The sequence below is a fragment of the Cajanus cajan genome, chromosome 10, assembly GCF_000230855.2.
Source record: "Cajanus cajan strain Asha chromosome 10, NIPB_CcT2T_4, whole genome shotgun sequence".
Taxonomy (NCBI): Eukaryota; Viridiplantae; Streptophyta; class Magnoliopsida; order Fabales; family Fabaceae; genus Cajanus; species Cajanus cajan.
Window position 1 is genome coordinate 1347564 of NC_138526.1, and position 130254 is coordinate 1477817.

The window sequence follows — 130254 nt, forward strand, 5'->3', positions numbered from 1 at the left end:
AAGGCCGGTCGTCGTCGTCAAAATGTTTTTCTCCTTTCAATAGGGATGTATAGACTCAGTGACTATTAGAGATCACTCCTCGGGGACAGCCCGACCCCCGAGCCTCGATAGGGCACATGTTTCCGCTGCGATTATAATAAAATCATTCTTCATTAATTCTTTATTGCTTCTTTTCTCGCTTGCAATAAAATTCTAGACCACATTATTTTAACCCTGTTTGAATAAACATGAATGAGGTTAAAATCATCTTAATAATAATAAACCCACATCATTTTTATGTGGAAGTGTGTGTGTCAACTTGGAGCACCTTTTCTTGGCCTCAATAAGTGCCATCATGGATAAAGAAATCCTAAAGAGCAAAAGACCCGCTAGGAATCCCACAAAAGGGTGACCTAGGCAAAAGTTAGGGTTACAAAATAAGAGCAAAAGACCCGCTAGGAATCCCACAAAAGGGTGACCTAGGCAAAAGTTAGGGTTACAAAATAAGAGCAAAAGACCCGCTAGGAATCCCACAAAAGGGTGACCTAGGCAAAAATTAGGGTTACAAAATAAAAAGCCCGCTAAGACACCACAAATGGGTGTTTTAGGCAAAAGTAAGAGCCATCAAAAAAAAAAGGAAAAAAACAGAATAAATCCATGATGGTACCATCAATTGAATTCAACAAAGGGGCTCAAGAAAAGCTATCCAAGTTGTCAAAGCACAATAACAAAGATGTGCTTAACCTCATAAGTGTTTAAACAAACAAACCTAAACACAATAAGCCTACCTTGGCCATCCATGCTTACAAAAACAATTTTTCAAAAATAAAATAATCCCCTCTAAAACACAAACCTTTGAAAATATATCCTTTCCTTCTTTTCTCTCTTGTCCCAAACGATTTTTGAATAATCTTGTGGAAACATGGAGATATAGTGGTCAATAGGAGGGTTGACACATCTTCTAAAGAAAGGGAAGAATCATTTGGTTGATGACACCAAATCTCAAATATAACACGCATCATTCCTCGGTTACAGAAGTCGGCAGCGCACAGTCCGTCTGGAGGAATGGCAAAATCCAAACACAAAAACACATCGGTTAATTCTTTTGAAAAAAGAATCAAATAGAATTAGGTGCATCATACTGCATACATGCATACAGATGATAGGTGTACTGGAAGATCACTTATTCTCTGTTTATTGAAAAAACAAAAAAAATAAAATATAAATTTCAGAAAAAACAATGCGCCCGTACCATGTTCAGTACACCAGTACTAAAATCAGGGTTATGAACAAAATTTCAACTCAATACGGGCGTACTGAAATGGATGCGGCCGTATTGGCCATAAAGAAATTTTCAAAGACCTCGTCATGAGGCAACTACATAAAAAATAGAAAAATAGAAAATTGCTTGTGTATGACAGCAGCAAACGAAATGCAAAGATTCAGAAAATCAACAGCGTCATACAGAATAACTGAGCCTGGAGAGGCTTGCCGAAAGAATACTCTCAGAATAACTGAGCCTGGAGAGGCTTGCCGAAAGAATACTCTCAGAATAACTAAAGCCTGGAGAGGGCCGAAAGAATACTCTCAGAATAACTGAGCCTGGAGAGGCTTGCCGAAAGAATACTCTCTCAAAATAACTGAGCCTGGAGAGGCTCGCCGAAATAATACTCTCTCAAAATAACTGAGCCTGGAGAGGCTCGCCGAAATAATACTCTCTCAGAATAATTGAGCCTGGAGAGGCTCGCCGAAATAATACTCTCTCAGAATAACTGAGACATTTCTATACAGAAAAAGTCAAAACCAACAAAAAAGGCAAAAATACAGAAATCAACAAAAATACAGAAAAAGCCGAACTCAACAAAAAAGGCAAAAACACAGAAAAAGCCAAAATCAACAAAAAAGGCAAAAAACACAGAAAAAGCCAAAATCGAAAAAAGGGCAAAATACAGAAAATCCAACAAATCATACAGAATAATTGAGCCTGGAGAGGCTCGCCGAAATAATACTCTCTCAGAATAACTGAGCCTGGAGAGGCTTGCCTAAATAATACTCCCGCAGAATAATTGAGCCTGGAGAGGCTTGCCGAAATAATACTCCTTCAGAATAATTGAGCCTGGAGAGGCTCGCCGAAATAATACTCTTTCATCATAACTAAAGCCTGGAGAGGCTTGCCTAAATAATACTCCCGCAGAATAATTGAGCCTGGAGAGGCTCGCCGAAATAATACTCTCTCAAAATAATTGAGCCTGGAGAGGCTCGCCGAAATAATACTCTCTCAAAATAACTGAGCCTGGAGAGGCTTGCCTAAATAATACTCTCTCAAAATAATTGAGCCTGGAGAGGCTTGCCGAAATAATACTCCCGCAAAATAATTGAGCCTGGAGAGGCTTGCCTAAATAATACTCCCGCAGAATAATTGAGCCTGGAGAGGCTTGCCGAAATAATACTCCTTCAGAATAATTGAGCCTGGAGAGGCTCGCCGAAATAATACTCTTTCATCATAACTAAAGCCTGGAGAGGCTTGCAGAAATAATACTCTCTCAGAATAAATGAGCCTGGAGAGGCTCGCAGAAATAATACTCCCCAGAGAAACCTCAACTCAAGCTCACGGAACGAATCCCCAGCGAGAGCTATCAAAGCAAAATCGACGCAATCCCCAATGGAAGTGCGATCATCCAAACAGTATATACAAGTCAAAGGACTTAACACTTCCTCAGTGAAGATAGCTCTCCAGCTCAAGTGTTGAGTGAGGCTAAGCCTGCAGAGGCTTCCTAAATAATACTCTGGGATACATAAGATCCCTCATTCCCCAATCGCCTACTCAAGAGGCACTCCTTCAAAAAGAGGAAAAATAAAAAAGATCAATAACCATTCCCCAAGAGGAATCCGGCACTCAGCCGAACACTGAACTTCAAATCCCCAGTCGCCTACACAAGAGGCACTCCTTCAAAAAGGAAAACCCAAAAAAAAAAAAAAAAATAACAATTCCCCAAGCGGAATTTGGCATTCAGCCAATCATCAAACATCAAGATAATTCGCCTATTCAGAGGCACTCTTTCAAAAAAGAGAAAAAATCGAAAAGATCAATAATCATTCCCCAAGCGGAATCCGGCTCTCAGCTTATCATTGAACATCAAGATGATCTGCCTAACAGAAGAGGCCAATCACAACCAATGACAAAATCCCCTGGCGGATAACAGCCTACACAGAGGCAACAAAATCCAAAAATTAAAAAGAGTTACCCGAATAAGGATAAACCGGGATACTCCACCAACGTCAAAGGACGTCAGCCAAACATAAGGCATCGCTCAACTCAGAGAGAAAGAGCATCTGTGTCTATACCCCAAGGAGTCAGAAATTCCCCATGGGTACCAACAATGCAACGCAAGTTGGGGCACAGGAACCTGTGAATGACTGCACATCCCGTAGACGGATCCCTGCATTATCCAGCCCTCAGTGGCACCAAAATCAAAATCAACGACAAAATCCCCCAGTGGATAACAGCCTACACAGAGGCAACAAAATCCAAAAATTAAAAAGAGTTACCCGAATAAGGATAAACCGGGATACTCCACCAACGTCAAAGGACGTCAGCCAAACATAAGGCATCGCTCAACTCAGAGAGAAAGAGCATCTGTGTCTATACCCCAAGGAGTCAGAAATTCCCCAAGGGTACCAACAATACAATGCAAGTTGGGGCACAGGAACCTGTGAATGACTGCACATCCCCTAGACGGATCCCTGCGTTATCCAGCCCTCAGTGGCACAAAAATCAAAAACAATCGTCGAAGCAGCATCGTGGACTGTGGAGACAAAATCAACATCCAGAATCCCCAGCGGATAACAGCCTACACAGAGGCAGCAAAAATCAGAAAATCCAAAAGAGATACCCGAATAAGGATAACCGGGATACTCCACCTACGTCAAAAGGACGTCAGCCAAACATAAGGCATTGCTCAACTCAGAGAGAAAGAGCATCTGTGTCTATACCCCAAGGAGTCAGAAATTCCCCAAGGGTACCAACAATGCAATGCAAGTTGGGGCACAGGAACCTGTGAATGACTGCACATCCCCTAGACGGATCCCTGCGTTATCCAGCCCTCAGTGGCACAAAATCAAAAAAACAACCGTCGAAGCAGCATCGTGGACTGTGGAGACAAAATCATCACAAATCCCTGAAAAGGAGATATTCACACTACCCCGTCGTCACAAACACGGAGGTACACAGCTTCCGGCTCGAGCAATGAGCGAAGCTATCTCTGGAAAGAAGGCACTCACTACTTACCGTCGTCACAAAGGTACTTAGCTTCCGGCTCGAACAAAGAGTGAAGCTAAGCCTGGAGAGGCGGTACTCACAGCTTCCAGCTTGGGCAGCAAGCAAAGCAAAGCCTGGAGAGGCGAAACTCACACTGCTCACCGTCGTCACAAAGGTGCTTAGTTTCCGGCTCGAACAAAGAGCGAGACTAAGCCTGGAGAGGCGAAACTCACACTGCTCACCGTCGTCACAAAGGTGCTTAGTTTCCGGCTCGAACAAAGAGCGAGACTAAGCCTGGAGAGGCGAAACTCACACTGCTACCGTTGTCACAAGGGTACTTAGCTTCCGGCTCGAACAAAGAGTGAAGCTAAGCCTGGAGAGGCGGTATTCACAGCTTCCAGCTTGGGCAGCAAGCAAAGCAAAACCTGGAGAGGCTACTCGACAATTTTCCACCGGAAGACACTACAAGTCAGAAGGTTGGCTTATTACCCGGACAATTGGGTCAACTCCTTTACTTGTCAATCGATGCACTAAAAAGACCGTTTGACTAAGTAAAGGGGGGGCAGCTGTAGACCCCTAAAATTGTCCGGGTCGGAAATAAAGCTTGAAGACTCTCGAAGACTGAAGGAAGATCAGCCAGAAGGACTCCTGGAAGGCCCTAGGAGGGTTCTCTGTAGGTCTAGAGGTCTTAGAATAGCTTAAAATAAGGAAGTGGAGGGAATGAAGCCCAATACGGCCGTACTGAACTTAATACGGCCGTATTGAAGCTTCAATACGGCCGCAGTGAACTCAATACGGCGTATTGAAGTTTTTGAAACTTCAATACGGCCGTACTGAAATCAATACGGCCGTATTGAAGCTTCAATACAGCCGTATTGAACTTAATACGGCCGTATTGAAATTTCTGAATTTCAATACGGCCGTATTGAACTCAATACGGCCGTATTGAAGTTCAAAAATTTCAATACGGCCGTATTGCTTCTGTAGGCCGTATTGCGCCTATTCCCTATAAATATGACGTCAATTGGACGTCATTCCACACTTTCACACTCAGTTTTGACTCCCTCCTTGAGTATTCTGGGGTTTTTGAGCAGTGTTCTGCCCTAGAAATCTCTCTGGGAGTCGATCCGACGAAGTTCTGGAATTCCGAGCACTTAGCTTGGAGATTCGAACCTAGTCAAAGGGAAATCCTCCGGATTTCCATAGTCAAAATTTTATAGGAGAGAGCGAGCGAGCTTGTAGAGCGAGGGAACGCCAAAAAGCTTCCCAGTTTTACTCAATATATAAAAGCACGCTTCAAGAGGTTTCTTCTTAAATCCTTCCTTTTACTGCTTTCTGTGTGCATATTTAAACTGTCATCATGTAGATAGTTAATTTATAATCGCTTATAATAAATAGGGGTAATTTAGTAATTTTATACTGTTATTTTAGAATATAATCTGTCATAGGGAACCCGAAAGGGGCGCTGTGGGGTGCTAACACCTTCCCCACGCGTAACCGACTCCCTTACCCGACTCTGGTTGTAATGGCCAAAGTTGATTTATAAAATCAATTGCCTTATCCCTTTTTCCAATGTTTTGAGTAAAACATTGGTGGCGACTCCACGAACCCTCCTTTTGCGAAAACCACTAATCCATGGAGGGTCCCGCTTGGGATTAATATGGATTGGTGAGACTTTTAATAAATAAATTGGATAAGATCGACAAGGTCTCAGTTTGAGAACAAGTCGTTCTAATAATCCAATACATTTTCAAAACTAAAATAAAAGCGAGCTCGACCGTCTTCGCGACCGCCGAGGCCCGTTCGGGCCGGGTGGCGACAGTCAGCCCTCGCATTGAACTCCCGGGGGGTATATTCGACGTGGACCTCTTGAAAATTATCTTTTAATTTCTGGAAAGCGTGGAATTACCGAAGTAGTGTTGGCTCCTTAGTTTGAAAAGTGTCGTTGACTTGGCCAGTCACTACTTGCGAGTCGCTCCAACACTTAACTCTAGTGATACTCAAGTCTTTCGCCAATCTCAAGCCTGCGAGAAGGGCCTCATACTCGGCTTGGTTATTGGAGGCTTTGAAGCCGAACCGTAATGATAGTTCCACTAGTACTCTGCCAGGACCTTCAAGTATGATGCCAACTCCACTACCTTGTTGATTTACGACCCGTCCACATGGAGAGTCCAAACGAGCGGTTCGGGGATTGCTTGCGGAGTAAATTCGTTAATGAAGTCGGCCATGCTTTGTGCCTTGATGGGCCCCCTTGGTTCAAAACGAATGTCAAATTGCGATAGCTCAATGGACCATGCGACCATCCGCCCAGCTAGCTCGGGTTTCCGTAGTACCTTTACAATTGGGCAGTCAGTTCTGATGATGATTCGGTGGCTTTGGAAGTAGTGCCGAAGACGTCTGGCCGTGTGTACGGGAGCTAGAACCATCTTCTCCAGATGTTGGTATCGAGTCTCGGCATCTTGCAAGACTCAGCTGATGAAATAGACGGGCACTTGTTCAGCTTGTTCTTGTACTAGAGCTGTGCTGATAGCTTTATCCGATACAGAAATGTATACGATCATGTCTAACTGAGGGTCGGGTTTTGCGAGCAACGGCGGCGCTGTGAGCATTACTTTGAAGTTTTGAAAGGATGCTTCACACTCTTCGGTCACCTGAAATTTTCTGGCCTTTTTCAGCAAAGTCATTATGGGCCTTGACTTCTCGGCCATACATGGGAGAAACCGGGCCAATGACGCTATGCGCCCAGCTAGTCGTTGTACTTCCTTCACATTGCGGGGGCTTCTCATGTTGACGATGGCCTAACACTTGTCTGGGTTGGCTTCTATGCCTCTTTTTGATAGCATAAAGCCTAGGAACTTTCCGCCAGCAACTCCGAAGGTGCACTTCGCCGGGTTTAGTCTCATGTGATAGCGTCTTACTTCGTCGAACACGGCCACGAGATCTCTTAAGTGATTCTTGGCGGAGGCGGACTTGATTACCATGTCATCCATGTATACCTCCATGCAAGTCCCTATCTGGCGTCGAAAGATCTTATCCATGAGTCGTTGATAAGTTGCCCCCGCGTTTCTCAATCCGAACGGCATCACCTTGTAGCAAAAGTTAGTTGAGTCCGTGATGAATGTGGTTTTTCGCTCGTCCGGGGGATACATAGGTATCTGATTGTACCCCGAGTACGCGTCAAGAAAACTCAACCTTTGATGGCCAGCCGCCCCATCAACTAGGGCCTCGATGTGTGGTAGGGGGTACGCGTCCTTCGAACACGCCTTGTACAAATCAGTATAGTCGGTACACATCCTCCATTTACCGTTTGGTTTTTTGACCATCACCACATTGGCTAACCATGTGGAGTACTTGACTTCCTTAATGAACCCTGCCTGTAGTAACTTGGTAGTTTCTTCCTTTATTGCTTCGGCCCTCTCTCCACCCATTTTTCTTTTCTTTTGGGCGATTGGCTTGGCGTCTCGACATACTGAGAGACGGTGACAGTGAAAGCTCGGGTCGATTCCCGGCATGTCAGCGGCAGTCCAGGCGAACAACTCTGAGTACTTCCGAAGGACTTGCTTAATATCCTCGGCCTCTTTTTCAGATAATTGAGAGCTCAAAAAGGTAACCTGTTCTTCATTCTTGCCTAGTTGGAAAGGAATCGTTGTTTCAATTGGTTCGACCCTACCTTCATCTGTCACTTTGGGGTCTAGTTCTAGATCATCGACCAGCTTACGTTGGCTGGTATCTCCAATGATATTGACATCTCGGGCCATCCTTGGCCTTGGGGTGGGTTGAACTCTGAGGCTAGCGAAGTAACACTCACGCGCCGTCTTCTGATCCGCGTGTAGGGTGACGATCGTTCCTTCTTCCGAAGGGAACTTCATGGCCAAGTAAGGTGTGGAAACGATGGCGTGGAGCTTATTCAAAGATGGTCGGCCCAACAGGATATTGTACGAAGTGTTAGTGTGTACCACAACGTACCGAACTTTGATTCTTCGTCTGTGCTGATCGTCGCCGAAGTAAGTGTATAAGTCGATCATCCCTCTTGTGTCCACTCGTTCACCTGAGAATCCGACCAGGGGTTTATCATAAGGTATCAATTCTTGTTCGGGGATGCCGAGCTGTTCGAACGTCTTCCAGTACAAGATGTCCGCCGAGCTCCCCTGATCGACAAGTGTCTTCTTGACGACACAGTTGTTAATCTCGACACTGATGACATAGGATCATCTTGCACCGGGTCTACTCCTTTGAAGTCTCTATCGGTGAATGTGATAGGGGGCATATGGATAGAAGTTGCCCTCCCTACGGCATTTACCGATTTGATCGCCCTCAAATGTCTCTTGCGGGCCGAGGACGTGCTTCCTCCTCCTGCAAATCCTCTCGCGATTGTGTTTATTACCCTCCTAGTTTGATTCTGACTCCACTGCTGGTCGTCTCTATCTAGGGTCCTGCTTCGTTCCCGGGATCTATGCCTTAGGGGCATTCTCTCTTGGTTCCCTCTTCCGGGTTCTCTTCTACCTTGATAGTTGTCATGTCTCTTCCTGCCAGCTGGTTGGGTGAAGTTCTGAAGATGTCCTGACTTGACGAGATCTTCGATACGATCTCGAAGGGCTGTGCATTCCTCGGTGGTGTGTCCCCGGTTTCTATGGAACTGGCATATTTTAGTCTTGTCCGCATGGGGCGGAGTCATGGCCCGGCGGGGTACGGTGAGAACTTCAGTGGCTAAGGCTTGTTCTAACACCTTGGTCCTGCTGGTGTTGAGTGGCGTATACTTCGTGTATCTCGGTCCCCTGTTGTTCCTCTCTCGATCGGATGTGTCTCGAGGGCGAGTTCTCGGAGGATGCTCCTTCTCAGCTTCTTTTTTCCCAAGGAGAAGGTCGGTCCTGTTCTGATTTCTGAACTCAGCCAACTCTTCCATCTGCATATACTTCGTAGCCCTTTGCCGAAGGTCGTCCAGGTCTCGGGGCGGCTTTTTACAGAGGCTGTTTACAAAAGGGCCTGGCCTTAATGTCGTGATAAGGTGGTGCATTGCTACGGCTGGATCTAGGTCTCGGATTGAGAGGGTCATTTTTCCGAACCGTTCCATGAAGGTTCTTAAGGGTTCCTTCTTCTCCTAGCGGACGTTCACCAACGCGATGGACGTGAGCTGATGAGGTCAACTCGTGGCAAACTGGATTACAAATCGGGAGGACAGGGTTGTGAAAGAGTCCACTGATCCTGGTGGAAGTCTAGTGAACCAATTCAATGCCGGTCCCTTTAACGAGGTGGGGAAAACTTTACACATGATTGATTCGTCATCGGTATATAATCCGACTTGCGTAACGAATGCATCCAGGTTGATAGACCATGGGCCAAGGGCCCAGTGACCAGAGCTATGGCTAGGAGGATACAGGAAGAGCTGGATCTAGAGAAAACTAATGGGCTTGTCAGGCCCAAGATAATCTTCACTTGGAATGCTCTATCATGAAGAGAAGGCCTTAGTTCTACTTGTTTATATTGTACAGTTTATACATAGTCTTGTGTATAGGTTATTTTTGCCTTTGTATTTGTGAGGCACTTTTCTAGCTTTTCCTAGTGTTTGTATATTGATTTTGAGGTAGGTTACTTGGAGAGTTTAACTCCATTTAACCTCCCTAGTTGACACATTCATTCTTTATTTTTCAGTAGGAAAATGGAGGTGACATTTAGCAAAGTTAGGGAGTGTGCTTAGAAATTGGGCCAGAGTTGGGCCTAGGCAAAATTTTACATATTGGACTCATTTTGCTCCTAATTTTTCATAGATTTGATTTAGCTAGGTTTCATCATCATATGATGAACCTAACTAAACCAAATCAAAGAATTTCAAATTAAATCAAGGAGCAATTTGAACCATGGGCCGCCTAGCTTGTTTCCTTCTCCTTGGCCGAATTTTTCAAGCATTCTTACTTGAGTTTGAAGCTTGTCTTGCAAGCTTCTAAACTCAAGCAAGGTTAGCTTAACCTTACCTTGGTTCCTAAAAGAACCATGGTCAAGGTTTAGCTTCTCCTAGAAGCTAGCTAAACCGTAGGAGTTTAAGTTAATCCTACCATGGTTCTTAATGAACCATGGTTAGGGATAACTTCTCCTACAAGCTACTATTCCCTATATATTTGATTTTCCTACACTTGTACTCACTTTTGACATAAATGAGAATCAATCTTCAGATTTTTCTCTCAACTCAAGAGTCCAAAAACCATGAAGAATTTCTACTCTAAGAAATTCTCCAAAGTTCTTCAAACCTAAGCCTAGGTTCTTCAAGCTTCTCCATCCAAGAGAAGTAACCGAACCTCTAGCAAGACTTCTTCTCCATTGGAGTTGCTTCATGGAGCTTCAAAGAGTCCTTGAAGGTTTATCTCAAGAGCATATTCGGTCCTAAGCATGGAGCTATTGAAGAAATCTCAATCTACTTCAACTAGTTCCATCATTTTTGGTATCAGAGCCTAGTGCTCTTGAGGTTTTTGTTTCTAACTTTTTGTTCTTGAATCCGTGTTGTATCTTCCTCCTTTTACATGTCTCTTTGTGTTGTTGCATGGATCTAGTTTTAATAAATATGTTGATGGATCCTTATGTCACATATGAAGTAATTGATTCATAGTTTTGCTTGTTCCTTATTCTTGAATCAATTTGTGTTGTGCGCCTAGGTTCATGTACTTGTGCTTTTAATTTTTGCTTGAGTCTTCTCCATTCCTATAACATGAGTCCGTGATTGGACATTGATAATGTTTAGTGTATATTTTGTTTTTGAATCATATGTTTTGTCTAGAGTCATGTGTAGTCCTTTGATGTCATTGATTCCTAGACTAGCTTGTTTGACCTAATTTTTTGCTTTGTGTTTTTGTGTCCGAAAATTATTGAATATTTTCTTGATAAATCTGTACCTTACTATATGAGCTTTTGATTTACATGTTTGAGTTCCTAATTTGCTATTAGTTCTAGCAAATTTCCTAGAGTTAGGTTTCCTTTATGTCATATTAAAAGTTTTGTCAAGAAAAGTTCATAAACACTCTCCTATTAGGTTTCCTTGTGTCTTGTGTTGTGGCTGAAACTTATTGAAATTTTTTGGACCTTAAAACAGAACCAAAACAGAGGTGTGAGTGTCCTAATTGCTTGAGAAAAACAAAGAAACAAAGTGCTTAAAAATTTGACCTAAAAAAAATACTACAAAATAGTGAAGCACTAGTGAAAACATACTTGTGAACACCTCTTGTTTTGTGTCATAATTTTGCTGCAGTTTTTCTATATTGAAACCGAGACATATAAGTGCTTAGAAGGCATTGAAACTCCTGAACATACAAAGAAAAATAAGTGAAAAATAATTTGCAAAAGAAAAAGAAAGAAAATAGCAAAAGAAAAGCCAAAGGAGTGAAAATTTGAGAAAATATTGCTCTCGGTTTTGATCTATTTTGTGTGACATTTTTGTGTTGGTCCAGCCACATATTGTGTCTTGTTTTTGTTCATAATCTTAGCTTTTAATTTTGTAATCCATTCTAGTGCCTTTCCTAGGTTACTCTTGTGTGTACTAGCTTCCAAATTTGCCTTAATTTTTGCTTGTCAATTTGTGGAATTCTTTCTAGTTTTGTCTCATTTTCTTCTACCACTTGGTGTAGCCATTCTAAATTGTTCATTTTCAGTTTTAGCACTAATATTCAGTCTTGAAGGTGGTTGAGTGCTTCTTGAAAGGTGTAGGAGGCCAAGGCAAAGGACATCCACTTGAAGGCTTTGGTGGTTGCTTAGGGAGTTTGTTCTCTCTTTGTGGCTAGGCTCTTGGAAACACCTAGAAGTGACTAACATCAAAGTTGCTTCTAAAGAGAGGAGTGAAACACCTTGTGAGGCTGCAGTTGGTGGCTGATTTGGAGCAACAAGAAACTAAACCAATTGTGAAAATTTTTGTGAAAATTTAGAACTAAATTTAGTGACGGAAATTTTGGTTTCTAAAACCTAGTTTTTCATTACAAAATCCGTCTCTAAATTTGTTCTAAATTAGTGGCTAATTTGTTTTCTTTGAAATTAGGTGCAGCCACTAAATTCATTTGAGAGTGAATTTACATTTCATTTGGAGTGTAAATTTACATTTCATTTGAAGCAAATTTGAATTTCATTTACCTTGTAATTTTTATTTTCTAAATTTTTGTATAAGGCCTTTATTAAGGAGTGTCTTGGAGTGCCTTTGGTGTATCTCCATCTCTCCTTAAGAACTTTTATAGTAATCCACGTGTAGTACTTGTGAGAGTGGTCCTTGAAGGTCTTTGGTGCCTTTCAAGCTCTCACTTAGGTTTACTTGCTTTCAACGTCTAGTTTATGTTTTCTTGTCTTTAAGTTTTCAAGCAATTTATGTTTTAAGCAATTTATGTTTTCAGTCATTTAAGTTTTCAAGCAATTTACGTTTTCTTGCTCTTTATGTTTTCAAGCATCTTATAAATTGTACACATAGGCACTTGCTTGTTATTTTCTTTAGAAAAGTTTTTGTGAAAATTGTTTTGTGCAAGACAAAAGTACAAGGGGGTTTAGAGATTTTTACTTGAAGAGGCTTGGTTATTAAGTGGCTCTTTAGTAGCTCACCTCCCTCCAAAGTTCAATTTGTACTCTTAGACCTCTAAGTGCCAAGTCTAAAGCACTCCAAAACCTTATTTTCATAAAAACTATTTTTGTGTGAAAAATATCTCTTGAATTAAAATGTCTCAAGATTCCTCCCCTAGTGAAAGTGATGGCTCTCCAAAAAGTCTTTCTTACATTACTAAAGAGCTCAAATCACTTAAACTATGGAAAAAGCAAGAGTCCATTCAAAGAGAGAAGGAAAGAATTGAAAGAGAAGGACAACTTGCTTATCTTGAGGAAGAGTTGAGAATTTTAAGACAAGAGGAGGAAAAATTGAAAGAAGATATGAAGAAACATAAGAAAAAGAGTAGGAGCTCACATTCCCAATACACATCCCCTAATGAAAGCATGAATCAAGGGGATCACTACCAACATACTCCTAGGAGAACTACTAGGCCAAGGGAAGTCAAGGTTGACCTCCCACAATTCTTTGGCAAAGATGATGTGGAGTCTTATTTAGATTGGGAAATGAAGGTTGAGCAACTCTTTGCTTGCCATAGGGTAAGTGAAGAGAGGAAAGTACCTTTGGCTGCCCTTAGCTTCCAAGGGCATGCCATGTATTGGTGGACAGCTCTAGAGAGAGAGAGACGCCTCCACAATGATCCTCCAATTCAATATTGGAATGATCTTAAAAGTGCAATGAGGAGGAGGCACATTCCCACCTACTATGGGAGGGAGCTTATGAATAAGCTCCAAAGGCTCCAACAAAGAGACATGTCTGTAGAACAGTACAGGCAACAAATGGAGCTATTAATGATGAGGGCTTGTATTAGGGAAGAGGAAGCTACTACTGTAGCTAGATTTTTTAGTGGTCTTAATTTAGAAATAAGAGACCAAGTGGAGCTACTACCCTACAGGGACCTAAATGACTTGGTCCAACTTTGTGTAAGGGTAGAACAACAAAGAATGAGGAAATCTTACAAAAATAGCTCCAACTCTTCATTTCTAAAGAAAGATTCCAAGAAGGAGGGAAAAACTTTTGAAAAGAAGAAAACTTTTGAACCCTCCAAAAAATCTAGCCACAGAAAAAGATAAGGGAAAGGGAAAGGACACTACACACACTAGTTCTAGGACTAGTGATATTAAGTGCTTTAAATGTTTAGGGAGAGGCCACATTGCCTCCCAATGCCCCACAAAGAAGGTAATGATCATGAGGGGGCATGACATTTATAGTAGCCAAGATGAGGTTACTACTTCCTCTAGTAATAGTGAGGAAGAAGCAAGTGATCAAGAGAAAGGTGTAGAGTCTACTTTTCCTTATGAAGGGGAGCTCTTAATGATTAGGAGACTCCTCAACAACCAACCTAGTGATACTCTATCACAAAGAGAGAACATATTTCATACTAGATGCAAAGTTTCAAACAGTGCATGTTCTCTCATTGTTGATAGTGGCTCATGGTGCAATTGTTGTAGCACTAGGCTGGTTGAGAAGTTGGGTCTAACTACTAATTCCCATCCTAAACCTTATCAACTCCATTGGATTAATGAGGATGGTGATTTAGCAGTTGACCAACAAGTAAAGGTCAAAATATCCATTGGGAACTATGAAGATGAGGTGCTATGTGATGTAGTACCAATGGAAGCTTGTCACATCTTATTAGGAAGGCCATGGCAATTTGATAAGAAAACCATGCACAATGGCCTTACTAACGAGATTACCTTTACTCATAAGGAAAGAAAGTTTGTGCTTCATCCTCTTTCTCCTCAACAGGTGGCTGAGGATCAAGCACAAATGAAACTCAAAAGAGATAGTGAAAAGAGATTTTAAAAAAAAGAAGAAAAGAGAGAAAAAAAAAAAGTCTGTGAAACTTAAGGATAGAGAGGAATCTAGGGAGAAAGGAGTTCCCTCCCTAGAGGTCGTTAATCAAGAGAATAAAATTTCCAAACAAACCCTCTTGATTCAACAACCCTCTTATTTCCTTCTCTGTAAAGGAACTCTTTCTTGCACTGCCACATCTAGTGGACATGAGACTTTACCTAAGGGGGTAAAAACACTTTTAAAAGAATTTGATGATCTATTTCCTCCCGAGGGTCCAATGGGCCTTCCTCCTTCTAGAGGAATAGAACATCAAATTGATTTGGTGCCTGGGGCTAGCCTACCTAATAGGCCTGCCTATAGGACCAACCCACAAGAAACTAAAGAAATTGAGTCTCAGGTCCAAGATTTGTTGGAGAAGGGCTGGGTTCGAAAGAGCTTAAGTCCTTGTGCTGTTCCAGTGTTGTTGGTTCCAAAAAAAGATGGCAAGTGGAGAATGTGTTGTGATAGTAGAGCCATCAACAACATCACTGTGAAATATAGACACCCCATCCCTAGGCTTGATGACATGTTAGATGAGCTTCATGGAGCCATCATATTTTCTAAAGTTGATCTTAAAAGCGGATACAATCAAATTAGAATCAAAGAAGGAGATGAATGGAAAACCGCTTTCAAGACCAAGTTTGGATTATATGAGTGGTTAGTGATGCCTTTTGGGCTCACCAATGCTCCTAGTACATTCATGCGTCTCATGAATCATGTCCTTAGGGATTGTATAGGTAGATTTGTAGTAGTTTATTTTGATGATATTCTCATATACAGTAGGAGTCTAAGTGATCATATAGGACACTTAAGGCAAGTTTTTGATATTCTTAGGAAAAATCAACTTTTTGGAAATTTAGAAAAATGTACCTTTTGTGTAGATAGTGTAGTTTTTCTAGGGTTTATAATTAGTAAAAAAGGGGTTCATGTGGACCCCGAGAAAATCAAGGCCATCCAAGAATGGCCCACTCCTAAAAGTGTTGGAGATATTAGGAGCTTCCATGGTTTGGCAAGCTTCTATAGGAGGTTTGTTCCTAATTTCTCCACACTAGCCTCCCCATTAAATGACTTAGTCAAGAAGAATGTGGAATTTATATGGGGAGAGAAACAAGAAAATGCCTTCATAACCTTGAAGCATAAGCTTACCCATGCACCACTTCTAGCTCTACCTGATTTTTCAAAAACTTTTGAGTTAGAATGTGATGCCTCTGGAGTTGGTATAGGGGCGGTTTTGTTACAGGGTGGGCACCCTATTGCTTATTTCAGTGAAAAACTCAAAGGTGCCTCCCTTAACTATCCTACCTATGACAAAGAGCTCTATGCCTTGGTTAGGGCCCTTCAAACTTGGGAACATTACCTTATTCCCAAAGAGTTTGTCATTCATAGTGACCATGAGTCACTTAAATATTTGAGGGGCCAAGGCAAGCTAAACAAAAGGCATGCTAAGTGGGTAGAGTTCTTAGAACAATTTCCATATGTGATTAAATACAAGAAAGGGAAAAATAATGTTGTGGCTGATGCCCTTTCTAGGAGACACACTTTGTTAATCTCCCTTGGATCTCAAATCTTAGGATTTAATCACATTAAGGAATTGTATACTAATGATCTCGAATTCAAAGAAAATTATACCCAATGCTTAGCAAAGCCTCAAGGAGGTTTCTATATTTCTGAGGGGTACTTATATAAAGAGGGAAGAATTTGTATACCCCAAGGATCTATAAGAAAACTCCTTGTTCAAGAAAGTCATGAGGGTGGTCTCATGGGGTTTTGCTCTAGATGTATAGCTTGTTTACAAGCAAAGTCTAAAGTAATGCCTCATGGCATCTATACACCCTTACCTGTTGCTAACTCTCCATGGGTTGATATCAGTATGGATTTTATTTTGGGCTTGCCCAAGACCCAGAGAGGCATGGATTCTATTTTTGTGGTAGTGGACAGATTTAGTAAAATGGCCCACTCTATACCCTGCCACAAAATAGATGATGCAAGCAACATAGCAAGACTCTTCTTCAAGGAAGTGGTTAGACTTCATGGTCTACCCAAAACTATTGTCTCAGATAGGGATACTAAGTTCCTTAGTCATTTCTGGAAAACTCTTTGGAGTAGGCTAGGAACTAAATTACTTTTCTCTACTACTTGTCACCCACAAACTGATGGGCAAACGGAAGTAGTTAATAGATCCCTATCTACAATGTTAAGGGCAGTCCTTAAGGGTAACCATAAATCTTGGGATGAGTACTTGCCCCACATTGAATTTGCTTACAACAGGGTAGTCCATAAGACTACCAAAATCTCACCTTTTGAGGTTGTATATGGTTTTAACCCTCTTACTCCTTTAGACCTAATACCCCTACCAGATTCTTCTCATTATTTTCATAAAGAAGGGGTATCGAGGGCTGAATTTGTTAAGAAATTGCATGAGAAGGTTAAAACTCAAATACAACAACAAAATGAAAGAACTGCTTTAGATAGAAGCAAGGGAAAGAAAGCCCTCATTTTTGAGGAAGGGGATTGGGTTTGGCTTCATTTGAGAAAGGAAAGATTTCCTTCTCAAAGGAAGTCTAAACTCAACCCAAGAGGAGATGGTCCTTTCCAAGTCCTCCAAAGAATAAATGATAATGCTTATAGGTTAGATCTTCCCAGTGATTATGGAGTGAGTAACACTTTTAATGTGAGTGATCTTATTCCTTTTACAGGCTATGGTGAAGAAGATGAACCTACAGATTTGAGGACAAATCCTTCTCAAGAAGGAGGGGATGATAGACCATGGGCCAAGGGCCCAGTGACCAGAGCTATGGCTAGGAGGATACAGGAAGAGCTGGATCTAGAGAAAACTAATGGGCTTGTCAGGCCCAAGATAATCTTCACTTGGAATGCTCTATCATGAAGAGAAGGCCTTAGTTCTACTTGTTTATATTGTACAGTTTATACATAGTCTTGTGTATAGGTTATTTTTGCCTTTGTATTTGTGAGGCACTTTTCTAGCTTTTCCTAGTGTTTGTATATTGATTTTGAGGTAGGTTACTTGGAGAGTTTAACTCCATTTAACCTCCCTAGTTGACACATTCATTCTTTATTTTTCAGTAGGAAAATGGGGGTGACATTTAGCAAAGTTAGGGAGTGTGCTTAGAAATTGGGCCAGAGTTGGGCCTAGGCAAAATTTTACATATTGGACTCATTTTGCTCCTAATTTTTCATAGATTTGATTTAGCTAGGTTTCATCATCATATGATGAACCTAACTAAACCAAATCAAAGAATTTCAAATTAAATCAAGGAGCAATTTGAACCATGGGCCGCCTAGCTTGTTTCCTTCTCCTTGGCCGAATTTTTCAAGCATTCTTACTTGAGTTTGAAGCTTGTCTTGCAAGCTTCTAAACTCAAGCAAGGTTAGCTTAACCTTACCTTGGTTCCTAAAAGAACCATGGTCAAGGTTTAGCTTCTCCTAGAAGCTAGCTAAACCGTAGGAGTTTAAGTTAATCCTACCATGGTTCTTAATGAACCATGGTTAGGGATAACTTCTCCTACAAGCTACTATTCCCTATATATTTGATTTTCCTACACTTGTACTCACTTTTGACATAAATGAGAATCAATCTTCAGATTTTTCTCTCAACTCAAGAGTCCAAAAACCGTGAAGAATTTCTACTCTAAGAAATTCTCCAAAGTTCTTCAAACCTAAGCCTAGGTTCTTCAAGCTTCTCCATCCAAGAGAAGTAACCGAACCTCTAGCAAGACTTCTTCTCCATTGGAGTTGCTTCATGGAGCTTCAAAGAGTCCTTGAAGGTTTATCTCAAGAGCATATTCGGTCCTAAGCATGGAGCTATTGAAGAAATCTCAATCTACTTCAACTAGTTCCATCACAGGTGTTCTTCAGGATCGGCGGTTCCGTCATATTTTTCTAAGGTCAAATTCTTCCAATTGTCAGGCAGTCGGGCTCCGGAAATATCCGATGTGAACGGCGTCCTCCCCTGCTTCCTTTGTTGATCCATAGTTGTTGTCGTCCCTCCACTAGGTGGCCGAGGGGCCTTCGTTTCTTTGTACCACCCCGATGACTCCCCATGGTCCCGGGTGGATTGGGTGTTGGGGGTGTCATGAGATGGGTGCCACGACCTGTTGTCGCTTCTAAGCTTGGCGTTCTCCCTTCTGAGGACCGATAATTCGTGGGCGTCCTTTTCTCGGAGCTTCCTAAGTTCCATCATTTCGGCCTTCAGCTGCTCGATGGCCGAGGATGGGTTGGGTTGTTGGGATCGGTCCACATACGACTCTTCCATTCCTTCCTCGTTCTGATTAGTTTGTCGTCTAGGGATGTCTCGGGGCATCTCGAAAGGGTAATCGGTTGCGTTCTCTTGCTGACTTCTAGTTGTTACCATCTTGCTTCAGGGTCGAGAACCGTTCAGGCTTCGGCCCCACGATGGCGCCAAAATGTTCCTGCGTAGAAACACTCCTCTTGTCATTCTTCCTTCTTGGTCTTCTAAATCTTCGCGCCGACCGAATACTGTCTCCGACGGGTGGGGAAGGTACCTGCAAAGGCACTCCAACGATCAAGTGAGTATTCGGTGTAGAGCAATAAGTGCTTTTATATTGGATAATAACGTACCTCATTTATGTCACATTACTTGTGTATTTATAGTGACACAATTGGGCCTGGTGGGCCTTCAGTCTTGGGAGATGGGTAACACTTGAGTTAACCTTAATCTCTTCTTAATCAGGCGTGGTAATTACTATATAATAAGTTTCTAATTTTGTCACGTGTTGTTCGAGCTGGTCTTTGCTGAAGTCCTCGGCCAGGTACAAGGCTGAAAAGGTGTTCGGCCTACCCTAAGGCCGAGGAGGTGTTCGGCCTAAGTCAATGGCGAGGGTTCTGCCACGTGCTCTTCGTGAGCTGATTTTTGTTGAAGTCCTTGGCCAGGTACAAGGCCGAAAGGGTGTTCGGCCTGCCCTAAGGCCGAGGAGGTGTTCGGCCTAAGTCAATGCCGAGGGTTTCGCCACATGTTGTTCCTGAGCTGGTCTTTGTTGAGGTCCTCGGCCAGGTACAAGGCCGAAAGGGTGTTCGGCCTACCCTAAGGCCGAGTAGGTGTTCTGCTCGGCCTGACGCCGAAGGGATATTTGGCTCGTCCTTGGTGGTAGTTGGAGTGTTCGACCTATCCCAAGGCCCAGGGGGTGTAGTAGTGTGTTGTATCGGTTCGGGTGCCCCTTTCGGCCTATTATCTGACCGAAGGGGGTACCTACCTGTGCACTGTGTCTTCCTCGGTTCGGGCACCCTTATCGGCTTATCGCTTGACCGAAAAGGTGCCTACTAGTACAGTTACAAATTTCACTCTTAATAGTGGCGAGTTTATAGTTCCTCTTCCCATATCACTAGTCATTTTCATGTATGAGGATTCTATTTATGGCTCTAGCCCCCCTCTTTGAATATGTCAACTTATTTACTACCACCCCTTATGCCTACGATATGTCCACCATCTTTGCTCATGGAGTGCTATCATAGAAACATGGGAAGATCATCCTTTATTTTTATGAAGCATAACTAAGAGGGTCAGTAGAATTATCAACTTGGGTTAACAACTTGGGTCAATAGAATTATCATTATGGATTGAGTCATAATTGGTTAAATAATATTCAAGTCCATAAAATTGATGGTCCAACTCAATTCCTTGTGGGATATTTGAGTTAGCGTTGATATTTTCATCAGACGAGTCATTAGGTTGTATAAAAATTTAAACTTTTAAAATATATTAATTGAAAAATAGCATTTTGAGTTTGGTTGAACGTGTTTGATATTTATTGATCCAAAATTAATGCAACACAAATTTTGTGTATTTTTAATCATGTTATTAATTTGAATATCTATTCATTTATGTTATTAATTTAAAATATCTATTAATTTTTATTAATGATTAACTTCTATTAGAAGACCTAGTTGATAATCTTTAATAAGATTTTTCCTCTTAATTATGTTTTTCCATTCACAATACTTAAATTGAGATCAATTTAGGTGAACTTAATCAAGTTTACTAGATTTAACCAAGTTTATGCTTACATGTACTGTTAGGCCCATTACTGATACCACAAACGTGGGGCCCATCATAGAAAATCAGCATGCACAAGAGAGCCTAGAAGCCGGTACCAGAACCCAGAGAATCAGGAGCAAACCCTTCTGGCTCAAAGACTACGTAACCAATTAACCACGTGGCAACCTCGTAAGGAACGGTTAGGCAATATGGGAGCACGACTAACAAACGTTGATTCCTTTTTTACGTTGCATGTAGTGCGTATGGCACTATATAGTCAGAAATGATGATGGAATAAAAGCACGATAATAGTTTTTGCCTCAATTCTCTATGATAATCTCTCTTTCTTCTGATTATTCCATTTTCTCCTTCTGTGTACTACCCTTTCATTGGTGCTTTCATTGAGCCTCCTCCCATGGCTGACTTCTCTGACTCCATTTCCTCTCTTGAAAAAAAGCTTGAACAAATTCTCCTTACCCAAGCCAACTTCTCTAACACCCTCCATGACATCGCTGCCCGCACCTCCTTCATGGAATCCAAAATCACATCACCACCCCCCACCACCACGCCCCATCAAGTTTGACCTCCCATCCTTTAATGGTGAAGACGCACTAGGCTGGATTTTCAAAATAACTCAGTTCTTTGACTTCCACATGACACCACCAGACCAGAGAACACAGATTGCTTCCTTCTATCTTGAAGGTCCAGCACTTGCATGGTACCAGTGGATGCACAAGAACGGTCTCCTCACGTCATGGGATGCCTTTCTCCGTGCATTGGAACTGCGTTTCGCACCATCAAAGTTTGAGGATCCAATCGCTGCCCTGTGCAAGCTTTCCCAGGTCCACTCTCTCACCGATTACATCTCAGAATTTGAATCCATTGCTAACTGCATCTCCGGTTACCCCGCAAGCTTCTATCTCAGTTGTTTCATCTCCAGCCTCAAGCCCCATCTCCGCCGGGAGGTCACTGCCTTACAACCCACCGACATGCCACAAGCGGTTGCATTCGCTAAACTCCACGATGATAAGTCTAAAATTCAACCATTTCCATTCTCCAAATTTCCCAGACCACCACCTTCCCCGCCGGTGACTAAACCACTTCCTCCACTCCTTCCTACACCAACCACCAAACTTCCCATTAAACGTCTTACGGAGGCTGAAATGCAGGCTCGTCGGGATAAGAATTTGTGTTACAACTGTGATGAACGATATACACGTGGCCATCGTTGTAAGACTCAATTCCTTCTCCTTGTCGGGACTGATCAATCTGACGACATTGATCTTCTCCTTGACATTGATCCGGAGCCTGACCCATTGGCTGACCCACCTCTGGAAGCGGGTTTGATTAGCCTTCATTCTTTTTCGGGTCAATGGACCCCGCGAACCTTCAGAACTACTGGGTCCATCAATGGCTACAAGGTTCAGATTATGGTTGATAGTGGTGCTACACATAATTTTATCCAAACTAAGGTGGCCCAGTTCTTAAATCTACACTTGGAGCCCACACCTTGTCCATTAAGAGTAATGGTTGGCAATGGAGACTTTTTGCCCTGCACCACATTCTGCCCTAAAATCCCCATCACTATTGTTGACCTACAATTCCCAATTGACCTCTACCCCTTGGACCTCTCGGGCACTGATATTGTCCTTGGTGTTCACTGGCTAACACAGATCAGCCCATTCACCATGGATTATAATGGGCCCTTCATAAGATTTATGTGGGAAAACAAGATGGTGGAACTTAAAGGAGACCAAGGCCCGAATCCCACTCCAATATCAGCCCACCAATTAAAACACCTGCAAAACACCAACAGAGTGGAAGCCCTTTTCCAACTCATTCTAGAACCAACCCCCAGTCTCCACTCTTTTTCCACTTCCACAACCCCTTCTTCTGACGCACCTCTACTTCCCTCAACCTCTATCCCACCGTTACAAACATTAATCACCACATACTCGTTCCTTTTCTCCACCCCTTCCACCCTCCCACCATCCCGCTACACTGACCATTCCATCACCTTACTACCAAACACTTCACCCATCTCGGTTAGACCATACCGCTACCCCCACTTCCAAAAGCAAGAAATTGAGTTACAGGTACAGAAAATGTTGGATTCAGGATTCATCACCCCAAGCACCAGTCCTTATTCATCCCCGGTTTTGCTTGTTAAAAAGAAAGATGGAACGTGGCGCTTCTGCGTTGATTATCGTGCGCTCAACGCCGTCACCGTCAAGGACAAATTTCCAATTCCCACCATCGATGAGCTTTTAGATGAGTTGGGTACAACATCATGGTTTTCTAAGCTTGATCTCTTCTCGGGTTTCGACCAAATCCTCATGAAGCCTAGTGATTCCTCAAAAACGGCTTTCCGCACCCATAATGGTCATTTCGAATTCAAGGTGATGCCCTTCGGTCTGTGCAACGCCCCATCCACGTTCCAGGCCACTATGAACGACCTCTTCCGCCCTCACCTGCGTCGTTTTATCATCGTCTTCTTTGACGATATACTGGTTTATAGCTCTACCTTGGAAGAGCACATTCTCCACCTCCAAATTGCATTCAAGTTGCTCCTTGATAAAAAATTCCATCTCAAGGGGACCAAATGTCACATTGGGCAGCAATCGATTCAATACTTAGGGCATGTGGTATCTGCTGCTGGGGTTACACCTGACCCTATCAAGGTTCAAGCAATCATTGACTGGCCGATTCCGTTAAACCTCAAATCCCTACGTGGATTCTTGGGGCTTACAGGCTTCTACCGTTGTTTTGTGAAAAGGTATGCCGCTATCGCCTCTTCCCTTACTGATTTACTAAAGAAAGATAGTTTCTTGTGGACAGATCATGCTACGGTTGCTTTTAATGCTCTTAAGACAGCAATTACGTCTGCACCTGTCTTGGCGTTGCCAAACTTCGATTCTGTCTTCGCAGTTCAAACAGATGCTTCCGGCACGGGCATGGGGGCCGTTCTATCACAACAGGGACATCCAATTGCATTCTTTAGTAAGAAATTCTGTCCTAAATTGCGCAATTCTTCTGCCTACATCAGAGAGCTATGTGCCATCACCTCAGCAGTGCAGAAGTGGCGACAGTACTTGTTGGGACGCCATTTTATTATTTACACTGATCAACAATCCATCAAAGATCTCCTCAGTCAAACAGCTCTTACACCATATCAACAATCCTACTTAACTAAATTACTTGGGTTTGATTTTGAGATCCATTACAAACCTGGCCGGTCCAACACTGTGGCTTATGCTCTTTCACATATCCTCCCAGAGACAAACTCTTTTTTCATCATCTCCATCACCCAAATGGACTTCCTCGAAGATCTCAAACGCTGCCTTAGCAGCGATAATGCCTTCCTTGACCTTAAGGAACGACTCTTGCACGCTCCTTCTTCATTCCCTGATTTCTCAATTCATCAAGACCTCATTCTCCACAAAGGAAAGATATGGTTTCCCAGGTCTTGCTCAATGATCCAACTGTTGCTCCATGAATTTCACTCCACTCCTTTAGCTGGTCACCCTGGTGTCACTCGAACCTTGGCTAAATTGCAAGCAAATTTTTATTGGGAGAATATGAGAAAAGATGTTCTCACCTTTGTGGCACAATGTACCACATGCCAACAAACGAAGGTCCCCACTCAACGCCCACCCGGTTTGTTGCAGCCCATACCGCCACCCTCACGCTGTTGGGAGGATCTGTCACTCGATTTTATCATCGGACTACCGCCATATCAAGGTCACACTACTATATTAGTTGTGGTGGATCGATTTTCAAAAGGAGCGCACTTTGGTATGTTGCCCCGCTCCTTTACTGCTGCCAAGGTCGCTGACCTCTTTACTCATATGGTTTGCAAATTACATGGCCTACCCCGTAGTCTAATTTCAGACCGTGATCCCATCTTTCTCAGTCAGTTTTGGAGGGAGCTCTTCCGTATGAGTGGTACTAAATTGCGCATGTCCACCGCTTACCATCCGCAAACAGACAGCCAAACTGAGTTCACAAATAAGATACTACAGCAGTATTTGCGATGCTTTGTTCATCATCGCCCCTCTCTATGGGGGAAGCTACTACCATGGGCAAAGTGGTGCTTTAATACTTCTCTTAACTACTCCACGGGTTACACCCCCTTCGAAGTCATGTTTGGCCATCCCCCTCCTTCCATTCCTCAGATTTTGAACACGGAAACAACTAACGCAGCAGCTCATTTTGAGGTCCATTCTCGCGAGGAGATCATGAAAAAGTTACACTTCAACCTCCTCAAGGCACAAGAGAACATGAAACATTGGGTCGACTCCCACCGCCGTGACCTCAGTTTCGATGTGGGTGATTGGGTTTATGTCAGGCTCCGCCCTCGCCGCCAAAGCTTTGTCACAGGCCAATACCTTGGCAAGTTGCAGAAACGGTTTTTTTGGTCCCTTCCACGTGCTTGAGAAGATTGGTGCAGTTGCCTACCGACTGGACCTCCCTCCATCTGCAAAAATACATAATGCCTTCCATATCAGCCTCCTTCGTCCTCACCATGGACCGCTTCCATCCCCTCCACCACTCAACCTCCCTCCGGAGATCGAAGACAACCAACCCATTCTTACTCCAGTTGCTATTCTCAATTGGAAGATGTCCTCAGATACCACCAACCCACAAAAGTTGGTCTTGATTCAGTGGGAAGGACTTCCTTTGGAAGAGGCAAGTTGGGAGCCTTGGTCTCAAATTCAGGCCCAGTTCCACCTTGAGGACAAGGTGACTCTCGATGGGGAAGGAGATGTTAGGCCCATTACTGATACCACAAATGTGGGGCCCATCATAGAAAATCAACATGCACAAGAGAGCCTAGAAGCCGGGTACCAGAACCCAGAGAATCAGGAGCAAACCCTTCTGGCTCAAAGACTACGTAACCAATTAACCACGTGGCAACCTCGTAAGGAACGGTTAGGCAATATGGGAGCACGACTAACAAACGTTGATTCCTTTTTTACGTTGCATGTAGTGCGTATGGCACTATATAGGCAGAAATGATGATGGAATAAAAGCACGATAATAGTTTTTGCCTCAATTCTCTCTGATAATCTCTCTTTCTTCTGATTATTCCATTTTCTCCTTCTGTGTACTACCCTTTCATGTACCTTTGATTCTCAATTTTCAAATTGATAATTTTATAGTTTAATTTGTTAAAAATTATGGTGTTAGATAAGATAAAATAATTGTTTTGTGTTTAATTAACAAATAAGATTAAAAAAATGTTTGACAAAAATTATATTTTTTATTATTCAATAAATCACGAGGCAACTTTTTGTCTCAAATAAAAAAATACACTACTAGTATTATTATTGTTACACTAACATAGTAACACCACTCTCACTTTTAGGACTCTCATCCACTACCATCACTTTTGCTTATAGAAAGGTGTGGGATAGCTTCCCCGCTAACTTTTTAACAACTTGTTAATATAATGCATATTTATAATTAAATTTATTTTTATAGTTTGAAATATAGTAAAAAATAACTTATAATGAATAATGCCCCCACAAATTTATTCCGAATTACATCCTCAGATGTGTTCAATGTTATTTCTCGTTTTTTTTTATTGTGCATTTAAAAAAATTATCTTCAAACCACTTTAAACAATCTTTATATGTATACTTGAGTTTTTTTTAACTATATAATCATTTTAATTTGATGTCTTTTATCTTTATTTAAAATTGATTTTCAGTGTTTTTTTAAGAAATTAGTATCCCCTTCGTTCCAAATTGCTTAGTTTTAACATTTGAAAAATGTCCTAAAATGAATTTTGTGTTCACTTTTTAATGTAATACTAATTAAGTGTTTTTCTAATTAGTCCCTTCATAAACTATTTAATTACCATAACTAAAAATTGTTCCTGTTGGAAACACTCCTTCTGTTGTTCCTGCAAATTAGTCTTCTAAGTCTTAAGTGCTGGCCGAATCCTGTCTCCAAGTGGTGGGGAGAGTACCTGCAAAGGCACTTTAACGCTCAAGTGAGTATTCGGTATAGAGCAATAAAGATTATTGTATTTAATAATCATAATTGTCCCATTATTCCCATCAATGTCATACTTATAGTGACGTTTTTAGGTCTAATAGGCTTTTTGAGTTATTGGGCTGGTGTACAAGATTTGATACACTAGTTATAGTTGATGTGGATGTATTTGATATAATTAATGTTTATTTTACCTTAGCTCATGGATATTCATCATGGTCGAGTACCCATTCGTCATGTTCATTGGTCGATGAGGTATTCAGCATTTTTGTTAGTCGAGAGGGTATTCGACGTGTTCGTTGGTCAATGGGGTATTCGATCTTCCAAGTTCTTAGTTATTTTTACTGATGAGGGTGAGTTCCGTGTCTTTTGATCATCTCTGGTCGAAGGGGTTGTTCGGTTGTTTTGGGAGCCAAAGGGGGGTCTCGGTAGTGATGAAGGCCGAAGGGGTGTTTGGTTCTTGCCAAGGCCGAAGGGGTATTTTCGCATAACCAGTACAAAAATGATGCATTTATTAATAGAGTGAGTTATTTTAATAAAATTGCATAAATTTATAGAAACCTTAAATTGAAGTCATTTTAGGACAAATAGAGTAATAATTAAAGATATTTTCATATCAAAAGTTATTTTTTATTATAAATCTAAAATCTAATTTATATATTTAAATTTATTGTTTATTCTAATTATAATATAATTTAAATATTAAAAAAGTATATAAAAGATAAAAAAAACCATATATAACATACAAATTCAAATAACACACACACATATATATATATATATATATATATATATATGAGTACTACTCCCACTATTTGAAATTTTTAAATTTGTCATTTATTGCTACCCACCAACTACTTCCTACAACCACTGTCTCCAACTATTTTCGTACACCATCACCTACTCATATCACTATTTTCATCGTTGTTACCACTATTTTGTTAGTATTGTTCACCAAATAATATTATAGGATAAAAAGTAATCTAATGACTTAAGCATTCTCTTCTAAAAAAAAACTTAAACACCAGTTTTATTATGTTCTTATTATCTTATATCTTAGTGTATATTAAATGCTTCCTTGAGTATTTCATTAAGAAATGAAAATTATCCAAGTTATTATTAAATAATTTAATAAAATTATCAAGGCGAATGTACCTATCCATCTATATTAGGGGTGGCAAAATGGACTAGTGTGACTCATTTAGGTTTGCCTTGCCATTTGTCCGTAAAAAATAAGGCAGGTCAAGCTATCCCACCGAAAAAATAAGATAAAAGAAATAAAAGAAAAAAAGTTAATATATTTATTTTGGACACCTCTTCCAATATATTTCTTTCTCAATATCTAAAGGACCCACATAAATTAGTATATCTAAATAATAAAATAAATCTCAAATGACAACAAAAATAGAAAAATAACAAAGAAAGAAAAAAAAATAGTTTGCATATTTATTTTGGATACCTCTTCCAACATATTTCTTTCTCAATATCTAAAGAACCCACATAAATTATTGTACCTAAATAATAAAATAAATATCAAATTATAATAAAAATAAAAGGTAAAAAATAAAAAATAAAAAGTTTTCATATTTATTTTGAGTACTTTTTCTAACATATTTCTTTTTTAATATTTAAAGGATCGACATAAAATAGGGTATCTAAATAATAAAATAAATCTCTAATTATAATAAGTTTGGTTTGATTTGCTACACAAAAAATCTCAAAGCTACATAATAAAATAAATATATAATCTATACTAATATATAAATGAGATATTCTTTTCAGTAATTACCTTGATCTCCACATTTTTTTGACCATTATACCCTTCTATTTTAAAAATTAGAAAAAATAATATTTTTTTTTATCAAATTTAAGAACTTAAAACTAATGGATTAATCATAACACCAATTAGATCAATATATTTTTATTATTTGATTTTTATTTTTATTGTAAATCTATACTAATATATAAAAGAGATACTCCTTTTAGCAACTACTTTGGTCTCCACATTTTGTTGACCATTATACCCTTTCATTTTAAAAAATTAGAAGAAAAAAAATATTTTTATCAAAATCAAGACCCTAAAATTAATTGAATAAGTATAACATTAGATCAACATATATTTATTACTTAATTTTTATTTTATTTTATCTTTAATAGACGTACGAAGTACCTCGACCTTACTAGTTATAATAAAAATAATAACTTTATTGCACAAAAAATCTCAAAGTACATATAATAAAATAAATCAAACGCATAACATATTTAATGCATAACAAATTATAAATTACTCGCATGATAAATTTCATATGATTTGTTTAAGCTTAATATTAAAAATAAAATCATAATTAAAAAAATAGGTGGGTTGACGAGCCAATTGTCAACAACTCACAAGTATAGCAATTAAGCAAGAATGATAATGGAGTAATTCATTATGTCATATTATATTCAAGTATGAGTTTCTTACAATGATGAAGGCTAACACTATACAGTAATATGAAACTGAACGAAAAAGATGGAAATAAGGAATAAGAGCACAACAAAGAAAATCCCAAAGATTACCCGCGGAAGAAGGTAAATGAGTCACAAATCCCACACCCCTTATTTTTTATTTTCCCTTTTATCTTTATTTCATGCCTCAAACGTAATCGTTTAGCATAGAGTTTGTTACACATTCCCTCTCACTTTTACGGTTCACCTTGATTCCATCATTATCAGCCACATGTCCCATTTATGTAACAGAATTCTCATGCACCTTGCTAACAATTTCCTCAATTCCTTATGTCTCATTTGCTATTGATTGTTCTTTACTCATAACATTTCCTCCCCCACAAAAATCAACCTTGTAAGGTTCAAATGAGCTGCTACTCTTCAAAGACACTTTGAGTTGTTCTCTATGAAGGAGAAAAAAACCATTGGTGAGATGTTTTGAAGATTCCAAATCATTCTCAATGAGTTAAAATCCATGGGAACTATTTTTTCAAAGGCTTATAACAACTTGAAGATCTGATAGTATTTCGAAGATTTGGGAGCCAAATACCACCACCTTATTAAAGGCTTGTGACCTCGAAACTCTTACATTGGGTGAACTCTTAGAAGCCCTAAGAGTTCATGAAGTCCATATGAACAATATGGATCAATTGAAAGCCAATGATTATGTTGCTCTAAGTACTAGTGAAACTAGTAAAAAGAGGGATAAAAGTAAAACTTTAAAGGTGGATATGAGTTTAGTAGCTTAGATGATAATTTTGAGGACTTAACAGATGATGAGATATCTCTCATGTTTAAAAAGTTTAAAAACATGTTGAAGAAGAAGGAAAAACTAAGAAACTTAAACAAAAGGAAATATATATTCAAGAAACCTATCAAAGAAAAAAGTAAGGATGTCATTTGCTATGAGTTTAAGAAGCTTAGGCACCTAAAGGTTGAATATCCTACACTTAAAAAGCAATGGACCACCAAGAAGAAAGCCAAGAAGATTCTTATAGCCATAGGGAAGATCTGAACAACAACAATAGTAGTTCAGATGATGAAAAGGCCAACAATTATTTCATGGCAGATATAGACGAAACAATGATAGAGGTAGAATCTTATTGTAACTCTTGTGTTAGTTCTCCTAAAAGTTTTGATGAAGAGGAGATGTATTATGAGACTCTTCTAGCAAAATCTCACATTATCACTTTTGAGTATAATAAGTTTAAAGAATAATACAATCTTTATTAGTAGAAAATAAAAAATTCAAGAATGATTTATCAAATACTACTAGAAAAATTCAAACTCTTAAATGCAAAATCATAAGCAATGAACCACTTGAGGTTACAACATTGCAAGTTACAAACCTACAACTCAGGAAGGATCTTGCTAAGTTTGTAGATAGATATTCTAAGATGAATATGCTATTAGAGCACAAAAGATTATCATCTAACAAAAATAGTCTCAGGTTTGAGAATAAGGAATCAAAAACATCTTTCTCTAAACCTAAGACTATTTTCTACAATTTATGCAGTAAAAATAATCATCACTTTATTAGATGTAATTTAAAAATAAGTTGAAAAGAAAGCCTAAGGTTAGGGGTGCTAATAAAAAAATGACCCTAAAAGATTTGAGTACCAAAGTCTCAGATAATTTATGTTGTAGATATTCTTGGTAGGAAAAATGAAGGATTCACATTGGTACATGGGCAGTGATTACTTGCGACACATTACAAGAGAAAAATCTATATTTCCAGATCTCCAACCACATAAAGTAACAGTCTTGTTTATAGATAGTGATACAAGAAAATTAGAAGTATGGGTAAGATTGATAAAAACTTTATACCTATTGTTAAAAATAAACTATATCTTAAAGGATTGAAGTATAATCTGCTTAGCATAAGTCAATTTTGTGACAACGAATATGTATCTTTTGACAAAGACTCATGCATGGTCAACTAAAATGACAAGTCTATACTTTTTACTACCGATAGAAAGAATAATCTTCATGAGATTAATTTAGATAATTTGGGCAAAAATAATGTAACATGTTTAGTTTTCAAAGAAAATGAAAGATAAATTTGACATAAAAAGCTTGGGCACATAAATTTAAAACATAATTCTAAACTAAATAAGAAAGTTTTGGTAAGAGGATTGTTCGAGATTTCTTGAAAAACTCATGTTCTTTGTGAAACCTATTAGAATGGGGAACAAATTAAAAATTCTTTCAAATCTAAAAAGATTGTTTCAACTTATCGACCTCTAAAACTATTACTTATGGATTTATTTGGACCTACTAGAACTCTCAGTCTTGGAGGTAAAAAATATGAATTTGTCATTATAAATGACTATTCTAGATATACATGAGTATACTTCCAAGCTCACAAACGAGTCTTTCAAAGTTTTTGAAATATTCTGTAAGAGGGTTCAAAATTTAAAAAAAAAAGGTTTTTATATGATTGCCATAAGAAGTGATCATGGAATTGAGTTTGAAAACTCAAAATTTAAAATTTTCTATGAAAAGAATGGTATCTTCCACAACTTTTCTTCACAGAGAACACATTAACAAAATAAGGTAATTGAAAGGAAGAATCAAACTCTACAAGAAATGACTAGAAGTTTTCTTTATGAAAATTTTTTGCCAAAATGAAAATGGTGTAAAAGAAGAGAAGATGGTGTGTCATTTTAAGGAGAAGATAAGTAAAAGGTGAAGAACTTGTCACAATAAGGAATTCCTCGATAAAAGTTCATAAGAGAAGTGTCTCCAAAGAGAGAACTAAAAGTTTTTGAGAGAGAAATTTGAATTTTATTCCTTTAAACCTAAAAAGTGTCAAGTGTAAAAATGGTAGCTTTTAATGCATGTTAAACTAACCATTGTTAAGTGTAACCAAGGTTAGGTTAACTTGTACTCAAAACTATTAACTCTAGTTATAATTTGAATTTGAATTTCTTTCTTAAAAATGTCACTATCCTAAATCTAAAAAAGCTAATAAAAGTTTGCCACATGGCAATGTGCAAGAAGTGTGACTCATGTCAACATCCAGATTTAAAAGAATCAATGGAGGTTTGCCACATGGCAAGGTACCAAAAAGTGTGACTAAATAGGACCATGTGACTTTGTTAGAGTTTGAAAGACCATGTGACTTTGTTAGAGTTTGAAAGACCATGAGACACCTTGTTTCTGCAAGTGGACGTTCAACCACATGGGAAAGGTGCTCTCATGAGTCATTCAAGGCTAACAAGTCCATATCTCAATTTCTAGTTACACCCCTACAAATAAAAATTACTGGAAAATAAATTTATATATTATTTGATCAAAAAATACAAGGTTAAAATTAAGAAAATATTTACAAGGAAAAAAATAAACACAAAGATGAGACAATAAGCCACTAAAAGTTATCCAAAATTCAATAAGAGCTTGAGTCTTCTTCCTTTAAGTTTAACTCACTCCTCTTGACTTCTTTTGGACTTAGCCCCTAGGCATGGTGTCATCAATCTACCATAGACTTTATTGTAGTTCAAATTTATGTTGATGGTATTATTTTTTGTGCTATTAATGAATCTTTATATGGATTTTTCTAAATTAATGCAGACAAAGTTCAAAATGAGTATAATGGGTGAACTCAAGTTCTTTCTAGTAGTATAGATCAAACAAATAGACAAAGGCATATTCATTCATGAATAGAAACATACAAAAGAACTTCTAACAAAGTTCAAGATGAATGACTACAAACCATTACCAACATCTATGCATCCTTTTGTAGGTCTATCAAAAAAGAATTAGGTAAACCAGTAGATAAGACGATCTCCAATGGTATGATTAGTTCACTCTTGTATCTATCTGCTAGTAGACCTGACATGATGTACAATGTTTGTCTAAGTGCATGTTTTTAATATGATCCCAAAAAGTCTCATCTTAAAGTAGTAAAACGTATTTTTAAATATCTTGCTAGAACTACTAACCTAAGTTTGTATTATGAGAAAACCAAATATTTCAAGTTAGCAAGTTATTGTGATGGAGACTATGCTGATGATAGAGTAGAAAGAAAAAAACACAAGTAGGGGATGTCCTTTTCTAGGTCCTTGCCTTATTTCTTAGGCAAATAAGAAGCATAACTTCATAACATTCTCTACAACGGATATTGAATATATCTTCATTACTAGTTGTTACTCACAACTATTATGGATGAAATATGAATTGAAAGACTATTTTACTCTTAAACATAACATATCCGTATTTTGTGATAATATTAGTGTATCAATTTGTCTGAAAATTGCATGCAACATTCTAAGGCTAAACACATTGATATAATATATAACTTCATTCAAGATTATGTGCAAAAAGATTTTTTGACATAAAATTTATTGACATTAATCATCAATGGAATGACAACTTTATTAAAGCTTTGGTTGAAGAATGTTTTAGATTCATTAGAAGTCATTTTAACTTGAAACGTATCTCAAATTAAGAATTTTACTTGCATCTTCTTAAGTATGATTCATCTTATGCACATCAACTCTCATGCATCATCTTAAGTATGTTTCATCTTACATGTATCGTTTTTACATGTTTCATCTTACATTTCATTAATTTGTCATGAATATTATTTTATTATTATATTCATACTAACATATCATCTTTCATTTGAAAATGTATTTGTCGTATTAAATGTTTTTTAATGATTGCAAAAGGAGTTTTGGATAAAGTGTGTGTGGAATAGTGAGAAGGTTAGAGATGATGTTGAATCATAATTTAATGACAAGTCTTTTCACTCTTTACGTCTTTTCACCTTACTAACCATATATACAAAATTGTTTTCTCCCTTTTTCAAAAATACTTAAGCATTTTTTGAGCCTTGATATTCTTCTTTTGCTCTCTACTCTCTCAAAGAACCCTAATCTTTTCTCTCTCAAAAACCTCTTATCTCCCTTCACTGAAATGAAACCTAAATAAGCTATTGGTAAAAAAGGTCTCAATGGAGGAGTTCCCAAAATCTTATTTCCTCCTTGGGAAGCATGTCAACCTCAACATGCTCATAGACGATGACTTTCTGGTGAAGCATTATTTGGACAAGCTTTGTCGAGATGAGGTGCAACTAGCATCATGCATCGTATGGCTATTTTTAGGCAAGTGCAATGGTGGATGACAATGCCATTGTGGACAATGTAGACAACTAATAAATCAAGATCACTTCTGAAGTTAGACATGAAACACATAGAATGGGGGTTGAATATGTGTGTGTGTGTATGAAGGAATTTTAAACCATTTTCGCAAGAATAATGTTCGTCGTCCAATGCATATTTAGATAAGAGATGGTTATGCAGAATTTGCTTAACACAAGGTCATTGCGTCTGAAAGATTTATCATCTACTGAAGGAAAATGTTTCATATAACAATAATGATTAAAGTTCAGGCATTTTCCTTTTCAAGATAGTTTCATTTAAAGATAAGCAGTAGATAAAACTTTTTAGTGTATTAAATATATATTAAACAAAGTTTGCGTCTGCGTTTGAAAAATGATTTCACTAAGAGATTTTGGGTGGACGAAGTTTTTCACAAAGATTTAACTAGTAATGAATATATGCGTCTGAGATATAGGAATTAGCAGTGCAAGTTATTTTATACTGGTTCACTCAAACCGAGCTACGTCTAGTCTCCTTCAACTGAAAGGTTCCACTAAATATGCAATTCAGTACATAAGTATTATCAACCACTTATAGCCCGTTGAATTCACTCATCAACGCTAGTATTTTCTTATCAGCCTCTTCAGGCTAGCATTGAGTATTATCGTCCACTCCTGGACCTGAGTATTCTCGACCACTCCTGGCCCACCAGCTTCACTCACCAGCGCTAGTATCTTCTTATTAGCCTCTTCAGGATAGCAATGAGTATTATAGACCACCCAGGTCACGACCACTCCTGGTCACGAGTATTCTAGACCACTCAGGTCATGGCCACTCCTGGTCACAAGTATTCTCAACCACTCCTGGTTGGTTAGCTTCACTCATCAGCTCTAATATTCTTAAATCACTTCTGGTTCCCCAAGTATTCTCGACCACTCCTAGCCCGCCAGCGTCACTCACCAGCGCTAGTATTTTCTTAACAGCCACTTCTGACTAGTAGTGAGTATTCTCTACCACCTCTTGGCCCGTCGGCTTCACTCGTCGACGCTAGTATATTCTTATCAGCCACTTCTAGCTAGCAATGAGTATTCTTTGACTAGCCTCTCCAAGCTTTACAAGTATTCTTTCCGTAGCCTCTTCAGGCTTTACACATGATAGATTTGTGCTTTGGTGTTGAGTGTTTGGTTTACTCTCACAGAGAGGATACATATATGATCTACACTATCTAAGGTCTCACTACCTTAGTCCTATAGAGATTCTGAGTGTGTGGTTACTCTTTACAAAGAGGATATATAAGTTTACAACACTCACTAAGGTCTCTTTCCTAAGATACACTCGGAATACCTTAGACTACAGAGACGAATATAATGATACATTGTAGATTTGACTATGAAGAATCAATCTCTGATTTCTCTATTTTTCTTTTAGGCTTGATATTACTTTTGGTGCTTAATGCTAAAAGCCCAAGGCAATGCCTATAGTCATTCTTTCGTTGCTCCTTACCCCCCCCCTTTAGGTTTGAGGTTATTGTATATTTGTAGGCTCATGGAATCTGCCTATTGCATATGTCCGTTGAAGTTGATATAGTCATTCATGACCAGTTTGATCCTTCATTTAATACTTAAGATCTTGCATTAAATGTTGCTTCCTGTCTTTAGACATTACATGTATTCTTCTATGTCCTGTTGCCAGTAATGTTTGACTTTATCTAAGACCTAGGAATTGTTTGTCTTTTTCTGGTCATGCAGCAATATAGCCATTGTCCTTATCTAAAAAAGTAACGTACTTTTTATGGCACATGCATGCTTTCTATTTTGACTCGTTTCTCTTCTCCTTCTTTCTTTCCTTTAACGTTGAGAGCTTCTTGTATGATTGTGGATGATGTCCGAGTTTTCCTCTGAGATCTGATTCTATTCTTCATGATAATTTTCGTCTTCGTCTGATCATTTCATGTGCTTCTCAAGTTTTGGATCTTCGTCTGACTTTCTTTGATTAGATTAGTCAATGTGTAATTTAGAACTTTAAACTTTGTCTGAGTATTGATCCATTGACTTCTCCTTTAGTCTAGTCAACTCTGTAGATGGACTTTGTTTCCGTTTGAGTTCTTCTTTGGTCTGTTATGTTTTTCTTGTCATGTAGTCGACTCTTCTTATTTGTCTTTACCATCTTTCACCTGGTATATTGCGTTCTTGGTTGTGCATAGTACACCTTCATCTGCTATTAATTATCATTTGGCGCATGTTCATCCCTTCTGTCCTTTGATCTTGTCGTTATTATTTTTGAATGATTTTGGCCACATAAATCTGCTCATCGTTTGATTTTGGATGTGTCTGCTGATGAGGAACTCTTTTGTTGATGCAAATAGGAGATTTCTTCACGGCTATGTAGATCTTCTCATTTAATGCATTTGCTTGTATACGTGAGATTTCTCTAAACGACTTGTTTCCTTCTGATGTCTGACTCTAATCATGACTTGGGCATCCTTGTACTTTGTGCATTAGTGTGACTGCACAGCGCTATCTTTCTCTGAAAAAGATGTGTCCTTCTTCTGATATACGTAGTTTTGACTTGTGGATTTGCGCTTGCCTATTCTTTCATCTTTCTCTTTTTTAGACATGATGTCCTCGTGTGTTCCTTTGTGATTTGAGGACAATGTTTGTTATGAGCTTCAGACGTGCTTCACTATTCTCTGACTTTGTCTAGATACTTAAATTTTCGTCTAAGAGGTAGACTTTGGCTTTACACTCCGTCTTGGTCAAGTGTGAGAATGAACGATTATGATTTCGTTTGGAATGCTTGTTCGTCTTTTGTTACTTGTTCTTCTGACACCTTAGTTGACCTACGTCTTTATCTGTTCTTTGTCTGGTTATATGTCATGCTTCATCTGATGATTTCGCAGGCTTTAATCATGTACATTGGCTTGGTCTTGTATGATATTTGGTTCAGCCCAATCCCTGTTCTCATATTTGTCTGAAACACTAATACACACGTTAATAATAACAACATGCATTATATTTGTCTTCATTCAAAACCTTAGTGGGGCTTGCTTACGAATTGCTTCGTCTGACTTAACAACTTCGACCCAAATAGGGACTTTCTTTAGTTGTAAGGAGATCGGCCCAAACTACTAAGAAGGGTGGGAGAAGGTCATCTCAAAAGAGACCATGGACACCATGCTTTACTCTTTTAAGTTCCAATTGAAAAAGGTGGAGCAAAAAAGTTCCACTGCACCGCTAACATAAAGTCATTATGTAGGCTAATGTGCAACCTATTATTCAACATGTTCATCCCTTGATTTGGTTTTAGGGATGAGATTTCTAATGTAGATTTCTTCTACTTCTACAACTTGTGCTTGGGAGTCGCATTAAACTTGCCAAGTTTAGTGTTCAACTACTAGAAGTCACGTCTCAAATAGAGAGACCATGACAAAAGTAAGGGAGTATTTATTCCCTGTGGGATACTTTTCACTAGAGTCATTGAGGTTGTTAACAATAACACCACTGTCTTTGAGAATGGTAAGGAGGTGACAGAAATCAACCTGACCACCCTTCATCGTATAGGGATAGCTCATCTTTTTCCTGATCATAAGAGGAAGTGTTCGAAGATAAAAGTTGAAGAAAGTCATCAACAGAAGACCAAACAACTTGCTCGGACTTATGTTCTTCATGTGGTTCTATCACCAACCAACATGTCCAAACACCACCACCACCACAAAAAGCCTTACCTACACCACCAACCCAAACAACAACCTTTCCAATACCAAAAAAAAACAAAAGTCACACCACCTTCCTAAACACCATCCTCTATCACCATTCATGACTCATCATCAGACTCTAATGATAAGCCTAACTCTTTATGTCTCTCACAACCACAAGGCATTCCATCTCACCCACCTAAACAAACCATAGAAGTTTCCCAACCTCTAAAATTCAAAAGATAACGTCTAATGCATCGGTTCCTTGTGCCTAAGACAAAGCTTTAGGAGGAGCTGAGTCTAAAATATGCTCAACATCTCTTGCTATAAGAAAATAAATAGATGTAGCAGAAGAAAGCCAAATTGGTTGTTGAGGAGGAGAGACTCTTGTAGGAAGCACTTCAAGCATTTGCTGCTAAAAAGCAAAGAGGGCTGGAGTTGAAACAAATGTTGGGAGAGTTGCTAATGAAAGGCTGCAAAACTATTTTTGTGCCTAAGGCGTTCTCTAAGGTGATATATGATATGCAACATAACGAAGGAAACTCAACATCCTCTCTCGAGAAAGGCTTTTGTAGCCATGTATCCTATCTCCCCTCTCCCTCCAACTTTTGGGATCAACATTGAGACTAAAACATCTGTAGTTGCTAAAGTTGTTGCTATAGTTAAAATGAGGAACTTTGTATCTCGTCATAAAAAAATGAAAAAATAAAATAATAATGATCAAATTAAAAAATTTGTAGGTTCACAATAATAAATTAATTAAAAAATATAAAAATAATTAAACAAATTAGTTAAGGGATAAAGACGTAAACATTAAAATAGGATATATTTTTTTGTTAATGTTATAAATTATTATTATTATTATTTATAATCTATTTCATATATAAAGACGATAACATGATTTGTTATACATATTGTTTTGGATGATTTTATTTTTAAATAATATTAAAAATTAATTTTTCTTATAAACACAAAATTCAAACTTGATAGCTTAATATTTGAGAATCAAACACAATATCAAACATTTTAACAAATATTGATAATTTTTAAATATTTTTATTAAATAGAATATAAAAACACAAAATACTTCAATTTTATTTATTTATTTATTTACTTATTATTATTATTAGCAGGAAAAAGATACTCCATGTCTATATTGTATTAAAAGAAAAAAATAAATAAAAAAGAAAAAGAATGAGAAATTACTCATAATATATACCGTGAGTGATTATTGGTTTCTAAAATTTAATCACCATCCAAGTTGAACATGTTATACCTCATACATATACTGAATTTTTTTTTTTGAAAAATTCTATTGTATATATATTTCTTCTTCTGTGACTATTCTTCTCTCAATATGACTTTTTTTTTTCTCATTCAATGCTAAAGATTCCATTGTCTCATTTATTTACTGCCAAACATATATTGTGCAGGTGATTTTTAAATTATCTAACCTTTTATTTACTTGCCAAACTATAGTTTTCTAAATGTTTATGGTTTTGATTCATATTGAAAAGACAATGGGTTTTATGGTTGTTTAGAAGGTTTTAATTGTTAATTTAAAAAGGAAAAAAAAAGGGAACTTAATAGGTGGGCATTTGGCCTCTGTTAGTACACTACATACCCTCCTGATAATATTGCCCTTTTAAATTTGGCTCCCAAACGAGAGTCATTTTTTTTGTTCGTCCCTAGAGTATCCACCGTCGATAGCTGTGACTAATCTTCTCGCTACATTAGAGGCACCTCAAAGGGTGGGATAACTGACCCTAAGATTTAACGCGGCTGCATACACAAGGCAGGATTCAAACATCTTAAATAAATAAATAATTTTATTTATTAACAGATTGAACTTCTTAAATTTTCTTTCAATGATAAATATTATAAATTGTTTATAATAGATATTTAACATTTTCTTTAGTTTCTTCAAATTTTGAGTATTCAGAAACAAGCAGTGTTATGGATGATAATGTTGGAAAAAAGTAAAATAACTCAAAATCATCTGGTGAAGATGTTTAATATTGTAATCGTAGTAAATGTGCCAGAGTGTGTCATTCAGATGTCACCAATGCTGAGTGATAATATGTCCTAATGTTACATATTAACAATAAGAAATATTTTTCTGTCAAAGTATTTAATTATATAAAACACTTTAAAATATAATTAATATATGAGTGTATTTTACAATTACAGGAAATAATATTCCAAGTGATCATTCCCGTGAGCATTATCTAAATGATTTTATTTGAGAAAATGCATCTAATAAAGTAGAATTATGTAGTATTCCATGGTCGGATATTACTAATGGTAAAATTAAATTTTGTAAAAGATGTCTCATTCTATTTATATGTTTGAAAATTAATGATTATTCATATTTTGTTATCATTATTACTAGGTGCCAACAGTCAAAATGTTTCCCCCTCTTTTACTGGAAATAAACTATTATTTGGTAAAGTTGCACCTATGCAACATCGATGTAATATGTCTCAATCTTCTGATGTAATAACTGGTTAACAGGTTAGTACTAAACAAAATCTTTTGATCTATTATTTATTTCTCAAAAATATTTATGTAGAAACTTATTTACAAGGTTAGTTTTTTTTTAGTTAATGATAACACACATAATGTACATCGATGTAACACTGTCTTAAATAGAGTTGTTAGAAGAGGTGCATGTATGATAGAATAATTTACTCAATCTCCATTGTCGAATGTCACAAATGGTAATTTATGGAGTCTTATTTCTTTTAATATAACTATATTATTTAATTTTATAATGTTTATATTTACCATTTCTTATTTGATTATCCTTTTATTTTGTTATTTTATAGTTAGATATTATCTAGCCAAAGAGCAAACCGCACATCAAATCAAAACAATGAATTTGATGACATGTTGGTCGAAGAATGTGAATCAAATCATAATAACCATGCACAAGGGAAATAACCACAAAAATTAATATGAAAAAATGGTAGATTAATCAGAACTTCAGAGCAAAATGTACTCATTAATGGTATACATGAAGATGCATTCACTACCGATTGTATGTCTTCAATATTGTATTTTATTTTAAGTTTCATATTTTAACCATTAATCTATTACATGAAGGCTTATTATTTTCTTATAATAATAATAATCAGTTTATTGCGATATTGGTGATCCTTCTTGTGAATGCTAAGAATGTTGAGCAATGATGTGATATTTTGAGAGAGTGCAAAAAGGTTACAAACTAGCAAATCCTAGATTCTCTTTATGTTGCATGCAAGGTAAAATAAAGCTTCCTGATTTGTTGTCTGCACCTCAATCTTTGATGGATCTTTACTTCAAGAATGACACAAAGAGTAAGCTATTCTTGGAGAATATTATATCATTTAACATGATGTTTTCATTCACCTCTATAGGGGGTAAGATAGATGGATCATTAAATAATGGATCAGGTTTTCCAATTTTTGTCATGAGTGGTGAGAATTACCATAGAATTGGTAATTTGCTTCCTAATCTAGGAGAGCAACCCAATTTTTTTCAATTGTACATATATGACACGGAAAATGAAGTTACTAACAAGATTTCTGTTGTTGGGTAATTATTGATACATTTGGATATATTATTTTTTTTCTGAAATTTCTATACTCAATTTATGTGTTGAGTCTTTATCTTAAATGATTTTTTATTCTATTATATTGTAGGATGGATAAAAATTCTAATCCATTACATATAGAAATAGTGTTTGACATTAAAGAGATGCTTGACTCTCATAATCCTTATGTTCAAACATATAGGATGGTTCAAGATCGTCTAAAGGAAAGTAATGCACGCAACATGAAATTCAGGATAATAAGGAAAAAGGGAAAAGATGGTAGGAGGTATAATCTTCCAACTGCGTCAGAGGTTGGGGCTTTAGTTGTAGGTGATTTTGATGCAGGTAATGGTGTGAGAGACATCATTTTAGAGACTCAACAAGGATACCTACAAATGAATTTCCGTAGTAAGTTCTACTTATTTATCACTGTACTATCCACTTTTGTTCTCACATGGAGAGGATGGATATAGTGATTGCATTCCATTAAATGAATCGTTTATCATTGTCATGTTATTTATATATTCAGATATTCTTTTTCATGTTATATTAAGTTCAATTAATTTTCACAATTTTATATATTAATTATTAAAATAAAATTTATTGACTATAATAATTTATTTTCTGTGTAACGTACGGGTACAAGTCTAGTTACTCATAAAAGAAAATAATTATTAAAAAATAAATAAAAAATAAAATAATTTATATAAAAATAAAAATTAAAAATAATTATTAAAAATGATATCCCATTATGTATTAATATAGATTATTGTGACGATGGATAAGAAAATATATGACATAAATCTCTGCCGTTAAATAATAATAATATTATTATTATTGTTAATGTTTACTGCTCTATTTGATGGTTTGCTTTCAAAAGACGAGACAGTAGCATCAACCGAACACAACCAGAGAAGAGCGTTGTAAAGGATCGTGACTAGTTTTTGATATATGATAATTGTATAGCTTTCTCTTTCATGGGCAAATTCTGAAGCCCGAAGAAACCCTAACTCCGATTGCAGCTTAAACCCTAAACCCCCAAATTCGCTGCTTCCTTCCTCCACTATGGCTTCGTCATCGAGCAGCGGATTGACGTTCAAGCTGCACCCTCTGGTAATCGTTAACATCTCCGACCATTACACGAGGGTCAAGTCTCAGATGAACCCAACCCACGCACCGCACAACAACGCCGCCCCCAACGGCGGCGACGGCGTCGTTTCGCCCCTTCCTCCGCGGGTCTATGGATGTGTCATAGGTGTGCAGAAGGGTCGCACCGTCGAGATCTTCAACAGCTTCGAACTCCTCTACGATCCTGCCACCCATTCTCTCGATCGCACCTTCCTCGAGAAGAAGCAAGAGCTCTGTTCAGTATTCCTTTCTCTCTCTCTCCCTCTCTCTCTCTCTTAATTTCAAATTTTCTGCTAAGTTAAATTGGAGTTTTTTTTTTAACTGGTTAACATCAAGCTTTTTGAATTCGTAGCCGCATTGCGTCCCGTCCGCAATTGTGGCTGCATTTGTCTGTGATTTCGACCACAATTTAAAACCTTCAAACGAACCTTGATCTATCTACCAATGGTGTTATTTGATTTATAATTTCGATGCGGCTTTAATTTCGGAAATTCGTTTTTTTTTATTATTTTTATTTAAGCACATGCTTTTGACAATAACCATATATACTTTCTACTTTTTTTCTTTCTCTACTTGTGTTTTATTTATTTATTCAAGCTTTTAAAGGTGTTGATTTTATTGGAAGCTTTTTTTTTTCTTTTTTTTTGGGTTCAGATAAGAAGGTGTTCCCGCACTTCTACATACTGGGGTGGTATTCGACCGGGAGTGATGCGGAGGAATCAGATATGCATATTCACAAAGCTGTAAGTTTGCGTTATTGCAATTTGTCTCAATTTAAGCATGCCTGTGATGTGATTGATAGGTTGATTTGGGTTCATGAGGAAATTTTAGTAGTTATTCAGATAATGAAGGAGTGGAATGAGGTTTTGTGGACTTAAGATGTGTAGTGTTATTGTACAAGTTCAATGCACATTGGATAGGAATAGCTGCTGTGTGAAGGTGGTTTTATTTGGATATATGCTTTGAAAAAGGATATAATATAGTAGAATTCATCTGGAACAGAAAGCTAGGCTAAAATAGGCTAAGGGTGAAACAAATGAAAGTTTATTCGGGTGAAAAGGTTTGGCATTGAATGTAGAATTAATATGGCTTTTTAAATCCAGTTTTTCCTTCCCCCACCATGCATGGACTCAATTTCAGTCTGCTCTTTCTTCCTCACTGTGGATCTCACACTTTTCCATTATGTCCTTTTCTTCAAGATCTTTTGTCCACCCACCACTAGGAACACTCCCACCTCAACCTTCTTTTTTTATCTCACTTTCCTAACACCAAAATCTCTGCCAAACATTCTTATCACCTCTTCTTTGAATTTCGTTGCTACTTTTCCTCTTTTAGCTAGGTTTTGGGACTATCACTCGGTCTGCACACTAGCACCTAGGTAGTTGCTTGTCTGCTTTGGTTTATCTGAACACCATGTAGTATCTGCCACGTGGGAATTTTAGTCTAACTAAGTTTGTTATCTTTTACTGTTATCTGATTTTTTTTCATTAATTGGCATTGTGTTTGGGCACCATTTCATAACTGTCTGTCATCCCTTGGACCTTGCAACACATTTTGCGTAGTTAGAATATCTGTTTGCTCCTTGTTTTTTTAATGGCTTCTGTAGCATTTCCTTTTCCAAACTAACCGTTGATTTTTGACCTACTCCATTTTTTTATTTACTTCCTTTCTCCCTTCTTGAGCAGAATTGATCACAGGTCATCTATTTGTTCTGATGTGCCTCACAAAATTTTTGCAGATTCTTATCTAGTATCTCTGGACAATATATATTGGTGCCTGATATTAGGGTGTTAATTAATGGGAAATGGTTTTGGAATGTGTGGTTGTATATACCTCTACACTCTACATGAATGGGAGCTGGCTTGTTGGATACTTTAATTGTTTCTTGATTGAACAACATAACGTTTATGGTAAAATTCAATGGAAGCCAAAGAAAAATGGTTATTTAGTGTAAATGGTTTAAAATTCTAACAGATGCAAACTATTGGTTGTTGCTTTTCAGTTGCAGACCATTAGCCTCAATATAATATCCTGTATTCTGAAGAGTAACTTGTGAAAAGCTTCTCAATTCATGAGCAAAATATTTAGTTACTTTCTATTGTATATATATAAATGATGAGGAAGTAGTTGATCATGTATATATTCATTTTCTAATCTACTTCCTTTGGCACCTGTTCTTAGTAGTATATGGTTTATGCTCAAAAGATGCTAAATGCTTAATTTATATAATTGTAACTTTAAGTATTTTTCCTTCTATGTTTTCTGTGGCGCCATTTTCATGTTCTATGGTCTGTTATATGACCTTAGCACACTGTTATTATGTAGATGTTTGGTTCCACATTCATTATCTACTTTTAAGCAAGAATCGCATCAAAATTGACGCAAAACAGCTAATTTTTCCATCCATTGATCTACATCCAACCAAAATTGATGTGAATCCAAACATGTTCTACAAAGTGTTATCACTCTTTTCAGTGTGTTGAATGTTGAATCTAGTTTTCTTTTATGTTGTAACTTGTATTTTCTACAATTTAATGACATTTTCCTGGTCTAGATTTCAATTTACATAACTTTCATTCTTTATGCCTTTGGTCATTTGAAAGTCTCTTCCAGTGATTATTCAGAAAGTGCATACATTCAATATGAAGCTACTATGGTTTCTGATTCTATCTGAACCTCTGCTGTAACAGTTAATGGATATCAATGAAAGTCCAGTTTATGTTCTTCTCAATCCTTCTATCAATCATTCTCAGAAGGATCTCCCAGTCAGTATTTTTGAAAGTGGTACGTAATCTCCACCATTGTGTTACTTAGTGTGTTTATTCTTTCAACCACGGTGGCACAGTTGCAAAAATGAAAAGAGTAATGCTACATGTACAACAAAAATTGTACAACTTGTATAACATCACTTTTGTGTCTATCCCTCTCTATCATTAATAAGTATCTCTCTCCATAATAAATGAAGTGATGGAAAGAAATAAATACAAAAGTGATGTACTATTTTTGTTGTACATGTAGTATTACTCTTTCGTATTTGCATCCCTGATCAAAGCTCATTATTGATAAATTTCCTAATGTAATCTTCTATTTTGGTTTGCATGTTTCTAGTGTCTTGTGGAATGTATTTACATTATGTGAACTTCAACTTGATGAATAGAATTACAGGCATAAAATGGGCCACAACTCATAAATGTGTCTATGTTGTGCTTTGCTTCAAATCTTTACATAGCTAGTCCTGAATAAAAGATGAGGGTTGTGTTAGGTAGTCTACAACCAACTAAAACATTGTTGAATATCTATGATATGGATCAATGAGGTGATAGTTTTAATGCTAGGTTGTTGTTTGGAAAAAACACGCATATGGCTGAAGCACAATGTCAAATTAGCAAGATCAACTGCATTGATGCCTAATTGTAGTGAAAAATAAGCAAGGGTCCCAGTTTTTAATGAAAAAAGTGTGGGTAAAGGAATAAGTTCATGTGCGGAAGATTTGTTTTGAAACATGGAATGTATTCATATTTATAGGTAAATTAATGGAGATAGTAGTCACTATATGATTAGTAGGATACATTTTGTGTCCACATGAAATCATGTGGGTTGGAGAAAATGCAAAGGAACTAGACACCTTTGGTTTTAAGTTTGGGTATAATTGTAGAAAAGTATGGAAAAGTGATATTGTGGATGTAAAAAGGTTAGGAGATTGGATCATAGTTCTAAAATTTGTAGCGGAAGGGGAGACCTTTGATATGAGTACTTATGCACCTAAGATGCAATTAGCACTTCAAATCAAAATTTTGGGAGGATTAGGAGCTTTAGTCTTGGGAATACCATTAGGAGAATAAGGTTTTGCTAGGAGGGGATCCAAATGGTCATGTAGGAAGCACATATGGAGGATATGGGGTTCAAAATGGGGGTTATGATCTTGAAGAAGCAAATGTAGAAGGTAAATCTATCCTAGAATTTTTATTAGCCTATGCCATGACAATTACAATAGTTGACACTTGACACTATTTTTTAGAAAGATGGAAGTGCATCTTATCAGCTTCAAAAGTGGGGTGACATGCTCTCGAATTGAAATTTTCATCAGAAAATCTACCAAAAAATTTACTTGCAGTATAATTTCATACCTAGGAGGACCTTATTGATTACTTAACACAACCTTGGTTATGGATATAAGATTTGATAAGGGAATAAAGAGGAAAAGCCAAGATAGGATTCGAAGGATTAAGTGGTGACATTTGAAGGGTGAAAAACAAAGTTTAGTTCTCTTGTGAAGCACTGAATTAGAGGCAATGCGAAGAGCTGGCTGGTTACCATAATGTTGGATTTCACAAAACTTTGGTTCTTTAAGTTGTTTAATCCACACCAATTCACACATGGCTGAGGCTATAGCTTTATATTCTGCTTCTACACTAGACCGGGCCATCACATGGTTGAAGTTGTTTAATCCACACCAATTCACACATTTTGATGTATCTAATACGGATTATGGCATTCCAGTGATCAGCATGAGGAACCCACTTGAACTGACCAACAACCCTAACTGCAAAGTAGATGTTAGGCCTAGTGATTGTGAAATTAATGAATTTCCCAACTAGATTGCTATATGTTTTTGGATTTCAGAAAGCCTCAACTTGATCTATCATTAACTGCTTATTTGGGTCCATTAGACTATCAATGGGTCTACATTCAGTCATGCCTATTTCCTCCAAAACATCCAAAGCACACTCTTTCTAGAGATAACAATGCCTTCATTTGATTGAGCCACTTCAATAGCCAAGAAGTAATTCAGACTGCCAATATCTTTGATTTGAAAATGACTAAATATGTGGTTTTTCAGCCGCAAAATTTTACCATCACCGCTACCTGTAATGACTATCATCAACACAAACAACAAAGTAAACACTTTTTAGGAGAAGTGTGGCAATAAAAAATTGAATGATCTACTTCACTGCACTTCATCCCAAAATTCTAAGCAATCTGACTAAACTTCCTAAACCATGCTCTTGGTGACTATTTAAAACCATAGAGATTGAAGTAGTTTGCAAACTAACCGAGACTCCCCCTCAGCAACAAACCTAGGAGGTTGCTCCTTTAAATCTTCTCATCTAGTTTACCACGAAGAAAGGCATTTTTAACACCTAACTAATTGAGAGGCCAATGACGATAACAACCATAGCAAGAAAGAGTGGCAATTTTGGCCACAGGAGAAAAAGTATCATCGTAGTCAAGACCATATTTGAGTGTATCCTTTTGCTACTAATATGGCTTTAAGACAATCAACCTCACCATTTGGGTCAAATTTAATAGCATATACCCATTTGCAACCTATTGCCGTCTTTTCAAGGAAGAGAAACCAACTCTCACGTAACACTATTTTTGAGAGCCTGCATTTCAACAATCATGGCTTGTCACCTTCTAGGATAAAGTGCATCACAAATATTTTTGGGAATAGTAATAGAAGATAGAGGAAACAAAGGAGAAATAGGAAGGAGATAGTTGATAATTCAAAAAATTATAAATAGGATGAAAATTTCAAGTTGATTGAATACCTTTCCTTTAGCAATATGCTAACTGGATTTCTCATGGTTTGGATCTGTTGTATGAGCAATTGATGGAAGAGGTGTGAATCATATGGATCTTCATGTAATTTCTTTGTGTCTTGTGCTAGTATGTGAGGAGAGGTGGTGGGGGTGATTTAGGTGGTCTATTGGCTAGACATTGAGGCTGATTTTCTTCTTGATTAGAAGTCTTTTGGCTAGGTGACAACAATGAGTCGAAAGATGGGACAAGACTTGTTGAAAAAAATCAATTCCTATATATTAAACATGAATCGCTATCTTGCGCGAGTATTTTTAGGAATTTTTTTAACTACTTAATTCAGTTTTTTATTTATAATAATTATTTATGAATTAAATATTATTATTTTAAAATAAATTATCAATAAAAAAATAATTTTGTGCTACAGTATAAATGATTTATCATAAATTTAAAATACAATTTATATGTTTAAAATCTATTTATACAAATTTAAGATATAATTTATATATTCAAACATAGTATTTATTTATAGGTTTAATTATGATTTTAGTTCTTCAAATTTGAGGTATGTATTTTTTTGGTTCCTAAAATTTAAAACTGTGTTTTTATTCCCTAAAATATAAAAAAATTATTATTTTGGTCCTCAAATTTAAAATGTGTTTTTAGCCCCTAAAATATAAAACATTATTATTTTAGTCCCTCTTCTCAAATGTCATTAATTAATCTGTTGCATAAAATTCTTTTACTAGTTAGTGTCATTGTCGATAAAGACATCATATTAGACCAACTAATACTACAAAAATTGTCTTAATCTATAATTGTCAATTATGTTATTACTTCTGTCATTGTCTATGAAAACATCACATTAAACAAACTAATACTACAAAATTGTTTTAATCTATCACTATCAATTATGTTTTCAGTGGTCATGAGGGACTAAATTAATATTTTTGAAATTACAGGGACTAAAGTGACATTTTAAATTTGAGGGACTAAAATAATAATTTTTATATTTTGAAGATTAAAAACATGTTTTAAGTTTGAGGGACCAAAAGAATATATACAAGGACTAATTTTTTTTTTTAAATTACAAAGGCTAAAAACAAATTTTAAATTTGGGGACCAAAATATAATTACCCTAAATTTGGAGGACTGAAAACATAATTAAACCTTATTTTTATATATAATTTATTATAAATTTTAATTATGTATAATAAACATCCATGTACAATGCATAGAATAAAATACTATTTGATATTGCATGGAAGAAGGAAAGAAAGATGCTTCTTCAAAGAAGGTAATGTCAACAATCTTGTAATGTCATTAAGGGGACGTTTTGTAGGAAATTTTTTTTTTATACCTAGGAATCATGATTCCTGTGAATAGTTAAAATATATTTAGTTACTCATAAAGGTCTTTGGGAATATTCATACAAGATTCCTAGGTATATAAATATTTTTTACAAAATTATCCTTCATTAAAATAATCTCATTAGATATATTTATTTACTCAAATCTTATTACAAATATGACATTAAACTATTTTAAAAAGTTAAAAAAATTAGTTAAAATTATTTAAATACAGAATTCAATAAAAGAAATAAATAAAAAGGATAAAAATATATTATTTCATTTCATTCCAATAAAAAAAATAAGAAAGTGTTAACAAATACTATTAAATTGTTGAAACAAAACAGACATCAAAAATATTATTAAAATTGACAAGGTTAAAAAATAATGAGATACAAGAAAGAGAGAGGGGGGGGGGGGAGAGAGAGAGGGGAAATGAGGGAGAGAGGAAGAGGGGGGAGTGAGAGTGAGAAAGACGAAGAGAGATAGGAAAAGAGGTAGAGAGAGAGGAAGAGAGGGGGAGTGAGAGTGAGAGAGACAGGGAGAGAAAGAGAAATAGAAGGAGAGAGAGATTTTTTGTTTTAAAAAGGGATATTGTGATCTTTTTATATACATAACATTTTCCTCCTAACTTGGGATAGTTGGATTTTCACCCCCGCCCCCCCTCCCCCTCCTTTATGGGGATATTTTTGTGAGAAAGTGAAATAAAAATGGTTCTCGAGAAATTACATTCTTGGGATTTTTTTAAAATAACTACCAAATATGGGTAACCAAGATTCCTAGAAATGTAAAATCATTCAACGTACCAAATGCCCCCTAAGTGTTTGGAGAATAACACTGATACCCTTTTTGAAGGCAAAAGTATTCAAGAATAGTAGAATACTAAACCTAGAAACACATTATGGATGAAACAAGTACAACCAAAAATATGAGGAGACTCGTATAAGGGTTCTTTTGGGAAAAAGAACAGAGTGAGAAATCTGATTACCAAGTGATGGAGAAGGCATTGTATTTATTAGACAATAGGAATTAAGATTTGCATCACCCTAGTGATGAACAGGAACATTTGCACTACATATTAAGGTGTGTTGTTTCAACTAAATGTCTAATTTTTCTTTTGGCTATACCATTTTATTGTAGTGTATGGGATGTGCACTAATGTAGGATGCCTTGTGAGGATAAAAAGGAAGATAGAATAGAAGAAAACTATTCTTTAGTATTATTGTTCTTGAGAATTTTAATTATTTTTCCAAATTGATTCTTGATCTCATTAAAGAAAGACACAATAAGTTCATATCATTCTTTCATTTTATATGTCCAAGTACATTCAGAATATTCATCAATGAATGTGACATGACTTGGATCTCAAATATCTGAAAGAATGGTAGAAAAAGCAAAGCTACATTTTGTTTCAAATCTTTTTGGGGAAGAAGACCTAACATGTCTCTCTATTTGACATGACTCTCAGTCAAAGGTTTGAAGTTTGTTGAATTCAGGAACCATTTTCTTCAACTTTGACAAGTTTGAATGACAAGCGAACCTGTAGAAGTTTAGGAGATGGAGATGCAAAACAGGACATGAATGGACTCGTTTCAAGACAGTAAAGTCCTCTAGATTCTTGTCTTATGCCAATCAATCGACATGTACCACGTTCCTGTTTAATAAAAGAATTGACATCAAATGTGTCATAATAATTTAATGACCTGTTTGACTTAGATTGAAATGACAATTGGGAACAAGTAGGACAAATTCTAAGTTTAAGGAGGGAGATAGAGACTTGACCAACTCCCTTGGAAGCAACCTTAGAGCCATTTGCTAAGGTAATTAGATGAGGAAATTTTGGAGGAGACAGAGAGGTGAATATAGTGTTACAGGTTTGCAAAATGTATATTGGCTTACAGGTTTTGAATGTTCTAAGGATTCCCAGTATATTGGGTTCCCCTGCCCTGATTACCAAAACATAGCACAAAGTTGAAAATCCAACTTCTTCCATTGTTCAATATAATCTGAAGATACATCACGACTGTCTTTTAGAAGGTGATCATGGTAACCTTGGCCAAGAAACCAAAGTTCAATGGAGGCTGAAGTCTGAACAGGACAAATAATCTTTGCCATTAAGTTTTTACTGAAGTTATTGTGGGAGTCCCAGAAAAAGAAAAAACTGGGCCAGACGCCATTCTACAGTAAGCAGAGAAGAAAAGAAGCCCAAAAATGTAATCATATCCAATCCACCATCCAAACAAAGGTGGGAACACAAGACATGGTGTCACTCTGATCACCAGAAGGCAACATGTGTAACTCATGCCCGTCTTGACTGTGCAAAGAAGTGGTGTGTGGAAGAGTGTGCGGGGGTTTTAGCCTCTGCAATCGCAGGGGTTGGGTGTTGCTTGTAGAGGCATACCAGATCCAGTGGTTGCTGGAGATATTGATGGTGGCTGCCGTCGGCAATGACGACAATGAATAATGCTGGATGGTGACAAGCCGAGTGGGATCATATCCGCTCTGATATCAACTTAAAATTAATAGCTTTTTACTGACTTATGCTTGAGTGAATCAAAACTCACTCACACACACACACACATAATATACTAGAGCCTAGAAACAATAAAAAAAAAAGCTTTATAAAAAGCTGTACAAAAGATAACAAAAACCGCTTTTCTAACTTAACTATTCTGCTTTCTATTCTTTCAAAAGTAGGATTCTGCTTTGTTTTATTGGTGTATATATTGGTCAATTTTCTTGTCATTTTGCATGCTTCTTTTACTAACGAAATTAATTTTTAATTCTGGTGCTTGCTATTACAACCACAGAACTTCATGTCATAGATGGGATTCCACAGCTTATCTTTGTTCGCTCGAGCTATACTATTGAGGTTGGGTTATATGACTGCTGCTATCCTTTTTCATATTTTAAATCCTTGTTTCACAATAAATTGATTGACTTTCGGATTCCCTTCTCTCTCCCTCCTCTTGCTTTGCTGAAGACTGTTGAAGCAGAACGGATATCTGTTGATCATGTCGCTCATCTTAAGCCATCTGATGGCGGTTCAGCTGCTACTCAATGTGAGTCTTTTTCTCAACTTTTTGCATTATGGCATTATTTCTTCATTAAGCCTTTGGGGCTGGGAAAGAGTTTTGGTTTCTGTTCTTATTGCTAGGTAATATGCCAATATCGTATTTTTCTATTGAATTTTACATAGCTTGTCATGAGTCTGGATAATCAAGGAGAGTTTTCCTAGGCAGTTAATATCCAATGTGAAATTTTGTTGAATTTGATATGACATTGTTCAACTAAGACCAGTGAATGTTTTAGTGAGAAAAATGGCTTAAATAGAAAGATATTCAGATTAAAAGGAGTAGAGGGAGATCTAAGTTCACTGAATTTTGGCTTATTAGAGTCCAATGTTGTTGATTGATGCATGCAACTGACTCTACCTGGTGATAAGGTTTGGTTTTTTTAGTTGTATCTAACATGTTTTCTTTTTGCAGTGGCTGCTCACCTTACTGGTATTCACAGTGCCATCAAAATGCTTCATAGCAGAATAAAGGTGCTACATCACTATCTTCTTGCAATGCAAAAAGGTATGTGGCTATCATTTCTTCCAGAATAGCTTTTAACAATATGATATTGGGTCAGTTTGTTTAAAATTAACAGGATTTTAAAAAAGTAATTTTTTTAACTAGATAAGAGTTGCTTCTTAAAAAGCACAAAAAAATGCAGAAAACTGTTTTTTATACATCAAAAAAGTATAAAACTACTTATTTTATTATAATGTGTTTTTTTTAGTTTAAACAAACAGGCCCATTATTTATTTTAGAAAGTTTTCAAGTCTTGTAAAAAAATATTATTCTTTTGATCTATCAATTCCTTAAGCCTTTCATGTTGCTAATCCTTTACCAATAGTGTTTAAAGATATAAATAAATAAAAAGCGAGAACAAATCAATAACTATCTTAAAAGTCATATAAATTGTGATTTCTAATTTGCTGACTATGTAAAAAAAAATTACACCAGCAGTGTATCACCATTAAACCCAATTATATATATGATAATACTTAAAGTGTCTGACTATGATTTGTTTCAAATTTTATACTTATCTATTATTTCAAAGAGGGGACTTGCAAATAAAATGTTCAATGTATAATTATTAGCTACATTGTCTCAATAAATCCGAGACCAGATTCTGATAGAAATTGTAATTGATTAAAGGAAACACAATAGTAGAAGAATTTTCTATAGTTATAACTGCCATGTACATGTCTTCCAGTTTTAGCGAAGTAGATCCTCAGTTATGACAGATTAATGAAATAATGAGCACTCCATAAATTTTCTAAGTTTTGAACAAAGCTCTTTTAAGAGGTAGCCTTTTGTGAAGTTTGTTTCTTAAAAGCTACTCTTTTTAATTTATGAGAAGTGCACCAATTTTTATTTTTCTAATGAAAACCTTAACCAATTTTCTTAATATTTTTTAGACATGGATTTTAACGTTAGAAATCCAGTTTCAGCAGCATGGCATGGTTTCAAGAATTTATATTTATATTTCACAAATTACAGTTTTAAAACAGTATAATAGGTGCTAAGTGATTCTGTGAGCAATATTTCCATTTCATGCTTCAACCACAAGTTGTTCATATATTGAAACTCCAACAAATAGTATCACTGTCCTCACTGTTTTAAAGCAGGTGATGTTCCTTGTGAGAATTCACTATTAAGACAAGTGTCAAGTCTCTTGAGAAGATTGCCTGCTATTGAATCTGGGAAATTTCAAGACGATTTCTTAATGGTGAGTATGTTCCATTCTAAATTTTGCATGCCTGTTGGTGTATTTAAGTTAGTCTTTGCATGTAATGGGGAAGGAGGGTCAATAAACTGGGTTCCTCTTGTATTTGGTTTCTGTACTTTCTTATTTGGAATTATTTGTGCAACCATTATGAGCTTTGACGGGTCACCCTTCTTGAAGCTAGAGAGTGGGCTTATGGGTTTCTAAATCCTAATTATAAAATAGATATATATTTGGAACAACTGAATGCTATGTGGGTGTAGGTCTTTGTATCAAGTACACTAGGCTAGCAGTACAATGTAGTGTATAGAGGATATAAACTTCCTTTGCACATTAATCACATGCATATTACACTTAATACTCTCTCTCCTACAAGTTGAATAATAGATGTTAATCATACCCTAATTGCAATAACTGTAATTAACCATGTTGGGTGGTGAAGATGTTAGTTAGCTATTTACTCTCCAGTTCTAACGTGTTGGGTGGAGTCCCTGCTGAAATTTTTTCAAAATTATGTGGAAATTGGCTTCTGTCTGTTTTATTTTTCATGGATCACTGGCTGTGAATAGCAACTTGTTTGTTACACCAAAAATTTTCGTAGGTCTAGAGCCCTTGAATCATTTCTCACCAAGAAATCAAATTTCCCCCAACACACTATAGATGGAGGTTGGTTTTTAATAAGAGCCAAGCTTATCTGCATGAGAAAAACCTACTTTGTTGTCTCAATTGTCTTTGTAAAGAATCCTATGAACTGGAGCTCTCCTTTCTCATGCCTTTTAAGAGTTAAGATGTTCAACATAGCATCCAATGAAAATTTTGAAATCATGAGATGACATGAAATGATTTACTACATTTGAGAGCGTCAAAGTAAGATAGTTAAGTTTACCTACCAACTTCTGCCTTTCTGGATCAATTAGCAACTCACTATATCATCTATAGTAAGTTTCTCATTTGGAACATTGGAGAATCACAAAGTCTAGTTCCTAACATGCCAACCTTAGAGGGGAGACGAAAAATATATTTACATTGAGAGAGATACATCCCCTTATTTTACATCGATACTGAGGATATACTTCAAATTTATGTTCTTTATTTGAATTTGGTTTGGAAGAAGCTCTCGATTTTGCAATACATTTATGTTCTCAATTATTAATATGTAGTCAACATAAACCACATGGGAACAATCTCCCTCACTGCCAATAAAAGGCAGATGATCATAGCTAACTCCTTCAGAATTCCAGTTTTTCTCTTTTAACCAATTGGTGCAAATTCCCATTGTGTCCAATTTTTCTTCTCCCTTCTATGCTCACAGATTCTAAGTGAATCAGCCAGCCATATGCATAATCTCCTTCAAAAACAGGGATTCCTAGACGTTCCTTCTTGAGTTCTTTTGTGAAATTCACAATCTCTTTCCTCATTTCTTCAATGATGTCAAGAATGTTCTTCATTCTTGCTGGACCCTTAACTCCCGAATCTGTCAACGTCAAATGGAGTTCTGATAACAGTTGATAAAAACCTGAGTGAAATGAGAATTTATTGATCAAATCCCTAATTGCTAATCGGTTCCAGTGAGAAATCAGAATTGGCAAGGGCAAAATCAACAAGAATGATAAAATAACTCCCAGGAATGAGAACCTGCTCTCTCCCATCCAAAAGTTATTCTCACCAACTACTTTCCCCTATCAACTTCTGCCTTTACTTATTCTAACAGATTATAAAACCTACTCTAATCTGACAAGGCCTAGCTAACAGAGCCCATTCTAACATAATGTTATCGATGCAATTGGTTTATACAACTGTGTATCCACATGTTTTTATTAGCTAAATATGTAATGGGTTGCTAGAAAATAAACACATTGGTCTGCCATAAAAATAAATTGATTTAGGAAGTTGTTCATTAATCATTGCTGTCAAATTATTCACGGTATTTTTGCTAGCCTATTTGTTGAAAGGAATTAGACAGTGGTACAATTTATATAAGGACACTTGCACATGGCAATTTTATAGTATTGCTATTTGTGTTGAAGGGTTCATATTGCTGCAATTTAATATCTGAGCTGTGCTGTGAGCTTAATATTTGCAATTAAGTATAAATGCTTATGTAAACTTTTCTTTAGTTTACAATAACTTTTCTCCCTTGTAGGAGTACAATGACACCTTATTGATTAGTTACCTGGCCATGCTGACCAACTGCTCAAGGTATGACATACTTGTATTTTTTGTCTTGGTTCGTTTTTTTAGGTTTTGTAATTTTTGTTACCCCTCCCCCCCTCTTTTAAAACATAAGCTCCAAGTGTTCTTTCCAAACTACCTCAAAATCAGTGTGGTGGGACCATTTTTTATTGTGATGAAGCAAAAATTAGTTAGAAATAACATTACAAGATTGCAGCAAGTTTTTCTTCTATTTTACTCCGCTTGCCATTCCCTATCTGCACAATCAGAAGCTTCTTTTGTTAGAGGTGCTTGCTAGGGGAGGAAGTCCGAGTCATTTGAGTAGGGTACTCGATTCCGATTTATAAATGAACTCTAGTATGTTCTTATGCTCGATCTTGTACTGTAGAATTATGAAGCTCAATCTTCTGTAATTCTTCCTTTTTAGTTGTCTAACGATCTTAAATACGTTATTCACTTTTTCCTGTATAGAAAGGGTTTACTGGTGGGTTGGGAATTGGAACTGACCTTCATATGATTAAATATATTTTTCAAGAAAGGATACGTGAACACTATTTAAGTTCAGAAGTGTAACCTTGAATTCTAGTATTAATGTTATTTTTTTTTATCTTTTGTCTTGGTGTAGTGCAATGAACGAGCTGGTGGACAAATTTAATACTGCGTATGATAGGCATAGCAGAAGGGGTGGACGAACGGCTTTTATGTGAAAGCTGCTTGGTTGTTCATTTCTGCTGGAAATCCTCAAAGCACTTATCCAACTTTGTAGGCATAGGATATGTTTTCTTCCCTCTTTTTGCTGTTTAGGCACAGGTTATTGAAGCTTAGTATTTGCTTTAATTTGAAGAGAATAGGGAGAGGAAAAAAAATGGAAAGTCACCGTCTGAGACTTGTCCCCTCCCAACGAAAAGGTATTTGTTTTTGCATTGTTATAAAAAAGTTTGCGATGTAGAGGGGACAAAAGAGTTCAAGGACATGATGTGAATTTTCATTGTGATTCTTTGTTGAGTCACCATCCTTCATTTTCGTGCTGTGTCCAAGTTCTTTTGCGTGTCTTGGAGGATCAGTACTTTTACTCGCTCAACTGGAACGTATGGTGGAATAATTAGTCGTAGCATTTTGAGTCAATTTGTAGTTATTTCGTGAAACAAATTGGTCATTTTGCTTTGCTTGTTAAATGGGAAGTGCTTGTCATGTGAATTTGTTGACATCACTGTGCACTCCTAAAAATTGGTTTTAAAAATTCGAAGTAATGATTATTCAGTTGTCAATTTTAAAAAAAAGAAAATTGTCTCAACATTTTATTACTTCTCCCTTGGTACATACTAAATAAATAGATAGATAGAACTGAGAAAAACTTGAAATAAATATATTTTTTAAGTGGGGTTTAATTGTGAAAAGGTAATTTAAATTATTAATTATAATATTATTGATTATATAAAATAAGATATAAGATATGTCTGAATATGTTAGGGCAATTGATTCTAAAATAATTTTTGTTTGAATTGTTTAAAAATGATTTATTGTAAAACTACTATGTGAAGTTGTTTGTAGTTGGTTTTAAATTTAATAATGTATTGTTAGGTAAAAAAGAAAATTAAAAGTTAATTAGAAAACAAAATTTTTTAATACAAGCTCTAAAATTTTGCTTATCATGAAAACATATTCAATTAGTATTTTAGTGTATGCATTTCATGAAGGTGTTTATTTTTATGTAAATAAAAGTAAGTTAAAATGTTTGTAGTTCCTTAAATATAAGGTAAGTTATTTTTTGTTTTTCAAATTTAAAATGATTTTTTTTAAAATTTCTATAGTTTTAAAAAAGTGTATTTCAGTCTGTAAAATATCGTTAGTGAATTTTTTTTAAAAAAAACCTAGATTATTAAAGAATTTGGAAAACAAAATATATCTACTAGTATTATTATTAGTGGTAAAACTAGGTAATGTTGCGTGGCTTGTATCATTATAAGTATTGATAATCTATTCAAATATTGTTATGGAATTGTGAAGAAAAAAAATACTCTTATTTTTGAACATGATACATAAAATACAATTATTAGTGTCATTATAGCTAATGCTACAAAACTTAATTTATCATTATGGGTGATACTACAAGTGGTTTGGAGGGTGTCAAAAATAAATTTATATCAAATTTTAAATTCTTAAAAACATTTAATTTTAAATTTTATAATTAATAAATATTTTAATAAGTATATAAATTATACTTTAAATTATGATATAATTTTTTTTAATCATTGATAACTAGTTTTTAAAAATAATACTGAAGTATAAATGGTAAATTAAAAGAAATAATTAAGATTAGGTAAAAAAACAAAAAAAAAGGTAATTCGAGACAATTGAGAGATAATCTACCTAGTTGCAGGTGAAATACATTTTAGGATATGCCGAAAGAATAATGTGGGTTTAATGGCATATTTTATTTTTCATTTTACAATTTTGTGGATTTTGTCACTTATATGTGTATTTTGTTACTTAATTTTTGAAATTTTATAATTTTAATATTAAGAAATTTTATACATTTTAATATTAAGTGGGTTGAGTGTGAAACAATAATTGATCGAACAAATTAACGGATAATTATAAAAAAGTATTTTATATATTGATTTAAATTTTTTAAAAATTTGTAAACTTCATGTATATATTAAATTTTTTTAATTTAACAGTTTGATCACTAAAATTTTATGTAAAACATGAATTAGTGTGTGTATGTATGTATATATATATATATATATATATATATATATATATATATAAAGTGATATAAAATTATAATTCAACGGTTAAATTTACAAAATTATAAGATTCAAACAATATTAGTGTAACCTTTATCAACTATTACACTAGTTAATAACTTTTAGTTAAACATGATATTTTCAAAACTTACCATAGATTGAAAGTTCCTTACTTATAGATTATATATGCAAAATTTAATATTAATCTAAAATAATTTAATGTTTCGTTCTTATAAAACAGAATTAACATAAAATTATTAAAATTTGATGTAAAATATAAGTTATTGAACAGAATAGTTCTAAGTAGACTTATTCCTAGAATAAACAAATCCTTCATCATATATATATATATATATATATATATATATATATATATATAAAATAAATTCAAATTTATAATGTCAGCGAGTTTATTTGAGTTTTCAATATCAAAATTCCGATACCTAACCCGAAAAAAAAAAGAAAAAAAAAAAGTTTGATTGGATCGGGTAGAATGTGTTCTACCTAAACAATCATAAATAAACCGAACTAAAGTGTCCGACTTTAGTTAAATTATGCTCATGATACTCATACATGTAAACACACCAAAACAAATAGTAAGTTGGATGAGCACAACACGTTTGGGCATCCGATAATGAAGGGGGGTAAGCAGAGACGCAGTTGTAGCAATTTAGTCCCTTGGATCAAAATCTTCCAACCTAACCCGTTATTTACTCGCCTTCTATTGATGTATGAGACCACTTGAACCAGAATTTTGTAAAATTGAAAAAAAATAAAATCAAATGACAGCACTAATCTTCAAAATCATGCAATGTAACAATCAATGCATTAAAAGAACATAGATAACAAATTCTATGGTGACTCACATCCAACAACGTTAATCGAATTTAGTTTAACACACTAAACGACGGTTGGAAGAAACTAAAAGAGAAAATAAAGAAGTTATGATGCCTTCTTTCCCTCAGTTTCCCCGTTGCTTGTCGGTGACAGCATGCATTAAAACTACAGAAATGCATCTTTCTCGAGTAGCTTCAGGACATCATTTTGATTGTTTAGCTTCGCAACATCGATAGGAGTTTTCCCGTCCATATTCTGGAGTGTACTGCAAATTGAACAAGGGGAAAAGGAGAAATATATGATTAAAACTAATTATGCAAAAAAAAAAAAAAAAACTAAATTGTTTTGTAAGCATCTGGCATTAATATTTGGAGGTTTTCAAAACTCGTTGAAAAGACTACTTACACTGCAGCACCATTTTCAAGGAGAAGGGCCACGCAATCCTTTCTGCCATAACCAGCTGCATAATGGAGAGCAGTGTTCTTGTTCTTATCCAAAGCATCCACTTTTGCTCCAGCCTCGAGAAGAATTTGAGCACACTTCACCTGAAATGATATCAAGAGGGCCTCTGTCAATCAGGTATTAGAAAGAGTCTAGTTCTAAAATTATAATTCCTGATGAGCATTCACTTTGCTTGCACACCATGGAAAAGAAGGTAGAATCCAAATAGCATTATCCATTCATCACCGACACTGTCGCTAATCTCCACCACTACTACCACCTATATTACCACCAGTGCCATTGCTGCCAATGTCATTACAAGCCTACAACCACTATTATCCACTCTTCCCTAAATGGATTCAAATCTCAGACTTTTCAGTGGGTGGAATCCGAACATTATCTAAAAAACTTCAAATGTACCACCCCACTTAACACTTGTTAGCATCAGGGTTCTTCATGACATGAATATACATTGATTGAACCATACCCAAACTTATTTTTCCATTTGATATATAAAATAAAATGACATTTTTTAATCCATATATCTGATCCCAACTAATGGAAAATTACAAGGGAAGCTGATAACCTGGTCCTTTAAATATTAAAGGAAACTGTCAAAATCCATTACTTGTGTTAGAGAACTCTTCTTGTTATAACTGCGCATAAATGACAAATAGAGGCTATCCCATAACATAAAATAATAAAGGGTAAATAAATGCCTCTGGAATTGCAAGCATTCTGCAAACCAGATGGACTCAAATCTTATTTTCATTTTCTTGTTCACACTCCCTAATAAAATACTGATAACCAAGCAAAAAGTAATATCTCAGTTGGCAATTTTTCGCTGAGTTATCAATATCAATATTTAATTGGTATGACAGAAAAAACAGACAAGATTTTCACACCAGATCCATCAGAGAATGATGTAAAGCTACAAGGGTTACACTCGTCAATTTTCAAAATTGTTAGCACATGAAAAATTGCTCTGAAGTCCAAGGTGTAAGAACACACCTGTTATTAACCAAGATCTCAAAGTAGATTATTCACCTAGAGACGACCTGCCTCCCAAAGAAAAAAATAATAGGAATATGATTCCAAACTAGCCTTGCATATAGCACCATCAACTTGTGCTTCATCTCCTCATTCCAACAGCATCCCTCTTTGCTATTTTCTCTCTAATTTGCAACCGATTCAATTCTCAATTCAGTCATTTTCTGTTTTTTTCTTTACTAGAATAGACAAGTGCAGAAAGGTTCTCCATTACCCAAAGAAATATCAGACAGTTGGAAATTTCAATTGCATTCTAATGGTTATGTCAACACACCCATCCCATACTCACGACAAATTTCAGCAATTGTTTAGAAATTGATTCTCACATTTTAACATGTTTGACAACCCTTCATTACCCAAGTGGTGGAAGAAACCAATAAAGGCTACAGCATTTTACTAAATAACACCCGGAGCCTCAATACATCCTTCATTTCCTTTCCACCATGGTTTTAAACAAGGTAACCACCACCCAAGAACATAAGCAAAAATTCTAAGAGATAAAAAACGTGATTTAAAAGATGAGAAAATAATTACTTCAAATATTAGCATACCTCGCCATATCCACAGGCAAAATGCAAAGCAGTTCTCCCCTCTGAATCTTCTTCATCCTTGTCAGCACCAGAGGCTAGTGCATTTTTCAAGCCCTAATTGATTTGTGTAGACTTTTAGATCTCATATTACAAATCATACCCAATGACAATAAATAAAATGGCTGAATTTAACCACATAACTAGATAGCTTAGCAACCAAGTAAACCCTTCATAAATAAACTATTTGAATTCTGTTTAATTTTCTATTCCTTCAAATTTAACAAAAGATAAGAACTAAACTCTTGTATAGGCGTATACAAAACCTGTCAATGCCTGTGTCTGCTATAATAAATGGCTAATTTCCATAAATTTAAAAAGAAATTCATGTACAAATTATTTAAAAGATTGTAAGCCACCTTTTCTACACATGTCTGTCTGCTATAATAAATGAGCAATTTCCATCAATTGTTCTACAAATTTTTTTAATTGATAAAAGAAATTCAAAAGTGAAAGAAATTCAATAGACAAGTGATTCTTCATACAGAAGAAATTGGTAACAAAATAACAGCAATAAAGAGATAACATCAAGAGCTAAAAGCTACATAATCCCTTTACACATTTATTAAGGAAACACCCTAGAAGGACTATGTGATTTGCACCAAATAGAAGCAAATGAACTAATCTTATTTCAAAATCACCACTGCAAAGCCAATAAAATCTGCTTACAAAACAAATACAAGGTTTATGCTCCAACCAACTGAACCAAATAATAGCATAGATTGAATGTTGCCACAAAAAATAGCCACTTTACTTCTACCAAAACAACTAAAACTATTCAAGTCCAAGGGCAACCCTTAGCCCAAAAAGCTAGACAATCTATTCCATAAGAGCACTGAATTAAAATAGTATCAGAACATAGGAGAATTTAATTCTGAATAAGAATAAAACATAAAACACATTCAGCAAAAGATACTTGTGTGACTGGAAAACTTGCAACAAGTCATTAGGATTATTTCTAAGCATAGCTGTCCAAATAAAATCTGGTGTTAGATGGTTCATAAAACTTCAAAAGGAGTTTATAAAATGGAAGTAGCTCTATTCAACAAACAAATTAAAACATCGGGATCAGGATTTGTGTGAAAACAATCCAAAAGGGGAAAGGCACCAAATCTCCTTCTAAATTATAAGACAATTAGACAAATGAACAGTTGATCAGGCCCTGAAGAGACTCCAGTTCAGAAAATTATGGAAAAAAGTGGATAACCAAAGAATATGGAATTAAGTCAATTGATAAGGTATATTTATGGCCTAAAAACTCCAAGAGAATACTTCCAAAATTTAATAAGTGTGTTTCAATATTTGATTAGGGAGACTACTGTAGATCTTCATTTTATAACCCACCAAACCTAGCAATACTAAAGTACTCGTGGGATCACATTGTTATCACTTATCATAAGTGATGATAGTAAAGGAATTGCAAATCTCAAAAGACAGTTGGGTATACAGGTGTCAGGTGGTCAACACTTTCATAACAAGGAACTTGGTAAACTTGGATACAGTTGGGCATACAGGTAGACAGGCCAAATTAAGGATTTTCTTTACCAAAAAAGAAAATATGGAAGTAGTTTGTTAGAGGAAAGAGGTACCCCAGAAATTAAACTGATAGATATCCAAATTCTGAAGAATACCAATGGAAAGTTTCCAAATGCTGAGGTTGAATTGTTCGATAACCCAGCCCAAAAAAGGCAAGTGGGAAAAGTCATTTACTTGACTGTGAACTAGGCATAAACTTTGTTAGACAATTCATGCAGAATCAATCAGCTTCAACTCCAATTATTAGACAAGCCATTACACTCAAAGCTTGGTTCCATTTCTTCAAATTCCCCATGAACTTAATATAATTTATGTGATCCAAACCAGCACATTCTACCCATAAACAAGTTGCATCAACAAGCATAACTATACATTTAATCTTTCACAGTTTCATCAGAATAACTTCCAAGTCTTCAACCATAAAGTGAAAAACTCATGATCTTTTTCAGAAAGAGAAAAGATTTAAGGGCGTAAGAAAGTAAAAAAGCAGTGCTATGTCACACCTCGACATCACCAACACTAGCAGTGTGATGAACAATTGATTCATCTTCATTTCCCAAATCTTCTGCCTCATCTACCCCAGAATTTTCAGCAGAGGTAGCTACATCTCCAGAGTTTGCAAGACCCATGGCTTGCCCCAACTTCCGCAAAACTTCCTCATCATTCCAGTACCTGAAATAAAGAGAATCACTTCAGAAGCTACTTGACAAAACAGCATATTATGGAGGAATTATGGAAATGCCAAAAACAGTGAATAAAATATTATTTATTAGATTCTAAACCTCATCATAGCAGCAGGACCACCAGTCTCTATCTCCTCCAAAATATGTTTCAGAGATGGATCCTCCTTGATGCGTGCCATTCTTTCTTCAAGCTGGTCTTTATTTGATGGATTAGAAAAACTTTCAAGCATGGCAGACATAGATGGATCCTGTGATAGACACCATCTGTATTCTATTAACAAGTAAAAATTTCATGAAAAAAAAAATATAAGGGAGAAATTTATGTAATAGTGACCTGCATCAATGCATTACCCAGGCGCTCAGCCATGGTCATAAAATTAGGATTCTGCATAACCTGTTGCATGGTTGAAAAATATTGTTGATTATCAAAGTTAGGGATACCATCCTGTGGAGCTCCTTGGAAAGTTTTCTGAAGCTGCTCGGCCATCTGATTGAACGATGGATCTTTTGCTATCTGTTCAGCCAATTCCTTGATACTTGGATCCTATGCATTTCAAATTTAAGCATTAGTAAGCCTTTATGAAGATCTTACAAACAAAATTCCCTTGAGTTTAAAAATGAAAAGAAGAATCAAGTCAAACCACATAAAGAGCTCAAAAGCCCTCAATTGCACCTCATTTAAATTTATATTTTTAAATAGAGTTCAATAAACACTTCTTAAAGATTAATTAAAAAATGGAAGCTATAAGAAATGAAACTACCAGCCACAATCTACACATCCACAACCACCATAAAAGGCTCACTATTCTACTCTTGAGTCAGTTGAACGAAAAGACAAATACAATTCTGATGAGGTCTCACTGCCATTCTGCCAACAGTGAAGATTTCTAAAACAATTCTAAATGTATTTTTTTCCTCACAAATCCTGGCATCATTGTCCAACCACAGACTCAAAATCTCCGAGACTTGACTTGTAAAACCAAGCATTTATAAAAACAACAAAATCTATAAGGTAGTACATGCAAACATACTCAACATCATTAACAATTAACATGGCCTAATTATCAATAAATACAGAAAACAACACAATATAATACAAATAAGAAAAGAAAAGACATAATGATTTACATTGAGTAGACCAGACATTGCTGAGAAATCAAAAGGGTTGCCAGGAAACCCAGTTGCAGGTCCAGGGGTAGCTCTTTGCCCTGCTGGAGCTGGAGAATCTTTAGAGGACGTTTCATCTTTGGAAGTTTTATTCTCTGCTGTACCAGCTTTGTTATCTAATAAAATCTCAACACGTGTGAAACTAATGCACTTTTGAGATTCGAGAAACTATAGCAGTTATGCTAAATTTCTAGCACTAAAAGTAGAAAAAAAAAATATATATATATATAAATAATTGGGGATAAAAGTAAAACAAATTAGGAATAAATCAAAACAAAGAAGGCACCAGTAAGCAGATAACAAAATAAAACCGTGGCTTGTTTTATAAGGAGAGGTTAGTAAATGCAGATTCCAAAAGTTCAAGGCAATATAGTGTAATACAGTTTTACCCATGAAGATAAGTGCAACAATAGTGTTCTCATAAGGATTCATTAAGCAAAACTCAATAGAGCAAGTACTCATAGAATAATGAAACTTCACATTGCCAGAATATGATCTCTTACTCTTTGTCATGCCTAAATACAAATCCAAACTTTTTTTCCAGAACCAGAGGCAAATTAGATGGAAGGAAACAGGAGGAACCCACAACGCAATATGGAAGAAGGAACGAAAATAACGAGGAAGTATCAATGTTATAAATTCAGGCTAATAAATAAATTTATTCTGAAATTATCGCAGCATTAGGAAAGTGTTATTTAACTTTAAAAAATAAAAAAGGAAGCTACGTGCAGTACACCCAAAGTAAAGGATAAAGGGTATAAGTACAGCTCTTTGTCTTCACATACATACTTCAATATAAATATTAACATTAACACAGGTATAAGTCATAGATGAGGATAATTATGTAACTTGAAAACACCAAACTCGTGTAGTAACTTGGATTCAACAAGACCAAGGCGTTAATCCCAAATACAGTGACAAATAAGCATCAATTGAGATCAAAGTTTAAGTACACGTTTGGCCAAGATTGTTTTAGGGAAAATAATCGCTTATTTTTTTCAATACCTCTTCTCTTCAGGAAAAATAAGCTGAATAAAACAAGCGTTGAATTTCAACCAGATGGGGAAAATAATTCAATAAAAATAGCGGTAGCTGTATTATTAACACAGATAAAGAGATGGCACATACCAGCAGGGAGATCCTTTGTGGAATCTGAAGCCATAATAAAAATTGCTGAAAGAAACGCAGAGATATAATTATTTAGGATTTAGGTTAGGAGAAATCGCAGATTCGAATAGCGAGAAAGACCGTAGTTTCGAGAATTTGAGAGAGAAACCTAATCGGCGAAAGGGGTTAGAAGAGTTCGAACCTGAATCGGAGAGAAGAGAGAGAGAGAGAGAGAGAGAGAGGAAGTGTGTGAAAGTGAAAAACTGTGAATGAGAAGAAATGAAAGGAAACTAAACCCTTATTTTATTTTTATTTTTAGACTTTAGCGATAGAAATCGCCACCGATGAGATGATAGAATACAACACACAAATAGTGATATCAGTGGGCCCCCTCAATCCCCATCCTCTCAAATGAATGGCTCACTATGATATCACCCATTTGCATCCACTTCCCCAATTTTATTTTAATAAATTTAATACTACACTGAAAAATTTGTTAAGTAATGCACGGGCTATTTATTATTTAATGAAAATAGATCTTTTTAACATGTGACTTTACCACTTACACCGGGGGTTCCTTCAATCCTATAACTTTTCTAAACAACAAATAGCATAATATATAACTTTAAATAATATCCACAATATTTTATATTTAAATTTTAATGTTGTTATTATAATTCTGATGAATAAAAAAGTTACATAAAGTATATAAAAAATACCAGTGTTACAAGATAAATTTATCTTTTATATCAAAATATTTAATTTTTATACATTTGTTCTAAATTAAATTTTTTGCTTAGCCATTATTGTCGATTTAAATTATTATATTTTTGTTTACTTTTATGAATTAACAATAAAATTTTATTTTTAGAATTTTTCCCTAAATTTATCGGCTATACTTTGAAAGTATATTGATTATTAAATTTTTTTGAAAAAAAATATTTTTATCATATTTAAGATTATTCAATGAGAAACTTATTCTTTAAATTTGTTTTGATGAATGTGATTGTTTTTAAAAATGTTTGCATTTTAATGTGTTATTTCTATTTTTTAAAATTAGATAATATAAAAAAGTTCATAAATATATTTTTCCAAAGAAAAACAATTAAAAATACATTTATTATTCAAGAATTTATTGTTTTATGTGTATATATATAGAATTATTTATGTAATTATTTTTCTTAAAATTATAAAATTATATAAGAATTTTTATATTATAATTATTATTCAAATATTTTTCTTTATAAATATTGTAATATACATTATTATATAATATAATTATATATTACATAATTTGTCTTGTTAATCACCTATACATTGTCGGTGTAAAGTTTTTTTACACTAACAACTAATTATATCTTTTAATTGTGTCATGTCACTGTTAAAAGTAAATGTGTTTACAGTGACATGACACAATTAAAAGATATAATTGGTTACTAGTGTAAAAAAACTTTACACTGACAATGTATAGGTGATTAACTCTTTAAATATATACACACACAAAGCTTCAATCATATCATATTTTTTCCTAATCCAACTCTCCCTTGATCGAGATAAGAAATACACCTACCAATTGGATAATATAAACGATAAGTAAAAATATTTTTGTATTAGCACAGCAAATAACTTATTACAAGATAGGATAATTATCTTAATTTATCTTTTTCATATCCTAAATGAAAAATGTAAAATGAACACATCAAAGTAGTTAAATTGTGTGTTTAAAACTTTGAAAACTTTTTCAAAATAAGACAACCTTTTGGAAATAGATAGGATTGTTAAAAGATAAATAGAGAAAACGACAGAGATATTACATGAAGATTTTATATTAATCCACTTTTTAGCTTCAAACTATGTCTTGTCCTTTCACACTCAAGATTGTAGCATCCAAGTATTTTTTTCTTAAAAGTCTCTTCAGGCATTTTACAATAAGGTATGGTGTATAAAATGTTTTGTTATGTTAAAAGGCAAATTTAGATCCCTTCGGTTTTAAGTTTTGATGTTAAGAAACAAAGAAGGTATTGATCAACAATATTAAGTTTTTCAAAACGACTAAGACAAATCTTCTAAAATGCAATCCGTTAGTAAGACGAATCCTAATATAAGACAAAAGCTACTTTAAGACGATTATGTTATTGAATAAGATGAAACAACATAGTTAACTTACCTAACTTTATTTTTGTGATATTACTTTGAGCTTAAGAGACTTGACTATAAAATAATATTTGTGAGTTTGAACCTAAAGAGGTTTGTCTATAACATAATACTTGGTTGTTGAAACCTATAGTAGTTTTGTGTTCAAAAAATACTTAGATAGTTGTTTAAAGAGACAAGTCAAAGAATACTTAGGTTTTAGCTAAAAGTGACTTGGTAAATAATACTTGTATCCTTGTATAAGATAGTGGAACTTGATATAGTTGAATCAAGAACTTGACGTAGTCTTATTTGAGACAAATTAGTATTAATCATTGAGTTCATTCTTTGTTTCACCTACCATTTCCTATTTGTTATGCTACTACTTCATTACTCTACGAAAAAATGCAAGATTTTTAGTAACATTATTCAACCCCTTATAGTGTTTCTCTTTTCTCCACATGTTTAACTCACAAATGGTGGAGATATATCAATTGTAAATGAACTTCACCAAAACACTCAAGAAATATTGAGTTTTAAATATCTTTTAGAGACACGTTATTTGAGAAAGTTATTAGAAATATTTGTTGTGTTAATCACTTATATTAATATGTCAAGTTTTTTACAATGATCTCCAATATTTAATTCATCTTATGAGTTTTTTATATATCAAAGAGAAACGTTGAGGAGACAAAAACTGTTATAGTAGGCACAACTTGGTGCATAATATAATAGATCTTTCGTCTTGTAGTGCCAAGGAGAAGAAAAACATTGATTCAATTGTCATAGCATATTCAAGAAATGTCTTTTGCCACTTTTTTTAGTCTACCAAAAGATTTTTTTGCATGTCTTCCAAAAACATGTCACTCGTATATTTTTCCTAGTAAGCACACTTGGCTCCCACTGTGGGGTCGTGCTAAATTCTCTTATAGTCTCATTCACTACAGTTATGGTTGACACGAGTAAATCATCGATTAAAGAATCTTGGATTTCTAAAAATGCTCAAATGTTGATGGGACTCTAGAAAGAAATTCAAGCATTGCAAGAGTAGAATGAACGTCAACATAAATATAACAAAGTAGATATGCAGATCCTTTGGCATAAGAGTTATGATATGCGTCAACAACTTGATGACTCCAAGAGGAGTATTATCCCACTTGGGAGCCAGATACCACATATTCATTTGGAGAAGCTGATAACACTTTTACCACTACAAACCACCACCATAGGAACAAAAGATATGCAGTTATCCCGCCTCATGGGAGCCTCAACCTGCCACTTCGATGATGAACTATTGATGAAGAATGTGGATCTCTGGGTGTTCTCCTTCACATTCTTTAGCGTATGCATAATATGATAAATGAGAAAAGAATTATCGTAATCTTTTTTAAAAAACTTAACTCACACTTAACCCTTTAATAAAAATACTTTAATCATAGTTGTTTTCTCCTTTCCCTAAAATATTAAAACTTATAAATAAATAAATAAATAAATAATATATCAAATAAACATATTTCTTTCAATCCAAATAATTATAACAAAATACAATAATTAATAATTAATAAATATATAATATATAAAATAATTATATTTCTCCCAACATAAATATATTAAAATAAGATATATAAACAATTATAATAAAAATACATATTTCTCTAATAAATATTATACAAAATGATTTTTGTAAATTTATTATTTAATTAAAATAGTCATAATTATTAAAAACTTTTAAAATATCTTATAAAATCCTTTAATCAATTAAAATATCTTTTTCAATAATTTTAGAAAACTTGGGGTGTTACAATGTTATTATGCCTAAGCTATTAATGATGATTATGTTGTTTATGTATGTAAGATTACATGTGAGTTGTTGAGTGCTTAGATGTTGGCACAAGCCTATGGTGGTTGTAGTTGAGTTATGTATGCTTATGCATGTAGTTGAGAGTATATGTAGGGAAGGCCTAAGCCTTAATTCACAAAGTTGTGTGTGGCCTAAACCTTAAACCCCTTCACCCATGATACTTTTAAAATGCCATTGATGGTAGTTTGAAGGAGAATGATGAGTTGAAATGTTTTGTTGAGTTGTTCAACAAGAGATGTTAGTTGATTGGATCTCTAAAAACTTAGTACATTGTGGTCCCACTTAGAGATGAGGTTTTTTTTATATGAAAATGTGATTCTCGTTCAAATGGTGTTGTGAAAATGGTTTATAGTGAGTCGTTGCATAATAGCTATTGAATGGTTGTGTTTGGGTCTCTTGGACTTGGATGTTGCATTGACACCTAAGTCGTGGGTGGTCACCTAAGGTGCACCCCAACCTAGTGCTGGAAAGGTGTGTGGTATCATGGGATTAGGTAGTGGGCTAAATCCATAGGGGCTTGGATTTACATACCAATGTTGTGGTAAACTCATACCACCAAAGTTATTTTATCCCAAAGATGGTACTGGACCTTCCAAGTTTATGTTGATAATACCTAAGTGACTAGGATTGTTATTATCTATGAGACATATTGGTCTTGTGACTTTGTTTTTATGGTGCTTTAGTACCTACTCAGATGTATATTATATTTTGGGACTATAACCTCAAGATGGAATTTTATTTACATTGATGTCCATGAACTCTATTTTACTATTTTGATTACAGTCGATCACTATGATCCTAAGTATATATATATGTGTGTGTGTGTATGCATGATTTTTAGGTTTTGTTGCATGATAAACATATGATAAACGACTTATATTTCCATTGCATTATGACGTATTTTGTGGTATAGTTGGGTCATTGTATGACCTGTCGGATCGTTATAGACAAGTTTTTATGTAACTTGTGCAAATATTAACATCTCTCATCATGGAATATTTTTTTAGTTACCAACACTAAAAAGAGGTAAATCTTTGGTTCTCCATGTACAAAAAAAATATTATCAAAATCTTCACACTATAGAATTTTGACAATGATATCAAGATGAAAAATGATTAAAAAATAAGTCACAGAAAATTGAAGGACTTCTTTATATAGAAAAATAATACAGTGTTATGGATCTTGATTGGGGTCAATATCAACTTAATAAAGCTTTTTATATACTTGTAAACATAATGAGTAAGAGTAGTGAAAAATGAAATGGTTATCTTCTTAACATTTTGACAATTGTTTCACATTTTTTAGGGTTCATGATATATATACTTTTTTTTTTTTATAAAGACGCCTTCTTTTTCTTTTTTATTGAAAAAAAAAATCCTAAAATGCTATTCTAATTAATTTTATATTTTATATAAATTTTTTTAAAAATATCTTTTTCATTCACCCCTTTCTTCATCCTTCTTCTTTTAGTTCATCTCTCTAAATAATTTTTCTTGATTTTTTTTCTTTCTTTTAATTTTTTGGTTCCTAATTTCTCTCTTCAACAATCAAGACAGTCATACATCATTTATGTACTTTTTAAATCCTATTTTTTCACTTTCAATTATATTACTCTTTAAAACCTAGTTTTTCACTTTATATTCATTGTTCCCTATATTCAATACAAGGTACAAATTAATGTGTTAAATTATATTTTTTAAAATATTTTTGTTATTTTATTTAATATGACTTATACACAATAGGTAATTTGACACTTAACGAAGAAATAACTCGATGAAATTTTTTTTGTAAATATATGTGTTCATAAGGTATATAGTCGATTCAAAATTTAAAGGTATTTTGTTGATTTCAGATTTTTTAAAAATAATTGTAGAAAAAAAGTTCTTCAGAAGAGTGTTTTTTAGTAATATTGAAAATATTTTCTAAAATATAAAAGTTAGTATTCTAAAAATTATTTTCTAGAAGTGCATTTTCTTTACATGATCCTCAAAAGTACTTTTTCGAAGTGTGTTTTTTTTTAAGATTTTTTGAAAGTGCATTAATTTTACTATTCTGAAAAGTATTTTTCATAATTATGAAAAAACAACTTTTTGGAACATTATGTTTTGGAAGAAAAATTACAATTATAAAATTCTAGTCTATTTTAAAATATTAAAAATCAAGAAAAGGGTGCATGTAAAAAAGGAGTGAGCACTTAGAAAATAAAATTGAATGTTGGAGGTTGAAGGGGGAAGGAGGTGCTTGTGAAAGAAGAGGGGGTAAGGGGAAGGGGAGTAAGTGTTTGAAAAATTGAATTGAATGTTGGAGGATAAGAGAGGAAGGGAAGGCATGTGAAAGAAAGGAAAGGAGGAGAAAAGGGTGTGTGTAAAGGAAAAAAATTGAATGTTGGATTGGGATTCGTAAAGTTAAGAATGTAAGGAGATGTATTTAACCAATACCTTTTTTTAATTGAAATGGAACATAAATGATAGACATTGAATGGATGAAAATATTTTGTTAGACGTTAAATGATGCATAGAAGATCGAGTATTGCAATTAATGGGTTTGTTATGCATTATAAATATTTTCTCTTTCATTTTGTTTTGTATTGCTTAAGGAGAATGTAATTAAAATAACATGGGCACAGTTGCATAGTAAATGGATGGTTGCAAACGAATTAAGATGAAAGGTATATAGAAAAAGACATAAGCATGCTTCAACAATGAATGCAAGATAATTAATTTAATCATTTTTTTAGTAAACAAATATAAGTAAAATACACAATGCAAGGTAAACTTCTCTTAATTTTTGTGTTTTAGGTGAGAAGAATGACATAGAGAACTTATTGGATTTATAAGTATTAATATTTGTTTTAAGAAAAATGATTTTAAGCTAAAACAAAACATTCATCTATTTGATGAAACAAGTTTCAAAAAAGATTTGTGAAAAAATCATAAATACAATTCAACATCACCTTTTATACCTTTATTTTGCTATGGTAAATTTGTTGACTTTTATAATAATTATCTAAGTTTATTGACTTCTTAACTTTGTATTAAGTTAAAATTATAAAAAAAAAATAGGTTTTAAAAAATTAAAGTAAACTAAAAAAAAGGTATAATTCTTCTCTTTTAATAAATAATTTTATATTATTTTTGTAAAGTCTAACATACTATTTTAGGTATAATCATTTGTGAGAAAGAAACTTTTGACTATAATGCTTTGTATTAATTACTAAAAAGAATTAAATACAATACAAATAACTTATAAGCTAATAAAAAAAAACATGTAAATAAAAATATTTAATTTCTTTATCTTCATTCATACAAAAGTATACATATTAATATATTATCTAATATGTGTATAAACTTGCAATGACATCAATAGTTATTAAAATAAATTTGTTTACAATAGTGATGAAATTTGATCAAATTTAATGTTCTTAAATTATATTTAATAAAGAATTAAATTTCTCATCTTAATGATATTTATTATAAATATCAATGTAACATTTAATGTTATTAATGTAGTATTTTAATATTCAACTTTTCAATTCTTAAAATAAATTTTTGGTATAAAAAATGTAATTAATTTTTTTTTATTGATTCTCAATGTAATTAATTGATAATATATGACGTATTTTTTATATAATTGATTATATAATATATATATATATATATGTGTGTGTGTCAATATTTATATTATCCAAAAATTAGCTTCAATATATAACAATAATAAATACTAATTAGTCATTTTTCAAAGTAAAGCATAATGCAGTAAAGTAAAATAATTATAGTTTGTATATATATTTCAATAAATATAAATTATATGACTTCTTGCTCCACCATCACCAAACTATAAATAATTAGACTCAAACAAAAAATTCACCTCAAGAAATGCACAAAGAAAATAACATTCTTTGAAGATATAAAGAATTGACCCACCCACCAACACCATTATAAAAACAAGCAAGTACACCTATATAGCAAACAATTTTTAAGCTTGTATATATTGAAAATTGTTAGTTCAAAAGATTAATTAGGATCTTTACTATTTTTTAAGTTTTGATTCTAACAAACTTAAGTTTTTGAAACTTGATTTGTCAAAATATCTTTATATAAGATAAAATGGTTAATAATTATTCGACTTTATTTAATACACAAGTATCATATGTAGTAAATGAAACCACACAAACCATAATAAATGTTATTTAAAATAACCTTTTACTTACTTTAACTTGCTTCCTTGTTTTTTAATAGAATAAATTTATCTCATGGATCAACACCTTATTACTAGTTGAATACTATGAATATTTGTCACCGAATTGTAAGTTTGTAACATGTATGCATATTGCAATATCTATGATTTACCAAATCAATAACATGAATTGAAACTAAATAAACCACTAATTTTTTAAATCCTCTCCTCCAAGAAATATTATTATAGATTTGAAGTCATGCATTGAATTATATTTTTGTATAGGCAAAAAAAATCATTAATAAAATAGGGAACCCAATATGTCCAAGTTGGGACATGAACATGCAAGAGAAAATTGAAGTTGTTGGTAAGGAGAAAGAAGAAAAGAAATGAATTATTTAAAGTTGGTAAATATACAAGAGCTTCTAAAAGATATGAGAAGGTAATCAAAGCTCAGAAGCATATGCAATTACAACAACTACCTATGCTTTCAAAGGATCAATACACTACCTATGACTCCTTAACAATAAACTACAAGTATTAGAAATAATTTTTCCAACGAAAGAAGATATTAACACAAAGTCACAACAAGACAATCAATTCAACAAGCAAACTTGAATTAGAATCACAATCAAATAACCAACTAAAATAAATTAATTAGTAAACAAACTTCCAAATTACAGGGAAAAAATATAATTAAAATAAATTAAGCCAATAAAATCATACATAAAATCAAACATGAAAATTGAAACAAAACCTTAAATTGATAATGAATTCAATAAGAAATCAAATGGAAACTTAAATATGAAATAAAAGAGACGGATTTGAGTTGGAGAGAGTGTGAATTGCAAGAGAGAAAGTGATAATCTCTAGAGAGCTTAGACCGGGATTGAAAGAGATTTTGGTTGCGAACCAAAAGAGAGCAAAGAGTTGGGTCACGATTGAGAGAGGGTTGCGAACGAGGAAGAGTATGTGTGCTTTGCGTGAGTGAGCGAGTGTAATTTCAATTTCCTCATTTTTTGTTGGAATTTCAAAATCTATTGATTTAGTTAATTAAAATACTCCATAAAAATGAGATAATTTAAAATTCTTTTAGAATGACTTAACCAAATTACACATTTAATAGTTGAGTATTTTAATTTTCTTAAAAAAAATGAATTACTTCATTAAAATAATACATCCAAACCCACTATTAGGCATTAAACAACCATTACAAGAATCTTTGCATATTCTAATGTAAAATAATGTAACACATGTGATCAAAATATGTTCATATAAACTCGAGATAACTAAAAATTTAGTCTCAAGGTCACAAGCTATCAAAGCAAACTCATAAAAGAGTTAATTAAAGTTTTCAAAGCTTTGTTAAGCAGTTGCAAGATAAAAAAAAGGTTCAACTAAACAAGAGCTCAATCTAATAATTGTCACATTTGATACTTTTAACCAACTTAAAGACAACAATTTTGAGAGCACAACGAGCCCAACAATTAATACAATCCCAAATGATATGAGTAGATAAACAAAACATATGGTCTCGAAGAATTCAGACTTCAAAATTGAATTTTAACTTTTATTTAGAAAATAATATTGATGCCACATTTAAGAAAAATATGAGATGGTGGAGATAAGTTATATGAAGGATCGCCACAAATTGTCTTGATAAGATTATATTTAGTTCTTTGTCCAATAACAAAGAGAAACCTCTTATAGTGTGAAATACTCAATTTGATTACTCTACCAAGTCTCCTGAGCCTTATAAGTTGCAATGAATTAACAATGTTGGAGAAGTGAAGGTTGACAAACAAGTTCTAGTGTGTTTTACCATTGGAAAGTACAAAGATTAAAATTTATGGGATGTAGTTCTTATGGAGGTTAGGCATATACATTTTAGGGAGCCCATGACAATTTGACTGTATGGTGACCCACAATGGGTATACCAATCGTTTCTCTTTAGTTCAAAATTAGTAGATAATTGCTTTGAATTTTTTGCCTCCAAAGCAAATACCTGAAGACCAAATAAAAATGAGAAAAACAAGATAGTGTGAAAAATTAAGAGAAAAAGTTAAAGAATAAAATAATTGCGAGAGAAATAGTTGAAAGAAATAAAGAGAAAATATAAGTGATGAAAATAAGCAAAAGAAAGAAAAATATAAAATTGAGTGTAGTAAAGAGAAAAATAAGAAAATGAGTACATTAGTAAAGAAAAGAGATGTTGAGAAATAAAATAAAAAGTTAAAATTAGTTAATGTGTTTTAAAAATTAAAAATAAGTTAATTGGGTTTTTGATAAAATATTAATTAATTATAGAGTAAAAATGCTTTCAAAAATTAGTTGTTAGGTTTTAATTAAATAATAGTTATAAATATTATAAGAAGGTTTTGAAAATTAAAAAGTTAGTCTGTTAAGTTGGATTTATAAAATAAATATATTTTAAACTATCGTGTTTAGTCACCGAGTCCAATAATTTTTAGATAACCAGAATGGAGTATATAGTGCTTGACATAATTCTCTTGTATTTAATTTTGCTTCTTGAAACACTTTTGTGCGATTAGAACCCCTGTGTAAAAGGCTTATAGTTTTATCTATAAATATTAAATTATTATTTTACCTATGAAAATTCAATAAAATTTTTAATACTAAAAATATATGTGAATTTTATTTATTTAATAGTAAATATATGTTCTTTGATATATGAATGAAATTTATAATTTAAATAAGACTTAAAGCTACTTTCAATCCCTATAATTTTATGAATATGCAATTTTGGTTCCTCAAAAAATTTATTACAAATTTGGTCATTTTAGCTTTTAAAATTAAGCAATATTGGTCAATCGTTAACGTGTCATCCAAAATCAATCAAAATATGAATGATAATATACACAATTAGTAATCCATATACTAAAATATTAGTATTAATTATTAAAATTAAGTTATTTTAATAGTTTTCACGTGTGTGACACTACTAGAAAGTTAATTAGTGAAGTTGGCTTTCATGTACAAAATATTATTGTATTTTTTACTATTTTAATGTTATTTTCATTTTTATTTTAATTAAAATTTGTAATATATTAAAACAAGTTTATTTTAATATTTTATTTTCCTATGTAACTAACTCACTATTGATAATATCATTCACGTATCTTTGTATTGCTTGGAAATGTTAGATATTAGTGGGAAAACACCTTATAAAGGATGATGACAATTGGTACATTAGTGAATTGGGATAATTTCAAAGGGCTTTTCTAGAGAAATACTTCCCAAAAGATGTTAAAAATCAAAAGGAGATGGTGTTTTTAGAGCTAAAGCAAGGTAACACTATTGCAACATAGTTTGTTGCCAAATTTGAGGAGTTAGTGCATTACTTTCCCCACTATGATGGTGAGGACGTTGAACACTTGAAGCATGTGAAGTTTGTTAATGGCTTGTGTCTTAAGATCAAGCATGCCATTAATTACCAAAAGATTCACCAGTATCTGTTAAGTCTCAATTTTACCTCTTTTTGGATGAGACTTATTGAACAAATTTCACTCATCCTTTGAACCATTGCAATATAATTGTTCTCTTTTTGGTTCATTTTGTGTGTAGATATAACTAACCCAAATTTAGCTAACAATACCTTAATACACCTCATTTTTTGTGCAGGTATTGAGCTAGGGACTTGAGGATTGAAGATCCATAGGATTGGAAGTTAAAAGGAGCTAAGGAGCAGAGAAGAGGTTATGCGCCGGGCGCAAGGTGATCCGCGCCGGGCGAGCAAAACAGAGCATCTCACCTCTGGAAGCTATTGCGCCGGGCGTAATATGAATTGCGCCGGGCGTGTCCTGAAGACAGAGGGCATTTGGAAGGCCATGCGCCGGGCGCGAAGACTTATGCGTCGGGCGCATGAACCCTAATCTGTCTCCCCAAGCTTGTATTTGAAGGCATTTTCGAGGACTTCTCCCCCATTCACACATTGGACGAGTTTTAGGAGCTGTGGAAGGGATTCCCGGAGCTTGGAGTTGTTCGTGTGTGGGTCTTTCCTTCGGTTTCTTCATTTCCCCTTCATCTCTATTTTGTTTTGCCCTCACTTTTGAGTGGTTCTACCCATTTTTTGTGGGGTTAGATGTAACCAACATACTCTATTGTAATCCTTACGTTTTTAATGATATATATACATGTTGTTTTATTCTTTGTTGTGTTTGTTTCTATTCTTAATGCTTGCTTTGGATTGAACACCCTTTGCATGATTTAAGGTTCCATGGGTATTGGAAAATAACCTTTGAAACTAGTTTTGAAACATATGCCTAGTGGTGATTGTATCTAGGGATAGAGCTTGACCCATTAGTAGTCTTAAACCCTAGCCCGTAATGCGGGTGTAGATATTTGGTACTCAAGGGATTGATATTCAATATCCGCACCTAGGCTCTTTCTCTAAGGGATTAGGTTTGAGTAAACTCTTGGGTTGACTAAGCAATGAATTCAACAAGAGATTAAGGATACATTAGTGTTACGTTTGGTGAAATCTGACCCCCACAACCTCACAATACCACAATACCATTCCTTACCTTTTCCACTCACAAAACAATATTTATTTACAGCTTTCATTCCAATAGTCACAACTTTGAATTCACTGCACAAACTATGAAATTGGAATTATTCTTTAGTCACGAATAGTCAATAAATGCTTATATTACCTTCTAATCCCTGTGGATACGATATTTTTACTACTTGAACGGCCGGTATACTTGCCGTGTTTGAGACCGTTGATAGAATTAAACGAATTTACAAATATTAACAAAAGTGTTTCAACGGAAGTCTCAACAGTATCCCACATTGGTGAATGAGTTTAATATATTATGATGATAATTAGGCATGTGCAACACTCTATAAAGGTGTGGTACTAGTTAGAGATTAAAAGAGGTATGGCTTCTGTAATAGGAGCTAACCATGTTCAATGCTAGTTTGTCAATTTGGTAACCGTTAATGGAGGCAACAAAGCCAATAAAAGATTTAACAACTTGTGGTTAGTCAGACTATACATGATGAGAGTATGGGTTCTACTCCGATATCGTTCAGCATGGTTGTCTGGGTCACAAGGTAGTTTCTTGCCCAGATCAAGAAAGGAAATGCTTCAATTGTTAAGAAAATGAGCACATTACAAGGGATTGTCCTAATCCCAAGAAGGAGCTAACTAGTTGCAATTGGAGTGGTGGTCAAGCTAGTAGACCAAGGACTATGGGAAAAGTCTTTGCTTTGAGTAGTGTTGAAGCCTCATAGTTATATGACTTTATTTAATGTATGTGTTTCATTAGTGAGACTCCTTTAATTATTTTGTATGATTTTAGTGACTCTTTCATTTATATCTGTTGGGCCCGATAGTCTACCTGTTGCTCCACCATAGTATGATATTGTTCGCTTTGGGCTAGGCTCGCACGGTTTTGTTTTTGGGCTCCTTCCCAAAAGGCCTCATACTATATGGAATGGTGGATACCCTTATAAACTAGCCAATGTTCCTTCATTTTACAGATGTGGGACTTGGGATGAATCCCAACAATATCACATGCTTGTATGCCTAAACTTAAATTGTTCATGTTTGCTTTAAAGTTTGAACTTGTTGTAAAAACACAAACTAGTTAGTTTTTACTTCTAAAAAATGTTTGTTTACAATGTCCTTTGCAAATTATTTATAAAAAATTTATAATTGACTTGAATTTTTGTCTTAATCAGCTAGATATAATTTAAGGTATGAATTAATTATTTTTTAACCACATATTAACGAATTACAACATATATCACAATATTTAAGTAAAAAAAATGTGAAATTTGAAGTTCATTAAAAAAAAATCAACACATATATTATTACAAATTACAACATATATAACGATTTAAGTAAAAAAAAAAAATTTTGATAGAGAATTAACAAAAATAATATGCCAAAATAAATGTTAAATCTCAAATTCAAATTCCAACGTATGATTGGAATAAGTTGTAAGATATAACAAATTCATAATATATTAAATTGAAATAGCTATATCAAATTTTTGGAGATCATTCTTAAAAAAAAAGTTCTTTAACTATTTTCTTCAATAATAATAATTTTTGTGATTTTTCATAAATTTTTTTTATTTTCTTGATTAACAATTAATGAAAAAATCTGAAAATATTTCCCTTTAAAAAATAATTAAAATGGGTATTGTTAAAAACTAATATCTATAAATATTACGATTAGAATATTCAAATTTAATTGATATATTGATCAATAAAGATAAAGATATATAAGAAAAATTCTACGATACCCATATTATTTAGGAGAGTACCAATACAGTTATAATTATAATTTTATTTTATATTTTTAATAATTTATTTAAATAATATTTATGATATTTTATTCTTTAAAATTTTAAATTATTTAGTCATTTTATTTTTATTTTATATATTCTAATTTTATTTGTAATAATATTATTATATATTTAAATAGTTTAATTTTAATAATTTTTTAAGTATATTTTTTGTTTTTTCACTTAAAAGTTTTAAATTTTTATATTTTAATTTTAATAATTTTTTAAGTATATTTTTGATTTTTATCTTAAATTTTTGAATTTCTATATTTTAATTTTAATAATTTTTTATTTCTATTATTTATTAATTCTTTTATTTATTAATGTTTTATAACATTATTAAAATCTTATAATTTTAATCTCTATAATTTTATCTTATATTTCATTTTATAAATATAATTTAGATTATTTATTTTATAATTAAATTAATTTTTTTTAATTTTTATAAATTTATATAAAAAAATATATTAAAATCTCTCTATCTTTGAAAGTATCATAGTATATAAACCGTGGAACAAATAATTAAACTCAACATAAATTGCATAACTCACATGTTGTGATCCAATCCTAATCCCATCCCTTTTAAAAATTGTAAAAAAAAAGGGGAAGAAAAAGACGAGCACAGCTGAGCAGAGAGCACATAGAGATAACAAAACAGCCACCGCCAATTCGCGTGTGGAAGTGAGAATTGAAAGCTTTGGTTGGTGGCTGCCATGGCGATGCGCGACCTCGTTTCGGGTTCCGCCGCGTGCGGCGACTCCTCTTCCTCCTCCTCCGCCGCAAACCCGCTCGCTTCCCTCGCCAACGCCCTTATCGGCTCTTCCTCTAAAACTCAGGTCGCTCTTTTTCTCTCTCCACCCTTCACTCATCACTAATTCCATTTATTCACTCATCACTGATTTCTTCTCTTTGTTTCCTCACAGGAGAGGCTGAAGGAGATTCCTACATCCACTCCCACTGACCCTGCCTCGCAATTTTACTCCCCTGCCAATTACCTTCCAGGCTCCGAACTCGATAAGCCTCTATTGGATGCAAACTCGCAGGTTCGGTCGGTTCGGTTCGGTTTTTGTTTGTGTGTTATACTTGTACTTCTCAATTGATGATCGTTTTTTACGGAACCACAGGGTTCGGAGTTTTTGCAAAGGTTCCGTGGCGGTGGCGCGACGGGGCTTGAGGAGACGTGGGATGAGATACAGCGCGAGGGTGCGATTGCCCAAACGCGGCAGCTGCTGCCCCCGCTTCAACAACCGCCCTTGGAGGGTAGGTTGTGTTTGGTTTGAGAAAATGTTTTCTGTTTTTCTCAAGTTTGGTTTAGTGAAAACAACTTTTCATTGCTTTCTGATTTTATTTTTGTCTTCTCTTTTTCCTGTATTAACTTTAGTGAGCAAAAAATAAAGTGAAAATAGGAGAATGACTATGGAAGATGTTTTGTTTTATGGTTTTTATTATAATTAATCATATTCTTTTACTTGCTGTGCTGGTTGTTGTTTGTGGTGTTTTTTCTTTGTTCCTTATGTGGGATTTAGTTCAAGTGCTGTTTATTAGTGGCAATGTGCTGGGGACTTGAATGTGTTATTTGGATGCTTACTGAGAGCGTAGAGGAGTTGTGGAGTTGATGTTGTTATCTCTGCAGGGACACCGCAACGAGTTCTATCGAGCTTTTTGCACTCATTTCTTGATAGCAGCCGCGGTGGAGTGCCTTTTCATCCTGCCCCTCTTCCAATGTTGGGTTTATCTGAAGGTGATAAACAATGCATACGTGACCGGAGCAGCATAATGGCCAGACATCTCTTTGCAGATAAGAGCGAAGAATTCATTGATGCCCAAGTAAGGAAATTCATGGACACCTTCATCTGGTTTCATTTTAGTTTAGTTTATTACTTTCATATGAACAGTGCTCTGAAATCTGAATTGGTTATTGAGGGAAAAGAGTAACAAAGAAAGTTTTAGTTGTTTGTGTATTAGATGTTTAGAGTTCAATACTGTGATTAGGTACAAGGGTGGTCACCTGGGCTCTGGGGTGATTGCGCAAGAGATTCCTCCTGTCCAATCTGCCTTCAAGTTTTGCTAAAATGATTTTAAAAATTCATTTTTGGGTGCAAATAAAACTGGGTTTAGATGGGCTTGGGAGTTGCTCCTGTACAATAGCTGTTTCTTCATGCATTTCAACTGACCGTTTGTTTTATTGAGTCAAATGTCTGTTGTTATCACTTCTTAAGTTATATCTTCTCCTTAGTTTTACTCAGAAATTTGAAAAGCTCTTCCACTGGAGTATGCCAACCTTTCCTTTTATAAAGCATGTGGAATAATGATTTTTACCAGATGCCACATTTTCCTAAAACAAAATGCTGTCTTTGCCTAAATTCTTTTTTCTTGATTGCTCTTCTCCGAACTTATCACATGTAACTATTTTCAGGTAAATGCACTTCTATGCTCTCTAGATATTGACAGCAATGTTCGTGGTAAGGGACCTATGCCTGAAAGATTTAGGGAGCTTGAGGATTACTGGAATGAGTCTCAAGGAAACCTGAGACTTGGTGCTCCTGCTGCTGACGGGTGGATTACTGAATTTAGTCAACATAGAGAAAAATATGATAATCCTGATTCATGGGCTAACTCATTTGAGCAACAATATGGTGCAAATGGTTGGGCGTCTGAATTTGAACGTGTGAGAAGTCTTTACTGTTCTATTTCTGGCTATAATTTGAAGTATATTACTCTTTTTTAATCTGTAAATTAATGTAGTATTGATGAATTAAAAAAAATTAATGTAGCATTGAGTTTATTAACATGAAATTGAATTGAAATCCTTGAACAATTGAGGAGACTTGTTATACTGAACTGACTGCTAATGCAAACAGTTTAGGATTACTCTCATATTTCTGTTTCCTAAATTGTATAAACTCTGAATTTTGAATAATATTAGACATGCAATACCCATTTTTGGTCAATCCATGAAATCTCCCAAACAAGTTCATCATATAATTAGTTAGTGGAAATTGCTTTCTGAGCATAACTCCCAAGTTCTAATTTTAGATTTTCCTGGCCTAGCATGTTGTTTCTACAGCCTTTTCTGCTATTGTAGGTCTATTCCTCTAAAATTCAGTTTCACAATCCTTGCTTTCCTCTCTTTGCCCATGGCCTTCTCTTCAAAATATTTTTTCGAACTTTGATGCGATGCCCTGTTTCTTCATTGGTCTTGATGTTGGGATCCATAACCTGTGTATAGATAGCACACATATCAGAAGGGAAGAGCCATGTGGGGAATGTCATAAGAATATCTGTCTGTGTGATGTCTTTTCTGTTTTGAAATTATTATAATTATAGTTTCAACCAGAAACATTCAAAACAAATAGAATCCAAGCAAACAGGCCATGAGAGAACATCTAACCCAAAATGAAGAGCGGAATCATTTCTTGTTTCAGACAATTTGTCTTTGATGCAATGCCTTATTTTGTCACTTGTCTTGATGTTGGTATCCATAGGCTTGGATTATACTGGCACCCGTAGATAATAATCAATTTCTGAAAGTACCTCAGGTATAACTGATTATTTGCAATTCATTTCCTCTTAATTTTAAAATTATTTTCTCTTGCTATTTGTTTTTGCAGTCACAATTGTCATCAGTAGATCAAATGCGAGGTATGAACATGCCAAACTTTGCTGCAATGGAGCAGACTCGTATGCTCGCGAACACATTGGCCCAAAATGGTGACCCTAAATTTCAGGTTTCTCTACTATACATGAATTTTATATTTTTATTTCACAAGCATGTTAATCATTCCAATCGAGTACTTCAATGAGATATCAAAATAGATGGATGTTCAGTAGTTTTTGACATTTTACTAATTTACTCACCCTTTCTTCCCTGCGATTTTATTTTCTTTTCTTGCTTAATCTATATCATTGCATACTCATATCTGGGTGTATTGTTTTGTTTCATAAATAAAATGAGAAATTTGGGAGAAATACTTGTACACTAATCCCCTAATTGATAATTGTTTTACTTTTGCAAACTTAAGATTATGATAATTGAATCTTGTGGATAGATGTTGGATTTTGCTAAATTTTCTACTTGTGTGAAGAATTTGACAACTTTGAGACATGATTATTATGTTACTTGGCCTGAATTTCAGGTGCTCAAGACAATTTCCAGGTCTTGCACAATCTCCATCTATCTGTTACATTAAAATGTATTTTGGTTTCTTACTTACATGCAACTTATTCAGTAGTAGTAGTTCTAATATTTACAGGAAGGGAAGGATCACTTGGTGCTTGTGAGAATCCTATGATTTAAGACTCTAGGTCACTTAGGACAACATGAGTGTTAGGAATTAATGTTAACATTCACAGTGATCCCTCATTGATTTTATAATGAGGGGAAGAGCCTGTTTGGATAAATTTCTCCGTAAGCACTTTTAGGAGAAAAAAATAGGAAGCAAAAACAAAATAAGTTTTTTCATAAGTTAAATTTAGCTTATGTACAAGTTAGTTTGTAGGTTTGTCATATTAGCTTCTTCAAAAACTTATTAACTTATGCATTAGCTAGTTTTAGGTTATTGAGAAGCTTATTTCATTTTTTCTTCCTATTTTTTCTCCAAACAGTGCTTCTAGAAAAGTTTTTCCGTACAGACCCTTATTCTGGAAATATTTTTGAGTACATAAATAGGAATTATTTGATGAGAACAATATTCTAGTGGTATGTTGATATTTGATGTTTAGGGCTGGAATGTAATGCTTGAGTTTGTATCTAGCATATTCTTTTTGTTATATTTTTCTTATGCTTTGGCTGCATTAAGACCATGTTTTTTCTTTTTATATAGAATATTCAATTACTACCTCCGTCCCTATATATAAGACCCTTTTCACTTTTTTGCTTGTTCATTTTTATAAGACCCTCTTCTAATTATCAATTGCATTAGTTATATCTTCTCCAAAATGCCCTTATTTAATTAACAATTCTTTTAGACAAAAAATAATAAGTGCTTGAATTTAATTGGATAAAATCTCCCTCTCTTATTAGGATTGGAGAAGATAAATAAGCACATTGACATCTCTCTCTTCCAAACATTAATTAATTAGGTGGGAAATGATTAAGTGAAAAGAGAGAAGGTTATTTTTGGAAAAGTAGTTTAAATTATTGACAAATTTAATGCTCTTAACTAAAGTAACTAATTTTCTCAAAGGGTGTAATTTAGTTGAAAGGGTTTTATAATTAGAGACAGAGGTAGTATTTAGAAATTAAGAGAAGAGATTACAAGATTGAGGAGGGAAAGACTCTGAAAGATTGGTGTTAAAGTGACTCTTTTGTGCTATGCCATAATTTTTATCAAAGGATATCCTTGAAAGCCATGTGGATGGAATAAAAACTTCATTGAATGTTGATGAGTGTGTTTTTTCTGTGCTATATTCTTGTGCTCTTCGTTAAGAAGAATATTTTATTCTCTTGTTGCTTTCTTTCCTCTGTTGAAAAAAATAAAAAAATCAATAACAAGCTTTTGTGGTATGCAGAACTCAAAATTCCTTCAATTTGTATCAAAGATGAGCCGTGGTGAGTTGATTATTGATGACAATCAAGTTAAAGAGAATGCTGCATCTGGAGATTGGGCAACAGAATACAATCAACAATATAATCATGGTCATGCATGGGCTGGAGAATTTTTAAATGATAAGGCATGTCCAATGAACTTGGAACCGTATTCTTTTGCAAGTGTTTTATATATTATTGATTGGCATATATTCAATTATAAAACTAAGATACATCAAGATGTAGTTTTTGGTTGTGGTTAACCATATAAAGGGCCAATTTGTTTTGAACTAAAAAAAACTCTTTTTTAAAAAAGTAATTTTTTTAAGTAGATAGAAGTTGCTTTTTTAAAAAGTACAAAACTGCTTATTTTAAAAATAAGCAGTTTAGACAAACACATCAAAAAAGCAGAAAATTGCTTATTTTATTAAAGAAGCTGGGTATAAAAGTCAAATTCGAAATGAATAACGAGGCTAAGGTGGTAAAGCAGAAGAGGCTGAGGAATTGCAATAGAAAATGGAGGAACAACTAGCCATAGTTTATACAGAAGCACCCAGGATGATTGACAACTTCAAGGTAAGGGAAGATACTCTATGGACTAGAAGGCCACTTACAACCGCACTTAATTTTGTCCTCAGCCACAGATTGTGCAATAAACTCTTTCTTGGTGTTTCTTGGTCAGCTTGAAATTTCTTGGCATCCCTCCCCCTATGCCAGTGCGGGTTACTCCATCATTTGAAAACCTAGCGGTTTGGACTATAGCAACAATGCCCTGCGAGATATGAGGTAGCAAATTGAGACAAGGGACAAAGAGGAAGATAATAGTGCTTCACGTGGGATCATATGGAGATTAATTGCACCTACACCTCTCCAGACCCACTAGATGCCAACTTATATGATACCACCATCAATTGGTCCTCAATAGAGCTGCATCCTTTGATGACAAAGCTAAGGATCTTTGCGATGTCAGCCAAACCATTAGACACCTTCCCATTTACAACTAGAGGTGTCAAAGTGAGGTTCAACCCAGTGAGTTAATCCGACTCACTACTAGCCCATGCCAGGGGCTCACCATGGGTCCATGTCGGGCAGGGTCAGAAAATAAAATGTGTACCAATATTTGCTAAATTTCAACTTGGCTCACTTAACTTGTGAGCCAATGAGTTTGAACCTAAGTGAGTTGGCTGTTTAACCCATTACAATTAAAAAAAAATTATATGTTTACGTTTTTTGTAGTTATTTGAAATTTTGCTTGATATTTTGCTATGTATTTGCATTTAAACCAATGATTGACTTGCTTTCTTGATAGAAAAAATTGTAAACCTTTATTTTATTTATTAAAAGCATAAACATATAATTAATTTTTTTATTTTAAAAAATTTGGTGAGCCAACCTATTTAACCCATCACTATGTGGTGGATCTAGTCCGGTTGGAATTTTCCTGGCTCACCAGAACGTGAGTTGGGTTAGGTTGGTCTCATTAAAACACCAACCTATGATGAGTCAACTCGAATTAGTTGGATTGGCTCATTTTGATACCTCTACTTACAACAACCAATGAATCATTGTCGGAGTTGTTGTCGGCAGCAAAGTCATTATGTGTAGGCACAACAAAGATGCATCATTCTTCCACTAATTTTTTTCTGGAAAAAGTTAAAAGGAATATGGACAAATTTCACATTCGGCATGATGGGTCTAATTATTGATGCAATGGGCCAAGTTGAGTGTAGAGATACCACTGTTGTTTGTAGCTTTTACAATGCAGTTTTAGCCTACTTGCACCCTTGAGGACAAGGTTGTTTTCATTTGTAAATTGAGCTTTAGCTCTTTGTGAAAGGAGAAATCCTTTTTGAAGGGGAAACCTTTGAAGGAGGGTTATCTCCCTTATTCAGTGTCCTTTTGCAATCAAGAATTAAAATCTTTCTTCTTTATCTTTTCAATTCTTGGTTCCTAAAAGTTCTTGAGTAGCCCTATCTATATGAGAAAATGGGTGTTTGCATGAGTTCTATGACTATGATTCCCAAGAGTGGAATTTTTTCTCTTTGGGATATTTAAATTGCACGCTTACTGTTGAGATTTGATCTAGATCTTCATCTAAGATTTGATTCAGATTTCCATCTGAGATTTGTTCTCGATTTCCATTTGATCTCCATCATTATTTCATATTTCTATGTTTATTATTTTTGTTAAGCTATCATTTTATTGTATTTAATGTATGATTGTATAATCCTTATAATCAAGGGATGTCATTATTATTGTAATTTATTTATAATCATTATGAATAAAGGGCCAAGGAATAACTCTGCTCAAGTATTTAGATCATTCTAAGCCTAATATTCAAGTTGGTTTCAAAGCCTGGTTTTGATCCAGGGACCTATGGGTTATGGGCCCACCACACTTTCGCTGTGCAATTTTTTGAATCCTTTCACAATTTTATGCATCTCATCGTATGCTCCACCAATCCTCTTGTCCTCACACAGCACAACAAAATGGTGTTGCCGAATGCAAGCATCAACAAATTTTTGACACTACACGTGCCCTCTTGATTTACTTTACCCTTGATAAATTTTGGGGGGATGCCATTCCTATGGCTGGTTATCTTATTAATAGAATGCCCTCTTCTTCTATTTCTATTGGTAAAACTGTCCTTCATTCTATTTTATTTCTTGATGAGCCTTTGTTTCATATTCCTCGTGTTTTTGGTTTTACTTGTTTTGTTCATGATCTCCCTCCAAGTCTTGATAAGTTGAAGGCTTGTGCTATTAAATGCATCTTCCTTGGTTAGTCATGAACCCAAAAAGGTTATCAATGCTACCCTCCTGCCAACCACTGCTTTTACATGTCTATTGATGCCATTTTCTATGAAGATACTCCCTTTTTCATCTCATCCATCTCCTTTGAATCTATTTGTCGGGTACTATATATTCCTCCTGTCATTCATCACTTAATTGTTTCCTCCCTTCTCCCGAACCCTCCCTTCTTACTTATCATTGTCGCCCTTGACCTCCACCTATGGAAGCAACTCCCAATGAAGAGATTGATGCTTCATCTCTTGATCTAATCACCTATCATGCTGCGGTTGACTCCCAAAGGCTACTCACAAATTTTTGGCCTAGACTACAATGATACTTTTTCTCTAGTTTCCAGGATGGTCTCTGTTCGTCTCTTTTTGGTCCATGGCAGCTATGTGGCATTGGCCTCTTTATCAGTTGGACATCAAAAATGTATTTCTACATGGTGATTTAGCTAAGGGAGTTTATATGGAACAACCTCCCGAGTTTGTTGCTCAAGGGGAGTCTAGTGGCTTTGTTTGCAAGTTACGCAAGGCCTTATATGGTCTCAAACAAAGTCCAAGAGCATGGTTTGAAAGATTTAGTTCTGTTCTTCAGAAATTTGGCATGACTCGCAGTGAGTCTTATCATAGTTTTTTACAGACTTTCCTCCACTAATCAATGCATTTATCTTGTGGTGTATGTAGATGATATTGTTATTACAAAAGATAACCATTGGGGGTATCTAGGACCTTAAAAGTCATTTGTTTCAACACTTTCAAACTTTGGATTTAGGTCGACTTAAATATTTCTTGGAGATTGAAGTAACCCAATTAAAGACAGGTGTTGCCATATCCCAAAGAAAATATGCCCTTGACATCTTAGGAGATATCAAAATGCTAGATTGTAAGCCCATCAACACTCCCATGGATCCAAATACCAAGCTAATGCCAGATTAGGGGGAGTCTTTCTCGTATCCAGGCTGATATCATAGACTAGTTGTGAAATGGAATTATCTCACCATGACTAGACTTGACATATCCTTTGCAGTCAGTGTTGTTAGTCAATTTCTCAATTCTCCATGTAAAAGTCATTGGGATGATGTAGTTCGAATTTTGAGATATATAAGAGGAATTTATGTGGCATATATTGATGTAGATTGGGCTAGTTCCACTAGTGATCGTCGATCAACCTCCGAATGTTGTGTTCTAATTGGTGGAAATCTTATTTCATGGAAGAGTAAGAAACAACAAATTGTGGCAAGTTCTAGTGTAGAGGCAAAATATTGTGCTATGTTTGTTATTGCGTGTGAGCTGATTTGGCTAAAGCAACCCCTTAGTGAACTTCAGTTTTGTAAAATTGACTGTCACTTTATACGAGAGATTTTTGGAGAAGTCACCTCCTCTTTTGTCAATTCTAATGATCGACTAGTAGAGATTTTTACCAAGTCTCTCAAAGGGCTGATGATATCCTACATTTGTTCCAAGCTGGATGTCTATGATCTATATGCTCCAACTTGAGGGAGAGTGTTGAGATTTGATCCAAATTTTCATCTAAGATTTGATTCAGATTTCCGTTTGAGATTTGTTACTGATTTCCATTTGATCTCTATCATTATTATTTCATATTTCTATTTTTGTTATTTTTGTTTAGTTACCATTTTATTGTATTTAATTATGATTGCATAATCCGTATAATCAAGGGGTCTCATCATTATTGTAATTTAATTCTAATCATTTTAAATAAAGGGTTGAGGAATCACTCTCCACAAGCATTCGGATAATTCTAAGTCTGATATTCAAGTCTTACCAATATTCTTAATTGTGCTTGTGATGCTTTGTGCAAACTCGTGTAATTGTATGTATAGAGTGTTGGATGTTTCATTTCTAGATTTCATATTACTTGAAGTTTTGATGGTTGAGCCTGCAAAGGTAAGGTTGCTTTGTGTGACCTGGAGGTCTAGGCATATTATTGTGAATACAGCCTCTCTGTGCATAGGGTACAACTGCATGTATTTTAACCTCCCAAGACCAGAAAATAATTGGAGCTTCATGCACTAGGCCACCCTTTTACAGTTTTACTCATGCAACCCTTTTACAGTTTTACTCATGCAAGTCTGTGATACATAGTACATCTCACAGTTGATTATTCTTGACACTTGATTTTATTTTAAATACAAAGTCATGGAAGTGCATAGAAAATTAAAATTAATTAATCGATGAGCCCTTTTACTCATATTTAAATGCTGATTTGTGGATTCAAGGTTTATCATGGACCTGATCAGTGGGTGAATGAATTTACAACTGAAGGAAGGCAGCATGATGCAGTCGATGATCAGTGGGTTAATGAATTCTCAAATTTGAATGTTAATGATTGGGCAGATGAATTTCAGCAACAGCTTGGTGATAGCACTTCTGATAGTTGGGCTCAGGCATACGATGAGTAAGTCAAGCTTTCCTTCAGACTGAACTGGAATTGTTGTTTTTTTCATCATAAATAACTTTACTGGATAGATTGGCAAAGAACATCTTTTCTTGTAAGTTATAAAAGTATATTGAATGACTCATAACTAGGCATCTTATGTACTTGTACTTTTCTTTGGGGGATTTTTATGAATAGAATTAGAAGTTGCAAAGAGATTGGAAGCTTTTTTTGGCTGATGTGTGTCTAGTATTTTGGATTAATGTTTTAATCTGTTTTTCTTATTTCCTTTTTAGAATAATGTCTTAACTACTCTTGATTCCCTTTTCCTATTGTTTTTATATTGAAGCAAGAGAATGCCACACCTTCCGTTTGGAAATTCATATGCTAAGTACATACTTCTTTTGCTCTTATTCTAGATTGATGCGGGAATCAGACAATATAAAAACTGGGAGTCTAGTCTAGGACACCTATTTCTATTCTATGGCAATACATACTACATAGTAGGAGTGAAATAATGAGGTTGAGATGAGTGTGATAAGACAGATACTGGTGTGTTGTATGTTATGTATGTGTTTAGTAACTGTAGTGTTGGCCAGATATATGATATGCTGTAGCAGATATATGTGCATTTCTTAATAGGATATGTGACATTTCTGATTAATTGTGTTATTTTCTTGAAAGTTGTTTGAAGGCAACTCCTTGTTTAAGGGCTTATTCCCATATATTCACTTTTTTCATCAATCAATTCTTTTACCAATATTTTCTTGTTTCTTTACTGTTGTTATTGTTTTTTCTTCTTGTGTTTGGGTTATGCTCATATTTTTCCCTTTAGACTTGAAAATATTACATGCCAGTGAGAAGGTTATTCCCTTATTAATTAAAATCTCTTTGGGGGCTTATATGAAGGTTCTTAAATGAGCAAGTTGCTGCCAAGCAGCAGTTAGATAGTTCAAGGGGCGTCTATGTCTTTTCAGATTTAAATCCTTATGTTGGTCATGCAAATCCACTAAAAGAAGGCCAAGATCTATTCAGGAAAGGACTTTTAAGTGAAGCAGTTCTAGCATTGGAAGCTGAAGTCCTAAAAAACCCCGAGAATTCTGAAGGGTGGAGACTGCTTGGAATAGCACATGCAGAGAATGATGATGATCAACAGGTTGGATTATGCCTTGTTGAAGCCCCTGTATTTGTGTAGTCTACTAGTCTGCAATGACATTTATAATCATGTAGCTGGCATTGCTAGAGCCATACAAATATTCTACCGGACAAACAATCTATTTGTTTGTATTTATGTCAACAGTCTATGGCAGAGATGGCATTGCTGTTCAATAAATTATGCCATTCAAATTTGCTTCTCTGCTGAAACCATCAAATGATTGTTCTGGATATGTAGTAAATGATATATGCTTCCAATTTCATTTGGCAAAAATTAGTTCACTGAATAGTATATTTGTTGGCTATTTCATATATAACAACAATAATATAAAATGGCTATTTTCATAATATAAGTGGTAGGACTAGGATGCATTTTGATGCAATTAAATAGAAATCTATTTTTCACTGTTTTTCTGCCTATAAAGTCTTTTTAATATGGAAACTTATTTTCCAAATCCCCCATGTACAATTTATGTTGCCACTTCATGTAATTTTATATCGACTATTTGGTAAAAAATGGGCACTTCTTCTATACCAGTCTACTAATTGTCAGCACTTATCTCAATTTTATCATGTTTTGCATTGACTCATCACTGTATTTTTGAATGTTTACTTTAGAACTTAACTGTTTCAAAACTTCTTAAACTTACACAGGCTATTGCAGCAATGATGCGTGCGCAGGAGGCTGACCCAACAAACCTGGAAGTGCTTCTTGCTCTTGGTGTCAGTCATACAAATGGTTAGTGTCTGCTTCTGATAGATATTAGCAAACTAGCTTAAAGATAATTTGTTTCATGAAGTCTTGATGCTTGAATTAATTTCATATTTTGTTTTTTTTCTTGGATGAAAATTGTAGAGGTTGGAGATCTTTTTAAAGGAGCTAATATAGTTTTACTGCTTTACTTTGTATTTGCCTGCTTTGGAAGGGTTCTTCTTGTACTTTATTTTACACTCATGTTCTGTTTTGCTGAATTTGTTATTGAAAGCTATTGATGCAATATGCAAATGACTTGTAGGTTTTGCATTGTATTCCTAGATACTAAATGTTGAGTTATCTGCTGATATTTGTAGAACTGGAGCAACCAGCTGCTCTGAAGTATCTATATGGATGGTTGCGCCATCACCCAAAATATGGAACACTTGCCCCACCTGAGATGTCTGATTCTTTGTACTATGCTGATGTAAGTGGATTGATTACTTATTGTGGGAATCATGTTAAAACTAAAAAGTTATTTCATATAGTGGGTACAGTAAAACTGTCATCCACAACACAATATAACTTTATAATTAGCATATAAATGTATTTGAAAATTCTTGTGGGGGTTGTTGTCTTTGCAGTTGTTTGGGTCTCTGGTGCAAGGTTGTTTACTTGGCCTTTCTTTTGTTGTTACCCTATACAATGTGCAAAGGAATTCGTGGGTTAAAAAAAGAAAGGTGGCGAAGAGGGCTGGGATGGGGATTGCTTATTCATTGGGTGCTCTAGTCTAACTAATTATATTATCTGTATTTGAAGTTTTAAACTCTAGGATTACATAGTGTCAGAAAAAACTGTTTCTTATTTTATTCATAGCAAAGCAATTGCTCTTAAATAGAATACATATAACTTAATTAAGGAAACCCTAATTTACGATAGACATTGTCTATCTCTATAATTCAGGGTCAATGATCCTGTACAATAAATACAAAAAAATATTCAGCCTATCCTCCTAATTGTGGAATGCAATTAAATTTATACAAGAAAATATTATCTTCAGCATATTTCCAGGGATTCTGACACATAGTATATATTAACACATTGGTCTAGCTCATTATCTTAGCATTTCTATCAAGCTGGACCGCATATTGGTCTTCACTAGCCCATTATCTAGGGTTACATAGTTGTCAACCATGTTCTATATTTCTGTCATCTCCATAGGTTTCTTTACCATCACGACATCTCTGGCGTGTGCTAACCCCCTTGTTTCGTGACTGTTTGGTTTATTTCCTCTCTCTTCTTGTTGACTTATGACCTCTTCTACTCAAATTTACTCTCTGGTTCAAATCATGCTCTGAGATTGGAGACATCATCCTAATTATGTGGTTTTTTTAGATTATCCTTCTGGCTTTACCGGAAGTATCAACTGGTCCCATGGCCTTCCCATAGATATCTTTAGATATTTCCATATATTCTAAAGAGGATAGTCTAAGATATGATATTTTAATATATTTTGTGAAAGATAAACAACTATTTTCTGAATTTTCTTGATTGATGATTCCATCCATCAGAATGGACTTTTTTATATTCAAGAGTATTACAAAGAGAGTTAATGCCAAAATAATTTACAAGAGAAAAATTAAGATACCGCTACTTCCTATGATGAATTGAACCTAGCTATATCAAGTATCTAGGCAACTTGGAAAAATAAACATTAACATATTCTTATCTCCTAAAATATTCTATTTCTAACATATTTTCCATATATTGTAGCTGTGGGAATCTGTTCAGTATGTTTTGACCTCTTATGCAATGCCGGGTTACATAAAATGTAAAAGGCAATATGATTGACTGATTGTCACACTGTAATCTTGTTGTGGAGTTATTGGCAGAGACAGACAACTTTCACACAAGAATAATTCTATAAGAGCCTCATAGCGCTCATAAGTAGTTTGTGTGATGTCATGAAACTCAGTTTCAGCACCAGACCTTCCCAACTCATTCTGCTTCTCACCTGTTGTGAAGCCAAGTTTCATCCGACAAACATCCTGAAACTAAAGTATCTTTTGGTTAAATTAATGAGACAACAGTTTGGGTAAGCGCTGACAGTGCCGTGGTTGTCAGAGGATGTTGTCTCAGGTTGCATAGGCACATTGGAGAAAGGAAGTCATGGTGTTAGGGGAAAGGGATGCACAATGGTTGTGACTCGTGAGTACTGTTTGCCTGAGTATGAGAACTGCCTGTGGCAGGGAGGACTGGCAAAAAAACTAAACTACTAATACCATATAGAAAGAATGTATCTGAATGTTGTATGTTGTACATCCACACATGCATCTTGTTTATAATAACATATTCGGGTGCGACACAATCAGTCATAAATATATAAGAATAAGTCAAATTCCTAAATTGTAGTAACTGCAACCTAAACTAGTGACAGCTGTTTCCATATTTAACAATTATTAAATATGCTATCTAACAATTTGAAAGGTTGATTTTCCATTCTACAGGTTGCTAGGTTATTCAATGAAGCAGCTGAACTCTCGCCTGATGATGCAGATGTCCACATAGTTCTTGGGGTCATGTACAATTTATCCAGAGAATATGACAAGGCCATTCTTTCTTTTGAAAGAGCACTAAAACTTAAGCCGCAGGATTACTCTCTATGGAACAAGCTGGGTGCAACACAAGCAAACAGTGTTCAAAGTGCTGATGCAATAATGGCTTATCAACAGGTACTGTATATACTTTAATCTTGATATGGGTGTAGCTTTAATGTTATTATGTCATTCAAATGTAACTTATTGTATCAAGATTTTCGGAAATCAATTGTATGACCTGGAGGTGGGGCATTTATCGAACTATAAGTTAGGGGGTTTGTCATGTCAAATGTAGTTTTAGCTTTTTTTTAGGGAAGATCATTAGTTCTTAGTGATTTTCATGTACAGATGTTTCCAACTGTATTTGTATGAGTGAGTATTATTATATTTTTCCTTGCCAAGTAACCAAAAAATGAATAAAAATTGTCAATTCTATGAAGACTGTCAAGTACTATTTCATTAAATTAACTGCCTTTTCTATCATTGTATTGTAACGGCATGTTTTTGGAGTAAATGTGCCATCTATTTTTTTTTAATTAAATCTATTCTTTCTTAGATGCAATGCTCCTTTTGACTAAAGCCATACTCATTTCAGGCACTGGATTTAAAGCCTAATTATGTTCGTGCTTGGGCAAATATGGGGATCAGTTATGCAAACCAGGTCAGTTTCATGTTGGGGTATATCTTATTTGTATCATACGCACATATCAAGTCGGAAGTTGAATCATTGTTGTATCGTTTCAGTTTTACTAAGTTTATGGAAGGTGCAACTGCAAGTGTAAAACTGTAATATGTGTATGGCTGCTACGTCAGTAGGAATATTTAGCTCTGATGATTTTTTGGTTTTTGGATTTCAATGTTTGCTCCAAAGCTGGAGGTAGTACATTTTAGCGCTGGTGGGAGTACATTTGGGTTTCAATCTATGCAATGTATTGGAATTTATTAGGTGCGATTCTTGTTGGGGTGTATAATGATGGATGACAAGTATTTAGGCCAAGTTTAGTTTCTGTTGTGGAGATTTGAGACTGCAGTTGTGTGCCTTGATAATTGGAGAAAGACAACATTTACCTTTTATTTGTTTGGGTGTAATGAGAGAGGAAGGAAATGGGGATGAGGAAGATAGGATAAAAATACCAAATTTTCACTGTTTGAGAGGAGAAATAAGAAGAAAGTTTTTGGGTGGGGCCCACATACAATAAAGTTTCCCAAAAATTGAGTTGCTCTGTATTCTTTAAAATGTCAAAGATGGAGAAATAAAAATGACCAATTTTTTTATAGATAACAATTTTCTCTTGACTTTTTGCCTCCCTATCCTAAAATTTGCTACTTTTTCACGCTAACTTTTTGTTGCTGCAATTCTTTTACTGCCAACTAGCAACCTCAAAACTGAAAGAGCTAAAATGTTGTTTAGAAAAATAAAATTTTAATACATACACAATTAAATTGGTATTCTCAAAACACGATGAATAATTTCTTTATTAGGTGAAATTTCGCTAAAAAGTTAGTGATATATGTAATAAATTGTCAGAATCAATTTTTGAAATTATATTAAACAGAATTGGTTTCTACTTGATCTAATTTGTGTGTTTAACTTCATCAATCCTTTTTATAACAATTAAAAAGACTCATGAAAGAATATAATTTAATACTTTGATATTAAATTTTTTACTAAGAAATGTGATAAGCATAATTTGACTTATGAATAGAAAAAGTTCCTGTAGTTAACTAGGTATATCAAGTACTTAAGGTTTTTCTCATGAAGTGTTGGGTGCTGGGATTAGCAAATTTAGCATTTGTTTACCAGTGTATGCTTGTTTGAAGTTTGAACTGAAATAGTGCTTGATGTGGCAACCATGACTAGTTAGTATAGTTTAAACTCCTTAGGTTGCCCAAGGATATGTTAAAAAAGCTGCTCTGGTCCAAATGACAGTGTCTTTTAGGCACCCTTCTATTAATTGGATCCATGCTTGGGAGATTTTAAGGGAGCGGATTAGTTACTTCATTTCTATTGGGAACTGCCTGGAAATACGAAAGGGAGTGTGATTCTAACTAGTAATTTTTTTTTTCAACTATCCTTCATTTTTTTTTCTTGTTTTGTTTTATAAAAGTGTTTAAAACTGAATTAAAATTTGTATGCAATTAGTTGATTTTAAAGAAGTGGCTAATTTAAAATCAATAATTGGGTGTCTAGAGTCTGATTAGTTTCAACCTGGAATCACAAACACTTCCTAGCGGTTGCTGTTTTAGTGTCAAACTTCTATTTGTTTCGAGTAATAATGATATACATACAACAATTTATATAATATCAATTTTTGTATCTATATCTCTATCATATCATTTATTACATTTAAATTTCTCTCTCTTTTCTCATTTTTTTGTACATGTATCATTTCTCATTTGTTTCGGATATTCTTTGATGATGCTGGATACTTGGACCTACACCATTCGACTTTTTAATTTGAATTTGTGAATTTTAGTACAGGTGGGGTATCCTAATGATTGGATGAATGACTGATGTTGATATCTGAGACATTGATGACTTTGTTTGAAATTAGTATTGGTGCTTTTACATTGATGACTTTGTTTGAAATTAGTATCGGTGCTTTTACATTAATCTGGCATGAATTTTAGAGATTCTCTTACGTTATAAGTTTGTTGATTTGGTTCTTCAATAATAAATACATCAAAATAGTGCTTCAATAACAAATATTGACCTCCATTAGGCCTTTAATGTTATGTTTTGATATGAAACACCGAAGGGCCATTTTGACTTACTTCATCAAAACGGGTGTTTACTCTTAATCTTATATGTTATATCTTAACTGTTTTATACTAATTTACTATATCTTTCTCATTTCTTACAGGGTATGTATGATGAGTCCATTCGTTATTATGTTCGAGCACTTGCCATGAATCCAAAAGCAGAGAATGCATGGCAATATTTGAGGATTTCATTGAGGTATGATATTAGAATGTATATTAACAGAGAAAAGTAGAGCAGAATTTGATTGAGGCGAATGAGAGAGTGGAAATTCAAATTAATTAATTGTTAATTTTATTTTTCCTGTGACTTACCTTTTATCTCGTCCTGTTTTCCAGCTGTGCTTCTAGGAATGACATGTTGGAAGCTTGTGATAGTCGTAATTTGGACCTTCTCCAGAAGGAGTTTCCACTACAGTAAGGGTGCGTTTAAGTACAGCTTAATTAAGTGCTTATGGAGTAACTAATAATCATATAAGCACCAAGTATAAGTTACTTTTATAATCAAAGGGGAGTTAGGGGTAACTTATTTTCATTTAATCTGAGCTATTTTTTTGTAAGTTATCCTAGTGAGATTATTAGAAGACGTTAACACAGCTAATGGATGCATCATAAGCTAATTCAAATAAGCCGTCAATAAGTGCTTTCAAATGCATCCTATGTTTTGATTACTTCTGAGTGGATGATTTACAGGAGGGTCAGCTAATTTCATAAATTCAAATGTGCAGGTGGTTGCTAGAACATGAATCCTAATTTTCCCTAAAACTTTTGGATGAGTAGATGGGACATTTTCTCCCTTTAAAAGCCGCAGTAGAGATGTCTGCTTCCATAGAAATTTCTAGAACTGAAAGGCCGATCAAGTCAATAAAGCCTGCAGGTGAATACGAGGCATTATACTATCAATCTTTGAACATATGGTGTATATCATGAAAGTAGATCAACCTACACTGGATTTAGGCAGTTATAGACTCCATTTCTTAATGTTTCAAAAGCTACTTATCATAGAACAGCTGCAGTACTGTAGTTAAGGAATGTGGCTTTCTATTATAAAGTTGGGCATATCGTGGATGTACTGATGTAGATATATAAGTTTACAAGATTAACCGTATATCATGTATCTAATTTTTTATTTTATTATTTGATAAACTATTATCCTTTTTGAAATTATAAATGTCTTAATTACAATTTCATCTTCCAATTAGCGTCGGTTCATTGTATCTCAGGAAATTGGGATAATTTAGTTACCTTTTATGTGTGCAAATTATACTCTTAGTTATCTCTGAGTATGTGTCATTAACTTGGTGTGTATTTAGCACTCGAGAATATTCACTCCAAATTAAGTCGTGTTCTATCAATAATATAAACCTTATTTATTTATTAGCTGAGGTCAATTATATGGATCACATACATAAAATTGTTTGGTTCGAATGAAGACCAAATCTTTACACCAATAAAAACGTTGTTCCACTTTGTGATGTCAGCTAATATTGAAGAAAAGAAGGCCTTAGTTGAAGCACAAGGTGTGCAGTGTGCTTAAACTAAGTTTGATACATATCACCCAAATGTTTAGATGTTCAAGTTGATTTTGACTTATGAAATAAGTTTAATTTATTATGTTTTTTTCCCTTGAAAGTATTTATAAAAAAATTCAGACAAACATTTTCTTAGTCTTTTATTATTTTATCTTCGACTTATTATCAAAGCCTACATTATGCTGGTTTTGATTTTGTCATTTATGGTCAGTCAATGTTGTCACATCGGCTCTATTAGAAGCCATTATGTAATTCTCCTTCAATTGTTGATTGTCGTCCAAAGCCAATTAGTCTGACAAGTCCACCATTTGAAGTGTTTCTCCCTATGCAGTTACTTCCAAAAATAACTTAGTTGGAAAGTTTCATGTGCCATACTTTCTCTACATTTAATCGATCTGGGAAAGCCATATGCTGCATTTAATTGGCTCGCGAAAGCCATGTTTTGCTTTCTTGTCACTGGATTTTGATCACGCCGCCTCTAGTTTACTCGTTGATATTTTCTCTGTTTAGGGTGTTGTATTCTCATTTTTATCTGATTTGAATAATAGGTTAACAACCTCCTTGTATTGTATATGTTTTCATTCAACACCAAGTTTGAATATTCTAGTCTGTGTGGCATCCACCATAGGCTATGATAAAGGGTGAAAAATGTTCATTCTCTTTTTACATTCTCTGCTACTCCTTCATTAACCTCTGAAAAATTTAATGGTAAAGCTTCATGTGGGGTGCTTGCAGTTGATGCTTCTTTTGGTAGACTCTTCCTTCAAATCTTTTACTGACATTTAGAACTGAAATGTATACTCGGGCATCTAACCTTTTGTTCATAAATTGGACAACTCTAATAGAGAGGTTTTTGACTTCTTGAGTTGGACGAGAGGTGTTTCACTTAATGTCATTTGATGTCGTTTAGTAGAAAGTTTTGTTGTCGGGTGTTACTTGAATCACGTCAAGTAGTTTGGTTTTAGAGGGGTCTTTGACTCCTATGGGGACATTTGTGTCGGACACAATTTAGGTAAAGAGGTCTCTAACCTCTTCATGCTAGGCACGGACACTATCACGTCAGTTGTGAATTTGACATAGAGATCCCTAATCTTTGTCATTAGGCACGAGTTTGACCTCATTGGGAGTCATGTCATTATTTATATAGTTAATATTAATGAGGATAATTAAATAATAAAGGAGTCCATAAGGAGTAGTTAACCTATACATGAGGAAGAATGATAAACGCATGGGCTAAAATTATACCTTGTTAAAATGTGAATGAATGATTAGTAGAGATATTTTGATAATGTAGTAATGATGAATGTTGTAATATGTAATGAATAAATGACATTGATGCATGAAGATAATACTATGATGACGTTGAAGGAATTATGGTGATAAGAAGTGATGTTATTGAGTATGTAAGTCCAAGTTGTGACTGACAATGATAAGATCCAAGCATGATTTGGTGTGTTGTGGAGAAGGCTAGGACTATGATATGACAAGTATTACCAAATGGTTATTATTTATGTTGTGATGTTTTATAGTGGTTTGTAAAGTCTACACATTCATGCTTTCTACAAGAAGGTCTTTATGGTTATCTACTTATACTTTAAGGGTGTTGTGGTAAGGAGCCTCTAATGTAGGTGTGTAGACACCAGTTTTTGTCTAGACAAGGCAAACTAGAGATGGGAAGCTTTAGAATCAAAGGAAGTGACCCTCAATGGACCTATAGACTCAAGGACACTTCAAAGGGAAGCAAGGGACCCCTAGAAGACCTTTTAATGAGTCAAAACAACCTAGAAATCAAGATTTTGGACATTTGGAACAAGCATACTCAATTGAAAATGGGCATACTCATTGCAAAATGAGTATGATCGTTCCAATTCAATATGGTCGTTCCAAAAATGAAATTGTATGTAAAAAAATTGGGTGACAACGATCGTTTTACCTTTGGAACGGCTGTTCCCACCCTCAAATGCCTATAAAAGGAGCTTGGCTCCACCATTCTCCACAAACCTTCCAAAATTCAAAATTTTGGACTTCTATTCTCCCTCTTGACTCTCTTTAGGTAACTCCGAGTGGAATAAACTCGACGCTGTTCCTGATTAAGAAATCCTTAATCTGGGGATTTTGGAGTTTCTCAGTTAAAGTTTTTGAGTGTCGGAGAGCTTGTGTAGAGTGAAGAGCTTGTCGAAAAGCGTCTTCAAGTTTTTCTACTAATAAAAGCTTTTTCGGAGGTTATTTTCTCTATTCCTTGTCTTATTTATTGCTTTAAATAATGTATGATTAGAATAGCAATCATGTAGATAACATAATCATATATTGTAATAAAAGGGTAAAAATGGTAATTTTTGCTTAGTTTTGCTAATGAATACGTCATAGGGTACTAATATTAGGCGTTATGGGGTGCCTAACACCTTCCCCATGCGTAATCGAACCTCATGCCCAACTTTGTTTCAAAAATGATTTTCTTTTTCTAATGTTTTGAGAAAAATATCGGTGGTAACTCCATAAATTCTTCAAAACCACTGACAGAGGTTTAGTCCGATCATCAGACATTTCAAAATCGGTGAGGTTTTTAAGTTGGACGTCAGGTCGTCTTCATGTCGGGTTCCGACAAGGTGTGAGGTAATCATGGCTAATTATAATATTTCGTCTAGATCCTGACAGACATCCCCTAGTTGAGAGTGGATTAAAGAGGTCACTCAATGTGTGATGATTCCATTTCATGACTCTTAGTTACAAGGAAGATGATTATGATCAATTTGGATGCTTAATAGCATATAATACTTTCGTCGAGTACTATAACAAGCAACTCAAAAAGGCTATAGAGATATTAATACAAAAGAATTCGCATGTTAAGATAACTTATTTTGATTACTATGGTGTCGCCATATGTTTATTTCAAGCACTACAACAATATGGTGGTGTTAAATAAAATTTTTTATCTTTAAGACAATAAATGATTCCTTAAGTTTTAATGTTGACAACTAAAATGATTTTATTAAAGCAAAAGTCAGCATTCTTTGAAAACATAACAAATCAAACAAAATTTGAAGATAATACATATTATCTATAAGATGAAAGAAATTAGATGAAGCATACAGTCTATCTGACTTACATTAAATGAATAAGATTGATATTGCATTTACTTTAATGTGTTATTCCTCAACAGATCAAACAAAAAGGAACTTCAAAAGTCTTAAAAGAGCATTAATGAGGAAAAGAAAATTTTTGTGAGAAGTCAAAAGCACAATCTCGGATATTACAAAAAATATACTGAAAATGATTGATCTTCACCAGTCTTAACTGCTCTGCACCGACACTCTCTGTTGCATTCAAAAGTAAAAGGAAATAATATATATCCTGATAAGTAGGTTCTACTAACTTAGTATGTTTTATGAGAAACATAACAATTTCAGGTTAGTAGGATTTTGTGATCGGACACGCCAACCATCATTGGCTTTTACTTAGTGGCCATCCTCCTTCCCGACCAACCTAGTTAAATAAATTGTTTGGTGAGACATTCCATCCCTGGCTGTTCATTCCCATATTCCTTCCCTTCTTCGTTCATTCCCACATCATCTCTTATGCGTCACCATTTGCTTCGTCCTCCACACCACCACTAGTCGCTTCATACTTCCTCTTCAAGTTTCCATAGAGGAAGACACAGATGGAAGAAACTCTAGTTGGACTTGTCTAGCTTTTGCTGGTGACAAAGGGGGAGAAGGGGTCAGCGCAACAAGGGAGGAAAATAAGCAACGTTTTCTCAAAAACGTTTTAGAAAACGTTTGTCAACTTTATTTTATTTTTCTTGTATTTTTCTGTCTTTTTTTTTTCTCTTTTGTGAACTTATCAAAATATGTTGTTCTTTTTCTCTGCTATTTGTAAGGAAATATTTATTTTGTGTTGTTTTTTTTATTATGTTTAACCATGCATGTTTTTAGGGGGAATCCTCTGTGTTTGAACAGTACACTCTGATGCCTTAGTATGTCAAACACCATAATGTCTAACTAAAGAGGCTAAGTAAATATGACAAACCAAATGTCATAAGAAGAAATCAAATTAATAAAAGTTGCTCACGTGACTTCTAGCATCTTGGATGTGATTTTTTAACTAAACATTTCTTACAGAACTTTTTTCAAAATATGAACACTTGCTTTGTCTTATCATTAAAAAGAAAATCACTTTTCAAAAGAAAAAGCTAATAAAACTTGTAAAGATGTATATCTTTTAAAAAGTGTTTGTCACCATCAAAAAGAGGGAGATTGTTAAATCAAAAATCTTATCTTTAAGACAACAAACAATCCCTTAAATTTTAATGTTGACAAACAAAAGGATTTTCTTAAAGCAAAAGTCAGCATTCTTTGGAAACATAACAAATAAGATGAAATGTGAAGATAATACATATCATCTGTAAGATGAAAGAAATTAGACGAAGCATACAGTCCATTTGACTTATATTAAATGAATAAGATTGACATTGCATCTGCTTTAATATGTTATTCCTCGACAGATCAAACAAAAAGGAACTTTTAAAGTCTCGAAGAGCGTTAATGAGGAAAAAGACAAAATCTTTGTGAGAAGCCAAAAGCATGATCCCAAATATCACAAAAAAGGGACTAAAAAGGATTGCTTTGCACCAGTCCCAACTGCTTTGCGCTGACACTCTTTGTTACACTCAAAAGTAAAAGGAAATGATGATAAATAGATGCCTAGATCAGATAAAAGCTATACACATCCTAATAAGCAATTAATGCTCATATTAAATGCATCAATAGTACTCTCTACAATCAGTTAGGAAGACAGATGAAGTAACTGGTAAAGAAATTTAAATGTTTAAATTTGAACGTTGTTGCAACGATCATCTTCCTAGAAGCTTTTATATATAAAGATCACATTTGTAAATTTTGTATCTAGATCTTTGTAGTTTTTTTGTGTTGTAATTTTGATAGCATCACGTCTAAAATAGAAAAAATTATACTCGTAACTCTTATTTGTAAGGGTTGAGTCTGGAGAGACTTATGCAAAAGAGTACTTAGTGGTTGAACCTAAAGATGCTTGTGCTAAAGAATTACTTAGGTTTAAGCCTGCAGAGGCTTGTTGAAAGAATAATTAGGTTTTAGCTAGAAGTGACTTGTAAAGAATACTTGTTGTTTACCAGAAATAGCTTGTAAAGAATACTTGTATCTTGCATAAGATAGTGAAACTTAATCTGGTTGGATTGAGAATTGGACGTAGTCTCTGAGTTGGAGATGAACTAGTATAAAAATACTTGTGCCATTTTGTCTGTTTCATTACTTCGTCTAATTACTCTCTAGTACTTCGTTTGTTTGTACTCTTCACTCCCTCACTGCAAAAAGGACGAGCTTTTAATATGCACTATTCACTCTCCCTTCTAGTGTGTATCTTTTTCTCCAACATGTGGGTTGTGTTCTTATTCTTTTATTAAATCAATAACATATAGTTCAATATGATTGCTAAATTTTTCTAAGATTTATTCTTATCATATTCATTAATTTACGTGTTATAGGATTTTCTTTTGGTAATATTCAAACTTTTAGAGCATGCTATTGAAAGGGAGAACCTTACGATTTTAGTGCTCAAATATATTGTGGATGTTCTGTTGCAACAGTTTGCTCAGATCCTTCAAAACATATAAATTGTGATGGACTTCGTTTTACCGAAGCAACATATAGGTTATAAGAAAAGGGTGTAGTTGAGGGTCCTTTTGCTAATCTTTCTATTAAATCCCCTCCTTTCAAGATAGCTAAAAGGCCTTTAGGAAGAAATTATTAAGAATATGATTTGTCCATACATTTTATACATGTTTTTATAACCATGGATGACGCAAACAAGAAAAGCTAGAACAAGGATTTTGTATTCCTTAATGGACAATCTGTTATTAATTATTGAATAATTATAATTTTTTATGCTTTCGTATAATATAGAGGACATGATTGATTGGAATTGCTCTTGCACTAGAGAATTGAGAAATAATAATAATAATAATAATAATAATAATAATAATAATAATAATTAGATGGAATAAATATTTGATTTTTTTAAGACATTCATCCTAAATTTCATTATTTTTCTATTTTATTAACATGAAATATACATTATTATTTGGTAATAAAAACAAGTTTGATGGATTTTTTTAATAAGAAATATATTCATTTATGTATGCATTTTAAATTTTACATAATCATCTGTTAGCTTGTCCTTCACCTAATCCTGACCTACTCCCATACAAAGTGATCATTATAGTCCAACACAAGACATAGAATGTGATGTTGTGGCAGAGTCAGAATTATGATAAAAATATTTGTGATAAGTGTGGCTTTTCTTGACATAGAAAGAACTTTCTATGTAGGATGTAATTGCACCCTTCATAGAATGTCTTGGTGAAGTCAACTTTTAAGTTGACCCCTACCTTTCTATGATAGGTATAATTACACTCATCATAAAATATGTTGATTTCTATGACAAACATAATCACATGCGACATAAAAAGTGTTTTCTATATTGTGTAACTCACACTTGACATAAAAAACATGTTAATAAGGCTGAGAACCTAAATCACACACTGTTCAATTTCATCTGTATGACTAAGACAAAGAAATTTCTTTTTCTCCTTGCATTGTTATTTACGACAACCAAGCTTTTCCTTCTTCAACAACGTCAATGCATTTCAGCCACCATTATGACCCATCCCTACACGTGTTCTCCATTTTCTTCCCAAATTTTCCACTTTTTTCTTCGCAACTAAGTATCTATTTGCATTCTCCATTTTCACTGTTGTTTTCATTGTGTTTGATGTTGTGGTCTGGTTTGTTATTGTTTTGTTATATTGTGGATTTTTTTTGGGTGGGGGTGGGGAGTAATATGATGATGTTGTGGAATTATTTTTTTTGGAGGGAGTAATATGCATGTCCGAAGGGATTGTATAAGAGATTTATGAGTGGTTAGTAATGCCTTTTAATTTTTAGTAGGTGCCTAAGTGATCATCTAGGACACTTAAGGCAAGTTTTGTTGGTTCTTAGAAAAAATAATATTTTTCTAATGTACATAAATGCACCTTTTGTGTTGATAGTATAATTTTTCTGATTTTTAGTAAATGCAAAAGGGTCCATGGATCAAGAAAAAAATCAAGGTCATCCAAGATTGGCCCAATCCTAAAAGTGTAGGAGACATTAGGTGCTTCTAGGCTTGGCTAGCTTCTATAAGAGATTTATGCTTGATTTCTCTACCCTTGCTTCACCACTAAATGAGTTAGTGATGAAGTATGTTCCATTCCATTCAGGTGAGAAACAATAGAAAGTTGTCCAAACACTAAAGAATAAGTTCACTGATGCACTTTGATGGAAACCTTAGGAGGAACTAGATTATTGTAGCTTCTCCTTCAAGTTTCTTCCTAGATCTTTTCCTTCTTGACATTCCTCAAGCTTCTCCAAGGTCTCCAATGGAGGAGAAAACCTCTGAAATTACCTTGAATGGTGAAAGACTCTCTTCAAGTGGTGCCACTTTAAGGAAGAAGATAAACCACTTCAAATCTTACCATACTCTTAGGAAGATGATAAAATAATTGAAAGTAAATCAAAGAGAGATTTATTCTTTTGAGAGAGAGAATTCTAAAGAGAAAATAACTCTTTAAATTCCAATAATACTTAAAAGTTGTGTAAAATGAGTCAAAACTACAATATATAAAATTTAGTTGGCTCATGGTCCAAGCTAGAATAACCATGGTTAAGTGTAATCATGGTTAGCTATCTTGTTCTTAAGCTAACCAAGTCTAGTTAAATTTTTAGAAGTCTAGTTAATTGTCTAGAAGCTTATGGAGCAAGTTAAGCTAATCTTAGTTTAAGAATAACCTAGGTTAGCTTAAGTTAACTCCAACTACCTAGCCTAATCATTACAACTACCAAACTAATGATTACTTTTAACAAGTTGTTGAGATGTTATTATCAAAAGATTTAAGTCATTCAAGTCCAATAAGCCTATCATGACTTTAGCTAGTTACACCTCTCTTAAACTACTAATTACACCCTTAAGTAAAAATAATATAAGGACAAAATTACCTACAGTACTTGACCCAAAATATATGACCAAAATATATCCTAATACAATCACTACTAAAATGAATTACAAAAAAAATGTATAACAACTATAGGAGCCCTCTAAGGTAGGGATGGCAAAAATATCCGCACTCGCGGGTATCTGTGGATAAAATCCGCTACGGATAATAAATGGATAGGATAATTGGATACCCGCGGATAATGGGGACGGATAATTTTTTTACCCGTTTATAAATGGGGCGGGGCGGGTTTGATGATATCCATACCCGCGGGTACCCGTTTAATATTATTTCTTAAATATCTAATTATCCTTGTACGACATAACCCTAAAACTACATTCTCTCATCTTATTTTCTTACAAAAGTGAGGTTGATGAAGTTACCGACATGTGTTAAGCATGTTATAAAATTATGTTAGATGTAATTTGATTAATTTTCTAACTTTGATTGGACCAATAAGATTTATGTATTTTAAGTTGTTTATTTTCATTTGGAATTATGAGATTGAATTATTGTAGCTTTGTGATGAGACTTTAACTTACTTGTGAGATTGATGTATTTTAAGTTATTAATTATCTTGAATTTTTATTATTATTTCAACAAAATTAACGTTAAATAAAAGTTAAAAATTAACATTAATTTTTTTTTAATATTTCAACGACATTAAAATATAAACTTAAAATTATTTGTAATTAATTTTTTTAATTTCTTAAAAATTTTATAAATATCCATGGATATCCGTGGATATTTGTGGGTATTCAAGAAGTTCATGGATACCCGCTTAATAGATACCCGCATGGATATGGGGTGGGTATGGGGCCAATTTTCATTCAGCGGGGCGGGGGCTGGTTTACTATTACCCGCCCCCATGGGGCCCCATTGCCATCCCTACTCTAAGGTATGGTAGGCCTCCAAAGGTAGGGTACCTACAAAATAAAGGTAAGTACCTTACAATTCTTTAAACCAACTTTATCATTCTTCACCCTTCTTGGTCTCATTTCTTGTAGAAGAGTCCTTGGGAAGTAGGTGTCCATCACACCTATTTTAGCTATACTTGACTTTTCAAAAAACATGTTAGAATATGATGCCTCTAGGATTGGTGTGGGAGCTATTTTTCTTCAAAGAGGTCTTCCAATAGTATACTTTAGTGAAAAACTTCATGGTGTCTCCCCCAATTACCTCACTATGATAAAGAGCTATATGTTTTAGTGAGGGCCTTTGAACCTTAGCAACACTACCTTGTTTCCAAAGAGTTTGTGATGTAAACCTTCTAGAGAATCCGGATAGTCATGGATTCTCCTTCAAGTTTCTCCCAAGACTTTTGGCTTCTTGACACTTGTCAAGCTTCTTATAGGCCTCTAATGGAGGTGGAAGCCTCTAGTTTCACCTTAGGAGGTGAAGAACACTCTTCAAGTGATGCCACTCCTTGGAAGAAGATGAACCACTTCAATCCTCACCACACTCTTTAGGAAAAGGATAAGAGAATTGGAACCAAATCAAAGAGGTTTTAATACTTTAGGAAGAGAGAATTCAGAGGAATAAACTTGGAAATTCTCAAATATATCATCTAAAATGTTTACAAAATGGAAAAATTACAATATATAGAGTGTAGTTGGTTTATGGTGCAAGCTAGACTAACTATGGTTAAGTGGAACCATGGTTAGCTATCTTGTACTTAAGTTAACCAACTTTAGTTACCTTCCTAGAAGCTTATGGAGCAAGCTATGCTAATCCTAGTTTAGAAATAACCTAGGTTAGCTTAAATTAACTCCATCTAGCTAACCTAATGATTACTTTTAACTAGTTTGTTAAGGTGTCACTTTCAAGGCCATGTGACTTATTTTAACAAACTTGGATGGCTTCCTCACCAAGCTTGAACGTTCAAACCACTTGCTTAGGCAAGTGGACATCCAACCTTGGTGGATTTAAAATTTGTTTGGGTAATCCAAGCCCAAATAAGTCCATGGTCTAGCCTAGTTATACCTCCCTTAAACTACTAATTTCACCCTTAAGTAAAAATAGTACAAGGACAAAATTATCTACACTACTTAACCCAGAATACAAGGTCAAATGAAGTAAAAATCTCCAAGAAAAATACCCTAAAATTCTAAGGGTATGACCTACAAAAAAAAAAATAAAGGTGCCTTAAAAATATAAAGGTAAAAATAAGCTTATATAAGTATCTACTATATACAAGGTACAAGAACTCAAACTATACAAGTTATGTAAAATAGAGACTATGAGATTAAAATGAAGAATCATACTCAATGCTCATATAGAGCATAGGTCTAAGAAACAGAAGTGGACTAGCGTTGGTGAGTGAAGCCAATAGGCTAGGAGTGGTCGAGAATACTTGGAGAACCAGAAGTGGTTTAAGAATACTAGCGTTGGTGAGTGAAGCCAATGGGCCAGGTGATGTCGAGAATACTCAGGTCCAGGAGTGGATGATAATACTCAATGTTCTTCATTTTCTAATATCTAGTGGAACCCTTCAATTGAAGGAGATTGGACGTAGCTCAGTTGAGCGAACCAATATAAAATGATTGCATTACTTTTCTTGTTTAACTAGAAACAAATCACTTTTATTAAGTAAATCTTTGTAAAAGACTTCGTCCAATATTTACATATCGTTAACACCATTTTTCAGACGAATACGCAATTTTGTTGAAAAAATATTACACTGAAAAGTTTTATCTACTATTTTGTGAAACTAAACTATCTTGAGAAGGAAAGTGTCACAACTTCAATAATTATTATTATAAACCATTTTCCTCAGCAGTCGATAAACCTGTCAGACGCAATGACCTTATGTTAATCAAATCTTGGCTAACCATCTGATATTCAAAAAGTGCAGTGGACGAAGTATATTACTCTTGCAAAAATGATTTCAAAATTCCTTCGTATATACACACACATATTCAACCCCCCTTCTATGTGTTTTCCGCTAACTTCAATTGATGCCTTGTCTAGAAGGCACACATTATTTCTTTCCTTGGTGCTCAAACTTTAGGATTTGATAACATAAAGGAATTGTATGAGCTTGGTACTAAGTTTGAACCCATATTTGTTAAGTGTGGCCATAAGGCCCATAATGGTTTCTATATTTCTGAGGGGTGCTTGTTTAAAGAAGGAAAATTGTGCATACTCCAAGGATCTATTAGAAAATTATTAACAAAGATAGCCTTGAAGGTGGGCTCAAGGGGCTTTTGATAAAACTCTTTCCTTGCTAAAAGAAAAATCATTTTGATCCCATATGAGAAAGGATGTTTAGAGACATTATTCAAGGTGCATAACTTGCTTACAAGCTAAATCTAAAATGATGCCTCATGGAACATACACATTGTTGCCTATATCCATTTCTCCATAGGCTGACATTAGCATGAAATTTGTTGTTGGTCTTCCTAAAATCCAAAAAGGAATGGTTCTATGTTTGTAATAGTGGACTATTTTAGCAAGGTGGCTTATTTTATTCCTTGCCTCAAAGTGGATTGCTAGGCTTATTTTTAGAGAGTGATTAGGTTGTATGAGGTACCCGAAACCATAGTTTCAGATAAGGATGTTAAATTCCTTATCCCTTTCTAGAGGACTCTCTAGGGGAGTCTAGGAACAAAGCTAGTGTTCTCTACTGCATGTCACCTTCAAACTGTTGGGCAAACAGAAGTAAATAATATATCTTTATCTACTATGCTAAAGAAAATATAGAAAGGAAACCACAAGTCTTGGGATGAATACTTGCCAAACTTGGGAGCATTATCTCATTACTAAAGAGTTTGTTATCCATAGTGATCATGAATCTCTTAAGTATTTAAGAGGGCAAGCAAAGTTGGCATGCTAAATATGTGTAATATCTCGAACAATTCCCTTATGTCATCAAATATAAGAAGCATAAATATAATGTGGTTATTCATGCCTTATTTAGAAGACACACAATATTTTCCTCCCTTGGAGCTCAAATTGTATGATTTCATAACATAAATGATTTGTATGAGCATGACCCATATTTCAAAGCAATTTTTGCTAACTGTGACCATAAGGCCAAAGATGATGGAAGAGGAATAGCCAAGAGTCCTACTCCTAGGACTATGGCTAGGAGGATTTAGGAGGATTGGGTTCATAATGAGGTTAGTGGGCCTAAGCTCATCTTGAGCAATTGGTTACTAAATAGTTAAGCCCAATACCTCCCACATGCTTGCATATAGTTTCCTTATTTTTGGGCCTTTTATTTTGGATGATGCAAATAAAATCTCAAGACTTTTATTTAGAGAGGTTGTTAGATTGCATGAATTACCTAAAATAGTTGTATCTGATAGAGATCTCTCTAGGGGAGACTAGGAACAAAACTTGTATTATCTGTCACCCACAAAATGATGGACAAATAGAAGTAGTCAATATCTCTATCTATTATGTTGATGGTTCTTTTAAAAGGCAATCATAAGTCTTGGTATTTGCCTCACATATAATAGGGTGGTCCATAAAACCACCAAACAATCTCCTTTTGAAGTTGTATATGGTGTTAATTCTCTCACTTCATTGGATTTGATACATCTCTTTGATACTACTTCTTTCTTACATAAAGCTTAAGTGTATAGGGCATAATTTGTTAAAAGGTTAAATGAGAGGGTTAAAACCAAATAAAACAACAAACTAAAAAATATGTAAAATACATAAATAAAGGGAGAAAATAGGTGATATTCCAAGAGGGAGATTAGGTTTAGCTTCACTTGAGAAAGGATAGATTTCCTTCTCAGAGGAAGTCCAAACTCAACCTTAGAGAAGACGACCGCTTTCAAGTTCTAAAAAAATAAATAATAATGCATATGGGGTATATCCTCTTGTTGATTATACAACGAGTAATACATTTTAATGTTTGTGACTTAACTTATTTTTAGTTCATATTTGCTATTAGATCATAGGAAAATTTTTAGAGTTAGGTTTCCATTATGTCTTGTTAGTTGTCATAACTTTTTTTCAAAACTTCTTAAAAACTTTTGGCTCCAAAAATTTGAATTGAACTTTGATGATTTGAATTTGAAATTCAAATTCAAAAAAAGCAGTACGTGCATCACATGGAAGTGAAGCATCGGGCTAGTGTTTGTTAAACACCATATACACACTAATTTAAGCGACAAATCACCAATTAATTCAATTTGAATTTAATCTTTCACTTAATTGCAATTTTGAAATTAAAAATATATTGGAAATATCGTGACAAACTTGAATTTAAAAAAGGGTCACAAATAAGTTCAAAAGAAAAGGAAATCAAAGAGTAAAATAAAAAAATTACAAAAGAAAATATTACAATTGTTGATTTAAAAAAAAGTAGGGTGGAGCTTGAGATTAAAAAAATCTGCAATTAAATTTAAATATTTTGTCACACAAATATAATTAGAAATTGCAACTATCAACATTTAAATCCCTTTGACTCTTTTTATTGATTTTGTAATCCAACCTAGAACCATTCTAGGATTTTCTTTTGTGTGCTATAGCATTTTAAATTGCCTTTAATTCTAGTTTGTTATTTTTGTTGGAAGTCTTTGAGTATGTCAATTTAAATTCCTCTTGAGTTTAGCTATTCTAATTTTCGCTTTGTTTGTCTTTCAAACTTCCTTTAGTCTTTTGGTGTACAAACTATAATCAAGAGTACTTGTCACAAGGCAATGTCTTGAGTTGTTGATGAAAGCGTAGGAAAATCTACTACTTTGATGACACTTGGAGGTTGAGAAGAGCTTGTGAGAAAACACCAAGGAAGGAGGAAAACACTTGAGAGATTACAAGTTTTAATTTTAAATTGCTTTCATTTGATGTAAATTGGCATTTCATTGTGGAAATGGTCTTAAGAGATCTTAAGTGTCTACTCAAGACTTCCACCTTTTTTTTTTTTTTTTTCGTAATTGAGATGTTGAGTTATTGATGGAAGCCTAGGAGAATCTACTTCTTTGATGACACTTGGAGGTTGAGAAGAGCTTGTGAGAGAACACTAAGGAAGGAGGAAAACACTTGAGAGATTACAAGTTTTAATTTTAAATTTCTTTCATTTGATGTAAATCGGTATTTCATTGTGGAATTAGTCTGATGGAGGAGCATAAACCAAGGATCTAACCACCAGAGCCATGGCCAGGAGGATACATGAGGATTTGACTAGTTCAAAGCCTAATGGGCTTGGTGGACCCAAGTTGCTATTCACATGAGCCATTTGTTGATATATTATTTTTCATGCTAGAGTAGAGAATATATTAGTTTAGATATTGTTTTTCTTAGCATTATATTTTGGGCTTTAGGATTAGTTTTTTTGGGCCTTAGGCTTATTAGGCTTGTTTTTGGGCTTAATGGGCCATATGTATTTTGGTATCCAATATTTGACTCATTTTTTTTTATTTCCTAATGTTTAGAATAGTTGGGCCATTGTATTTAGGCCATTAGAATAGGTTTTGAGAGGAAAAATTTAATTAGACAAAGATAGTTTAATTACGTCACATTTATGTTTAATTTCGAATGCATTTGGTGTACATGTGCTAGCCTAAGTAGAGCTGCACTTGATTTGTCCAAAATGACCTCAAAGTTAAGTCTACATGCAACCTAAATGAAATTGGACCTGGACATAGGTTAGCATGTAGCTACCAAGGAATTTGAAATTCAAATTCCATTTGAATTTCAAATTTATGTTGCGAATTGTGTAGCTTGATGGGTGGCGCCAATTTCAAGCTTTCCTTGCGTATAAGTTGAACTTCCCTCCATTCTTTGTATTCACTTTTTGTATTCTAAACACATCATTCTTCATTTTGTGCAAATTCTCTACTACTCCAAGTCAAATCCGTCTAGCTTTCTAAGGTTCCTAGAATCCTTTTAGGTTAGGCACCTTGTGAGCAATCCTTTGCTTCCTTGGCAAGTTTGCTTCCAAACTTAGAGGTTCTAGCATCTTAACCTTTGTTTCTCTTCTTCTTAAATGGTGATTTCAACCCAAAGAAGGTTCATGAAGCTTGGAGCATCACATTGAAGAATTCATCCATCAATTCTTTATGTTTTGCCATTAGTTTTGATATTAGAGCCATGGTTGGCTTCCTTGAGATTTAAGTGTTCTTTTCATCGTTAAAATTTTGTCAAATTTGTTCTTATATGTCTTTATTGTGTATATGTTGATATAGATATAGATTTCTTGCAAAATTACTTGATAGATTTATGTTTTAGTAATTGCTTTCTAATTTCTCAACCACATGCTACTAGGATTCCTACCTTATGCTTATTTTATATTGCATTGAGTCTTGTTCTATTTTGGTTCAATCATTTTAGTGTTTCGAATGTTATTTTTATTTTTGAATCATTACTTATTGTCTAGAAGTCATGTATAGTCCTTATAATTTCGTAAAATCAAGTAGTAACTAGTTTGATCTAATTGTGTTGAACTTGTTGTTGTTGATTCTTTTTGGTTGAATACTTTTGATTGCTTTGTTGGTGCTTTGGTGCTTTTATTTTACATAATTGAGTTCATATCCATTACTATATCATTAATGGATTCATAGAGTTAGGTTTCTATTATGTTTTCTTAAGTTTCAATTCAAATTTGATTTCAAATTTTGGTGAATGACCTAGAATTTTTAAGATATGGAAAACACAAAAATAGTTACAAAATAAAGAAAAAGAATTCAAAAAGATTTGAAAGATAAAAAAGGAATCAAATCTAGGTCACACCAAAAGTATGCACTAGAAATTTGAATTTCAAAATTTGGTTGTTTGTGTTGCTTGGATCCGGATCTATTACACGTGGTTAGTGCCTGGATTATTTTAGTAAAAGGCAATATCTCTTTTGAAATTTGAATTCAAAAAGAAGAAATAAAAAAAAAACAAAATTAAATTTGAAAAGTTGAGAAGAAATTGAATATGTTTTGGTTTTATTAATCCATTTTAGAGCCATTCTAGGACATTTTTTTAGTTCTAGCCTTATTTGAAGTGCTTAATTTTAGTTTTGGTGTGTTGATTGGATATCTGTGTTTGTCAACATACTAATTATTTTTTGGTTTAGCTTTCTTAATTGTGGCTTTTCTTTCTTTATTTCCATTGATTCTCCTCTGTATTGGAAGTGGTATTAAACTCATGCAAAGTCAAACAAACATTGCCTTACAAGGACTAGAAGGAAGAAGGAACTTTAGAATTTAGGATAAGTAACCTTAAAACTAATCCTAAACTTCTTAAACATATAAACCACCTTCACAAGAGTGAATCCCACCTTTATTCATTGTGAAAAGCCGCTGGTTGGTTTGATTTGTTTGCTAATTTGTGTAGTTTTTTTTTTAAAAAAGAACAAATTAGCAACGAAAATTAGAGACTAAAAATTTTGTTGCTAGAAGTTCCTTCACAAGCTCTGTCACAAATTTTGTCTCAAAATCTTTCTAAATTCTGTTTTAGGCTAGTTTAATTTTCTTTCAATTTCTTTTAAATCAATAAATTGTAATAGCTTGGAGGGAGTATTAAGCAGCTGCTCAGGTATACTCTAAACCTTTAAAGTCTTTAAATTCACATTAGTACTAGTGGAAGTGTCTTGGTTAGCTCCAAGTGTTAATCAAGCTTTCACTTAGGGACCTGACTAGTATGTTTAGTAATTCTCTTGTTTAATTTTTATAATTTTGTGTTTTAAACTGCTTTCTTTACTGTTTACTTGTTGTATGACATTCTAGGAAAGCAATTTCTAAGTTCCAAAGGCTTAGTTATTGTTTAGAACCACGTGTAGCAAGTTGCCTTTAGAAGCCTTTTAGAAAAAGAAAACTTTTGGAAAAATTTCCTTGGTTTAATCATGAGTAAGACATTAGGAGCTTTCATGGGTTTGCAAGTTTCTATTGAAGATTTGTACCTAACTTTTCCACCATAGCATCACCACTTATTGAACTTGTAAAAAATGATAAACCTTATGAATAAGGTGAAAAACAAGACAAAGCTTTCTGATGGATATACCTCCATAGATAGCTCACTTGAAGACTATTGAGTCTTTAACTAGGTCCATGGTTAGGAGGCTAGAGGAGGCTTCTATAGAGGAGGTGCTTTCTAAACCTATGCTCTATATGAGCATTGAGTATGATTCTTATTATTAGTCTCATAGTCTCTATTTTACATACCATTTATAGTACCTTGTATATAGTAGATACTTTTATAGACTTGTTTTTGCCTTTGTATTTGTAAGGCATCTTTATTTTTCTTTGTAGGTCATACCCTTAGCATTTTAGGGTATGTTGCTCGGAGACTTTTACTCCATTTGACTTTGTATTAAGGGTTATAGATTTTCATATTTTAGTTTTTGTAGTGGGGTAGCAAATAACAAGTGTGTAGGTGAATCTAGCAATTGGGTCTTTAGTGGGCCTAGGCCAAATTTATATATTAGGCTTATTTTTCTCCATTTAATACAAGGAATTGTTTTAGCTAGGTCTCACCATCATTTGGTGAACCTAACTAAACCAATTCTAAGATTTTGGATTGGGTTAAATGAAGGAAAACAAGCCTTGGCCACCCATCATCCTCCAAGGTTGAGTTTCTTTGTTAAGCTTCTCCAACACACTTATCTCTTGGTTAACCAAGGGGACAAGGTGACACTTGACACTCCATGATTGGCTCTTCTAGATCTGAGTGTCTCCTCCTTGTCACCTAGGAGACAAGGTGACACTTGACACTCCATGATTGGCTAATCTAGATCTAAGTGTTTCTACCTTGTCTTTACCTTGTCTAGCTTACACTACAAGCTTTTCCACCACTATATATAGATTGTTTCACTTGCAAAACTCACTTTTTGATCATTTTATGAGATTATCGAGTTGTTTGTTCAGATTTCTCTCTCTCAAAAGTCTAAATTCTCTATTTGATTTGCTTCCAATTCTCTTATCCTCTTCTTAAGAGTGTGGTGAAAGTTGAAGTGGTTTATCTTCTACCTTGAAGTGGCACCACTTGAAGAGAGTTCTTCATCTTCTAAGGTGAAACCAAAGGTCTCTACCTCCATTAGGGACCTTGAAGCAACTTAAGGAGTGCCAAGAAGCCAAAGATCGAGGGAGAAACTTGAAGGAGAATCCATACCAATCCAGTTGCTTCATAAGGTTTCCATCACTTTTCAAGATCTAAAGGATAAGCTCACCCATGCTCCCATACTAGCCCAGCCTAATTTTTTCAAAACTTTTGAGCTAGAATTAAGGCCTCTAGGATTGGAATAGGTGTTGTGTTGTTGCAAGGAGGACACCCAATTTCATACTTTAGCGAAAAATTGAAAGGTGCCTCCCTTAACTACTCCACTTATGACAAATAACTATATGCTTTGATTGGGACCCTTCAAACTTGGGAACACTATCTTGTGTCCAAAAAGTTTGTTATACATAGTTATCACGAATCACTCAGGTATTTGAGTGGTCAAGGTAAGCTTAATAAAAGGCATGCAAAGTGGTTAGAATTTCTTGAACAATTTCCATATATTATCAAATAAAGGAGCACTCCTAAGGGGTAACCACAAATCTTGGGATGAGTACTTGCCACATATTGAGTTTGCATATAATAGAGTAGTCCATAAGATTACTAAAATTTCTTTTTTAGAGGTTGTTTATGATTTTAATCCTCTTACTCTTATGGACTTGATACCCCTTCCTGATGTTTCACACTTTATTCATAAAGAAAGGGCTTCAAGGGTTGATTTTGTTAAAAAAATTCTTTATAGGATTAAACATCAAATTCAGCAACAATCACAAAGATATACTAAATATAATAATATGGGCAAGAAAGAAATTACTTTTGAAGAGGGTGATTGGGTTTGTCTTCATCTCAGAAAAGAAAGATTTCCACATCAAAGGAAGTCCAAACTCAGTCCCTAAGGAGATGGCTCTTTTCAAGTTTTTCAATGCATAAATAACAATGCATATATGTTAGACCTCCTTGATGATTATGGTGTAAGTCCTACTTTTAATGTATGTGATCCTAAACCTTTTGTAGGTACTACTGATGATGAGGAGGAACCTATGGATTCAAGGACAAATCCTCTTCAAGAAGGAGGGGATAATGGAGGAGCATGGACCAAGGGTCCAACCACCAGAGCCATGGTCAGGAGCCATTTGTTGATATATTATTTTTCATGCTAGAGTAGAGGATATATTATTTTAGATAGTTTTTTTCTTAGCCTTGTATTTCAAGCTTTAGGATTAGTGTTTTGGGGCTTTAAGCTTATTGGGCCTTTTTTGAGCTTAATGAGCCTCGTGTATTTTGGTACTCAATATTGGACTCATTTTGTTCATTTTATTATTTCCTAGTGGTTGGGATAATTGGGCCATTGTATTTAGGCCATTAGAATTGGTTGAGGGAAAAAGCTTAATTAGGAAAAGATAATTTAATTAGGTCACATTTAGGTTTAATTTGAGATGCATTTTGGGCACATGTGCTAGCCTAAGGTGGGCTGCACTTGATCCGCCCAAATTATCTCAAAATTAAGTCTAAATGCAACCTAAGTGAAATTGGATTTGCATATGGGTTAGCATGTGGCTGCCAAGGAATTTAAAATTCAAATTTCGTTTCAATTTCAAATTTACGGTGCCAATTATGTAGCTTGATGGGTGATACCAATTTCAAGCTTTCCTTGCCTAAAAATTGAGGTTTCCTCCATTGTTTGTCTTCACTTTGAGTATTCTATACAGAGCATTCTGCATTTTGTGCAGATTCTCCCCTACTCCAAGCTAAATTTGACTAGTTTTCTAGGGTTTCAAAATCCTTCTAGGTTAGGTGCCTTGTGAGAAATCCTTTCCTTCCTTGGCAAGGGCGCTTCCAAGCTCCAGACGTTCCAGCATCTCAACCTCTGTTTCTCTTCTTCTTAAAAGGTGATTTCAACCCAAGGAAGGTTCATGAAGATTGGAGCATCACATTGTAGAATTCGTCCATGAATTCTTCAAGCTTTGCCATCATAGTCTTAATAGATTCTAAGTGTTTACTTAAGACTTTCACCCTTTATATATTTAAAAGGCAACCATAAGAGACATAAAATGAGTTATATGTTTGTGCATGTGTTGTAATAACTATATTTCAAAACAAAATTACAACAACAAAGAAAATTATTTAATGAGTGTAGACCCCTAAAATTGTCCGGGTCGGAAATAAGACTCAAAGACTCTCGAAGACCGAAGGAAAGTCAGCCGAAAGGACTCCTGGAAGACCCTAGGATGATTCTTTGTAGGTCTAGAAGTCTTAGAGTAGCTTAGAATAAGGGTGTGTGAGGATTGGAGCTCAATACGCCCTCCTAGAGGTTCAATACGGCTGTACTGAGCCATTTGAACTACAATACGGCCATAATGAAATCAATACGGCCGTACTGAAGTTTTTGAACTTCAGTACGGCCGTACTGAATTCAGTACGGCCGTACTGTAGTTCAAAAACTCAGTACGGGCCGTATTGACTCCTTAGGCCGTACTGCGCCTCAATCCTATAAATAGGACGTCATTGGCTCGTCCTTCCACACATTTGGAGCATTTCTCCACCCTCTGGCTGAGTATTATTGGGTTTTTGAGCTATTCTCTGCCCTAGAAATCTCTCCGAGAGCTGATCCGACTAAGTTCTTGAGTTCACGAGCCTTTAGCTTGAGACTCGAACAAGTCGAAGGGAAATCTCTTTGATTTCCATAGTTAATATTTATTTTTAGGGAAAGGAGCGAGCGAACGTGTAGTGGGAAGGAGCGCCGAAAAGCCTCCTAACTCCTTTTTGAATATATAAAAGCTCGCTTCGAAGGTTTCTTTCCAAATCCTTTCTTTTACCACTTTCATTTATCGCTTTTTGATTGTTGCATTGCACGTTTAAAGCTTTCATCATGTAGATAGTTTACTTATAATCGTTCTAATAAATAGGGGTAGTTTAGTAATTTTACGCTATTATTTATGAAATAATCCGTCATAGGGAACCCGAAAGGGGCGTTGTGGGGTGCTAACACCTTCCCCACACGTAATCGACTCCCTTACCCAACTCTGGTTGTAATGGCCAAAGTTGATTTGCGAAAATCAATTGCCTTATATCTTTTTCCAATGTTTTGAGTAAAACATTGGTGGCGACTCCAAGAACCCCTTTTTGCGAAAACCACTAATCCATGGAGGGTCCCGTTTGGGATTAACACGGATTGGTGAGAATCATTTAACAAAATTGTTAGTTCGATGAGGTCTCAGTTTGAGAATAAGTCGTTCTAGCAATCCATCATTTTTCAAAACAAAAAAAAGAGTCCAACCATCGTCGCGAATGCCAATGTCCGTTTCGACGGGTGGCGACAGATGGCGACTCCGCTGGGGAAGCCTCGAGAGTCAGTCCCATTTAGTGATGGATTATTTCTAAAATGATAGTTTAAAATTACTTCATTACCCCTCGCTTGTATGATAATATGTTTTACCTAATTGGCTTTAATAACTGTTGGGTGTTTAAATTTTCGCAATTGTTTGAAATATAAACTGCACACGAACCTTTGCACACAACAGTTCCCTCTATACCCGGGGGCATGAGTGGAAAGCCATAGGGAGTGGATGCTAGTACGGCCGGTTGTCGAATGGGTCTATAGGTGCCCGTAGACCGTTGTCGGAAAACATCACTCAAGGTGAAAACCATGAACTAGAGTCCGACAGTGCGTTGGAGCTTTCCATCGACTTACGACGAAAGGGATTGGGTCCCTATAATGGGGGCACCTTGGGGGCCTTAGACCGGTGAGAACAGTTAGAACCTCCTTGAATATGCACTTGTCTGCAGGATACCCCTACCTCGTGATTCGCTCGTGACTGTTCGTGGATGAGTGAATTGTTTGTGCATTGTTTATGTGACATTGTTTGAGCATACATTGCATTCTTTAAACATACAACATTCCCCTTTTAGAATAAGAATAAATAGGAATAAGAATCTTCCATTACATGGTGTTAACATCTACCCTCATCACATTCATGTAGGTAGTTTCCCTTTTCACCCAAAAAATACAAAAAACAAAATACCCAAAAAAAAGAAGTTATTTATCCAAACCAAGCAATATCATGCATCATCTTAGGAGCATCCTGAAAACATGATAATGCTTAGTTGAATAAACACAATGCATGCATATTCAACGCCATCATCTCATATCATGCATTCTTATCGAAGATCATGGAGGGATCTAGGGGAGTGCAAGGGTAGTTGAAGAAAGTGGACTTCTTGTTATACCGTGCCGAGAGGTTGGACCACCTCTGTTCTTTGATGCCACATGAGGCTCGTGTTGAGTTCGAGAAATCATATGGACGAGTCCTCGATTTGATGAAGATATGTGTGGATCCGGCCTTTCTGAGAGCATTGGTTCACTTTTGGAGTCTCGATCTGCATTGCTTCGAGTTCCCCCAGTTTGACTTAGTTCCTACTCTCGAGGAGTACGAGCTCATGCTGCGATGTCCCAAATCAGCAGGAGTCTATGTTTTTCATGGTAATTATGTGGCCATGGAGAGGGTCGCTACTCAAGTCAAACTACCATCACGATCATCTGCCTTAGTGGGGAACGACAATATCAAAGGTTGGAAGCTCGCTATGATTGAGGATCACCTTTCTTCCTTAGCTGGTGAGGGAGATTGGTTAGCTTTCAACAAGACTCTAGCGTTAGCCGTGTTTGGGATAGTCCTATTCCCCTTTCACGCTAACACAGTAGACCATGCCGCTATGGATGCTTTCTTCGCATGGGACGTGCACATGAAGAGTCCCGTGCCTGCCATTCTTGCCGACACCTTGCTTTCTGTCAACATATCTCAGCAGAAGCAAGGGAAGATTATCCGATGCTGCACCTCCTTGTTATATGTGTGGAGCATCACACACTTCTACGCCTCTAGTCACATGGGGACTTTCCCCGATCCGTTGAGGAGTTTTTCGAAGATCCCCGTATGCCGTCGTTATGCTTCCGAATGGAAGGAAGAGATGGAACAGTGGAGCATCGAGCACTTCACATGGGTTTGTCCTTGGTTCCGTCCGAACAACGTATTGATGAGATGCGGCAGTTACCCAAGCGTACCTTTGATGGGCCTCAGAGGTTGCATAGCTTATTTACCTAGATTGGCTATGAGGCAACTTATGAGGACTCAGATTGTTCCTACTAAAGAGGAGCTTGGAGGATTGTGTTTCTCCTTTGATTCCGAGCATCAAAGGGACATGCACGCTGTCGTTAGAACATGGGAGAGACCAATCTACGAGGGAGATCGAGAGCTTGGAAAGCCTCGGGTATCCGTCTCCACCGACTACGAGACTTGGGGGAGCGAGAAGGGAGTGCCCCAACCATCCACCTCTTGTGCAACCGCAGTCACGAGGAGGTTGCTGCAAGAACAAGTCGATGCCTTGACCAAGAAGCTGGAAATCATGGGAGCTTAGATGAGAGTTCTTGAGGAGAAAAGCGAAGAATCCAGTTTCGCCATTGACGGTCTACAAAGGCAGTGCAAGAAAAAAGACCATGAGATAGAGCGGCTCAAGGACGAGTGTGCTAACCTTAATGAGAAGGCTATTCGGGCATCCAAAATGCCAAAGGTCGAACCGAGTAGTCAACTCCGAGATGTCGACGCAAAGATAGCACGCCTTGAAGCCGAGTACGCAAGGCAGGCACAGTTGATCAAGGATATGCAAGATGATCTACTCTTGACTCGATCCGATGCGCAGCAATGGCGGGAAGTTGCTCAACAACAAACCGCAAGCCTTTCCGATTTTCGCAAGAAGGAAAGGGAAGGATTAGCACATATGGCTAAGCTCCGAGAGGAGAAGGATCGAGCCGAAGACGAGCTTAATGAGCTGCAAGCCATGATCAACTACTATATTCAAAAGGCGAAGGACGCTCAAAAGATTAGTGATAATATGAGCCAAGCGGTCCATACGCAAGCCAAAGCAATGGCCCGTCATGTAGAGGAAGCCGAAGTTGAATGGAGAAGAAACATGAACCCGCCTGTGGGTTTCTATCGGCTTTTCTCATTTTGTAAAAATTTGCTTCGAAGCATTGTATAATGAGTTGTACACTTTCTTTGATTAATAAATCAAATTTTTGAGATCTATGAAATCTTTCAATTGCCTTTGCATTTCATAGTCATTCATTTGCATACATCTCTCCTAGTAATTCATTAATAACATTAATAAAAAGAAAGGATTAATCGATGCGTATGTTCAGAATGGATCGCACGCTGTTTGTTATTAAGTGTAAGCCAACAACCGCGCCAAGCGAACGCACATCAACTCCGTTGTTGGTAACCAAGACGAATAAAGGGGAAGGTCCGACACCGTTGAAGATCACTGCTCCAAGACCTTTTCCCTACGAATCGAATAAAGCTGTGCCATGGATATACGACATCCATTCTTCTGCCGACAGCGATATCTCTAACATCGCTGGACTTGGGGGCATGACTAGGAGTGGCAGGATCTACACTCCCGAAGATCTTCATGATAAAGCTCCCAAGAATAAAGGAAAGGAAAAAGAAAAAGAGAAAACCGAGGAAAATAAAGAATCCGAGGAGGAGACTGACGAGCTGTTAAAATATATCCGACAGAGCGAGTACTCCATCGTGGATCAACTTCATAGGATGCCAGCAAAGATTACTCTATTGTCGTTGATCCTAAGCTCCGAACCGCATCGGCAAGCTCTGTTGAAAGTCTTGAACGAGGCGTACGTGTCACACACTATCTCCCAAGACAAGTTTGAGGGGATTGTTAGTCACATCACGGCTAATGATCACCTCACTTTCACCGATGAAGAAATCCCCGCTGAGGGACCGAATCACAACAAGCCCTTGCACATCTCTGTAAAGTGCAAGGAATATCACATCGCTAAAGTCTTGGTGGATAATGGATCTTCCTTGAATGTGATGCCAAAAAGAACGTTTGATCAAGTGGCAATCAAGGGAATCCAAATGCGCCCGAGCAACATGATCGTCCGAGCTTTCGACGGTTCTAAAAGAGAAGTGGTGGGAGAAATCAATCTTCCAATCCAAATTGGACCCACCATCTTTAATGTCGAATTTCAAGTGATGGACATTACTCCCGTGTACAGCTGTCTCCTCGGCCGACCTTGGATTCATGATGCGAAAGTTGTTCCCTCTACGCTCCACCAGAAAGTCAAATTCATAGTGGGTGACAAGCTGGTGACCGTACAAGCCGAAGATGACATACTCATCAGCAAGCCATCTGCCATACCTTACGTGAATGCAGCAGAGGAAGCTCTAGAGACCGCCTTCCAAGCATTGGAGATTGCCAATGTCGAAACGTTTCCCCGAGAAATGAAGAAGGTAGCCTATATGCTCACCAAGAACGGATACTTGCCTGGATAAGGACTTGGCAAGGATTCCCAAGGAATTCCCGAGCTACCCATTATTAAGGATAATCTGGGGAAACAAGGGTTAGGATACAACCCTAATAAAGATCAAAGGACGAAGAGGAACCAAGATCCTTCTCGACGTTCTTTAAGCCAGATCTTTAGGAAGGTCGGTTCACAAGCGTTAAGGCCGGTCGTCGTCATCAAGTGCTCTTCTTCCTCCGATAGGGATGTATAGACCTGATGACTGTTAGAGATCACTCCTCGGGGACAGCCCGACCCCCGAGCCTCGATAGGGCACATGTTTCCGCTAGAATTATAATAAAATCGTTCTTTATTAGTTCTTATTGCTTCTTTTCTTGCTTGCAATAAATTTCTAGACCACATTATTTTTAACCCTGTTTGAATAAGCATGAATGAGGTTAAAATCGTCTTAATAACAATAAACCCGCATCATTTTTATGTGGAAGTGTGTGTGACAACTTGGAGCACCTTTCCTTGGCCTCGACAAGTGCCATCATGGATAAAAAAGAAATCCTTTAAGGACAAAATCCTAAAAACAAAAAAAGCTCGGCAGGAAACCCAAAAAGGGGGCTGCGCAAAAATAAGAGCAAAGAACCCGCTAGGAATCCCACGAAAGGGAGACCTAGGCAAAAATTAGGGTTGCAAAAATGAACAAAAACAAAGGTCCGCTGAGACGCCACAAAGGGTGTTTTAGGCAAAAATAAGGACAATCAAAAAGCAAAAGAAATCCATGATGGTACCATGAGCTGAATTCAAAAAGAAAGGTTCAAGGGAAACTATTTAAGTTGTCGAATTACAACGTCAATAACAAGACTTTCTTAACTTCATAAGTGTTTAATCAAACAAGCCTAAACACATGAGCCTACCTTGGCCAGCCATTCTTACAAAATCCGTTTTCAAAACAATAATAATCCCCTCTAAAACACAAACTTTTGAACAAAAATATCTTTCCTTTCTTTTCTCTTGTCCCAAACGATTTTAGAATAATCTAGTGGAAACATGGAGATATAGTGGTCAATAGGAAGGTTGATACGTCTTCTAAAGGAAGGGAAGGATCACTGGGTTGATGACACCAATCTCGATATAACACGCATCATTCCTCGGTTACAGAAATCGGCAGCGCACAGCCCGTCTAGAGGAATGGCAAAAATCCAAGCAAAGAAACGCATCGGTTAATTCTTTTGAAAAATAAATCAAATAGAATTAGGTGCATCATACCGCATACATGCATACAAATGATAGGTGTATTGGAAGATCACTTATTCTCTGTTTATTGAAAAAAAAAATGAACTTCAGAAAAAACAATGCGCCCGTACCATGTTCAGTACGCCCGTACTAAAATTAGGGTTATGAACAAATTTTCAACTCAATACGGGCGTACTGAAATGAATACGGCCGTATTGGCCATAACGTCCACACCAATACGGGCGTATTGAATTCAATACGGCCGTACTGAATTCAGTATGGGCCGTACTGACCTAATTTTTTCTATAAATACGTCCCTCCTCCTCTCATTCATCACAACATCTTCATTCCTCTGCATACTTTATCTGTGAGTGTGTTTGAGATCCCTCCGATTCTGAAAAATGGCCGAGTCTTCAAGGAAGAGGCAGAGGGTCCCTGCGCAACTTGAAATGACCGCGCGACACCAAGAGAGGTTGGATTTCCTCGAGTCATTCGTCTTCCAGCCGTCGAGGGTGCTCGACTTCAGCATCCTTCGGGCAATGGAATGGGAAGATGAGGTCAGAGGCTACATCGATGCCATAGGATGGGGGTTCCTCCTTGATCCCCACCCTAAGATCTATCCGACCGCGACAAAGGAATTTCTGGCTACCGTCGGTGTCACAGAGTCGACGAACAGCTACGGCGCAACGGTCTACTCTGTAGACTTCTGGATGAAGGGAGGATACCGCTCCCTGACACTGGATGAATTCAACGTCCAGGCTGGTTTCTTTCGGCGAGCCGATCAGTTGGAATATCGGGACGCCGTCTGTGAGTGCCCTAATAATCTGACCCCGACCGAGATGTGGAGAGAGGTCACGGGTCAGATGGATTATCACGCTGGAGTAAAGGGTACCCGGCTCCCGACTGCGCTCCGGATTTGCCACAAGCTGATCACCGGCTCCATCCACGCCAGACTGAAGAGTCCAGAGTCAGTAACGCGGCAGGATCTGCTAGCTCTTTACTGCATGGCCACCAGGCAGAAGGCCAACCCCAGATTCTTTTTTCTCGAGCATATAAAGAATCTGGGGGCAAGAGAGGGCAGCGACGCTCGGCGAGGATACATTTTGGTCTCTACGTTTCTTTCACGACTCGCCGAGACTTGGGGGTGCCCTGATGGCGTAGATGCGGGGGAGTTGGCGCCCAAGCCTATCAATGCTGCCACCCTGCTCAATATGAAGATCATTGCTAAGGCAGGGAGGCAATATGTACGTGCGACCACCCACGACACCTTCAGTGAGCTTTTCGAGAACATCGAGCTCCCAGGTGAAGGGGACCCGCAGACAGAGGCCGACACCTCGCAGCAAGACAAGGCCTACTTTGATGCTCGTTTCGACGCGTTGCAGCAGAGCATCGACGCCCGATTCGACAATGCGCAGCACAGCATTGACGCCCTGAGACAGGATTTTGACAACCTGTCAGTCTAGCTGCATCGTCGCCTCCCAGACCCTCCACAGGATCCGCCGGCAGAGGAATGAAGACCGGCCATTTGCTGTGTTTTCCTGCTTTTTGTTTATTTTGATTGATCGGGCTGTGCCCCACTCTTTTTATCATCATTATACAAATTTCATTCCGTTTGATTAATGAAAGTTTCCACTTTCGAGTTCAAAATTCTTTAGCACTTGAATTTCTGTACAGAAAAAGCCGAAAAAGCCGAAATCGACAAAAAAGGCAAAAAATTCAGAAAATCCAACAATCGTACAGAATAACTGAGCCTGGAGAGGCTTGCCGAAATAATACTCCCCAGAGACATCTCAGCTTGCACTCTTGGGCCGAATTCCCAGTGAAAGCTATCAGAGCAAGATCAGCAAGATTCCCCAATGGAAGCATGATCATCCAAACAAAATATCCGAGTCAAAGGACTTAGACTTCCTCAGTGGAAGATAGCTTTCCAACTCGAGCGACGAGTGAAGCTAAGCCTGAAGAGGCTTTCTAAATAATACTCTGGGATACATAAGATCCTCAATCCCCATTCGCCTACTCAGAGGCACTCCTTCAAAAAGAGAAAATCCGAAAAGATCAATAACCATTCCCCAAGCGGAATTCGGTATTCAGCTAAACACCGAACTTCAAGATAATCCGCCTAACAGAAGAGGCCAATCAAGATCAATACGACAGAATCCCCCAGCGGATAACAGCCTACGCAGAGGCAACAAAACCAGAAAATCAAAAAAGTCACCCGAATCAGGATAACCGGGATACTCCACCAACGTCCAAAGGACGTCAGCCAATCATAAGGCATCGCAGAAAGAGCATCTTTGTGTCTGCATCCCCAAGGAATCAGAATTTCCCCAGTGGGCACCAACTACGCAATGGAAAGTTGGGACACAAGAACCTATGAGTAACTGCACATCCCCTAGACGGATCCCTACGTTATCCAGCCCTCAGCGGCACCAAAATCAAAAACAACCGTCGAAGCAGCATCGTGGACTGTGGAGACAAAATCATCACAAATCCCTGGAGAGGGCAAACTCACGCTACCAAAGTGACCAGAAGCACGGAGGTATGCAACCCTGGGGAGGACAAACCGCAGACCCTGGAGAGGGCAAACTCACGCTACCGAGGTCGTCAGAAACACCGAGGTATGCACGAGCCTGGAGAGGCGACGACTAATACTCAGCTACCGACGTCGTCAGAAACACGGAGGTATGCAGCTGCCAACGTCGTCAGAAACACGGAGGCATGCAGACCTTGGAGAGGGCAAACTCACGCTACCGAGGTCGTCAGAAACACCGAGGTATGCACGAGCCTGGAGAGGCGACGACTAATACTCAGCTACCAACGTCGTCAGAAACACGGAGGTATGCAGCTACCAACATCGTCAGAAACACGGAGGCATGCAGACCCTGGAGAGGGCAAACTCACGCTACCGAGGTCGTCAGAAACACCGAGGTATGCACGAGCCTGGAGAGGCGACGACTAATACTCACTCTGGAGAGGGCAAACTCAACCTGGAGAGGCTACTCAACAATTTTCCCACCTGAAGACACTACAAGTCGGAAGGATGGCTTACTCCCCGGACAATTGGGTCAACTCCTTTACTTGTCAACCGGTACACCAAAAAAAGCCGTTCGACTAAGTAAAGGGGGGGGGCAGCTGTAGACCCC

At 35.2% G+C, this 130254-nt stretch overlaps 3 protein-coding genes and 1 long non-coding RNA gene across 5 annotated transcripts; 3 read left to right on the top strand and 1 right to left on the bottom strand.

The window, feature by feature from the left end:
- Positions 1–42362: 42362 nt before the first annotated feature.
- CSN6A (COP9 signalosome subunit 6A) lies at positions 42363–57680 on the top strand. The gene is made up of 9 exons (XM_083064997.1): positions 42363–42869; positions 43289–43377; positions 45325–45418; positions 52335–52396; positions 52508–52586; positions 53013–53105; positions 54206–54306; positions 56447–56502; positions 57101–57680. Exons 1-9 carry the CDS (start codon positions 42572–42574, stop codon positions 57180–57182), a joined length of 954 nt encoding a protein of 317 aa, XP_082921123.1. The 5' UTR covers positions 42363–42571; the 3' UTR covers positions 57183–57680.
- A 2286-nt stretch (positions 57681–59966) lies between these two features.
- LOC109813021 (ankyrin repeat domain-containing protein 2B) lies at positions 59967–66978 on the bottom strand. 2 transcript variants are annotated; one of them, XM_020377129.3, is made up of 9 exons: positions 66836–66978; positions 66655–66699; positions 65488–65642; positions 64694–64903; positions 64459–64607; positions 64180–64348; positions 62105–62197; positions 60468–60607; positions 59967–60327 (listed from the first exon to the last, which is right to left on the bottom strand). In XM_020377129.3, exons 2-9 carry the CDS (start codon positions 66686–66688, stop codon positions 60228–60230), a joined length of 1050 nt encoding a protein of 349 aa, XP_020232718.1. In that variant the 5' UTR covers positions 66689–66699; positions 66836–66978; the 3' UTR covers positions 59967–60227. The 2 variants fall into 2 exon arrangements, with proteins under 2 accessions (XP_020232718.1, XP_020232719.1); XM_020377130.3 differs by having other exon boundaries at positions 66803–66915.
- A 14686-nt stretch (positions 66979–81664) lies between these two features.
- PEX5 (peroxin 5) lies at positions 81665–100216 on the top strand. The gene is made up of 16 exons (XM_020377127.3): positions 81665–81956; positions 82044–82163; positions 82245–82380; positions 82754–82947; positions 83537–83788; positions 84732–84848; positions 86632–86793; positions 91682–91860; positions 92749–92995; positions 93649–93733; positions 94066–94175; positions 96196–96420; positions 96881–96946; positions 99150–99244; positions 99385–99468; positions 99774–100216. Exons 1-15 carry the CDS (start codon positions 81834–81836, stop codon positions 99464–99466), a joined length of 2193 nt encoding a protein of 730 aa, XP_020232716.2. The 5' UTR covers positions 81665–81833; the 3' UTR covers positions 99467–99468; positions 99774–100216.
- Positions 86800–89674, top strand: LOC145952802 (uncharacterized). The gene is made up of 2 exons (XR_014430295.1): positions 86800–87223; positions 87330–89674. It is a non-coding gene; the product is annotated as an uncharacterized LOC145952802 (long non-coding RNA).
- Positions 100217–130254: the final 30038 nt, after the last annotated feature.

What these genes read in the sequence shown, in the direction of transcription:
- CSN6A (XM_083064997.1), top strand. Translation starts at nt 42,572, where the DNA reads ATGGCTTCGTCATCGAGCAGCGGATTGACGTTCAAGCTGCACCCTCTG. An exon ending in CGAGAAGAAGCAAGAGCTCT is followed by an intron (nt 42,870 to 43,288) that starts GTTCAGTATTCC and finishes TTTTGGGTTCAG; the next exon opens with ATAAGAAGGTGTTCCCGCAC. An exon ending in TTCAAGACGATTTCTTAATG is followed by an intron (nt 54,307 to 56,446) that starts GTGAGTATGTTC and finishes TCTCCCTTGTAG; the next exon opens with GAGTACAATGACACCTTATT.
- LOC109813021 (XM_020377129.3), bottom strand. Translation starts at nt 66,688, where the DNA reads ATGGCTTCAGATTCCACAAAGGATCTCCCTGCTG. An exon ending in CTAGTGTTGGTGATGTCGAG is followed by an intron (nt 62,198 to 64,179) that starts GTGTGACATAGC and finishes CAAATCAATTAG; the next exon opens with GGCTTGAAAAATGCACTAGC. An exon ending in CTTGAAAATGGTGCTGCAGT is followed by an intron (nt 60,328 to 60,467) that starts GTAAGTAGTCTT and finishes TTCAATTTGCAG; the next exon opens with TACACTCCAGAATATGGACG.
- PEX5 (XM_020377127.3), top strand. Translation starts at nt 81,834, where the DNA reads ATGGCGATGCGCGACCTCGTTTCGGGTTCCGCCGCGTGCGGCGACTCC. An exon ending in GGGCGTCTGAATTTGAACGT is followed by an intron (nt 83,789 to 84,731) that starts GTGAGAAGTCTT and finishes TTGTTTTTGCAG; the next exon opens with TCACAATTGTCATCAGTAGA. An exon ending in TGGGCTCAGGCATACGATGA is followed by an intron (nt 91,861 to 92,748) that starts GTAAGTCAAGCT and finishes GCTTATATGAAG; the next exon opens with GTTCTTAAATGAGCAAGTTG.